Source organism: Mustela nivalis (genome assembly GCF_964662115.1).
Source record: "Mustela nivalis genome assembly, contig: HAP1_SCAFFOLD_118, whole genome shotgun sequence".
NCBI classification, from domain to species: Eukaryota; Metazoa; Chordata; class Mammalia; order Carnivora; family Mustelidae; genus Mustela; species Mustela nivalis.
In genome coordinates this window covers 724754-868932 of record NW_028136499.1, presented here as the reverse complement: position 1 = coordinate 868932, position 144179 = coordinate 724754, and positions in this window count along the sequence as shown.

The following is a 144179-nucleotide window of genomic DNA, read 5'->3' as shown; positions in this document are numbered from 1 at the left end:
CTTGCTGCCTTTGCTTGAGCTATCCGGCCTCTTTTTAGAGCTGGTATAGCTTTTCCTCTTGAAGTCAGTGACTGGGCTATGGACAAACTATTCTCCGTTTGCCTAAAGAGAATACCTCCATGCCTAGATTTTCCAGGGTGAATGACACTATGTCTTTAGGTGCTCCGCTTCTGTGGAAGGTGAAGGGAGTCCTCTGTGCCTCTGATTCTGGACCTCTGTCTCTGCTCCCAGATGAGGGTCATTTTTAGCCCGAGTTCTCCAATCTAGGATCAGCCCTCTTTTCTTTCTCTCACTCTTACTTCGCCTACAAGAGGCACCTCTTTCATTTCCTTGGAGATTCCCTAAGCTCATTATCATGTTCCATCATTCTGCCTTCTCTCTTAGAATTTGTGTCCTTATTTTCTAGGCTTGTTCTTCCCGTTCCCTAATTGGATCCACCACTTCTGCCATGTTCCCTGACATTGCATCCAGTCTCCTACCAATCTTCTTTTCAGGAGTTCTTTTGGTGCTTTTAACATTATCAGTTTTATCTCTGTGGTTCGAGACTCTCTGATATCTTCTATGTTTTCTGATGTACAGTGAGTCTCCAGGCTGCTGCTTTCAACCCCGCATTGGGCGTGTTCTATGTAGAGGTTTCCTTCTGATTGGCTAGCCGTAATCATTCCTTCTTCCTTTACCTGGGCATCAATTGATTCTTCCTTCTTTGCATTGGATCTAGGTCTCTGTCACCTCTCTGTATTCGTTAAACTCATTCTGTTTTCTAACCTGAGGGTAATTTCTTTAAAAGAAGAGATCCGGGAGTGACCCAGGGCTGGCCCTTAATGTTTGTTGAGTGCATGGGTGCGTGTGTGTGTGTGTGTATGTGGCATGCATGCCATCTGCTGTTTGTGTTGTGGCTGACCCTGTCCTTGAGGCCAGTCATTTGCCGTGCTTCTAACTTTCCTGCCGTTTGGTGTTTTTGGGGTCCGGGCAGAATATGCTGAGGTTTACCATGGTGGGCTCTGCTGTGCCTGTGTAAGGAGAAAATCCACCAACTCAGCAGAATGCAGGCCTGCAGAATGCTGTGTTCAGAAGAGAACATGTGGTCAAAGCTTTCTTCTCGTCCCCTATGGGAGAATCTGTTCTCCTTGGACTAAGCATCTTGGTCTGAGGAAGGCAGTCCTCCGTGTGTTCACGGTTTGGATTTCGTGTTGGCTGGCTAGGCAGCCTATGTCCTCACCTACCTTTCTTGGCCAGTAGGTCTGTCTTGATACTGCTGTAGTGAGAGCCCAAAATTTATTATGTCCACATTGAGACATCTCCATTAACACTGATGCACTCCATTCACGGATGCACTCCCACGACTCACCATCTTCCCACTGCGTCTCTTGGTATTGTTTCTGATCATTGTCTCCAGGCTGTATGCTCGTGGTTGCTTGTTGGTGTCCTATGGAGGAATAAGATGTTGTTCTTTCAGGTCGATGTCTGCCAAGACTGCTGATATGAAAATTTCAGCGCTCAACACTTGTGTTGTCAAGTACACGTGCCCTTCAGACCCTCTGTATGTCACAGTCAACGGCACTGGGAAACAAGTTCCTTGTGGGTTCCCGGTGTGCTCTCCTGTGCCTTGGTCCTCTGCATGGGCTCCGGCCCTCTGATCCACATACTAACCAAATCTCCCCTGAGTCATGTCTCAGACCATCTCCCATCATCTCTGCAACTTCTGTTCTCTTTTGCTGTGGAGTTTACCTTGTAGGCTTCAAGTCAATTTCCACCCCACTGCAGTTGTTGTGGTCATCTTCCTGTTGCCTTCATGGCTGAAGACAAGCATGAGGTTATTAGACACTACTAACTTCTCACTGTCCTTTATATCACCGCATTTCATACTGAGACATAAGGAAGAAGAAATTCTTCCACTTGTCTCTTATGGCAGTCTTGCAGAGAGCATGGGGCTTTGTCACATCTATCATTCTCAGAAAGACAACAAAGAGACGATTTCACTCCCTCATGACAGTTCAAGAAACATACGAAAAAGCAAGGGTATTGGGACAAACAGTATGACTCTAATGAGGAATTCAAATGGTGGTGTTTGTTGGAAGGCCGTTTTGTGAGAACACGTGTTTCTTGAAGAGGACAAGAGATGAATCCCCTGCAGGAGATTTCCTGAAACTAATGGAATGTGAGTTTTCAAGGCATGTCAAATTGAATTGCTACCCATAAGAGACCGAATTCCATTCTCTCGTATTTTAATAATAAGTGTGATGTGAAAGACACACAGACCACACACACATTAACACATGCACATGCACACACACATGAACACACACAAAGATAAGACATGCAAAATGGGGAGGAAGCGAGGAATCGTACCAATGAAGCAACCCCAAGAAAATACCATATAGGTGAAAGGCAAATAGAATCCAAGTGTGAAGACAACCGAAATGAGAAAGTGAACTATTGCCTATCAATAATACATTAAGTACTCAGAACTAATGTCTCCCGTCAATACAAAGAGTTTGTAAGTGGTTGAAATTCCTAACCAAAAAAAAAAAAAATGTTATGAAATATCCATAAGAGAGCAACAAATATTAAACAAGCTCATCCTTCTGATGCCCATAGGAGATTTTCTACGACTATAAAGATACCCTTAGCTTGCAATGAAGAAATCAGAACAGAAGGTTATGCTCTTCCCAAGGAGAAGAGAGCCAAAGTGTTTGTGCCTAAGTCAGCGAGAGTGGTTTTATGCCTTCGAGAGACAAAAAATAAGTGGAAGGTGTTTTGTCTTGATGGATCAGCAAAACAACAGAAACCTGGAAGAATTGCCAACATATACACCACGAAAAAGGGTGTATCTAAACGTTGGAAGCCTATGAACACAGAGGAAGGGAGATGTCGACTTTTATCCAATACTGCTGTTAACTATGATTTCCACGATAAGCACAGGACAGATCATCTGGATGGGAAGGTGCTAAAAACGTCCACATGGGCTGTCGAGACCAATTGAACTTTGGAAATCCATGAGAAAGATTGGGTCTCTGAGGACAATAAGATATGTTCTTCCCAGCGGCAGACCCAACTTTGTCTATCGCAGGTCATGAGCACGAGTCCAAATCCAGTCGTAATTCATGGAAGAGAAGTCAAAACCTATCCTGTGCACTTATCATCACGAAGGTATGAAAACAGGAAGATATCATTTTCAAATTGGAAATACAACCAGACAGTAAAAGTTGGAAAACACAACACACTCAAGAACTAGCAATGAATGCAAGAAATAAAATCTTCAGGAAGGGCAGAAAGTGCCATGAACGAAGGGATTCTAAGAAACTTATAGGATGATGCCAAAACATTTTATGGGGAAACCATATAGGGTTAAATGCATGCATTTCCAAAATTTAAAACCACCGAAAAAGAAAGCTTCTTAAAACGATGACTGAAGGAACAAGATGAAGAAAAACCGAACTCCAAAGATAACAGAAAAATTGAAATAAGACATGTGATTATCAAAATTAAGGAACTACAAAAAAAAAACAATAGGAAAAAAATCAGTAGATCTCACAGTTCAGTTTTGACAACACGAACAAACCGCAAAAGCCATTACTTGGATAAAACAGGGAGACAAACACACAGCTGCAAGTATGAAACCTAATGACAACTCGGAGAAAGGAAAAACGAATAATCGAAGAGGCACATCCACACATTTATGCAGGCAAATCCAAGAACGGAGAGAAAAGAATAAATTCGAAGACACGTAGAATCTTCCAAGATTAGGTCAGGAAACCTACAAAATCTCAGCTCTCTAGTAGTGACGGAAGCATTTCAAGCAGTAATCCAACCCCTGCCAACACACAGAAGGCCAGGTCAAGTCATTTTCCTGGGCCACTCCTCTAGGTATTTAGTGAAGGCATTGTCATGTCCTCTCATCAAATCCAGAGATGGAAGAGGCGGGTAAACTCTAATTCACAAGGATAAAGACCCAATTCAAAGAAGGACATTTTAGGAAACCAATCCCATGTCATTTCAATAAGGAAAGATAATAAACAATATAATTCTTTCTTTTTCTCCCGGTGACTGCCTTTGGTTTTGAGAAGGCCACATTGTTTTCCTCTTAATTTATGTTGTTGTTGTTGCTGTTCTGTTGAGAAAGCCAGCCTATCATCCATCATCCGTTTTTGACAGCATATTCACGGATGCTTTAGTTGCATGTACGTCCAGTGCTCCTCCTAATATATGCCACAACTCCTGACCACCCATTAAGCAGTTCTCTTTTTGGTAGCCCTCAGCAGGATTCTCAGAGTTCTGAGTCACTCCTGGTGGGTCTCCTTCTCTGACTTCTTGCCCTTCAGTATTCCCTTCCTTTACTAAGGGCCAAGGTATTTCCTCCCGAGGCACATATTGTGGGAAGCCATATGATATTTCCCTTTGTCTGCTTGACTTTTCCATTTCCTATCAGCAGGGCATGGGACATTCATGTCATGGGAAGGTCCAGGGGTTCATTCACTTCGTCAGCAGAGGAATACTGTAGTGCCAAAATGGACCCAAACTTCCTGATCCACTAGTCCTTGCAAGGGCATTGCGGCTCACTCCAAAGGTCTGCTCGAATGGGCCTTGCAAGCCGTCGGTATAGGCCATCCCTTTCCTTCTGAGGAAAGAAACTTGGTCCACATGTCTATACCAGTTACCACAACAAGTACAGTTAACTAATAATGACAACGGGTTTGGTCCAGGATTCTTCATTGAGAGTTAGCTCTGATGCAATGTCACTCTCCCTGAATATTTTGCAAAGGTGTTTAATGGAAAGCCAGGAAGACAGAGGCCTAATCCCTTAGCCGCGTGTTTCAGAACACAAGGACACTAGGCCACAGACAGCACCATTTATCGATGCCCTCACCTTTTACCTCGGAAAGGTACTTTCCGTACATTAGTCATTACTGACCCATAGGCAAAAGACGCTGACAAAGTACGCTCTCACCCACAGGACGACAAACCCCACGAAGAGCTGCTCATACCTGCGAGGCCTCACCTATTCTTGTGATATCTGGAAATTGTAGTTGAAAAGGACACATTGTCGTCTCCGGGGATATGTTGGCCTAAAGGAAGGTATACTGAATGTTATTTTACTTCCTCTATGTCTCCAGAAAGGAGAAGTTGGACATTAACCCACAAGACATCCTGAGTTCTTGATCAGGTTCAGAGGGCTCTTGTTCTGTCCTTCCCGGGGCTTCGTACTTAAAGCCATAGGACACCAGGTCATGGGTGAGAGACAGCTGCTTCAGTGAAGCCAGCATCTGTGTTGTCACAAAGCTTTGAGGTCATAGCAACCCCTCCTCATCAACTCAGGCCTGATCACTGCACTTGACTGGAGTAGTTATGGGTGGGCCAAGAGGACCCCAAGCCATCCCAAACCGCTGGAGCCGCCTGGGTCTCTCACCAAGGCAGGTTGCGAAGCAAGTTGGTGTAACCTTCTCCATGGCCCAATTCGTAGTGTTTGGTCGTGACTGTCAGCACCGGCCCTCTGGACCTCGGAGAAAGGCAAGGATCCCTCATTCCATCTTAGCCACGACAGGCCAGGAAACTAACAGACCGCAAGCAAAGCTTCATGGGTGGAAATCCGAGACCTGCGCAAGGGTGAGGCTCTCCCACCAAATCACGGGGCATCTGAACAGGAAAGAGCCACCAAGGGAAGCTCAAAGTGAACCCTCGCAACCGTGCCAAAGACATGTCTGGGGTCCTCCACAGCGAGCACACGAGTACCACGAGCATCTCCAGAAACGGTGCCAACAAGGCCTGCCAATCTTCCTAAAAGACCATACATCCAAGGCAGACGCTACACCCTAGAACCCTAGGTCCAGGAAGGACTCATAGTCTTGGAGTCCACAGGAGCCAACAGAGAGCATGTTGGAAGAGACCAATAGCCTAAGTGAAGCCATTTGAAAGACTTCGGTGACCGTTTCAGGAAGACAACTTGTATGTCCAAAAGGACGCATTGAAGAGGATTCGAATGTGGAAGAACCTGGAGCACTCCCTCAGTGTGGAGCAGCTACCCTCTGTGGAACTGCATGGAGATGTGGCAGCACAAGCCTGCCTTCACCCTCTCATGACCATCCCCCAAATGGTTACATGCGATAAGCAAACAGTACCTCTTGAGGAAGATGGGCATGTTCCAATGGAGCCCCGAGAGGATGCACAATGTGTTAACAAGGGGTCAGTACAGCGCGACAGACAGCGGATGCTGCAGGTTGGTGAGGAGATCCAGGAAAGCAAAGAACAGGAGAATGAACAAGGGAGCTCCGAGCAAAGGTCGGGCATTTTAGGATGGTGGGAAGTTCTCTATACCTGGCTGTCCTCCATAGGAACTTAGGTCCAAATTCAATAAAACATCCTTTGGCCCCAGTCAATTATCATGCACTGGTTTTGTCTTTGTTATTTTGTCCAACGTGCGCATGCAAGTATTGGAGAGAGAGGCAGAGAGATCCCAATCAGGGGGTGGAGCTGGAGAGGGAGAATCTTACTTGCCCCTGAGCAGAGAACCTGAGAACAGAGTCAATACCAAGACCCTGAAACCATGAGTTGACCTGAGGGCCGCCTCTGAACTGATAGACACAACCCGGACCCAAACATTGACTTCTGAATACCTCCTGGTTCTAGACAGAACCGCTGCTCTGTCATGTTCAGAAATGCAGGGGATAAGGATTTTGGCTTGGGCTGGTGTTGCTTGAGCTATCCGGCCTCTTTTGAGAGCTGGTATAGCTTTTACTCTTGAAGTCACTGACTGGGCTATGGACAAAGTATTCTCCGATGCCTATTTGCCTAAATAAAATACCTCCATGCCTAGATTTTCCAGGGTGAATGACACTATGTCTTTAGGTGCTCCGCTTCTGTGGAAGGTGATGGGAGTCCTCTGTGCCTCTGATTCTGGAAGTCTGTCTCAGCTCCCAGGTGAGGGTCCTTTTCAGCCCCGAGTTCTCCAATCTAGAATCAGCCCTCTTTTCTTTCTCTCACTCTTACTTCGCCGACAAGAGGTACCTCTTTCATTAACTTGGAGATTCCCTAAGCTCATTATCACCTTCCATCATTCTGCCTTCTCTCTTAGAATTTGCGTCCTTATTTTCTAGGCTTGTTCTTCCCGGTTCCTAATTGGATCCACCACTTCTGCCATTTTCCCGGACTTTGCATCCAGTTTCCTACCAATCTTCCCCTCAGGAGTTTTTAGGTGCTTTTATCTTTATCAGTTTTATCTCTGTGTTTCGAGACTCTCTGATATCTTCTATGTTTTCTGATGTACAATGAGTATCCAGGCCGCTGCTGTCAAACCAGCATCGGGCGTGTTCTATGTGAGGTTTCACTCTGATTGCTTAGCCGTAATCATTCCTTCTTCCTTTACCTGGGCATCAATTGATTCTTCCATCTTTGCATTGGATCTAGGTCTCTGTAACCTCACTGTCTCCCATCAATACAAACAGTTTGTAAGAATGGTTGAAATTCCAAATCAAAAAAAAAAAAAAGTTAGAAAACATCCATAAGAAAACAACAAATATTAAACTAGCTCGTCCTTCTGTTGCCCATAGGAGATTTCCTTCGACTATAAAGATACTCATAGCTTGCAAGTGAAGAAATAGGGAAGACGTAGGTTATGCTATTCCCAAGGAGAAGAGAGCCAAAGTGTTTGTGCATAAGTCAGCGAGAGTCATTTTATGCCTTCGAGAGACAAAAGATTAGCGGAAGTTGTTTTGTCTTGATGGAGCATCAAAATAACAGAAACCTGGAAGAATTGCCAACATATACACCACGAACAAGGGTGTATCTAAACGTTGGAAGCCTATGAACAGACAGGAAGAGAGATGGTGACTTTAATCCAATACTGTTGGGAAATATGATATCCACGTTAAGTATAGGACGAAACATCTGGATGCGAAGGAGATAAGGAATAAAAGACGTCCACATGCGCTCTCAAGACAACCTTAACTTTGAGGATCAATGAGTAAGATTGCGTCTCTGAGGACAATAAGATATGTTCTTCCCACGATGGAAGAATCCAAATCCAGTGGTAATTCATGGAAGAGAAGTCAAAACCTATCCTGTGCACTTATGATCACGAAGGTATGAAAACAGGAAGATATCACTTTCAAATTGGAAAGGCACATATTGGGAAGCCATATGATATTTCCCTTTCTCTGCTTGCCTTTTCCATTTCCCATCAGCCAGGCATGAGGCCTTCATGTCATTGCAAGGTCCAGGGGTTCATTTACTTAGACGGTTGAGTTATACTGTGGTGCCGAAATGGACCCAAACTTCCTGATCCACTAGTTCTTGCAAGGGCATTGCGGCTCACTCCAAAGGTCTGCTCGAATGGGCCTTGCAAGCCGTCGGTATAGGCCGTCCCTTTCCTTCTGACTAAAGAGACTTGGTCAACATGTCTATACCCGTTACCACAAGAAGTACAGTTAACTAATGATGATGACAGGTGCGGTCCAGGCCTCTCCCTTAAGAGTTAGCTCTGATGCAGAATGTCACTCTCCTCGAAGACATTGCAAATGTGTTTCAGGGAAAGCCAGGTAGACAGAGGCCTAATCCCTTAGCTGTGTGTTTCAGACACTAGGCCACAGACAGCACCATATACCGATGCCCTCACCTTTCTCCTCGAAAAGGGACTTTCCGTCCCTTAGTCAACACTGACCCATAGGCAAAGACGCTGACAAAGAACGCTTTCGCCCACAGGATGACAAACCCCATGGTGAGCTGCTCATTCCCACGAGGCCTCACTGATTCTTGAGATCTCTAGAAATTGTAGTAGAAATAAGTGACCTTGCTGGTCCGGGATATGTTGGCCTAAAGGCAGGTATACTGAATGTCATTTTCTTTCTTCTTTGTGTCTAGAAAGGGGAAGTGGGACATACACCCACAAGAAAAGCTGAGTTCTTGACCAGGCTCAGAGGGCTCTTGTTCTGTCTTTCCCGGGGCTTCCTAACTAAAGCCATAGGACACTAATATCATCGTAAAGGGACAGCTGCATCAGTGAAGCCAGCATCTGTGATGTCACAAAGCTTTGAGGTCATAGCAACCACGACTCATCAACCCACGCCTGATCACTACACTTGGCTGGAGTAATCATGGGTAGGCCAAGAAGACCCCAAGCTGTCCCAAATCGCTGGAGCTCCCTGGGTCTCTCACCAAGACATTTTGCGAAGCGAGTCGGTGTCACCTTCTCCAAGGCCCAATTCGTAGTGTTTGGTCGTGACTGTCAGCACCAGCCCTCTGGAATTCGAAGAAAGGCACGAATCCCTCATTCCATCTTAGCCACGACAGGCCAAGGAACAATCAGTCCGAAAGCATAGGCTCAGGGGAGGAAATCTGAGCCCTGTGCAAGGGTGAGGCCCTCCCACCCAATCACGGAGCTCTGAAGAGAAAAACGGACACCCAAGGAAAGCTCAAAGTGAACCCCCACAACTGTGCCAAAGACATGTCTGGAGTCTTCCACAGCGAGGACAAAAGTACCTCAAGTGTCTCCAGAAATGGTACCAACAAGGACTCGCAATCTTCCAAAATGACCATGCATCCAAGGCAGACTCTACAACCTAGAACCTTAGGTCGAGGACGGACTCATGTTCTTGGAGTCCACAGGAGCCAACGGAGAGCATGTTGGAAGAGACCCATAGCCCAAGTGAAGCCATCTGAAAGACTTTCGTGCCCGTTTCAGGAAGACAACCTGTATGTCTAAAAGGACAATTGAAGAGGATTCGAATGTGAAGAACCTGGAGCACTCCCTCAGGGTGGGGCAGCTACCCTTTGTGGAACTGCATGGAGATGTGTCAGCACAAGCCTGCCTTCACCCTCTCATGACAATTCCCACATGGTTTTATGCGATAGGCAAACAGTGCCTCTGGCGGAAGATGGGCACGTTCCAATGGAGCCTCAGAGGATACAGTGTGTCAACAAGGGTTCAGTACAGCACGACAGCGGATGCTGCATGTTATTTAAGAAATCCAGGAACATAGAACAGGAGAATGAACAGGGGAGCTCCGAGCGAAGGTCGGGCATTTTAGGATGGTGGGAGGATCTCTGTACCTGGTTGCCCTCCATAGGAACCTAGGTCCAAATTCAATAAACCATCCTCTGGCCCCAGTCAATTATTGTGCACTGGTTTTGTCATTGTTATCTTGTCCAACGATGCGCATGAACGTATTGGACAGAGAGGCAGAGAGATCCCAATCAGGGGGTGGAGCTGGAGAAGGAGAATCTTACTTGCCCCTGATCAGAGAACCTACAGGAGTCAATGCCAAGACTCTGGAATCATCAACTCAACAGAACGCAGGGCTGCAGAATGCTGTGTTCAGAGAGAACATGTGGTCAATGCTTTCTTCTCGTCCCCTATGGGAGAGTCTTTTCTCCTAGACAAAGCATCTTGGACTGAGGAAAGCAGTCCTCCAAGTGTTCCACGGTTGGGATTTCGTGTTGGCAGGGTAGGCATCCAATGTCATCAACTACCTTTCTTGGCCAGCAGCTCTGTCTTGATGCTGCTAGTGCGAGAGCCCAAAATTTTTATGTCCCTATTGAGACATCTCCACAAACACTGCCTTTCACGGATGCACTCCCAGGACTCACCATCTTCCCACTGCGTCTCCTGATATTGTCTCTGATCATTGTCTCCAGGCTCCTGCACCTGCTTGCTTGTTGGTGTCCTATGAGGGAAAAGGACGGTGTTCTTTCGAGTCGATGTCTGCCAAGCCTGCTGAGCTGAAAACTCCAGCCCTCAAGACTTGTGTTGTCAGGAACTAGTGCCCTTCAGACCCTCTGCATGTCACAGCCAAGGGCACTGGGAGACAGGTTCCTTGTGGGTTCTCAATGTGCCCTGCTCTCCTGTGCCTTTACCCTCTGCATGGGCTCACGGCTCTCTGATCCACAAACCAACCAAATCACCCCTGAGCTTTGTCTCCTACCTTCTCCCATCATCTCTGCAACTTCTGTTCTCTTTCGCTGTGGAGTTTACCTTGTAGGCTTCAGGTAAAATTCGACCCCATTGCAGTTGTTGTGGTCATCTTCCTGTTGCCTTCATGGCTGAAGACAAGCACGAGGTTATTAGACCCTACTACCATCTTACTGTCCTCCATGTCACTGCAAATTCGTACTGAGACATAAGCAAGAATGAATTCTTCCACTTGTCTCATATGGCAGTGTTGCGGAGAGCATTGGGCTTCGTCACATCTATCATTCTCAGAAAGACAACAAAGAGACGATTTCACTCCCTCATGACAGTCAAGAAACATACGAAAAAGCAAGGGTATTGGGACAAACAGTACGACTCTAATGAGGAACTCAAATGGTGGTGTTTGTTTGAAGGCAGTTTTGTGAGAACACGTGTTTCTCGAAGAGGACAAGAGATGACATTCCTCACAGAAGATTTTCCTGAAACTGATGGAAAGTGAGTTTTCAAGGTATGTCAATTTTAATTGCTACCCATAAGAGACTGAATTCCTATCCTTCGAAATTTAATCATAAGTGTTATGTGAAAAACACACAGACCACACACACATTAACACATTCACATGCACACAAACATGAATACACAGAAGGATAAGACATGCCATAGATGGGGAGGAAGAGAGGAATCGTACCAATGAAGCAACCCCAAGAAAATACAATTAAGGGGAAAGGCAAATAGAATCCAATGATAAGCCAACCGAAATGAGAAAGTGAACTATTACCTATCAATAATTCCTAAAGTCTCCCTTCAATACAACAGATTGTAGCAGTGTTTGAAATACCAAAAAAAAAAAAAAAAAAAAAAAAGAAAATGGTAGAAAAGATCCATAAGAAAACAACAAATATTAAAGAAGCTCGACCTTCTGTTGCCCATAGGAGATTTCCTTCGACTAAAAAGATATGCAAAGCTTTCAGGAAAAGAAATTGGGAAGACCCAGGACATGGTCTTGCCAAGGAGAACATGGCCAAAGTGTTTGTGCCTAAATCAGCGAGAATGATTTTATGCTTTCGAGAGACAAAAGATTAGCGGAAGGTGTTTTGTCTTGATGGAGCATCAAAACAACAAAACCAGGAAGAATTGCCAACATATACACCAAGAACATGGTGTATCTAAACGTTGGTAGCCTATGAACACACAAGTAAGGAGATGGCGAATTTTATCCAATACTGTTGTCAACTATGATATCCACGTTAAGCATAGGACAGATCATCTGAATGGGAAGGAGCCTAGGAAGAAAAGACGTCCGTCTTGAGACCACTGGAACTTTGCGGATCCATGAGTAAGATTGCATCTCTGAGGAAAATAAGATATGTTCTTCCCAGCGGCAGACCTATCTTTGTCTATCGCAGGTCATGAGCTCGAGTCCAAATCCAGTCGTAATTCATGGAAGAGAAATCAAAACCTATCCTGGGCACTTATGATCATGATGGTATGAAAACGGGAAGATATCACTTTCAAATTGGAAATATAGCCATACCCTAAACGTTGGAAAACAACACACTCATGAACTAGCAATGAATGCAAGAAAGAAAATCGAAAGGAAAAGCAGAAAGAGCCTGCACAAAGGAATGTCAATAAACTTAGAGGATGATGCCAAAACATTTTATGGGGAAACCATATAGGGTTAAATGCGTGCATTTTCAAAATTTAAAAACACCAATAAAGAAAGCCACCTAACTGGACATTTGAAGCAACCGAATGAAGAAAAACCGAACACCACAGTTAACAGAAAAATAGAAATCATACATGTGATTATCAAAATAAGGAAATACAAACAAACCAATAGGAAAAAAATCAGGAGATCTCACACTTTAGTATTGAAAACACGAAAAAACCGCAGAAGACATTACTGTAAAAAAACAGGGAGAGAAGCACACAACTGACAGTATGAAACCACATGACAACTGGTAGCAAGGAAAAAAGAATAACCTAAGAGGCACATCCAGACATTTATGCTAGCAAATCCAAGAACTGAGAGAAAAGGATAAATTCCCAGACACATAGAAACTCCCACGATTAGGTCAGGAAACCTACAAAATCTCAGCTCTCTAGTATTAACTGAAGCGTTTGAAGCAGTAATCCAACACCTGCCAACACACAGAAGGCCAGGTCCAAGGCATTCTCCTGGGCCACTCTTCTAGGTATTTAGCAAAGGCATTGTCATGTCCTCTCAAGGATTCCAGAGATGGAAGAGGCGGGTAGACTCTAATTCACAAGGATAAAAACCCAATTCAGAGAAGGACATTTTAGGAAACCAATGCCATGTCATTTCAATAAGGAAAGATAATTAAAAATATCATTCTTTCCTTTTCTCCCATTGAATACCTTGGGTTTTGAGAGGGCCAGATTATTTTCCTCTGAATTTATGTTGTTGTTGTTGCTGTTCTGTTGAGAATGCCTGCCTATCATCCATCATCCGTTTTTGACAGAGTATTCATGGATGCTTTAGTTGCATGTACGTCCTAGTGCTCCCCCTAATATATGCCACAACTCCTGTACATCATTAGGCAGTTCTCCTTTCTGTAACCCTCAGCTTGGTTCTCAAATTCCTGAGTCACTCCTGGTGGGTCTCCATTGCTGACTTCTTTCCCTTCTGTTTTCCCTTCCTTTACTAAGGGCCAAGGTATTCCTCCAGAGGCAAATATTGTGGGAAGCCATATGATATTTCCCTTTGTCTGCTTGCCTTTTCCATTTCCCATCAGCGAGGCATGGGACATTCATGTCAAGGCATGTTCCAGGGGTTCATTCACTTCGACTGCTTAGGAATACTGTGGTGCCGAAATGGACCCAACTTTCCTGATCCACTAGACCTTGCCAGGGTATGCGGCTCACTCCAAAGGTCTGCTCGAATGGGCCTTGCAAGTCGTCGGTATAGGCCGTCCCATTTTTTTTGACTAAAGAGACTTGGTCAACATGTCTATACCCGTTACCACCACAAGTACAGTTAAATAATGATGACAACGGGTGTGGTCCAGACCTCTTCCTTAAGTGTTAGCTCTGATGCAGAATATCACACTCCTCGAGACTTTGCAAAGGTTTTTAAGTGAAAGCCAGGTAGACAGAGGCCTAATCTCTTAGCCGCGTGTTTCAGAATACTAGGAGACGAGGCCACAGACGGCATCATATATCGATGCCCTCATTTTTTTCCTCGAAAAGGGACTTTCCGTCCCTTAGTCATCACCTAACAAAGGAAAAAGACGCTGAGAAAGGACGCTATCACCCACTGGATGACAAAACCCACAGAGAGCTGCTCATACCCGCGAGGCCTCACTGTTTCTTTAGATCTCTAGAAATTGTACTGGAAATAGAACACCTTGCCGTCTCCGGGAATATGTTGGCCTAAAGGAAGGTATACTGAATGTCATTTTCTTTCCTCTTTCTCTCTAGAAAGGGGAAGTGGGACATAACCCCTTAGGACAACCTGATTTCTTGATCAGGTTCAGAGGGCTTTTGTTCTGACTTTCTTGGAGCTTCCTACCTAAAGCCATAAGACACCAAGGTCATGGGAGAGGGACAGCTGCTTCAGTGAAGCCAGCATCTTTGATGTCACAAAGCTTTGAGGTCATAGCAACCACTCCTCATCAACCCATGCCTAATCACTACACTGGCTGGAGTAATCATGGGTGTTACAAGAAAACCCCAAGCCGTCCCAAACTTCGGGAGCTGCCTGGGTATCTCACCAGGCATTTTGAGAACCGAGTCGGTGTCACCTTCTCAATGGCCCAATTCGTAGTTTCGGTCGTGAATGTCAGCACCAGGCCTATGGACTCCGGAGAAAGGCAAGCATCCCTCATTCCATCTTAGCCACGACAGGCCAAGAAACAATCAGACCGGAAGCACAGCCACAAGGGAGGAAATCCTAGCCATGCGCAAGAATGAGGCCCTCCCACCCAATCTCGGAGCTCCTGAACAGGAAAAGGGACTCAAAAGGAAAACTCAAAGTGAAGCCCTGCAACCGTGCCAAAGACATGTCTGGAGTCTTCCACAGCGAGGACACGAGTACCTCGAGCGTCTCCAGAAACGAGGCCAACAAGGCCTCCCAATCTTCAAAATGACCATGCATCCAAGGCAGACTCTTAGGTCCAGGATGGACTCATGTACTGGGAGTCCACAGGAGCCAACGGAGAGTATGTTGGAATGCACCCATAGCCCAAGTGAAGCCATGTGTACCTCTTTTGTGCCCATTTCTGGAAGACAACTCGTATGTCTATAGGACAATTGAAGAGGATTCAAATGTGGGAGAACCTGGATCAGTCCCTCAGGGTGGAGCAGCTACCCTCTGTGGAACTGCATGGAGATGTGGCAGCACAAGCCTATCTTCACCCTCTCATGACCATCCTCCAAATGGTTTCATGCGATAAGCAAACAGTGCCTCTTGTGTAAGATAGGCATGTTCCAATGGAGCCCCTAGAGGATGCACAATGTGTCAACAAGGGTTCAGTACAGCACGACAGACAGTGGATGCTGCAGGTTGGTGAGGAGATCCAGGAAGACAAAGAACAAGAGAATGAACGAGGGAGCTCCGAGCGAAGGTCGGGCATTTTAGGAGGTGGGATGTTCTCTGTACCTGGCTGCCCTCAATAGGAACTTTGGTCCAAATTCAATAAAATATCTTCAGGCCCAGTCAATTATTGTGCACTGCTTTCGTCTTTGGTATCTTGTCCAACGATGCACAGGCACATTGGACAGAGAGGCGGAAAGATCCCAATCAGGGGGTGGGGCTAGAGAGGGAGATGCTTACTTGCCCCTGAGCAGTGAACCTGAGACAAGAGTCAATGCCAAGACCCTGGAATCATCATCTCAACAGAATGCAGGCCTGCAGAATGCTGTGTTCAGAAAGAACATGTGGTCAATGCTTTCTTCTCGTCCCCTGTGGGAGAGTCTGTACTCCTTGGACTAAGCATCTTGGACTGAGGAATGCAGTCCTCCAAGTCTTCCACGGTTGGGATTTCGTGTTACAGGGTAGGAAGACAATGTCCTCACCTACCTGTCTTGGCCAGTAGCTCTGTCTTGTTGGTGCTGGTGCAAGAGCACAAAATTTATGATGTCCACATGAGACACCTCCAGGAACATTGCCTTTCACGGATGCACTTCCAGGACTAACCATCTTCCCACTGCATATCCTGGTATTGTCTCTGATCATTGCCTCCAGGCTGTCTGAACCTGGTTTCTGGTTGGTGTACTATGCAGGAAAAAGACGTGTTCTTTAGATTTGATGTCTGCCAAGCCTGCTAATCTGAAAACTCCAGCACTCAAGACTTGTGTCTTCAAGAACTTGTACCCTTCAGTCCCTCTAAGTTTCATAGGCAATGGCACTGGGAAACATGTTCCTTGTGGGTTCACAGTGTGCCCTGCCTCCTGTGCCTTTGTCCTTTGTATGGCCTCACGGCCCTCTAATCCACGAAACAACCAAATATCCCTTGAGCCAATGTCTCCAACCTTCTTCCATCATCTCTGCGACTTCCTTTCTCTTTCACTGTGGAGTTTACCTTGTAGGCTTCAGGTCAATTTCCACCCCATTGCAGTTGTTGTGGTCGTCTTCCTGTTGCCTTCATGGCTGAACAAGCATGAAGTTATTAGACACTACTACCATCACACTTTCATCCATGTCACCGAAAATTCGTACTGAGACAAGAGCAAGAATGAATTCTTCCACTTGTCTCATATGGCAGTGTTGCGGAGAGCATTGGGCTTCATCACATCTATCATTCTCAGAAAGACAACAAAGAGACGATTTCACTCCCTCATGACAGTCAAGAAACATATGAAGAAGCAAGGGTATTGGGACAAACAGTACGACTCTTATGCAGAACTAAAATGGTGGTGTTTGTTTGAAGGCAGTTTGTGAGAACACGTGTTTCTCGAAGAGGACAAGAGATGACATTCCTTGCAGGAGATTTTCCTGAAACTGATGGAATGTGAGTTTTCAAGGCATGTCAAATTGAATTGCTACCCATAAGAGACCAAATTCCTATCACTCGCATTTTAATAATAAGTGTGATGTGAAACACAGACAGACCACACACACATTAACACATGCATATGCACACACACGAACACACAAAAGGATAAGACATGCAAAAGGTGGGTAGGAAGGGAGGAATCGTACTAATGAAGCAAATCCAAAGAAAATACCATACAGGGGAAAGGCAAATAGAATCCAAGTGAGAAGCCAACCGAAATGAGAAAGTGAGGTACTACCTATCAATAATTCATTCAGTTTTCAGGACTAAAGTCTTCTGTCAATACAAACACTTTGTAAGAGTGGTTGAAATTCAAAAACAAACCAAAAAAGCTAGAAAAGATCCAAAGAAAAAAACAAATATTAAACAAGCTCGACCTTCTGTTGACCATAGGAGATTTCCTTCGACTATAAAGATACTCATAGCTTTCAAGTGAAGAAATTGGGAAGACGTATGTTATGCTCTTGCCAAGGAGAAGAGAGCCAAAGTGTTTGTGCCTAAGTAGACGAGAGTGATTTTATGCCTTTGAGAGACAAAAGATTAGCGGAAGTAGTTTTGTCTTGATGGAGCATCAAAACAACAGAAACCTAGAAGAATTGCCAACATATACACCAGGAACAAGGGTGTATCTAAACGTTGGAAGCCTATGAACGGAGAATAAGGGAGATGGCGACTTTAATCCAATACTGTTGGGAACTATGATATCCGCGTGAAGCACAGGAAAGATCCTCCGAATAGCAAGGTGCTAAGGAATAACAGACGTCCACATGAGCTCTCGAGACCACCTGAACTTTGGGCATCCATGAGTAAGATTGCGTCTCTGAGGACAATAAGATATGTTCTTCCCAGCGGCAGACATAACTTTGTCTATCGCAGGTCATGGGCTCGAGTCCAAATCCATTCGTAATTCATGGAAGAGAAGTCAAAACCTATCCTGTGCACTTATGATCACGAAGGTATGAAAACAGGAAGATATCACTTTCAAATTGGAAATAAAGCCAGACACTAAAAGTTGGAAAACACAACAAACTCACGAACTAGCAATGAATGCACGAAAGGTAATCGAAAGGAAAAGCAGAAAGAGCCATGAACAAAGGAATGTCAAGAAACTTAAGGGATGATGCCAAAACATTTTATGGGGAAACCATATAGGGTTAAATGCATGCATTTCCAAAATTTAAAAACACCGAGAAAGAAACCCACCTAACTGGACAACCAAAGGAACAAGATGAAGAAAATCGAACTCCAAAGTTAACAGAAAAATTCAAATCATACATGTGATTATCAAAATTAAGGAAATACAAACAAACCAATAGGAAATAAATCATGAAATCTCACACTTCAGCTTTGAAAACATGAAAAAACCGCAGAAGACATTACTGGGATAAAACAGGGAGACAAGCAGACAGCTGCAAGTATGAAACCACATGACAACTGGTAGCAAGGAAAAAAGAATAACCTAAGAGGCACATCCACACATTTATGCTAGCAATCCCAGAACTGAGAGAAAAGAATAAATTCCCAGAAACATAGAAACTCCCAAGATTATGTCAGGAAACCTACAAATACTCAGCTCTCTAGTATTGACTGAAGCGTTTGAAGCAGTAATCCAACACCTGCAAACACACACAGAAGGACAGGTCCAAGTCATTTTCCTGGGCCACTCTTCTAGGTATTTAGTGAAGGCATTGTCATTTCCTCTCATAGATTCCAGAGATGGAAAAGGCACGTAGACTCTAAATCACAAGGATAAGGACCCAATTCAGATAAGGACATTTTAGTAAAGCAATCCCATGTCAATTCAATAAGGAAAGATAATAAAAAATATAATTCCTTCCTTTTCTCTCTGTGACTTACTTTGGTTTTGAGAGGGCCAGAATGTTTTCCTCTGAATTTTTGTTGTTGTTGCTGTTCTGTTGAGAAAGCCTGCCTATCATCCATCATCTATTTCTGACAGAGTATTCATGGATGCTAGTTACATATATGTCCTAGTTTTCCTCCTAATATATCCCACAACTCCTGAACACCCCTTAAGCAGTTCTCTTTTCTGTAACCCACAACTTGGTTCTCAGGGTCCTGAGTCACTCCTGGCAGGTCTCCTTCTCTGAATTCTTGCCCGTCAGTTTTCCCTTCCTTTACTAAAGGCCAAGGTATTCCTCCCGAGGCACATATTGTGGGAAGCCATATTATATTTCCCTTTCTCTGCTTGCCTTTTCCATTTCCCATCAGCCAGGCATGGGACATTCATGTCAACGCAAGGTCGAGGGGTTCATTTACTTCGACGGCTGAGGAATACTGTGGTACCGAAATGGACTCAAACTTCCTGATCCACTATCCTTGCAAGGGCATTGTGGCTCACTCCAAAGGTCTGCTCGAATGGGCCTTGCAAGCCATCGGTATAGGCCATCCCTTTCTTTCTGACTAAAGAGACTTGGTCAACATGTCTATACGCGTTACAACAACAAGTACAGTTAACTAATGATGACAATGGGTGCGGTCCAGGCCTCTTCCTTAAATGTTAGCTCTGATCAGAATGTCACCTTCCTCGCAGACTCTGCAAAGCGCTTTAAGCGAAAGCCAGGTAGACAGAGGTCTAATCCCTTAGCCGCGTGTTTCAGAGCACTAGGAGACGAGGCCACAGACGGCACCATATATCTATGCCCTCACCTTTTCCCTCGAAAAGGGACTTTCCTTCCCTTAGTCATCACTGACCCATAGGCAAAAGACGCTGTAAAAGGATGCTCTCACCCACAGGATGACAAACCCCACGGAGAGCTGCTCATACCCGTGAGTCCTCACCATTTCTTGAGATCTCTAGAAATTGTAGTGGAACTAGGACAGTTTAATGTCTCTGTGGAAATGGTGGCCTAAGTGAAGGTATACAGAATGTCATTTTCTTTCCTCTTTGTCTCTAAAGGGGAAGTGGGACATTATCCCACAAGACAACCTGAGTTCTTGTTCAGGCTCAGAAAGCTGTTGTTCTGTCCTTCCCGGGGCTTCCTACCTAAAGCCATAGGACACCAAGTTCATGGGAGAGGGACAGTTGCTTCAGTGAATCCAGCATCTGTGATGTTACAAAGCTTTGAGGTCGTAGCAACCACTCCTCATCAACCCTTGCCTGTTCAGTACACTTGTCTATAGTAGACATGGGTGGGCAAGAGGAACAGAAGCCGTCCCAAACCACTGCAGCTGCCTGGGTCTCTCATCAAGGCAGTTGGCGAAGCGAGTTGGTGTCACCTTCTCCATGGCCCATTTCTTTGAGTTTGCTCGTGATTGTCAGCACCAGCCCTCTGGACTCCGGAGAAAGGCAAGCATCCCTCAATCCATCAGGGCCACTCAACGAAAGCTCAAAGTGAACCCCCACAACCATGCCAAAGACATGTCTGGAGTCTTCCACAGTGAGGAATGAGACCTCGAGCGTCTCCAGATACAGTGCCAACAAGGCGTCCAATCTTCCAAAATGACCATGCATCCAAGGCAGACTCTACACCCTAGAACCTTAGGTCCAGGATTGACTCATGTACTTGGAGTCCACAGGAGACAATGGAGAGCATGTTGGAAGAGACCCGTAGCCCAAGTGAAGCCATCTGAAAGACTTCCGTGCCCGTTACAGGAGGACAAAATGTATGTAGAAAAGGACGCATTGAAGAGGATTCGAATGTGGATGAACCTTGAGCACTCCCTCAGGGTGGAGAAGCTACCCTCTGTGGTACTGCATGGAGATGTGGCAGCACAAGCCTGCCTTCACCCTCTCATAACCATCCCCCAAATGGTTTCATGCGATAAGCACACAGTACCTCTTGCGGAAGATGGGCATGTTCCTTGGAGCCCCGATAGGATGCATAATGTGTCAACAAGGGGTTAGTACAGCATGACAGACAGCGGATGCTGCGAGTTGGTGAGGAGATCCAGGAAGACAAAGAACAGGAGTATGAACAAGGGAGCTCTGAGCGAAGGTCGGGCATTTTAGGATGGTGGGAGGTTCTCTGTACCTGGCTGCCCTCCATAGGAACCTAGGTCCAAATTCAATAAAACATCCTCATGACCCAGTCAATTATTGTTCACTGGTTTTGTCTTTGTTATCCTGTACAACTATGCGCATGCTCGTATTGGACAGAGAGGCAGAGAGATCCCTATCAGGGGGTGGAACTGGAGAGGGAGAAGCTTACTTGCTCCTGAGCAGAGAACCTGAGACCAGATTCAATACCAAGACCCTGGAATCATGAGTTGATCTGAAGTCCGCCTCTGGTCTGATGGACACAACCCGGGACTCAACCATTGACGTCTGAGTACCTCCTGGTTCTAGAAAAAAGAGCTGCTCTGTCATTGTTCAAAAATGCAGGGGATAAGGATTTTGGCTTGGGCTGGGTTGCTTGAGCTATCCTGGCTTGCTTCGAGAGCTGGTATAGCTTTTCCTCTTGAAGTCAGTGACTGGGCTATGGACAAACTATTCACACATGACTATTGCCAAAAGATTTTCCTCCATGCCTAGATTTTCCAGGGGGAATGACACTATGTCTTTTTGTGCTCTGTTGCTGTGAAAGGAGATGAGAGTCCTCTGTACCTCTGATTCTGGACCTCTGTTTCTGCTCCCAGATGAGGGTCATGTTCAGACCTCTTTCTTTTTCTCACTTTTACTTCTCCTACAAGAGCACCTCTTTCAATTCCTTGAGATGATGATTCCCTAAGCTCAGTATCATGTTCCATCATTCTGCCTTTTCTCTTAGAATTTGCTTCCTTACTTTCTAGGCTTATTCTTCCCAGTCACTATTTGGATCTTCCAATTATGCCATGTTCCCGGACTTTGCATCCAGCCTCCGACCAATCTTCTCTTCAGGAGATCTTTATGTTCTTTTATCTTTATCAGTTTTATCTCTGTGGTTCGAGACTCTCTGATATCTTCTATGTTTTCGGATGGACAGAGAGTATTCAGGCCGCTGCTTTCAATACACCACCGGGCGTGTTCTATGTAGAGGTTTCACTCTGATTGCCTAGCCGTGATCATTTCTTGTTCTTTTTTTCTTGGCATCAATTGATTCTTCCATCTTTGGTTTGGATCTAGGTCTCTATCTCCGATCTGTATTCGAAAAACACATTCTGTTTTCTAAACTGAGGATAATTTCTTTAGGAAGAAGAGATCCTGGAGTGACCACGGACTAGACTTTAAGGTTTGTCGAGTGTGTGCGTTGTGTGTATGTGCGTTTGTGTGTTTGTGTGTGCATGTGTGTGGCATGCATGCCATCCACTGTGTTTGTGGCTGACTCTGTCCTTGAGGCCAGTCATCTGTAGTGTCTCTGCTGGCCTGCCATTTGATGTGTTTGGTGTCCAGGCTGAATATGCTGTGGTTTACCTTGGTGGGCTCTGGGTGTGCTTGTGAAAGGAGACATTCCACCAACTCAGCTGAATGCAGGCCTGCAGAATGCTGTGTTCAGAAGAGAGCACGTGGTCAGGCTTTCTTCTTGTCCCCTATGGGAGAATCTGTTCTCCTTGGACTAAGCAACTTGGAATGAGGAAGGCAGTCCTCCAAGTGATCCACGGATTGGATTTCGTGTTGGCAAGCTAGGCAGCAAATGTCCTCACCATCCTGCTAGGCCAGTAGCTTGGTCTTGATTTTGCTGGTGCGATAGCCCAAAATTTATTATGTCTCCATTGAGACATCACCACGAACACTGCATTTCATGGATGCACTGACAGGACCCACCATCTTCACACTGCATCTCCTGGTATTGTCTCTGATCATGGTCTCCAGGCTGTCTGCACCTGGATGCTTGTTGGTGTCCTATGCAGGAAAAAGATGGTGTTCTTCCGAGTTGATATCTGCCAAGCCTGTCGATCTGAAAACTCCCACCGTCAAGCCTTGTGTTGTCCAGAACTCGTACCCTTCAGACCATGTGCACTTCATAGCCAATGGCACTAGGAAACAGGTTCCTCCTGGGTTCCCAGTATGCCCTGCTTTCCTGTGCCTTTGTCCTCTGCATGGGATCACTGCCCTCTGCTTCACAAACCACCCAAATCTGCCATGAGCAATGTCTCCCACCTTCTCTCATAGACTCTGTGACTACCTTTCTCTTTCTCTGTGTACTTTACTTTGTAGGCTTCAGGTCAATTTCCACTCCATTGCAGTTGTTGTGGTCATCTTTCTGTTGCCTTCATGGTTGAAGACAAGCTCGAGGTTATTAGACACTACTACCATCTCACTGTCCTTCAAGTTACCGCAAATTCGTACTGACACATAAGCAAGAATGAATTCCCCCACTTCCCTCATGTGGCAGTGTTGTGGAGAGCATTTGGCTTCCTCACATCTATCATTCTCATAAAGACAACAGACCATTTCACTCCCTCGTGACAGTCACGAAATATATGAAAAAGCAAGGGGTATAGGGACAAATAATAAGATTCTAATGAGTTACCCAAAATGTGGTGTTTATTTGAAGGCAGTTTTGTGAGAATACGTGTTTATTGGAGAGGACAAAAGATGATATTCTTTGCAGGGTTTGTTCCTGAAACAGATGGAATGTGAGTTTTCAGGGCATGTCATATTGAATTGTTATCCATAAGAGACCGTATTCCTATCTTGAAATTTAATAGTAGTGTATGTGAAACACACACAGACCACACACACATTAACACATGAACATGCACACACACACACGAACACACACATACAGATAAGATACGCAAAAGATGGGGAGGAAGTGAGATCGCACTAATGAAGTAACCACAAAGAAAATACCATAAAGGAGAAAGGCAAAGAGAATCCTAGTCAGAAGCCAATCGAAATGACAAAGTGAACTACTTACCTATCAAAAATTCATTCAGCATTCAGGATTAAAGTCTCCCAACAATACAAACAGTTTGTAGAAGTGGTTGAAATTACAAAAAAAAAAAAAAAAGACAGAAAAGATCCATAAGAAAACTACAAATATTAAACAACTCGTCCTCTGTTGCCCATAGGAGATATCCTTTGGCTATAAAGATACACATAGCCTGAAAGTGAAGAAATTAGGAAGACGTAGGTTATGCTATTGCCAAGGAGAAGAGAGCCAAAATGATTGTGCCTAAGGCAGCTAGAGGTATTTTATACGTTCGAGAGACAAAAGATTAGCAGAAGGTGTTCTGTCTTGATGGAGCATCCAAACATCAGAAACCTGGAAAAATTGCCAACATATACACCACGAACATGGGTGTATTTAACGTTGGAAGCCTATGAACAGACAGGAAGAGAGATGCGGTCTTTAATCCAATATTGTTCGTGACTATGATATGCACGTTAAGCACAGGACAGATCATCTGGATGGAAAGGTGGTAAGGAATAACAGACGTCCCATTGGGCTCTCTAGAATACCTGAACTTTGGGGATCCATGAGTAAGATTGCGTCTCAGAGAACAATAAGATATGTTCTTTCCAGGGGCAGACCTAACTTTGTCTATCCCAGGTCATGAGCTCAAGTCCAAATCCAGTCATAATTCAGGGAAGAGAAGTAAAAAGCTATCCTGTGCACTTATGATCACGAAGGTATGAAAACAGAAAGATATCACTTTCAAATTGGAAATACAGCCAGATACTAAAAGTTGGAATACACAACACACTCACGAACGAGCAATGAATGCAAGAAAGTAAATCCAAAGGAAAAGCAGATAGAGCCATGAAATGGAACGTCAAGAAACTCATGGGATGATGCCAAAACATTTTATGGGGAAACCATATAGGGTTAAATGCGTGCATTTCCAAAACTTAAATACACCGGAAAAAAAAAAAAAAAAAAAAGCAACCTAACTGGATGCCTGAAGGAACAACAAGAAGAACCGAATTTCAGAGTTAAGAGAAAAAATGAAATCATACATATGATTATTGAATTAAAGAAAACACAAGCCAACTAATAGGGAAAAAAAATCAGTAGATCTCACACTTCAGTTTTGAAAACATGAACAAACCGCAGAAGACATTACTGGGATAAAACAGGGAGACAAGCACACAGCTGAAAGTATGAAACCACATGACAACTGGTAGAAAAAAAAAAGAATAACCAAAGAGGCACATCCACACATTTATGCTAACAAATCCAAGAACAGAGAGAAAAGGTTAAGTTCCCAGACACATAGAAACTCCCAAGATTAGGTAAGGAAACCTACAAAATCTCAGCTCTCTAGTATTGACTGAAGCATTTGAAGCAGTAATCCAACATCTGCCAACACACAGAAGGCCAGGTTCAAGTCATTTTCCTGGGCCACTCTTCTAGGTATATAGTGAAGGCATTGTCCTGTCTTCTCATCGATTCCAGAGATGGAAGAGGCTGGTAGACTCCAATTTACAAGGATAAAGACCCAATTCAGTTAAGGACATTTTAAGAAAACAAATCCTATGCCATTTCAATAAGGAAAGATAAATAAAAAATAATTCTTTCCTTTTCTCCTTGTGCCTTCTTTTGGTTTTGAAAGGGCCAGATTATTTTCCTCTGAATTGTTGTTTTGTTGTTGCTATTCTGTAGAGAAATCCTGCCTATCATCCATCATCCATTTTTGACAGAGTATTCACGGATACTTTAGTTGCATTACGAACTAGTGCTCCTCCTAATTTATGCCACAACTCCTGAACACCATTTAGCAGTTCCCTCATTCCCTGCATGCGTCCCTTTTCTGTAACCCTCAGCTTGGTTCTCATGGTCCTGAGTCACTATGGGTAGGTCTCCTTTTCTGACATCTTCCTCTTCAGTTTTCCTTTCCTTTACTAAGGGCAAAGGTATTCCTCTGGAGGCATATATTGTGGGAAGCTATATGATATTTCCCTTTGTCTGCTTGCCTTTTAGATTTCACATCAGCGAAGCATAGGACATTCATGTCAAGGCAAGGTCCAGGGGATCATTTTCGTCCACGGCTGAGTAATACTGTGCTGCCAAAATAGGCCAAACCTTCCTTATCCACTAGTCCTGCAGGAGCATTGCGTCTCAATCCAAAGGTCTGCTCGAGTGGCCTTTGCAAGCCATCAATATAGGCCATCCCTTTCCTTCTGACTAAAGAGACTTGTTAAACATATCTATACCCGTTACCACAACAAGTACAGTTAACTAATGATAACCATGGGTGCGGTCCAGGCCTCTTCCTTAGAGATAGCTCTAATGCAGATTGTCACTCACATCAAAGGCTTTGCAAAGGGGTTTAAGGGAAAGCCAGGTAGACAGGCCCTAATCCCTTAGCTGCATGCTTCAGAATACTAGAAGATGAGGCCAAAGACAGCACCATGTATCGATGCCCTCACCTTTTTCTTTGAAAAGGGGATTCTGTCCCTTAGTCATCACTGACCCATAGGCAAAAGACGCTGAAAAAGGTCGCTCTCCCCACAGGATGACAAACCCCATGAAGAGCTGTTGATATCCATGAGGCCTCACTGTGTCTTGATCCCTAGAAACTGTAGTGTAAATAGGACACCTTGCCATCTCTGGGGAAATGTTGGCTTAAGGAAGCTATACTGAACGTCATATCCTTTCCTCTTTGTCTAGAAAGTGGAAGATGGACATTAACACACAAGACAACCTGGGTTCTTGCTCAAGCTCAGAGGGCTCTTGTTCTGTCCTTCCCGGGGCTTCCTAAAGCCATAGGACACCAAGGTCATGGGAGAGGGACAGCTGCTTCAGTGAAGCAAGCATCTGTGATGTCACAAAGCTTTGATGTCATTTCAGCCACTCCTCTTTAACCCACACTGCATCACAACCCTTGACTAGAGTAGTCTTGGGTGGGCCAAGAGGACCCCAAGCCGTCCCAAACCGCTGGAGCCGCCTGGGTCTCTCACCCAGGTAGTTTACGAAGTGAGTCGGTTTCACTTTCTCCATGGACGAATTCACAGTGTTTGGTCGTGACTCTCAGCACCAGCCCTCTGGACTCTGGAGAAAGGCAAGAATCCCTCATTCCATCTTAACCAGGATAGGCCAAGAATCAATCAGACTGTAAGCAAAGACTCAGTGTAGGAAATCCTGGCCTTTGTAAAGGTAGGCCCTTCCACCGAATCATGGAGCTTCTGAACAGGAAGAGGGCCACCCAAGGAAAGCTCAAAGTGAACTCCCGCAACCTTCTCAGAGACATGTCTGGAATTCAACAGGGAGTCCTCGATTACCTCGAGCGTCTCCAGAAACGGTGCTAACAGACCTCCCAAACTTCCAAAATGACCATGCATCCAAGGCAGACTCTACACCCTAAGATCCAGAATGGACTCATGTATGTGGAGTCCACAGGAGCAAAAGGAGAACATGTTGGAAGAGATCCATATCCCAAATGAAGCCATCTGAAAGACATCCATACCCGTTTCAGGAAGACAACTTATATGACCAAAAGGACTCATTGAAGAGGATTTGAATGTGGAAGAACCTTGAGCACTCCCTCAGGGTGGAGCAGCTACCCTCTGTGGAACTGCATGGAGATGTGGCAGCACAAGCCTGCCTTCACCATCTCATGACCATCCCCCAAATGGTTTCATGATATAAGCAAACAGTGCCTCTTGCAGAAGATGGGCATGTTGTAATATAGCCAGGAGAGGATGTACAATGTGTCAACAAGGGGTCAGTACAGCGCAACAGACAGCGGATGCTGCAGGTTGGTGAGGAGATTCAGGAAGACAAAGAACAGGAGATTGAACATGGGAGCTCTGAGAGAAGGTCGACCATTTTAGGATGGTGGGAGGTTCTCGGTACCTGGCTACCCTCCATAGGAACCATAGGTCCAAATTCAATTAAACATCCTCTGGCCCCAGTCAATTATTGTGCCTGGTTTTGTTTTTGTTTTCTTATCAATATATGCACATGCACGTATTGGACAGAGAGGCAGGGAGATCACAGTGAGGGGGTGGAGCTGGAGAGGGAGAAGCTTACTTGCCCCTGAGCAGAGAACCTAAGAACAGAGTCAATGCCAAGACCCTGGAATCATGAGTTGATCTGAAGGCCGCCTCTGAACTGATGTATACAACCCGGGACCCAACCATTGACTTCCGAATACCTCCTGTTTCTAGACAAGAACCGCTGCTCTGTCATTGTTCATAAGTACAGGGGATAAGGTTTTGTCTTGGGCTGGTGTTGCTTGAGCTATCCGGCTTGCTTTGAGAGCTGGTATAGCTTTTCCTCTTGAAGTCAAGACTGGGCTATGGACAAACTATTCTCCAATGCCTATTTGCCTAAAGAGAATTCCTCCATGCCTACATTTTCCAGGGGGAATTACACAATGTCTTTTGGCACTCTGCTTCTGTATAAGTTGATGAGAATCACCTGTGCCTCTGATTCTGGACTTCTGTTCCTGCTCCCAGATGATTGTCATTTTCAGCCCCGATTTCTCAAATCCATGTTCAGCCCTCTTTTCTTTCTCTCACTCTTACTTCTCCTCCAAGAGGCACCTCTTTCAATTCCTTAGAGTTGATGATTACCTAAACTCATTCTCATGTTCCATCATTTTGCCTACTCTCAAGAATTTGCTTCCTTATTTTCTAGGCTTGTTCTTCCATGTCACTAATTGGATCCTCTACCTCGGCCATGTTCCCGGGCATTGCATCCAGTCTCCTACCGATCTTCTCTTTAGTAGCTCTTTATGTTCTTTTATATTTTTAGTTTTATCTCTGTGGTTCGAGACTCTCTGATATCTTCTATGTTTTCTGATGTACAGGGAGTATCCAGGCCTCTGCTTTCAATCCCCTTAGGCTTTTTATATGTAGAGATTTCACCCCGATTGCCTAGCCTGGATAATTTCTTGTTCTTTTACCTTGGCATCAATTGATTCTTCCATCTTTGCCTTGGAACTAGGTCTCTGTATACTTCTCCGTATTTGAATATCTCATTCTGTCTTCTATCCTGAGGTTAATTTCTTTATAAAGATGAGATCCCGGAGTGACCAAGGGCTGACCCTTAAGGGATTTTGGTGTGTGTGTGTGTGTTTGTGTATGTGTATGGCATGCATGCCATCTGTTGTGTACGTCTGACCCTTCCTTGAGATCAGTCAACTGCTAGGGCCCTCCTTTCCTGACGTTTGATGTGTTTTTGGTCTGGGCTGAATATGCTGAGGTTTACCTAGGTGGGCTCTGGTGTGCCTGTGAAAGGAGACATTCCACCAACTCTAAAGAATGCAGGCCTGCACAATGCTGTGTTCAGAAGAGAGCATGTGGTCAAGGCTTTCTTCTCGTGCCCAATGGGAGAGTCTGTTCTCTGTGGGCTAAGCATCTTGGACTGAGGAAGGCAGTCCTCCAAGTGTTCCATGGTTGGGATTTCGTGTTGGCAGGCTTGGCAGCAAATGTCCTCACTGTCTTTCTTGGCCAATAGCTCTGTCTTGATGCTGCTGGTGAGAGAGCCCTAAATTTCTTATGCCCCCATTGAGTCATTTCCACGAACACTGCCTCTCATGGATGCACTGCCAAGTACCACCATCTTCCCACTGCTTCTCCTGGTATTGTCTCTGATCATTGTCTCCAGGCTGTCTGCACCTGGTTGCTTGTTGGTGTCCTATGCAGGAAAAACGTGGTGTTCTTTCGAGCCAATGTCTGCCAAGTCTGCTGATTTGAAAAATCTAGCCCTCACGACTTGTGTTTCAAGAACTTGTGCCCTTCAGATCCTATGCTCATAACAGCCAATGGCACTGGGATACAGGTTCCTTGTGGGTTTCCAGTGAGCCCTGCTTTCTTGTGCCTTTGTCCTTTGAATGGTATCTCTGCCCTCTGATGCATAAACCACACAAATCTCCACTGAGCCATGTCTCCAAACTTCTCCCTTAGTCTCTGCGACTTCCATTCTCTTTGCTGTGGAGATTACTTTGTAGGCTTCAGGTCAATATCCACCCTGTTGCAGTTTATGTTGTCTTCTTTCTGTTGCTTTCATGGCTGAAGACAAACACGAGGTTATTAGACACTACTACCATCTCACTGTCCTCCATGTCACCACAAATTCTAACTAAGACATAAGCCAGAATGAATTCTTCCACATGTCTCATGTGGCAGGGTTGCGGAGACCATTGGGCTTCAACACATCTATCATTCTCAAAAAGAAAACAAACAGACTGTTTGTCTCAGAAGGACAAAAACCAGAAGATTTCACTGCCTCAAGACAGTCAAGAAATATATGAAAAAGCAAGGGATATAGGGACAAAAAATCTATTCTTATGAGGCACAAAAATTTGGTGTTTGTTTGAAGGCAGTTTTGTGAGAATACGTGTTTTTCAAAGAGGAAAATAGATCACGCCCCTTGCAGAAGATGTTCCGAAATGAATGGAATGTGATTTTTCAAGGCATCTCAAATTCAGTTGCTATCCTTAAGAGACCGAATTCTTATCACTTGAAATTTAATTATAAGTGTTATGTGAAACACACACAGACCACACACACATTAACACTGGCACATGCACACACACCTGAACACACTCACAGATAAGACACGTAAAAGAGGGAGAAGAAGTCAGAATCACACTAAGGAAGCAACCCCAAAGAAAATACCATAAAGGGGAAATGCAAAGAGAATCCAAGTCAGAAGCCAACTGAAATGAGAATGTGAACTACTTACCTATCAATAATTCATTCAGTATTCAGGATTAAAGTCTCCCGACAATACAAGCACTTCATAAGTGTGCTTGAAATCACCAAAAAAAAAAAAAAGGCAAAAAAGATCCATAAGAAAACAAAAATATTAAAAAGCTCGACCTTCTGTTGACAATAGGAAATTTCCTACCTATATAAACATACATATGGCTTGAAAGCGAAGATATTGGGAAAACGTAGGTTACACTATTGCCAAGGGGAAGAGAGCCAAAGTGATTGTGCCTACGTCAAATGGAGCGATTTTATGCCTCCGAGTGACAAAAGATTAGCAGAAGGTGTTTTGTCTTGATGGAGCATCCAAACACCAGAAACCTGGAAGAATTGCCAACATATACACCAAAAACATTGGTTTATCTAAACGTTGGAAGCATATGAACAGAGAGGAAGGGAGATGGGGACTTTAATCCAATATTGTTGGGGACTATGATATCCACGTTAAGCACAGCACAGATCATCGGGATGGAAAGGTGTTAAGGAATAACGGACGTCCACATTGGCTCTCTAGACCTCCTGAGCTTTGGGGATCCATGAGTAAGATTGCGTATCTGAGGAGCATAAGATATGTTCTTCTCAAAGGCAGACCAAACTTTGTATATCACAGGTCATGATCTGGAGTCCAAATCCAGTGGTAATTAATGGAAGAGAAGTCAAAACCTATCCGGTGCACTTATGATCATGAAGGTATGAAAACGGGAAGATATCACTTTCAAATTGGAAATACAGCCAGACACTAAAAGTTGGAAAACACAACACGTCACGAAATAGCAATGAATGTAAGAAAGAAAATCCAAAGGAAAAACAGAAAGAGCTATGAACAAAGGAATGTCAAGAAACTTATGAACAAAGGAATGTCAAGAAACTTATGGGGTGATGCCAAAACATTTCATGGGGAAACCATATAGGGATAATGCATGCATTTCCAAAATTTAAAACACCAAAAAAAAAAAAGTAAAGCAACCTACCTCGATGCTGAAGGAACAAGAAGAAGAAGAACCAAATTCCAAAGTTAACAGAAAAAATGAAATAATGCATATAGTTATCAAAATAAAGAAAATACAAACAAACCAATAGGAAAAAAAATCAGGAGATCTCACAATTCAGTGTCTTAATCATGAAGAAACTGCAGAAGCCATTACTGGGATAAAAAGGGAGACAAGAACACAGCTGAAAGTATAAAACAAATTGAGAACTGGTAGAAAGGAAAAAAGAATATCCTAAGAGACACATCCACACATTTATGCTAGCAAATCCAAGACCGGAGAGAAGAGGATAAATTATCAGACACATAGCAACTCCCAAGATTAGGTCAGGAAACCTACAAAATCTCAGCTCTCTAGTAGTGACTGAAGCGTTTGAATCAGTAATCCAACACCTGCCAACACACAGAAGGCCAGGTCCAAGTCATTTTCCTGGGCCACTCTTCTAGGTATTGAGCGAAGGCATTGCCATGTTCTCTCATCGATTCCAGAGATGGAAGAGGCGGGTAGACTATAAGTCACAAGGATAAAGACACAATTCAGAGAAGGACATTTTGGTAAAGCAATCCCATGTCATTTCAATAAGGAAAGATAATAAACAATATAATGCTTTCCTTTTCTCCCTGTGACTTCCTTTGGTTTTGAAAGGGCCAGATTATTTTCCTCTGAATTTTTGTTGTTGTTGTTGTTGCTGTTTTGTTGAGAAAGCCTGCCTATCATCCATCATCCGTTTTTGACAGAGTATTCACGGATGCTTTAGTTGCATGTACGTCCCAGTGCTCCTCCTAATATATGCCACAACTCCTGAACACCCCTTTAACAGTTCTCTTTTCTGTAACACTCAGCTTGGTTCTCAGAGTCCTGAGTCACTCCTGGTGGTTCTCATTCTCTGACTTCTTGCCCTTGAGTTTTCCCTTCCTTTACTAAGGGCCAAGGTATTCCTCCCGAAGCACATATTTTGGGAAGCCATATGACATTTCCCTTTGTCTGCTTGCCTTTTCCATTTCCCATCAGCAGGGTATGGGACATTCATGTCAAGGCAAGGTCCAGGGGTTCATTTTCTTCAACGGCTGAGAAATACTGTGTTGCCAAAATGGACTGAACCTTCCTTATCCACTAGTCCTTGTAAGGGCATTGTGGCTCATTCCAAAGGTCTGCTCGAATGTGCCTTGCAAGTCGTCAGTATAGGCCGTCCCTTTCATTCTGACTAAAGAGACTTGGTCTGCGTGTCTATACCCGGTACCACAACAAGTATAGTTAATTAATGATGACAACGGGTGCAGTCCAGGCCTCTCCCTTAAGAGTTAGCTGTGATGCCGAAGGTCAGTCTCCTCGAAGACTTTGCAAAGGTAATTAAGGGAAAACCAGGGAGACAGAGTCCTAATCCCTGGCCATGCATTTCAGAACACTAGGAGATGAGGCCACACACAGCACCGGATATCGAAGCGCTCACCTTTTTCCTCGAAAAGGGACCTTCCAACCTTACTCATCACTGACCCATAGGCAAAAGACGCTGACAAAGGACGCTCTCACCCACAGGATGACAAAACCCACGGAGAGCTGTTGATACACACGAGGTCTCCTGTGTCTTGAGCTCTCTAGAGATTTTAGTGGAAATAGGACACCTTTCCGTATCTGGGGAAATGTTGGCTTAAAGAAAGGTATACTGAACGTCATTTTCTTTCTTCTTAGTCTAGAAAGGGGAAGTGGGACATTAACCCCCAAGACAACCTGAGTATTTCATCAGACTCAGAGGGCTCTTGTTCTGTCCTTCCCGGGGCTTCCTACCTAAAGCCATAGGACGCCAAGGTCATTGGAGAGGGACAGCTGCTACAGTGAAGCCAGCATCTGTGATGTCACAAAGCTTTGAGGTCATAGCAACCACTCCTCATCAACCCACGCCTGATCACTACACTTGGCTGGAGTAGTCATGGGTGGGACAAGAGGACACCAAGCCGTCCTAAACTGCTGGAGCTGCTTGGGTCTCAAATCAAGGCAGTTTGCAATGCGAGTTGGTGTCACCTTCTCCATGGCCAAGTTCGTAGTGTTTGGTCATGACTGTCAGCTCCAGTCCTCTGGACTCCAGAGAAAGGCAATCATCCACCATTCCATCTTAACCACGACAGGCCTAGAAACAATGTGGCCTCAAGCAAAGACTCAGGGGAGGAAATCTGAGCCCGGCAAAATGGTCAGGCCCTCCCACCCTATCACGGTGCTTCTGAACAGGAAAATGGCCACCCAAGGAGAGCTCCAAATGAACCCCCGCAACCATGCCAAAGCATGTCTGGAGTCTTCCACAGCGAGGACATGAGTACCTTGAGCGTCTCCACAAACGGTGCCAACAAGGCCTCCCAATCTTCAAAAATGACCATGCATCAAGGCAGACCCTTATGCTTAGGTCCAGGATGCACTCATGTACTTGGAGTCCACAGGAGCAAACGGAGAGCATGTTTGAAGAGACCTAAAACCCAAGTGAAGCCATCTGAAAGACTTCCTAACCGTTTCAGGAAGACAACTTTTATGTTCAAAAGGACACATTGAAGAGGATTCTAATGTGGAAGAACCTTGAGCACTCCCTCAGGTTGGAGCAGCTACCCTCTGAGGAACTGCATGGAACTGTGGCAGCACAAGCCTGCATTCACCCTCTCATGATCATTCCCAAATTGTTTCATGAGATAAGCAAACAGTGCCTCTTGCAGAAGATGAGCATGTTCTAATGGAGCCCAGAGAAGATGCACAATTGTTATCAAGGGGTCAGTACAGGACGACAGACAGCAGATGCTTCAGGTTGGTGAGGAGATCCAGGGAGACAAAGAGCAGTAGAATAAATGAGGGAGCTCGAAGCGAAGGTCGGGCATTTTAAGATGGTGAGAGGTTCTCTGTACCTGGCTACCCTCCACAGGAACGTAGGCCCAAATTCAAGAAAACATCCTCTGGCACCAATCAATTAATGTACCCTGGTTTTGTTTTTGTTATCTTGTCAAATTATACACATGCACGTATTGGACAGATAGACAGAGAGATCGCAATCAGGGGTTGGAGCCGGAGAGGGAGAAGCTTACTTGCCCCTGAGCAGAGAATCTGAGACCACACTCATTGCCAAGACGCTGGAATCATGAGTTGATCTGAAGGCCGCATCTGAACTGATGGACACAACAAGGGACCCAACCTTTGACTTCTGAATACCTCCTGGTTCTAGACAAGAACCGCTGCTCTGTCATTGTTCAGAAATGCAGGGGATAAGGATTTTGGCTTGGCCGGGTGTTGCTTGAGCTATCCGGCCTGCTTCGAGAGCTGGTATAGCTTTTCCTCTTGAAGTCAGTGACTGGGCTATGGACAAACTATTCTCCGATGCCTATTTTCCTAAAGAGAATTCCTACATGCCTAGATTTTCCAGGGGGAAGGACATTATGTCTTTTGGTGCTCTGCTTCTTTGGAAGGTGATGGTAGTATCTCCTTGCCTCTGATTGTGGACCTCTGTTTGTGCTACCAGATGAGGGTCATTTTCAGCCCTCATGTTCAGCCCTCTTTCTTTCACTCACTCTTACTTCTCCTACAAGAGGCACCTCTTTCAATTCCTGGAAATGTTGATTCCCTAAGCTCATTGTCATGTCCCGTCATTCTTCCTTCTCTTTTAGAATTTGCTTCCTTTTTTCTAGACTAGTTCTTCCAGGTCACTCATTGGATCCTCTACCTCTGCCATGTTCCCACACTGCATCCAGTCTCCTACCAATCTTCTCTTCAGGAGCTATTTATGTTCGTTTATCTTTATCAGTTTATCTCTGTGGTTCGAGACTCTCTGATATCTTCTATGTTTTCTGATGTACAGGAAGTATCCAGGCCGCTCGTTTCTATACCCCATCGGGCATGTTCTATGTAGAAGTTTCTCTCTAATTGCCTAGCCATGTTCATTTCTTGTTCTTTTACCTTAGCATCAGTTGATTCTTCCATCTTTGCCTTGGATATAAGTCTCTGTCTCCCTCTCCGTATTCTGAAAGCTCATTCTTTTTCCATACTGAGGTTAATGTCTTTAAGAAGAGGAAATCCGGGAGTGACCAAGTGCTGGCCCTTAAAGGATGATGGGTGTGTGTGTGTGTGTGTGTGTGTGTGTGATGCATGCCATCTGTTGTTGTGTTGTTGCTGTCCCTGTCCTTGAGACCATTCAACTGCAAGGGCCCTCCTTGTCTGGCGTTTAGTGTGTTTGGGGCCCGGGCTGAATATGCTGAGGTTTTGCTTAGTAGGATCTGGTGTGTGTGTGAAAGGAGACATTCCACAACCCAATAGAATGCAGGCCTGCAGAATGCTGTGTTCAGAAGAGAGCATGTGGTCAAGGCATTCTTCTTGTCCCCTATGGGAGAATGTGTTCTTTTTGGACTAAGCATCTTGGACTGAGGAAGGCAGTCCTCCAAGTGTTCCACGGTTGGGTTTTCGTGTTGGCAGGGTAGGCAGCAAATGTCTCACCATCCTGTCTTGGCCAGTAGCTCGGTCCTGTTGCTACTGGTTTGAGAGCCAAACATTTCTTATGCACCCACTGAATCATTTCCACAAACACTGCCTCTCACGGATGCACTGCCAGGTCCCACTCTCCTCCAACTTCATCTCCTGGTATTGTTTCTGATCATGGTCTCCAGGCTGTCTGCTGGTGTCCCCTCCAAGAAAAACACGGTGTTCTTTCGAGTCAATTTCTGCCAAGCCTGCTGATCTGAAAACTCCAGCCCTCAACAATTTTGTTGTCAAGAACTCAGACCCTCCGTTCGTCACAGCCAATTGCACTGGGAAACAGGTTCCTTGTGGGTTCCTTGTGGGTTCCTTTGTCCTTTGCATGGGTCACTGCCCTCTGATGCACGAACCACCCAAATCTCCCATGAGCCATGTCTTCAAACTTCTCCCATAGTTTCTGCGACCTCTGATCTCTTACTCTGTGGAGTTTACTGTGTAGGGTTCAGGTCAATTTCCACCCTGCTTCCGTTATTGTTGTCATCTTCCTTTTGCCTTCATGGCTGAAGACAAGCATGAGGTTATTAGACACTACTACCATCTCACTGTCCTCCATGTCACCGCAAATTCTTACTGAGACATAAGCAAGAATGAATTCTTCCACATGTTTCATGTGACAGGCTTGCAGAGAGCTTTGGGCTCTTTCATATCTATCATTCTCAGAAAGAAAACAAACAGACGATTTCACTCCCTCAAGACAGTCAAGAAACATATGAAAAATAAGGGGTATAGGGACAAACAATACGATTCTAATGAGGCACACAAAATGTGGTGTTTGTTTGAAGGCAGTTTTGTGAGAATACGTGTTTATGGAAGAGTACAAATGATGACATTTCTTGCAGAAGATGTTCTTGAAACGGATGGAATGTATTTTCAAGGCATGTCAAATTGAATTGCTAACCTTAAGAGACCCAATTCCTACCTCTTGAAATTTAATTATAACTTTTTTGTGAAAAACACACAGACCACGCACACATTAAGACATGCACATGCACACACACCCGAACACACACACAGAGAAGACACGCGAAAGAGGGGGAGGAAGTGAGAGATCGCACTAATGAAGCATCCCCAAAGAAAATACCATAAAAGGGAAAGGCACAGAGAATTCAAGACAGAAGTCAACCGAAATGAGAAAATGAACTTCTTACCTAACAATAATTCATTCAGCATTCAGGACGAAAGTCTCCCGTCAATTCTAACATTTTGTAGGTGTGGTTTTACCTCTTTGTTTAGGTTTATTCCCAGGTATCTTAAGCTTCTTGGTGCTATAGTAAATGGAATTGATTCTCCTAATTCCCTTTCGGTATTTTCATTGTTAGTGTAAAAGAAAGCCTCTGTTTCTATACATTGACTTTGTATCCTGACACATTACTGAATTGCTATATGAGTTCTATTAGTTTGCGGGGTGGAGTCTTTTGGATTTCCCATATAAAGAATCATGTCCTGTGCAAAGAGAGGAGCTTAATTTCTTCATTGCCAATTTGGATACCTTTTATTTCTCTCTGTTGTCTGATTGCTATTGCTAGGACTTCTAATATTTTGTGGAACTAGATTGGTGAGAGTGGGTTTACTTAAGTTTCTGATCTCAACAGGAAGGCTGCAAGCTTTTTACCATTGACAATGATATTTGCTGTGAGTCTTTCATAGATTTGATGAAGTTCATGAATGGTCCTTCTATCCTTATACTTTGAAGAGTTTTGATCAGGAACGGATGCTAGATTTTGTCCAATGCTTTTTCTGCATCAATTGAGAGGACCATGTGGTTCTTCTCTCTTCTCATATTGATTTGTTCTATCACATTGATTGATTTGCAAATGTTGAATCATCCTTGTAGCCCACGGATGAATCCCACCTGGTAATGGTGGATTTTTTTTTTTAAATTTGCTGTTGGATCCTGTTCTAGGATCTTGCTGAGAATCTTAGCATCCATATTCATCAGTGATATTGGTCTAAAATTCTCTTTTCTGATAGGGTCCTTGCCTGGTTAAAGGATCAGAGTAATGCTGGATTCATAGAAAGAGTCTGGAAGTTTTTCTTCTGGTTCAATTTTTGAAACAGCTTCAGGAGAATAGGTGTTATTTCTTCTTTGAAAGTTTGGTAGAATTCCCCAGGGAATCCCTCAGGTACTAGGCTCTTGTTTTTTGGGAGGTTTTTGATCACTGCTTAAATCTAGTTAATAGATATCATTCTGTTCAGGTTGTTAATTTCTTCCTGGTTCAATTTTGGGCATTTAAAATTTTCCAGGAATGCATCTATTTCATCTAGATTGCTTAGCTTATTGGCATATAACTATTGATAATAACTTCTGATAATTGTTTCCTTGGTGTTAGTTGCTATCTCTCCCTTTTTATTCATAATTTTATTAATTTTGGCTTTATTTCTTTCCTTAAGATTAGTGTGGCCAATTGTTTGTCGATCTTATTGATTCTTTCAAAAAACCAACTTTAGTTTCATCGATACGTTCTACTGTATCTCTGGTTTCTACCTCATTGATCTCAGCTCTAATCTCGATTATTTTCCTTCTTATGTATGGAGTTGGTTTGATTTGTTGTTGGTTCTCCAGTTCATTAAGGTGTAGAGACAGCTGGTGTATTCTGGATTTTTACATATTTTTTGAGGGAAGCTTGGATGGATATGTATTTCTCCATTACAACCATCTTTGCTGTATCCCATAGGTTTTGGACCAAAATGTCTTCATTCTCATTGTTTTCCCTGAATTGTTTGAGTTCTTCTTTGATCTCCTGGTTGATTCAAGATTTCGTCTTTTTAAAAATTTTTAAAGTAATTAATTCATTATTTTTATCAATATATAACTTATTTTTATCCCCAGTGTGAATCCCCAAGTTTACACAATTCACAGGACTAATCATAGCATATACCCTCTCCGAAGTCCATATCCTCACCACCCTCTCCTGTCCCCCTTCACCCCAGCAACCCTCAGTCTAGTTTTTGAGATTGAGTCCTTTATTGTTTGTCTCCCTCCCAATCCCATGTTCTTTCATTTGTTCTTTTCGTACTCCCCAAACTCCCCACATTGCATCTCCAATTCCTCATATCAAGGAGATCATATGATAGTTATCTTTTTCCGATTGGCTTATTTTGTTAAGCATAATACCCTCTAGTTCCATTCACGTCATTGCAAATGGCAAGATTTCTTTTCTTTTGATGGTTGCAGAGTATTACATTGTTCTTTGTGTGTTGAGTTTTCCAAGCTCTTTATACATATTGGATACTAGCCCTTTATTGGATATGTCATTTGCAATATCTTCTCCCAGTTTGTCAGTTGTCTTTTGGTCTTGCTCACTGTTTCCTTTTGATCTTGATGAAATCACAATAGTTCATTTGTTTCCTTGCTTCTGTTGACTTTGGTGATATTCTTAGAAAGATGTTGCTGCGGTTGAGGTCAAAGAGGATGCTGCCTCTGTTCTCCTCAAGGATTTTGATGAAATCCTTTCTCACATTGAGGTCCTTCATCCATTGGGAGTCTATTTTTGTGTGTGGTGATCCAAGCATTCTTAACCAAGGAGCTCTTTAGCTTCCAGGTGTTTGAGTTCCTTAGAAACGTTTTCATGTGATTGATCTCCAGTTTCTAAGCATTGTGATCTGAGAATATGCAGGGAATATTCTCATTCTTTTGGTATAGGTTGAGTCCTGAATTGTGAGCCAGTATGTGGTCTATTCTTGTTAATGTTCTATGTGCACTTGAGAAAATGAGTATTCTGTGGTTTTAGGGTGGAATATTCTGTATATATCTATGAGGTCCATGTGATCCAATGTGTCATTTAATGCTTTCTTTATGGATTTTCTGCTTGGATGATGTTAGGCAGGTTACGATCTCCTACTATAATGTATTCATGTCAATATGACTCTTTATCTTGACTAACAGTTTCTTATGTAATTGGCTGCTCCTATATAGGGGGCATAGATATTTACAATTGTTAAATCGTCTTGTTGGATAGTGAGTGAGATCCATGTGCACTTGAGAGAATGAGTGTTCTGTTGTTTTAGGGAGGAATGTTCTGTATATATTTATGAGGTCCATCTGGTCCAATGTGTCAGTAAATGCTATTGTTTCTTTATGGATTTTCTTCTTGGATGATCTGTCTATTTATAAAAGAGGTGTGTAAAGATCTCCTACTATTAATGCTTTCATATTAATATGACATTTTATCTTGATTAACAGTTTTCTTATGTAATTGGCTGCACGCATATTGGGGGCAGAGCTATTTACAGTTGTTAGATCATCTTGGTTGATAGTCCCTTTAAGAATTATGTAATGTCCTTCTGTATCTCTGACTATAGTCGTTAGTTTAAAATCTAATTTCTCGGATATGAGAATTGCTACGCCAGCGTTCTATTGAGTACATTGGCATGAAAGATGTTTCTCCGTCTTTTCACTTTCAGTCTGGGTGTATCTTTAGGTTCAAAAGTGTCTCGTAGACAACGTATGGACGGATCCTGTCCTTTTATCCAACCTGCAACCCTGTGCCATTTTTGGGGTGCACATTTAGGCCTTTCACATTGAGAGTGATTATTGATAGATATGTTTTTATTGACATTGTGTGACCTTTGAAGTCTATCTTTCTGTAAATTGTCTCTATATTTCTGTTCAATGTTATTCTTGGGATTTTTTCCTCTTTTATAGAACCCCCATTAATATTCATTCAGTGTCGGCTTGGTAGTTGCATTGTCTTTTAAGCCTTGCCGGTCTTGGTAACTCTTTATCTCTCCATCCATTTTGAAACTCAGTCTTGCTGGATAAAGTATTCCTGGCTGCATGTTCTTCTCATTTAGTGCCCTGAATATATCTTTCCAGGCCTTTCTTGCTTGAGACGTCTCTGTGGAGAGGTCTGACGTGATTCTGATGGGCTTTCCTCTGTAAGTAAGGAACCTCTATGTACTAGTGGCTTTCAAAAGATTATACCTTCAATTATGATTCCTCAATTTGACTATCAGTTTTCTTGATGGTTTGTTTTTGTTATCTATAATCTTGGTAGGAGACCGTTAGGCGTCTAGTACATGATTGCTGGTTCAATATGTGAGATTGGGAAATTTTTCATGAAGAACTTGTTTCACTAGATCTTTGAGACTTCTTTCTTTATCCTTCCCTTCAGGTATTTCGATAATTCTGACGTTGGAACGTTTCATGGCATCATTTATTTCCCTCATTCTTTTTCATGGTTTCTAAGCTGTTTGTTCACCATAGTATTAAAAGTCCTAGCAACAGCAGTCAGACTACAAAGAGAAATAAAAGGTATCCAAATTGGAAATGAGGAATTCACTCTTTCTCTTTGCAGATAACATGATTCTTTATATGGAAAACCCAAGAGACTCCACCCCCAAACCACTAGAACTCATACAGCAATTCATCAACTTGGCAGGATACAAAGTCAATGTGAATAAATCAGTGGTTTTCTTGTACACTAACAATGAAAATACAGAAAAATAAATTAGAGTATCAATTGAATTTAGTATCGCACTAAGAACCATAAGGTACCTGGGAATAAACCTAACCAAAGAGGTAAAGGAATTGTACTCGAGGAACTACAGAACTCTCATAAAAATAATTGAAGAAGACACAAAAATATGGAAGACTATTCCATGCTCTTGCATCAAAAGAATAAACAGTGTGAAATTGTCTATACTGCCTAGAGCAATGTATTCTTTTAATGCCATTCCAATCAAAATTCCTCTGGTATTCTTCAAAGAGATGCAACAAATAATCCTAAATTTTGAATGGAATCAGAAGAGACCCTGAATCGCTAAGGAAATGTTGAAAAACAAAAATTAAACTGGGGGCATCACATTACTTGATTTCAAGCTTTACTACAAAGCTGTGATCACCAAGACAGAATGGTCCTGACATAAAAAATAGACACATAGACCAGTGGAATAGAATAGATAGCCCAAATATGGACCCTCAACTCTATGGGCAAATAATCTTCGACAAAACAGGAAAAAATATACAGTGGTAAAAATACAGTCTCTTCAATAAATGGTGATGGAACACTGGAAAGCTATATGTAGGAGAATGAAACTCCACCATTCTCTTACACCATACACAAAGATAAACTCAAAATGGATAAAAGTCCTCAACGTGAGACAGGAATCCATCAGCATCCTAGAGGAGAATATAGGCAGTAATCTCTCTATATGAACCACAGCAACTTCTTTCAAGATATACATTGAGATATCAACTTACACCAGTTAGAATGGCCAAAATTAGCAAGACAGGAAACAACATGTGTTGGAGGGTATTTGGAGAAAGGGGAACCCTCTTCCACTGTTGGTGGGAATGCAAGTTGGTGCAGCCTCTTTGGAGAACAGTGTGGAGTTTCCTCAAGAAATTAAAAATGGAACTTCCCTATGACTCTGCCATTGCACTCCTGGGTATTTACCCCAAAGATACAGATGTAGTGAAAAGAAGGGCCATCTGTACCCCAATGTTTATAGCAGCAATAGCGGGTCGCCAAACTGTGGAAAGAACCAAGATGGCCTTCAACAGACAAATGGATAAGGAAGATGTGGTCCATATACACTATGGAGTATTAGGACTCCATCAGAGGGACGAATACCCAACTTTTGTATCAACATGGATTTGACTGGAAGAGATTATGCTGAGTGAAATAAGTCAAGCAGAGAGAGTCAATTATCATATGGTTTCACTTATTTGTGGAGCATAACTAAAGCATGGAGGACATGGGTAGTTAGAGGGAAAGGGGTCAAAATCAAAAGCTTCTGCACAGACAAGAAAACAAAGAGGCAACCCACGGAGTGGGAGAAGATATTTGGAATTGACAGTACAGACAAAAGTTTGATATCCACGATCTATGAAGAACTCCTCAACCTCAACTCGCACAAAACAGACAATCATATCAAAAAATGGGCAAATGATATGAACAGACATTTCTCCAATGGAGACATACAGAGAGCTGTCAGACACATGAAAAAATGTTCATCATCACCAGTCATCAGGGAGATTCAAATGAAAAGCACATTGAGATATCACCTCACACCAGTTGAATGACCAAAATTAGCAAGATAGGAAACGTGTGTTGGAGGGGATGTGGAGAAATGGGAACCCTCTTACACTGTTGATGGGAATGCAAATTGGTACAGCCTCTTTGGAGAACGGTATTGAGATTTCTCAAGAAATAAAAAATGGAGCTTCTCTATGACTCTGCAGTGAAAAGAAGGGTCATCTGTAACCCAAAGTTTATAGCAGCAATTCCCAAGGTCGCCAAACTGTGGAAAGAACCAAGATACCTTCAAGGGATGAATAGATAAGGAAGATATGGTTCATATACAGTATGGAGTATTATGCCTCCATCAGAAAGGATTAATACCCAACTTTTATAGCAACATGGATGGGGCTGGAAGAGATTATTCTAGTGAAGTAACTCAAGCAGAGAGAGTCAAGTATCATATGGTTTCACTTACTTCTGGAGCATAACAAATAACATGGAGGACTTGAGGAGTTAGAGAGTAGAAGGGAGAGACTATGGACTCTGAGAAACAATCTTTGGGGTTTGAAGTGGCAGGGGGTGTGAGGTTGGGGGAACCAGGTGGTGGATATTATAGAGGCCATGTATTACATGTAGCACTGGGTGTGGTGCAAAAATAATGAATACTGTTATGCTGAAAATTTAAAAAAAATAGAAAAAAGAATGGGCTTTTTGAATACAGAGAAGAAGAGAGATATCTAGATCCAATGCAAAATGGAAGAATCAACTGATGCTGAAGGCAAAGAAGAAATGATCATGACCAGGCAATCGAAGTGGAACCTGTACATGTAACACGACCGCAAAAAGATGGAAAGCAGCAGCCAGGATACTCACTGTACATCAGAAAAACACAGAAGGCATTAGGGAGTCTTGAACCACAGAGAAAAAAGTGATAAAAATAAAATAATATAAATTAATAAAATAAAATAAAGAGTCTCTGATGAAAGAATTGGTAACAGACTGCAGGCAAATCTCAAGAACCTGGAAGAAGCAGAGGATCAAATTAGTGTCCTGGATGACAAACACTGGAAAAAAAGGAAGCAAAGCCAATGAAAAAGTGAAGAATGATGGGACATGACAATGAGATTAGGGAAATCATCAGCTCCAAGGAATGGAAAAAGGTGTTTATTGTAGGAGACCTAGGAGCGAGAGAAGAAAGAGGGCCAAATATTTCTTTGAGAAATCAGAACTGAAATTGTCCCTCATCTGGGAGCAGAAACCGAGATCCATATTAAGAGTCAGAGAGGTGTCCCATAACCATCAACAGAATTAGAGCAACCGAAGACATAGTGTCATTCCCCCTGCCAAGCTAGCAATGGTGGGATACTCTTTACCCAACTATGCATGGGGAAGTAGTGTGTACATAGCCAAGTCACTTACTTCAAAACAAGTTATAGCAGGTCTAGAAGCAGGTCATATAGAGCAAGCAACACCTGACCAAGCATTTTCTGAACAATACAGAGAAGTGGTTCTTGTCTAGAACTGTGAGGTATTAAAAAGACAAAAGTTTGGGCCACTGTGTGTCCATCCGTTCAGTGGCCAGCTTTACTCATCTCATGATCCAAGGGTCTGGTCTCAGAGTATGCTAAGAGGCAAGTCTGATCCCCCCCTCTCCAGTGCCACTACCTGACGGTAATCTCTCTGTTTCTCTGTCAAATACGTGCATGTGCATCATTTGATAAAAAAACAAATACAAAAACAAAAACATTTTACAAGGATTGACTGAGGCCAGAGGATGGTTTATTTAATTTAGAACTAGGTCCCCATGGAATGCAGCCAGGTATAGAGTACTTCCCACCATGCTAAAATGCTAGACCTTAGGTCTGAGCTCCCTTGTTCATTCTTCTATTATTTGTCTTCCTGGATCTCCCCTCCAACCTGTAGCATACAGTGGGACTGTAGCATACAGTGGGACTGTCTGTCCCAATGTAATGGCCTTTTGTTGTCACATTGTTCATCCTCTCGGGGCTCCATGAGAACATGCCCATCTTCCTTAAGAGGCACTGTTTGCTTATCATCTGAAGCCATTTGGAGATAGTAATGAGAGGTTTAATGCAGTATTCTGCTGCCATTTCTCCATTCAGTTTCCCAGAGGTAGCTGCAAAACCTGGTGGGAATGCTCAAGATTCTTCAACATTTGAATCCTCTTCAATACGTCCTTTTGGAGATACACGTTTTCATCTTGAAATGGGAAATATTGTCTTTCTTTTGGCTTCACTTGTGCTATAGGTCTCTTCCATGCTATGTGTATCTTTAGTGGAAAAAAATCTCCTATGGGCAACAGAAGGACAAGCCTGTTTAGTTTTTGCTGTTTTCTTGTGGACCTTTTTTGCCTTTTTTTTAACTTTTAAATATTCATCTTTCCAAAAATCTGTTTATAGGGAAATGAGAATTTAGTCCTGAATACTTTAACTAATTATTGATAGGTAAGTAGTTAATGTTCTCATTTTCGTTTTTGTCCAACTTGGATTCACTGTCCTTTTCCCCTTTATGGTATTTTCTTTGGAGTTTGATTCCTTTAGAGCAATTCCTCACTTCCACCCCATATTTTGTGTGTCTTATTGGTGTGTGTTTGTGTGTGTGTGTGTGTGTGTGTGGGTGGGTGGGTGTTGTCTGTTTGTGTTTCACATAACACTGAAAACAAAATTTCAGGAGATAGGAAGTCGGTCTTTTAAGGATAGCAATTCAATTTGATATGCCTTGAAAGCTCACATTCGATCACTACCAGCCACAGTTCCTGCAAAGAATTTCCCAGGTAGTCTTCTTCTATAAACACATATTCTCACTAATCTGCCTTCAAACAAACACCAAATTGTGGGTGCCTGGTTAGAGTCATGTTTTTTGTCCCCTTTTCACTTGATTTTTACCATGTTCCTTGACTACCATTAGAGAATAAAATTGTATATTATTTGTCTTTCTGAGACTGATAGATGTGATGTAGTCCAATGCTCTCCACAACACTGCCACATGGGCAAGTGGCAAGAATTCATTCTTGCTTATGGTTGGGTAAGAGTCTGAAGTGCTTTTGGAGGACAGTGAGATGGTAATAGTATCTGAGAACTCCAGGCTTGTCTTCATCCAGGAACACAACTGGAGTATTACCACATTAAGTGCAATATGGCAGAAATTAACCTGAAGCGTACAAAGCAAACTCCACAGCAAAAGAGAAAAGAATTCAAAGAAACTTTGGCAGAAGCCTGGAAACATGGTTTTGGGAGACATGGGGAGTGCTTCAGAGGGCAGTGAGACAATGCAAAGGGCAAAGGCACAGGAGCGAGGAACACACTGGGAACTCACATAACCATGTTTCCCAATGCCAGTGGCTGCGACCAGCAGAGGGTCTGAATGTCACGAGTTCTTGCCAACAAAGTGTCTTGAGTCCAGAGTTTTCAGATCAGCACTCTTGGAAGACATCGACTCGAGAGAACACTGTGTTTCTCCTGGAGATGACACCAACAAGCAAACAGATTCAGACAGCATGGAAACCATAATCAGAGACAATACCAGGAGACACAGTAAGATGTTGGGTACTGGCAATGCATCCGTGAGAGCCAGTGTTCGTGGAGATGACTCGATGGGGACAGAAGAAATTTTGGGCTCTTGCCCTAGTAACATAAAGACTGAGCTACTGGCCAAAGACAGGTCAGTGAGGTCATTAGCGGCCTAATCTGCAAACACAAAATCCCAACCATGGAACACTTAGGGAACTCCCTTCTTCAGTCCCAGTTGCTTAGACCCAGAAGAACAGAATCTACCGTGGGGGACTAGGAAAAAGTGCTACCTATATGCTCTCCCCTGACCACAGCATTCAACAGGCGTTTATTCCATTGAGTTGGCTGAACATCTCCATTCACAAGCACACCAGAGCACACTAAGCTAAGCCTCATCATATTCAGCCCAGACCCCAAACACTCCAAATGGCCGGCAAGGAGAGCCTCTGCAGATGACTGGCTCCAAGGACCAGGGACAGACACAACACACAGCATGGGGCATGCATGCCACACATATGGGAGACTCCCTCAAGGGGCAGCCCCTGGGTATGCCATGATCTCATTATCCTAAAAAAATTACACCCAGGATAGAAAACAAAATAGGCTTTTCAACTAATGAAAAGAAGACAGAGACCTAGATCCAATGCAAAGATAGAAGAATCATTTGATGTCGAGGAAAAAGAACAAGAAATGATCATGTGCAGGCAATTGAAGTTAAACTTTGACATGTAACACGCCCACTGGAAGATTGAAATCAGCAGCCAGGAGACTCATTGTACATCAGAAAAACACAGAAGACAACAAGGAGTCTCGAACCTCAGAGCTAAACGTGATTAAAAAAAATTAAAGAGTCACTGGTGCAATGATTTGTAGCAGACTGGGTGCAAAGTCCAGGAAGCTGGCAGAAGCAGAGCATCCAAATAGTGACCTGGAAGAAAAAACTGGAAAATATGGAAGCAAATCTGAAGAGACAAGAAAGGATGGTGGAACATGACAATGAGCTTAAGGAGGTCATCTTACTCCAAGAAAGAGGTGCCTATTGAAGGAGAATAGGAGTGAGAGATAAAAAGAGGGCTCAACTTGTCTTTGGGAAATCTGTGCTGAAAATGTCCCTCATGTGGTAGCAGAAACAGAGATCCAAATTCAGATGCACAGAGGATTCCCATCACCCTCCACAGAAGAAGAGCACCACAAGACATAGTGTCATTCCCCCTGCAAAAGATAGCAATGGAGGAATTCTCTTTACCCAAATATGCGTGGGAGAATAGTTTGTCCATAGCCAAGGCACTGACCTCAAGAGGACAAGCTAGATCATCTCTTGAAGCAGGTCAGATAGCTCAAGCAACACCTGGCCAAGCCAAAATCCGAATCGCCTCAATTTCTGAACAATGACAAAGCAGCGGTACTTGTCTAGAACTAGGAGGTATAAAGAAGCAAAGATTGGGTGCTGGGGTGTTTCCATCAGTTCAGAGGCAGGCTTAAGCTCAAGTCATGATCAAGGGCCATGGCATCGACTCTGGTCTCAGGTTCCCATATCAGGGGCAAGTCAGCTTCTCCCTCTCCAGTTCCACCCCCTCATTGTGATCTCTCTGTCTCTCTGTCAAATACGTGCATGTGCATCATTTGACAAAAAAACGAAAACAAAAACAAAACAAAATCCAGTGTTCAAGGATTGATTTGGGCCAGAGGACGTTTTATTTAATTTGGACCCAGTTCCTACGGAATGCAGCCAGGTACAGAGCAACTCCTCCCATTCTAAAATGCCAGACCTTTGCTAGGAGCTCCCTTGTTCATTCTCCTGCTCTTTGTCTTCCTGGATCTCCTCACCAACCTGTAGAATCCGTTGTCTGTCCCCCGGTAGTTGCCTCTTGTTGACACATTATTCATCCTCTCCTGGCTCCATGAGAACATGCCCATTATAGGCAAGAAGCACTATTTGCTTATCGCATGAAACCACTTGGGGGATGGTCATGAGAGTTTTAGGGCAGGCTTGTGCTGCCACATCTCCATTCAGTTCCCCAGAGGGTAGCTGCACCAGCCTGTGGGAATGCTCAAGGTTCTTCAACATTCAAATCCTCTCAAATGCGGCCTTTTGGATATAAAAGTAGTCATAATGATATGGGCATGAATGTCTTTCAGATAGCATCACTTGGGCTATGGGTCTCTCCCAACATGCCCCGTGCTTGCTCCTGTGGACATAAAGTACATGAGTCCTTCCTGGACCTAAGGGTCTAGGGTATAGAGTATGCCTTTGGTGCTTGGTCAGTTTTGAAGATTGGGAGGCTGTTTTGGCACAATTTCCATAGAAACTGGAAGTACTCGTGTCCTCGCTGTTGAAGACTCCAGACATGTCTTTGGCATGGTTGTTGGTGTTCCCTTTAAGCTTTCCATGGGTGGCCCTTTTCCTGGTCAGAAGCGCCCTGATTGGGTGGAATTACTTCACTAAGGCTTTGTTTGAGACCTGATTGCTTCTTGACCTTTGGTGGCTAAGATAGAATGGTGGATTATTGTCTTTATCCGGTGTCCATAGGGCTGGTGCTGATAGTCACCCCCCAAAGACTACCAATTCGGACATGGAGAAGGTGACACCAACTCGCTTCACAAACAGCCTTGGTGAGAGACTCAGGTGCCTTCAGCGGTTTGGGAGGCTTGGGATCCTCTTGGCCCTCCCATGACTAATCCAGCCAAGTATACTGCTCAGACGTGGATTGATGATAAGTGCTTGCTATGACCTTTGTGACATCACAGAAAGTGGCTTCACTGGAGCGCAGTCCCTCTCTGATGACCTTTGAGTCCTATGGCTTTAGGTAGGAAGTCCTGGGAAAGAGAAAGAGAGCCCTCTGAGCCTGATCAAGAACTCAGGTAGTCTTGGGTCTTAATGTCCCACTTCCCCTTTCTAGACAAAGAGAAAAGAAAATAACATTCAATATACTATTCTTTAGGGCCAGAATTTCTCAAGAGATGGTTAGATTTAATTATTTCCACTGCAATTTCTTGAGATATCAATAAACAGTGAGGCATTTTGTGTATCAACAGCTCTCCGTGGGTTTTGTCATCCTGTGGGTGAGAGTCCTTTCTCAGCATCTTTTCCCTATGGGTCCGTGATAACTAAGGGATGGAAAGTACATTTCCAAGGAAAAGTGTTAGGGCATAGATGTATTTTGCTTTCTGTTTCCTCGTCTCCTAGTGTTCTCAAACACTAGTCATAAGGGATTAGGGCTATATCTACATGTCTTTACCTTAAACACATTTGCAAAGGCTTCAAGAAGAGTGATATTCTGCATCAGAGCTAACTCTTATTTTAGAGCCTTGGAGAGCACTTTTTGTCATCGTTAGTTAGCTCTACTTGCTGTGGTAAAGGGAATAGCCATGTTGACAAAGTCCCTTTAATCATCGGAAAAGGAACGGCCCGTATTGATGGCCTGCAATTCCCACTCCAGCAGAGCTGTGGATTTAACCACAATGTACTTGCAAAGATTCTTGGATAAAGAAAGTGTGATCCATATTGTCAACAGATTATTTTTCAGCCATCAGGGAGGATGAAAACCTGGTACTTGCCTTTACATGAATGACACAGAACTGGGTCATGTGAAATGAACAAGGGAAGCAAAAAAAAAAAAAAAAAGGAAAATATCATATCATATGGCTTCCCTCGTATGTCCCCAGGAGGAATACCATGGCCCTAGGTAAAGAAAGGAAAACTGATGGGGAAGAAGTCAGAGAAGTAGACAAACCAGGGGTGACCCAGGTTCTGAGAACCAAGCTATGGGTTACAGAAAAGATAGTCATTTAGGGAATGAGGGAACTGGTTAATGGTTGTTCAGGAGTATGGCATATATTAGAAGGAGCACTAGGTCATATATGGAACTGAAACATCCGTTAATACTCAGTCAAAAACGAATGACAGTAGATAGGCTGGTTTCAACAGAACAAAAAATATTAAAAGAAAAACAATCTGGCCTTTGCAAAACCAGATGAGGAGAGTCGGAGAAAAGGAAAGAATTATAATTTTATTATCTTTACTTATTGAAATGGCATATAATTTATTTCCTATAGTGTCTTTAACTGAATTGGGTCTTTATACTTGTAAACTAGAGTCTCCCTGCCTCCATTTCTGGAATCAATAGAAGAAACAACCTTCCCTTCATTAAATGTCTAGAAGAGTTGCTCAGGAAAATGATTTGGACCTGGCCTTCTGTGTGTGGCAGAGGTTTGATTACTGCTTCAAATGCTTTAGTTACTAGTAGAGAGCTCAGATTTTGTAGATTTACTGACCTAAACTTTGGAGTTGATATGTGTCTTGGAATAAATTCTTTTCTCTCAGTCTTGGATTTGCTGGCATAATTGTGTAGAGGGGTATTTCAGGTTTTTTTTTTTTTTCTATCAGCTGTTATGTGGATTTATACTTTCAGCTGTGTGCTTATCTCCCTGTTTTATTCAGGTAATGGCTTCCCTAGTTTATTAAAGTTTTCAAAAGTGACGTTTGAGTTCTTTTGATTTTTTCCTTTTGGTTTGTTTGTGTTTCCTTTATTTCTATAGTCAAAAGTAGTATTTCATTTTTTCTGTTAACTTTGGAGTTTGGTTCTTCTACTTCTTATTATTCCTTATGGCATCCAGTTAGGTCGCTATTTTTCTGTGTTTTTAATTTTTGGAAATACACGCATTTAACCTATATTGTTTCCCCATAAAATGTTTTCACATCATCCCAAAAACATTTTATGGGGAAACAATATAGGTTAAGTTTCTTGGCTTTCCTTATTTCATGGCACTGTCTGATCTTCCTTTGGATGTTCTTTCTTTGATTCATTGCTAGTTTAGTAGTGTGTTGTGTTTTCCACCTACTCGTGTCTGGGTTTGTTTCACATTCATAAGTGATTTCTTTCCATTTTCATACCTTCATAGTCATAAGTATACAAGATACTTATTCTTCCATTCTTTCACTTAATATACTTCCATTAATTATGACTTGATTTGGACTCCAGCACACTATCTGTGATACACAAAGTTAGATCTGCCCTTTGGAAGAACTTCTCTTATGGTCCTTAGAGACAAAATTTTATGCATGTGGTCAGGTGGTCTATAGACTCCATGATGATGTCTGTTACTCCCTACCACCTTTGCATCTGGATGATCTGTAGTGTGTTGAAAGAGGATATCGTAGTTCCCAACAATATTGGATTGAGGACCCCGTCTCCCTTCCTTTCTGTTAATATGGTTCCAACATTTAGATACATCCATATTGGTGGTGTATATATTGGCAATTCTTTCAAGTTTCTGATGTCTTGATGCTCCATCAAGACAAAACACCTTCCGGTAATCTTTTGTCTCTCAATGTCATAAAATCTCTCTATCTGCCATAGGCACAAGCTCTTTGGCTTCCTTCTCTTTGTCATTTGCATAACCTATATCTTCCCGATTCCTTCACTTTCAAGATATCTGTATCTTCATATTCTTTGGAAATATCCTATGGGTAACAGAAGGTCGAGCTCGTTTACTTTTTGTTGTTTTCTTGTGGACAGTTTGGCCTTTCTTTTTTCTTTTTTTCTTTTTTTAAAATTTTCATCCAGTTTAACAATCTGTTTGTAGTGATGGGAGAATTTAGTCCTGAATAGTTGAACTAATTATTGATAGGTAGGGAGTAAACATTCTCATTTTGGTTGATTTCTGACTTGGATTCTCTGTGCCTTTCCCCTGTATATCATTTTATTTGGTGTTTGCTTCCTTTATTGGGATTCCTCTCTTTGTCCCCATCATTTGTGTATCTTATCTGTGTGTGAGTGTGTGTGTGTATTTCTCTGTGTGTGTTTCACATAACATTTATAATTAAATTTCAAGAGGTAGTAAGTTGGTCTTCTTTGGATAACAATCCAATTTGACATGCCTTGAAAATTCAGAATCCATCACTTTCAGCCACATTTCCTACAAAGTATGTCCTAGGTAGTCCTCTTTTATAAACACATATTCTAAGAAACCTACCTTCAAACAAACACCATATTTTGTGTGCCTGTTTAGAGTTGTCTTGTTAGTACATTTTTCCTATGCTTTTCCACATATTTCTTGACTAATATGAGAGAGTAAAATCGTATGTTATTTGTCATTCTGAGACTGATAGGTGTGACATAGCCCAATGCTCTCCATAACACTGCCACATGGGGCAAGTGGCAAGAATTCATTCTTTCTAATGCCTCAGTAAGAATCCGAGGTACCTTTGGAGGACAGTGAGATGGTAGCAGTGTCTGAGAACTCCACGCTTTCTTCAGTCATGAACACAACTGGAGGATTACCACATCAACTACAACTTGGTGGAAACTGAACTGAAGCCTACAAACTAAACTCCATGGCAAAAGAGAAAATAAGTTGCAGAAACTAGGGGAGACGATTGGAGACATGGCTTAAGAAGACATGGGCAGTTGGTGCTTCAGAGGGCAGTGAGCCAATGCAAAGGACAAAGGTACAGGAGAGTGGAGCATACTGGGAACTCACAAGGAGCATATTTCTGAATGTCATTGGTTGTGACCAGCAGAGGGTCTTCACTGCATGCATCTTGCCAACAAAGGGTCTTGAATCCTGGAGATTTCATATCAGCAGACTTGGCAGCTATCGACTCAAGAGAACACTGGTTTTCTCCTGGAGAGGACACCAACAAGGAACCATATGGAGACAGACTTGAAACCATAATCAGAGACAATACCAGGAGAAATAGTGGGAAAATGGACGGTGTAAACACGAAATCCCAAGCACCGGAACTCTTTGGGATGCTTTCCTCAGTCCAAGTTGCTTAGTCCCAGGAAAGCAGACTTTCCTGTAGTGGACTGGAAGAAAGCCCTGCCCTCATGCTCTCTTTTGGCCATTACACTCTGCAAGCCTTCATTCTGTTGAGTTGGTTGAATGTCTCCTTTCACGGGCACACCAGAGCCCAGCAAGCTAAACCTCAGCATATTCAGCCCAGACCCCAAACACATCAAATGGCAGGAAACTAGAGCCCCTGCAGATAACTGGCCTCTAATACAGGGGGAAAGCAACAACACAACATCAAAGGGCATGCGTGCCACACACACACACACACACCTTAGACTCTCTCAATGGCCAGCCCTTGGGCACTCCACCACCTCTTCTTCCTAAATAAATTACTCTCAGGCTAGAAAACATAATTGGATTTTGAGTACAGAGAAGAAGACAGAGATTTAGATTCTATTCAAAGATGGAAGTATCAATTGATGCCAAGGAAAAGGAACAAAAAAAATGATCATGGCCATGCAATACGAGTGAAACCTCTACAAGTGTCACGCCCAATGGAGAATCGAACTCTATAGCCAGGATACTCCCTGTACATAAAAAAAAAAAAAAGACAGAAGACATCAGGAAGTCTTTAACCACAGAGATAAAACTGATTAAAAAAAGATAAAATAAAGAGTTCATGATGAAAAGATGGGTAGCGGATTGGATGTAAAGTCAAAAAAGCTGACAGAATGTGAGGATAAAATTATTGACTTGAAAGAATAAGACTGGAAAATAAGAAAGCAAATCCAAAGAGAGAAGGAAGAATGATTGAACATGACAATGAGCTTAGGGAAATCATCGATTCCAAGGAATGGAAAGATGTGCCTATTTTATGAGAACTAGGAGCAAGAGAAAAGAAGACGGCTGAACATTTTTTTTTTTTGATAAATCACTCAGAAAATGTCCCTCTTCTGGGAGCAGAAGCAGTGATCCAGATTCAGGGGCAAAGAAGACTCCCAACCACTGAAGCAGAGCAACACGAGACATAGTATCATTCCCCAAGCAAAATCTACAATGGAGGAATTTTATGTACCCAAATATGCGTGGGAGAGTAGTTTGTCCATAGTCAATCACTGACTTCAAGGGAACAAGCTACATCAGCTTCAAAGCAGGTCAGAAAACTCAAGCAACACCAGCCCAAGCCAAAATATGTATCCCCTGAATTGCTGAAAAAGACAGAGCAGTGGTTCTTGCCTAGAACTAGGAGGTATTCAGAAGAGAAAGACTGGGTCCAGAGTGTGTCCATCAGTTCTGAGATGGCCTTCTCTCATCTCATGATCCCGGGGCCATGGCATCGACTCTGGTCTCAGGTTCCCTTCTCAGGGGCAAGTCAGGTTCTCTCTCTCAAGCTCCACCACCTCATTGTGATCTCTCTGTTTCTCTGTCAAATACGTGCATGTGCATCATTTGAAAAAAAAACAAAAACAAAACCAGGGTACAAGGATTCAAAACAGTCCTCTGAGCCTAATCAAAAACTCAGGTTGTCTTTGTGTTAATGTCCCACTTTCCCTTTCTAGAGAAAGAGTAAAGATAATGAACTTCGGTATACCATCCTTAAGGCCAATATTTCTCCAGGAACAGCCAGGTGTTACAATTTCCACTTCAATTTCTAGAGATCTCAAGAAACAGTGAGGCATCTTGGCTATCAATAGCCTTCCGTGGGGTTTGTGATCCTGTGAGTGAGAGGGTCCTTTGTCAGTGTCTTTCCCCTATGAGTCAGTGAAGACTAAGAGACAGAAAGTCTGTTTTCAAGAAAATATGTTAGGGCATGGATGTATTGTGATGCCTGTCCTAGTGTTCTGAAACACTAGTCATAACGGATTAGGGTTCTGTCTACTCGGCTTTAATTTAAACACTTTTACAAAGGCTTCAAGTAGAGTGACATTCTGCATGAGAGCTAACTCTTAAGGAAGAGCCTTGGACAGCACACCTTGTCATCATTAATTAACTCTATCTGCTGTGGCATTGGGTATACACATGTTGACCAAATATCTTAATCTGAGAAAGTGGAATGGTCTATATCAATGGCATGCAATGCCCACTCGAGCAGAACTGTGGAATGAGCCACAATGCTCTTGCAATGACTAGTAGATAAAGAAGGTGTGGACCATGTTGACAACACAGTATTCTTTTGCCCTCAGGGACGATGAAACCCTGGTACTTGCATTGACATGAATGCCACATGACTGGGTGATGCAAAATGAAAAAAGCAAGCAGACAAATGGAAATATCATATGACTTCTCTTGCATGTGCCCTAGGAGGAATGCCATGGCCCTTAGAAAGGAAGGGAAACCAGAAGGGGAATAAGTCAGGGAAGGAGACAAACCAGCAGTGACTCAGGACTCTGAGAACCAAGCTGAGGGTTGCAGAAAAGAATGACATGCAAGGAATGAGGGAACTGGTGTTGAGGAGTTGTGGCATATATTAGCATGATCACTAGGTTATATATGGAATGAAAGCATTCATGAATATTCTGTCAAAAACGGATGATGGATGATAGGCTTGCTTCCTCAAATAACAAATAAATTAAAAGAAAAACAATCTGTACCTTTCAAAACCAGATGAAGACAGACAGAGAAAAGGAAAGTAGTGTATTTTAATTATCTTTACATATCTATACATATTTGCATTCAATTCAATCTGCTATCAATCTTTTCATCCAGGACTCTTTTTTATTTTTTTTTATTTTATTTATATTATTTTTATCACTTTATATTTGTGTGGTTCAAGACTCCCTGATGACTTCTGCTTTTTCTGATGTACAGTGAGTATTCTGGCTGCTGCTATCAATCCTCCATCAGGCACGTTACATGCAAAGGTTTCCCTTGACTGCCTGGACATGGTCATTTCTTGTTCTTTTACCTCGTCATCAATTGATTTTTCCATCTTTGCATTAGATACAGGTCTCTGTCTTCTTCTCAGTATTTGAAAAGCCCATTCTCTTTTTTAGCCTGAGCGTAATATCTTTAAAAGAAGAGATCATGGAGTGCCCAAGGGCTGGCCCTTTTGGGAGTCTCAGGTGGGTGTTTCATGCATACCATCTGCTGTTGTGTTGTTGCTGTCCCCTGTCTTTGAAGCCAGTCATATGCAGAGGCTCTCCTGCCTGATGTTCAGAGTGTTTGGAGTCTAGGCTGAATAGGGTGAGGATTAGCTTGGTGGGCTCTGGTGTGCCTGTGAAAAGAAAAATTCAACCAACACAACAGAATGAAGCCTGCAGAATGTTGTGGTCATGAGAGAGCATGTGGGCAGGGCTTTTCTAGTCTTCTATGGGAGAGTCTGTTCCCCTGGGACTAAGCAACTTGGACTGAGGAAGGCTGTCCCCCCAGTGTTCCACAGTTGGAACTTCTTGCTTGCAGGTTAGGCAGGAAATGTCCTCACTGTCCTGTCTTTGACCAGTAACTCAGTCTTTATGCTCCTGGTGCGAGAACCCAAAATTTATTATGCCCCCATCGAGTCATCTCCACGAACCCTACCTCTCATGGATGCACTATCAGAACCCACCATTTTCCCACTATGTTTTCTGGCATTGTCTCTGATCATGGTTTCCTGGCTGTCTGCACCTGGTAGTTTGGTGGTGTCCTGTCCAATAGAAACACAATGTGCTATTGAGTCGATGTCTGCCAAGCCGGCTGATCTGAAATCTCTGGGTAATAAGATTCTTTGTTGGCAAGAATTGTGCCATTCAGACCCTCGGCTGGTCAACGGCAATGGCTTTGGGATATATGCATCATGTGGGTTCCCAATGTGTACTCCTCTCTCCTGTGGCTTTACCTTTTCCATTGGCTCACTGCACTCTGAAGTACCAACGACAACATATCCCCTAAGCCATGTCTCAAATCTTCTCACATATTCTCTGGGATTACTTTTTTCTTTTACTGTGGAGTTTGGTATGCTTTTTCAGGACATTTTCCACCATATTTCATTATATGTGGTAATCTTCAGTTTGTGTTCATGGCTGAAGACAAGCCTGGAGTTCTCAGAAAATACTACCAAATCTGTCCTCCATAGGAACCACAGATTCTTACAGTTATAATCAAGAACGAATTCTTGCCACTAGCTTCATGTGGTAGAGTTTTGTTGAGCATTGGGCTATATCACATCTCTCAGTCTCAGAAATACAAATAACAATTTTACTCTCTCATCATAGTCAAGGAACATTTAAAAAAGCAGGGGAAAAAATTACTAACAATATGACTCTAACCAGGCACACAAAATTGTGCGTTTGCTTGAAGGCCGGTTAGTGAGAATATGTGTTTATAAAAGAGGCCTAAATGGAACATAACTTGTACGAAATTTGGCTGAAAGTGATGGAATGTGAGTTTTCAGGGCATATCAAATTGAATTGTTATGCATTAAAGATCGAGTTATTATCTCTTGAAATTTAATTTTAAGTGTTATATGAAACAAACACAGACAAAACACCCCCCCCCACAGATAAGACACACAAAAGATGGGGAGCAAGTGAGGAATCACAATAAAGGAAGCAAATCCCAAAGAAAATACCATAAAGGTGAAAGGCACAGAGAATACAAGTCAGAAATGGACCAAAATTAGAAAGTTAACTCCTTACCTATCAATAATTAGATCAAGTATTCAGGACTAAATTTTCCTATCCCTATAATAAAAATTGTTGGAAGGATGAAAATTTTTAAAATATGCAAACAAAGGTCCACATGAAAACAACATAAATCAAACTTGACCTTATGTTGGCCATAGGAGATTTCCTTTGGCTATAAAGATGCAAATAGCTTGAAAGGGAAGAACTGGGGGAGACATAGGATATGCAATTCTCAAGGAGAAGAGAGCCAAAGTGAATGTGCCTATGGCAGATAAAGAGATTTTATGCCTTCCAGAGACAAAAATTATCAGAAGCTGTTTAGTCTTGACGGAGCATCCAAACATAAGACACTTGGAAGAATTTCCATCATATATACCACCAACGTGGTTGTATCTAGATGTTGGAGGCATATTAACAGAAAGGAAGGGAGATGGGGACCAAAATCCAATATTCTTGGGGACTACGATATTCACTTTAAGCACAGGACAGATAATAGGGACTGAAAGGTGGGAAGGAATAACTGACATCATCACGGGATCTCTAGACCACCTGAGCTTTGGGGAAACATGCATAAGATGTATCTCTGAGGACCATAGGAGAAGTTGTTCCATAGGGCAGACCTAGCATTGTCTATTACATATTGTGTGCTGTATTCCAAATCCAGTTGCAATTAATAGAAGAGAATTCAAACCCTATCTTGCTCCATGCAATCCGTGCCCTCTCTAATGCCCACAACCTGGTTCCCTCATCCTCCCAACCCACAACCCTTCAGAACCCTCAGATTGTTTTACAGAGTGTATAGTTTCTCATTGTTCACCTCCCCTTCCAATTTCCTTCAAATCCCTTCTCCTCTCCATCTCCCCTTGTCCTCCATGTTATTCGTGATGCTCCACAAATAAGTGAAACCATAGGATAATTGACTCTCTCTGCTTGACTTGTTTCATTCAGCATAATCTCTTCCAGTCCCGTCCATGTTACTACAAAACTTGGGTATTTATCCTTTCTGAGGAAAGCATAATACTCCTTAGTGTAAATGGACCACATCTTTCTTATCCATTCTTCCATTGAAGGGCATTTTGGGTCTCTCTACAGTTTGGCGACCATGGTCATTGCTGCTATAAACATTGGGGTACAAATGGCCCTTCTTTTCACTACATCTGTATCTTTGGTAAATACCAAAGATACAATGGCAGAGTCATAGGGAATTTCTATTTTCTACTTCTTGAGGAATCTCTACACCATTCTCCAAAGTAGCTGCAATAATGTGTATTCCCACCAACAGTGTGAGAGGGCTCCCCATTCTCCCCATCCTCTCCAACACATGCTGTTCCCGTCTTGCTTTTTGGCCATTCTAACTGGTGTAAGGTGATATCTCAATTGGTTTTCATTTGAATCTCCCTGATGGCTAGTGATGATGAACATTTTTTCATGTGTCTGATAGCCATTTTTACATCTTCATTGGAAAAATGTCTGTCCATATCTTCTGCCTATTTGTTTTATATGATTGTCTGTTCTTTGTGTGTTGAGTTTGAGGAGTTCATTATAGATCCTGGATATCAACCATTTTTCTGTACTGTCATTTGGAAATATTCTCTCCCATTCCACGTTTTGCCTCAATTTTTTTTGTTATTGTTGACTGTTTCCTTTGCTGTGTATAAGCTTTTGATCTTGATGAAGTTCCAAAAGTTCATTTTCACTTTGTTGCCTTTGCCTTTGCAGCCATATATAGAATGAAGTTGCTGTGGCTGATATCGAAGAGATTACTGCCTATGTTCTCCTCTAGGAATCTGATGGATTCCTGTCTCACATTTCAGTCTTTTATCTATTTTGAGTTACCTTTGTATAGGGTGTAAGAGAATGATTGAATTTTATTTTTCTATATATAGCTGTCCAGTTTTCCCAACACCATTTATTGAAGAGAATGTATTTTTTCCACTATACAGTGGAAGATTATTTGCCCATAGATTTAAAGGTCCATATCTGGGTTCTCTACTCTGTTCTAATGGTCAATGTGTCCGTTTTTAAGCCAGTATCAATGTGTCTTGGTGATCACAGCTTTGTAGTAAAACCGGGAATCAGTTAACGTGAGGGCCCAAGGTTTATTTTTGTTTTTCAACATTTCCTCAGCAATTTGGGGTCTCTTCTGATTCCATACAAATTTTAGGATTATTTGCTCCAACTCTTTAAAAACTACCGGTGGAATTTTGATCAGAATGGCATTAAAAGAATAGATTGCTCTAGACAGTATAGACATTTTCACTATGTTTATTCTTCCGATCCAAGAGTATGAAATCGTCTTCCTCTTTTTGTGTCTTCTTCAATTTTTTCATGAGTGTTATGCAATTCCTTGAGTACAGATCCTTTACTTTTTTGGTTAGGTTTATTCCCACTTATCTTATGGTTCTTGGTGCTATAGTAAATGGAATACATTGTTTAAATTCCCTTTATGTATTTTCATTGTTAGTGTATAAGAAAGCCACTGATTTATGTACATTGACTTTGTATCCTGCCAGTTTGCTGAATTGCTGTATGAGTTCTAGTAGTTTGGCGGTGGGGTATTTTGGTTTTCCATATAAAGTATCATCTCATCTGTGAAGGAAAAGAGTTTAAATTCTTTATTGCCAATTTGGATACTTTTTATTTCTCTTTGTTGTTGGACTGCTGTTGCTAGAACCCTTTATACTATGTTTAACAAGCGTGGTGAGAGTGGGCATCCATCTGTTCCTGAACTCAATGGGAAATATACAAGCTTTTACCAATTGAGGATGATATTTGCTGTGGGTCTTTCATAGATAGATTTGATGAAGTTCAGGTATGTTCCCTCTATCCATATACTTTGAAGAATTTTAATCAGGAACAGATGCTGGATTTGTCAAATGCTTTTTCTGCATCAATTGAGAGGACCATGGGATTCTTCTCTCTTTTCTTATTGATTTGTTCTATGACATTGATTGATTTGTGAATGCTGACCAATCCTTGTAGCCCAGAGATGAATCCCACCTGCTCAGGGTAGGTAATCTTCTTAATGTGTTGTTGAATCCTGTTTGCTAATATCTTGTTGAGAATCATAGCATCCATTTTCATCAGTGATATTGGTCTAAAATTCTCCTTTTAGGTAGGATCTTTGGCCTGGTTGGGGATCAGGGTAATGCTGGATTCATAGAATGGGTTGGGAAGTTTTCCTTCTGCTTCAATTTTTTGAAACAGCTTCAGGAGAATAGGTGTTACTTCTTTCTGAAAGTTTGGTAGAATTCCCAAGTGAATCCGTCAGGTCCTGGGCTCTTGTTTTTTTGGGAGATATTTGATTACTGCTTCAATATTATTACACGATATTGGTCTATTCAGGTTGTCAATTTCTTCCTGGTTCAATTTTGGGACTTTATAGTTTCCACGGAAAGCATCCTTCCATATAGCTGTTCATAATAACTTCTAATGATTGTTTCTACTTCCCTGGTGTTAGTTGTGATCTCTCACTTTTCATTCATGATTTTATTAATTTGGGCTTTCTCTCTTTTCTTTTGTTTAGTGTTGCCAATGGTTTATCGATCTTATTGCTTCTTTCAAATAAAACAGCTTTTGTTTCATTGATACATTCTACCGTATCTCTGGTTTCTACCTCATTGATCTCTGCTCTAATCTTGATTATTTCTCTTCTTATGTGTGGAGATGGTTTTATTTGTTGTTGATTCTCCAGTTCTTTAACGTGTAGAGACAGCTGATGAATTGTGGATTTTTCCTTTTTTTTTTTTTTTTTTGAGGAAATCTTGGATGGCTATGCATTTCCCCCTTCAGTCTGCCTTTGTTGTATCCCATAGGTTTTGAACTGAAGTGTCTACATTCTCATCAGTTTCCATGAATTGTTTCAGTTCTTCTTTGATCCCCTGGTTGATCCAAGCATTCTTTTAAAAAATAATAATAAATTAATTTGTTTAATTAAACATATAACATATTTTTAGCCCCAGGGTTAAGGTCTGTGAATCACCAGGTTTATACATTTCATAGCACTCATCCTAGCATATACCCTCCCCAATATCCATTTTCCCACCACCCTCTCCAGTCCCCACACCCCAGCAATCCTCAGTCAGTTTTTTGAGATTGAGTCTTTTATTGTTTGTCTCCCTCTCAATCCCATGTACTTTCATTTATTCTTTTCCTACCCCCCATCACCCCACATTCCATCTCCACTTCTCATATCAGGGAGATCATATGATAGTTGACTTTCTCCGATAGTTTTTTTTTTTTTTTTTTTTTTTTTTTTTTTTTTTTTTTTGCTAAGCATAATACCCTCTAGATAAATTCACGTGGTCAAAAATGGCAAGATGTCATTTCTTTTGCTGGCTGCATAGTATTCTATTGTGTATATATACCACATCTTCTTTATCCATTCATCTTTTGATGGGCATCTAGGTTCTTTGCATTGGTTGGTTATTGTGGACATTGCTGCTATAAACATTCGAGTGCACTTGCCTCTTTGGAGTACCACATTATTGTCTTTAGGATATATACCCAATAGTGCAATTGCTGTGCCATAGGTTAGCTCTATTTTCAGTTTTCTGAGGTACCTCCACACTGTTTTCCAGAGTGGCTGCACAAGCTTGAATTCCCACAAAGACTGCAGGAGAGTTCCCTTATCTCTGCATCCTCGCCACCATCTGTCATTTCTTGACTTGTTAATTTTAGCCATTCTGACTGGTGTGAGGTGGTATCTCGTTGTGGTTTTGATTAGTATCAGTGGGGTCCTGATTTGTGACCCAGTATATGGTCTACTTTTGAGAAGGTTCCATGTGCACTTGAGAAGAACGAGTGTTCTGCTCTTTTAGGGAGGAGTGTTCTGTATATGTCTATGAGGTCCATCTGGTCCAATGTGTCATTCAATGATTTTGTTTCTTTATGAATTTTCTGCATGGATGCTCTGTCAATTTCTGAGAGAAACATGTAAAGATCTCCTACTATTAATCTATTCATATCAATATGACTCTTTATCTTGACTAACCTTTTTTCTCATGTAATTGGTTGCTCCCATATCGGGTACACAGATATTTACAATTGTTAGATCATCTTGGTGGATAGTCTCCTTAAGAATGATGTAGTGTCTTTCTGTATCTCTGACTACTGCCTTTAGTTTAAAATCTAAATTATCTGATATGAGAATCGCTACCCCGGACATCTTTTGAGGCCACTTTCAGTCTGGGTTTATCTTTAGGTTCATAATGGGTCTCTAGTAGACACCATATGGATAGGTCCTGTCGTTTAATCCAATCTGCAACCCTGTGTCATTTTATGGGCGCATGTATGCCCTTCACATTGAGAGTGTTTATTGATAGATATGTTTTTTATTGACATCACGTTTCTTTGAAACCTTTTATTCTGTAGATTTTTTCTATATTTCTGTTCAATGCTATTCTTAGGATTTTTCCACTTTTATAGAACTCCCCTTAATATTTCCTGCAGTGTCGGTTTGGTGGTTGCATAGTCCCTTAAGCCTTGCCGTTCTTGAAAACTATTTCTCCATCGATTTTGAATGTCAGTCTTGCTGGATAAAGTATTCTTGGTTGCATATTCTTCTCATTTAGTACCCTGAAAATATCTTGCCTGCCCTTTCTGGCTTGCCAGGTCTCTCTGGACAGGTCTGACATGATTCTGATCGGCTTTCTTCTGTATATAAGAATCCTCTTTGTCATAGCAGCTTTAAAGTGATTGTATCTATACTTATGATTTCTCAATTTTACTATCAGTGCCCTTTCATTTTTTTTTTTTTGGAATCTATAATTTTAGGGGGAGACTGTTCTGCCTCTAGAACATGAACACTGGTTCCATTCATGAGATTAGGAAAATTTTTATAAAGATGTTGTTCCACTATATCTTCTAGACTTCTTTCACTACATCTTCCTCCTCCACTATATCTTCCTCCCCTTCAGGAATTCCAATAATTCTGACATTGGTACATTTGATGGCATCATTTATTTCCAAGATTCTGTTTTTGTAGCTTCTAAATTTGTGCCAGACTTCCTCCTGATACTTTCTCTGTCTTTTTTTCCTGCAGATCATTAATTCTATCTTATTTTGTGGTTACCCTAGCTTTTAGAGAATTTAGATTAGATTGGAACTGATTGAGAGCATTGTGAACATCATCCCTAGTGGTTTTAGTTCTTCCCTTACATTGTGAATGTCATCCCTGGTGGCTTTCAGTTCTGCTCTAATCAATTTTGTTTGATCATGCATGGCTTTCTGCAACCTAGCTATTGTGAGCCTGAATACTCTTTCCGACATACTGAATATGTTGATAGCCATTAGGTCAGTTGCAGAAGGCCCATCCATTTTTCTTCTGTTGTGCATTCCTCCTCCAAGTCATTTTTGTGAGAGATGACTGAACGGATGCAGGTGGATGTATCGACCATGTTGTAGTGAAAGTACACCCTGGGATGCTTTTGAGCAATAGGATTCCCGACCCAAACAAGAGAAAAAAGAAAAGAGAAAGAATAGAGAGAGATAGAAAGATAAAAGAGAAAGCTCAGCCCAAATGGGCCTCAAGGAAAATTTGTGAAGTATACAAACAGAAACAGACAAACAAAAAACTGATAAAATTATAGGCAAATAAAAAAAGAAACTCGGCAAAAAGAACCCCAAATATAAGATTTATATATTGTTAGGACAAACAAGAAAACATGGAAACTTTGGCAAAGAAAAATGATGTGAGTGTGGTTATCAATTCTCAGTGTGGGCGAGGAAGATTGTGTTGATTCTTCCTGGATGTATCTTGATGTCTTTGTTAAAACAAACTCAACTTATCTAAGATATAGTGGGATTAAAAATTGGTTTACCTATAGGGGTAGCATTGATTGGAGAAAGGGGATTGCCATAATGTTAAATTCTATATGAATATCAGAAAATAAAAATTATAAAGAAACAAACGGGTCTAAACTAAACTCAAATTTAAAAAAAAATGAAAAAGAAAAAATGCAAAAGAGAACACAGGTGTATATACCAAAAGTTCAGATTAGAAGGTTATTATATAATTAGATTTTCTGGACACCTCACTGTGATGATAAATATGTTAATACAGCAAAGACGATTCTAAGGTGGAAATACATAACCATCCAAGCATCCCTCAAAAAAAATTGAAAAATCTAGAACACACCAACTGTCTGTACACCTTAAAGAACTGGAGAATCAATAACAAATAAAACCAACTCCACACATAAGAAGGGAAATAATCAAGATTAGAGCTGAGATCAATGAGTTAGAAACCAGAGATACAGTAGAATGTTTCAATGAAACTAGAAGCTGGTTTTTTGAAAGAATCAATAAGATCGATAAATCATTGGTGACACTAATCCAAATGAAAATAGAGAAAGCTCAAATTCATAAAATTATGAATAAAAAGGGAGAGATCACAACGAACACCAAGGAAGTAGAAACAATCGTCATAAATCATTATCAACAGTTAAATGAATATAAGCTAAGCAACCAAATGAAATGGATGCATTCCTGGAAAACGATAAACTCTGAAATTGCACCAGGAAGAAATTGACAACCTGTATAAACCAATATCTAGTAACGAGATTGAAGTGGTGATCAAAAACCTCCCAAAAAACAAGAGCCAAGGACTTGATGGATTCCCTGGGGAATTCTACCAAATTTTCAAAGAAGAAATAACACATATTCTCCTGAAGCTGTTTAAAAAAAAAGAAAAAACTGAATCAGAAAGAAAACTTCCACTCTTTTTGAAGCCAGCATTACCCAGATCCCCAAACCAGGCAAAGACCCTACCAGAAAGAATTTCAGACCAATATCACTGATAAATATTGATGCTAAGATTCTCAACAAGATCCTAGCAAACAGGATCCAACAGGACATTAAAAAGATTATCCACCATGACCAGTTTAGATTCATCCCTGGGCTACAAGGATGGTTCAACATTCGCTAATCAATCAATGTCATAGAAAAAATTAATATGAGAAGAGACAAGAACCACATGGTCCTCTCAACTGATGCAGAAAAAGCATTGAACAAAATCCAGCACCCATTCCAAATTAAAATGCTTCAAAATATAGGAATAGAGGGAACATTCCTGATCTTCATAAAATATATCTATGAAAGACCCACAGTGAATATCATCCTCAATGGGAAAAAAGCTTGCAGCCTTCCCATTCAGAAAAAGAACATGACAAGGATGCCCACTCTCACCACTCTTGTTCAACACAGTATTAAAAGTCCTAGCAATATCAATCAGAAAATAAAGAAAAATAAAAGGTATCCAAATTGGTATGAAGAAGTCAAACCTTCTCTCTTTGCAAATGACATTATTCTTTATATGGAAAACCCAAAACACTCCACCCCCAAACTACTAGAACTCATACAATTCAGCAAAGTGGCAGGATACAAAGTCGCTCTACAGAAATCAGTGGCTTTCTTATACACTAGTAATGAAAATAAAGAAAGGGAAATTAGAGAATCGATTCTATTTACTATAGCACAAAGAACCATAAGATACCTGGGGATAAAACTAACGAAAGAGGTAAAGTATCTGTACTCGAGGAACTACAGAACACTCATGAAAGCATTTGAAGAAGACACAAAAAGATGGAAGAGCATTCCATGTTCTTGGATCAGAAGAATAAACATTGCTAAAATGTTTATACTGCCTACAGCAATCTATACTTTTAATGCTATTCTGATAAAAATTCCACCGATACTCTTCAAAGAGCTGGAGCAAATAATGCTAAAATTTGTATGGACTCAGAAGAGACCCAGAATCGCTAAGGAAATGTTGAAAAACAAAAATAAAATGGGGGGCATTACGTTACCTGATTTCAAACTTTACTACAAAGCTGTGATCACCAAGACAGCATGGTACTGGCATAAAAACAGACACATAGACAAGTGGAAGAGAGTAGAGGGCCCAGATATGGACCCTCAACTCTATGGTCAATTAATCTTTGACAAGGCAGAAAAAAATATACAATAGAAAAAGACTATCTCTTCAATAAATGGTGCTGGGACAACTGGGCAGCTATATAGGAGAATCAAACGGGACCATTATCTTACACCGTACACAAAGATAAACTCAAAATGGATTAAAGACCTCAATGTGAGACAGGAATCCATCAAAATATTACAGGAGAACATAAGCAGTAATCTCTTCGATATCAGCCACAGCAACTTCTTTCAAGATATATCTCCAAAGGCAAAGGAAACAAAAGCAAACATGAACTTTTTCAACTTCATCAAAATCAAAAGAAACAGTCAAGAAAACAAAGAGGCAACCCACGGAATGGGAGAAGGTATTTGCAAATGACAGTACAGACAAAAGTTTGATATCCAGGATCTATAATGAACTCTTAAAACTCAACAGACACAAAACAGACAATCATATCAAAAAATGGGCAGAAGATATGAACAGACACTTCTCCAATGAAGACATACAATTGGTTATCAGACACATGAAAAAATGTTCATCATCACTAGCCATCAGGGAGATTCAAATGAAAACCACATTGAGATATCACCTTACACCAGTTAGAATGGCAAAAATTAGCAAGACAGGAAACAACATGTGTTGGAAAGGATGTGGAGAAAGGGGAACCCTCTTTCACTGTTGGTGGGAATGCAAGTTGATGCAGCCTCTTTGGAGAACAGTATGGAGATTCCTCACGAAATTAAAAATAGAGCTTCCCTATTACCCTGCAATTGCGATACTGGGTATTTACCCCAAAGATACAGATGTAGTGAAAATAAGGGCCATTTCTACCCCAATGTTTATAGCAGCATTGGCCACGGTCGCCCAACTGTGGAAAGAACCAAGATGCCCTTCCATGGACGAATGGATAAGGAAGATGTGGTCCATATACACTATGGACTATTATGCCTCCATCAGAAAGTACGAATACTCAACTTTTGTAGCAATATAGATGGGACTGGAAGAGATTATGCTGAATGAATCAAGTGAAGCAGAGAGAGTCAATCATCCTATGGTTTGACTTCTTTGTGGAGCATCACATATATCATGGAGGACATGGGGAGATGGAGAGGAGAAGGGAGATGGAGGATATTGGAAGGGGAGGTGAACCATGAGAGACTATGGACTCTGAAAATCAATCTGAGGATTTTGCAGGGGCGGGGGTGTGGGCAGTCTGGCTACCAAGTGGTGGCTATTATAGAGGGAATGGATTGCATGGGGCACTGGGTGTTGTGTAAAAATAATGAATACTGTTAAGCTGAAAATAAAAAAATTACTTTAAAAAATCTATATAAAAAACCAGAATATTGGGAATGAATTAAAATTAAAGTTGTATCTATGAAATAGTGGTGGTTGTTCTCTTGTAGTCTTTTAATTTTTTACTTTGCTGGTTTTATTTCTGAGGGAGGGGCCTGCCACGTGGGTTTTCAGTCAATGATGTTACCTGATTTAAGTCCTCCCTCCCCGCTCATGGGGGTGGGCTCTGAGGAAACCGGTTTTTTCAGGCTTTTGTTTTTGTTTTTGTATTTGTTCACTTTTTCTCTCTCGCCTTGACTGCTTTTGATGGTTCTTGGAGTTTTAGAGGAAAGTAAACTGCAGCCTGACCTCCCTGACAGAGAGAAACCTCTATCTGCTCCTCTGTAGGTTCTGCAGGGCACATATAAATTCCCTTTTGGCCAATGGCAAAGCTTATATTGAGATACGGTCCCAGGGGATGCAGGATCTTTTGCTTGTACTGAAAACCACAGCAGCAGTGTGGGCAGCTCCAGACCACCAGAGTGGTTCCAAGAAGTGATTGCACACTGAGATTTTCCCACTGGCCTGGGCTTGGAGCACCTGGTCTTTCCGGGTCTAAGAGCGCCGGGCATGTGACACCTTTCATAGGGTAGGGTGTGGGTCACAGGCGCCTCTCAGGCTCTGATAGTATGTCAAGGGTTTAAGAGCACCAAGCTGGGCCTTCAGGCAGGGGAAGGTGAGGGGTGCACGTGTCTCAGGCAAGGCTCGGCAATTTGCTGTATGGTGTGGCTCCCACCCCTTAAAGAAACTGGACACAACACACCTCAGGTGCACTGGTGGCTCAGGAACAAGGAGCTGGTTAATCTGCCACACTCTCTCTAGCTCAGCACCAGAAAATTCTAAACTTGTTCCGGGACATAAGCCCCTGTCCTTAGCCGCCTCAATTGTCAGTGATCCTTTAACACCGTGATCCTTTGCTGTTTTTGAGTGCTTTCAACATGAGTCCAAGTTAATGGTGGTCCCAAGACAGAGGGCACTCTTGTATTGGGGCATTACGTTCCAATCGGTCGACTCTGGTGGCTCTTTCCCCCTTTATATCTTCCGATATCAGACAAAGAGAAATAAAAGGTATTTAAATTGGCAATGAAGAAGTCAAACTTTCTCGCTTCGCAGATGACATGATTCTTTATATGGAAAACCCCAAAGACTCTATCCCCAAATGTCTAGAACTCATACATCAATTTAGCTACATGGCAGGATACAAAGTCATATATGGAAATCAGTGGCTTTCTATACACTAACAATGAAAATGCATAAAGGAAAATTAGAGAATCGATTCCATTTACTATAGCACCAAGAACTATAAGATATCTGGGGATAAACCTAACTGAAAAGGTAAAGGAGCTGTACTTGAGGAACTACAGAACACCCATTAAAGAAATTGAAGAAGACACACACAAAAGGAACTACAGAACACCCATTAAAGAAATTGAAGAAGACACACACAAAAAAGGAAGATCATTCCATGATCTCGCATTGGAAGAAAAAACATTGTCAAAATGTCTATACTGCCTAGAGCAATCTATCGTTTTAATGCCATTCCTATCAAAATTCCACCGGTATTTTTCAAGGAGCTGGAGCAAATAATCCTAAAATTTTGTATAGAATCAGAAGAGACCCAGAATTTCTAAAGAAATGCTGAAAAACAAACATAAAACTGGGGCATTGCGTACCTTATCTCAAGATTTACTACAAAGTTGTGATCACCAAAACAGCATTGTCCTGGCATAAAAACGGACACATAGACGAGTGGAATAAAGAGGATAGCCCATATATAGACCCTCAACTCTATGGGCAAATAATCTTCGTCAAAACAGGAAAAAATATACAGTGGAAAAAGACAGTCTCTTCAATAATTAAATGGTGATGGGAAAACTGGACATCCATTTGTAGAAGAATGAAACTCTTACACAGAGGTAAGCTCAAAATGGATAAATGACCTCAAGGTGAGACAGGAATCCATCAGATCCTAGAGGAAAACATAGGCAGTAATCTCTTCGATATCAGCCACAGCAACTTCTTTCAAGATATGTCTCCAAAGGCAAAGGAAACAAAAGTAAACATGAACTTTTGGGACTTCATCAAAATCAAAAGCTTCTGCACAGCAAAAGAAGCAGTCAACAAACAAAGAGGCAACCCACGGAATGGGAGAAGCTATTTGCAAATGAGAATACAGATAAAAGGTTGATATCCAGGATCTATAAAGAACTCCTCAAACTCAACATATACAAAGCAGACAATCATATAAAAAATGGGCAGAATATACGAACAGACACTTCTCCAAAGAAGACCTACAAATGACTATCGGACACATGAAAAAATGTTCATCATCACTAGCCCTCAGGGGGATTCAAAGGAAAACCACATTGAGATACCACCTTACACCAATTATAATGGCCCAAATTAGCAACACAGGATCAACATGTGTTGGAGAGAATGTGGAGAAAGGGGAACCCTCTTACACTGTTGGTGGGAATACAAGTTGGTGCAGCCAGTTTGGAAAACAGTGTGGAGATTCCTCAAGAAATTAAAAATGAGCATCCCTATTACCCTGCCATTACACTATTTGGTATTTACCCCAATGGCACAGATGTAGTGAAAAGAAGGCCCGTTTGTACCACAATGTTTATAGCAGCAATGGCCACGGTTGTCAAACTGTAGAAAGAAACCAGATGGACAAATGGATAAGGAAGATGTGGTCCATATAGACTGTGGAGTATTATGCCTCCATCAGAAAGGATGAATACACAACTATTGAAATACCATGGACAGGACAGGAAGAGATTATGCTGGAGACAATCAAGCAGAGAGAGTCAATTATATATGGATTCACTTATTTGTGGAGCATCACAAATAACATGGAGAACAAGGGGAGATGTAGGAGAGAAGGGAATTGAGGTAAATTGGAAGGGAAGGTGAACCATGAGAGACTATGTACTCTGAAAACCAAGCTGAGGGTTTTGAATGGGTGTGGGATGGGTAATTGGGAATACTAGCTGGTGGGTATGAGAGAGGGCATGGATTGCATCGAGCACTTGGTGTAGTGCAAAAACAATAAGTACCGCCAGACTGAAAAGAAATTTTAAAAAAATAGAAAGTAAACAATAAACTGGTAACTTAAATTAAAAAAAAAATTACTGTGTACCAAAAATTCTTGTATATCTTCCCATTTTATTTTTGTTGTTTTTATTTAAATATAATTGATGTACAGTGTTATATTAGTTTTGGATGTACAATAAAATAAATCAACAATTCTAAAAAACAAACAAACAAATAAACAACAACAACAACAAAACTGGCCCTTTCAAAAGCAGTTGAAGACCTACAGTGAAAAGGAAATAATTATATTTTATTATCTATACTTATTAAAATGACATGAAATTAGAGTCTAACTGAGTCCTCCATTTCTGGAATCAATGAGAAGACACGACATTGTCTTCCTTAAATGTCTAGAAATGTTGACCAGTAAAATGATAGAGAAGGGACTTTCTGTATGGGTCAGTCTTTTCTGACCCTTAAGGAAAAGACGCTGGGAAAGGACTATCACCCACATGATGACATACCTCTGAGAGCTGATAATACCCAAGATGCCTCACTGTTTCTTGAGATCTCTAGAAATTGCATTGGAAATAGCAAAACTTTGCCATCTCTGGAGAAATGTTAGTCTAAATGAAGCTACACCTAACATCATTTCTCATTTCTTTGTATACAAAGGGGACGTGGGAAATTAACACACAAGACAACCTAAGTTCTTGACTAATCTAAGAGGGCTCTTTTTCTGTCCTTCTCGGGTCTTAGTACCTAAAGCCATAGGACTCAAATGTCATGAGAGAGGGACTGCTGTTTCAGTGAATCCAACTTCTGTGATGTCACCAAGGTTTGAACTCAAAGCAACCACTCCTTTTCAACCCACGCCTGATCACTACTCTAGGATGGAGTGGTCATGGGTGGGCTTAGAGAATCCCAAGCCCTCCCAAACCACAGGAGCTGCCTGGATCTCTCACGAAGGCAGTTGTGAAGTGAATCAGTGTCATGTTTTCCATGGTCAAATTCGTAGTCTTTGGTCATGACTATCACCACCAGCCTCTGGACACCGGAGAAAGGCAAGAATCCACCATTCCATCTTACCCATGATAGGACAAGAAAGATTCAGGCATCAAACAATGACTCAGGGGTGGAACTCCATGCCCCGCACATGTCTATGGTCCTCCCACTCAATCAGGGAGCTTCTGACCAGGAAAAGTGCCATCAAGTAAAATTCCCAGGGAACACCCAAAACCATGCCAAAGACATGTCTGGAGTCTTCAACAGTGAGGAAACGAGTAAACCTAGTGTCTCCAGACACCGTGCCAAAACGGTCTCCCAATCTTCAAAAGTGACCAAGCACAAGGGCAGACCCTACACCCGAGAACCTGAGGCCTAGTTCGGACTCATGTACTTGGAGTCCACAGGAGCAAGCGCAGAGCTTGTTGGAAGAGAACCAAAACCCAAGTAAAATCATTTGAAAGACTTTCGTGCACGTTTCAGGATGACAACATGTATCTCCAAAAGGAAGCAAGGATGAGAATTTGAATGTTGCAGAACCTTGAGCATTCCCACAGGTTGGTGCAGCTGCCCTCTGGGGAATTGAATGGAGATGTGGCAGCACAAGCCTGCCTTAACCCTCTCATGACCATCCCCCAAATTGTTCATGTGATAAACAAAAAGTGCCTCTTTCGGAAAATGGGCATGTTCTAATGGAACCAGGAGAGGATGAACAATGTGAAAACAAAGGGACACTAGAGCGGGACAGACAGCAAATGCTACAGGTTGGTGAGGAGATACAGGAGGACAAAGAATAACAGAATGAACAGGGGAGCTCAGAGTGACGGTCTGGCATTTCAGGATGGTGGGAGTTGCTCTGTACCTGGCTTCATTCTATAGGGACCTAAATCCAAATTAAATAAACCATCCTCTGGCACCAGTCAATACTTGTACACTGTTTTTTGTTTGTTTATTTGTTTTTGTTTTTTTGCCAAAATATCGGCATGCATGTATACGACTGACAGACAGGGAGATCACAATAGGGGATGGAGCTGGAGAGGGTGAAGCTGACTTGCCCCAGAGCAGGGAACCTGAGACCAGAGTCGATTCCATGACCCTGGGCTCATAAGTTGAGCTGAAGGCGGCCTCTGTACTGATGTACACACCACAGGACCCAATCTTTGTCTTCTTAATACATCCTATTTCTAGACAAGAACCAGTGTTCTGTCATTGTACAGAATGCAGGGGATACAGATTTTCCCTTGGGCTGGTGTTGCATGCTCTATGCAACCTCATTCAAGAATGGGTATATCTTGTCTTCTTGAAGACCGTGACTTGGCTATGGACAAACTATTCTCCCGAGCATATTTTGGTTAAGAGAACTCCTCCTTGCTATATTTTGCAGGGGGAATGACACTATGTCTTGTGATGCACTGCTTCTGTTGACGTAGATGGGACACTTCTGTGTCTCTGAATCTGGATCTCTGTTTCTGCTCCCAGATGAGGGACATTTTCAGCTCTGATTTCTCAAAGACATGTTCAGCACTCTTTTTTCTCTCTCACTCCTAGTTCTTCTAAATTAGGCACCTCTTTCCTTTCCGAAGAGTTGATGACTTCCCTAAGCTCATAGTCGAGTTCCACCATTCCTTTTTCTCTCTCTGGATTTGCTTCTGTATTTTCCAGTATTTGTCTTCTAGATTACCAATTTGATCCTCTGCTTCTGCCACCTTCCTGACCTTTGCATCCCGTTTGTATCCAAACTTTTCATCAGGGACTCCTCATTTTATTATTTAAATCACTTTTATCTCTGTGGTTCGAGACTCCCTGATGTCTTCTGTATTTTTCTGATGTACAGTGAGTATGCTGGCTGCATATCCGGGTGTGTTCCATGTAGACGTTTCACTTTGATTGCCTAGACAGGATCATTTCTTGTTCTTTTTCCTTGTTGTCAAATGATTCTTCCATCTTTGCATTCGATCTAGGTCTCTGTCTTCTTCTCTTTTATTCAAGAAGTCCTCTCTGTTTTCTACCCTGAGAGTAAATTCTTTAAGATGACGAGATCATGGAGTGCCCAAGGTCTGGCCTTTGTGGGAGTCTCAGATTTGTGTAGCATGCATGCCCTCTGCTGTTGTTTTGTGGCTGTCCCCAATCCTTGAAACCAGTTATCTGAAGAGGCTCTACTTGCCTGTCATTTGGAGTGTTTGGTGTATGGATGAATATGGTGAGGTTTAGCATCGTGGGCTCTGGTGTGCCAGTGAAATGAGACTTTCAACCCAAACAATAGAATGAAGACCTATAGAATGCTGTGGTCAGGAGAAATCACGTGGGCAGGGCTTTCTTCTATCCCCCTATGGGAGATTCTATTCTGGGAAAAAACTACTTGGTCTGAGGATGGCAGTACCCCCTGTTTTTCATGGTCAGGACTTCATGTTTGCAGTTTCGGCAGCTAATGTCATCACCATCCTGTCTTTGGCCAGTACCTCCATTTCATGCTGCTGCTACGAGAGCCCAAAATTTCGTGTACTCCCATCAAGTCATCTCCATAAACACTGTTTCTCACGGATACCCTGCCAGAACCCACCCTCTTCCCACTGTGTCTCCTCTGATTGTTTCTGATCATGGTTTCCGGGCTGTCTGCACATGGTTGCTTGTTGAGGTAATCTCCATGATAAACACAGTGTTCTCTAGAGTCGATGTCTGCCAATTCTAATGATCTAAATACTCCGGACTCGAGACCATTTGTTAGCAAAAACTCGTGCCATTCAGACTTTCTGCAGGTCGAAACCACTGGCATAAGGATGCATGCTCCTTTGGGGTTCCCAGTGTGCACTCTCCTGTGCCTTCTTTCTTTGGATTATCTCACTGCCCTCTGAAGCACCAATCCCCTATCTCCCCTAATCACGTCTCTAGTCTTCTCCCAAAGTCTCTGCGACTTCTTTTATCTTTTGCTGTGGCATTTACTTTGTAGGCTTCAGGTCCATTTCCTCCATGTTGCACTTGATATAGTAATCTTTTAGTTGTGTTGCTGGCTAAAGACAAGCCTGGAGTTCCCAGACACTACTAACATCTCACTGTCCTCCAAAAGCACCACGGACTCTTGCCCAGCCATAAGCAAGAATGAATTCTTTACACTTGCCTCATGGAGCATAATTGTGGAAAGCATAGGGCTATGTCACATCTATCAGTCTCAGAAAGACAAATAACATACGATTTTGCTCTCTCATGCTAGTCAAGGAGCATGTGAATATGCAAGGGAAAAGGGGACAAACAATACTACTCTAACCAGGCTCTTAAAATTTGGTGTTTTTTGAAGGCAAGTTAGTGAGAATATGTGTTTATAAAAGAGGACTTAATGGGACATTCCTTGCAGGAAATTTGGCTGAAAGTGATGGAATGTGGGTTTTCAAGGCATATCAAATTGAATTGCTATCCATAAAGGAAAGAAATCTAACTACTGATATTTCATTATAATTGTTATGTGAAACACACAGACAACATACACACGCACACATACACACACAAATAAGACACACAAAAGATGGGGAAGATGGGAGGAATCGCACTGAAGGAAGCAAACCCAAAGGAAAATACCATAAATGGGAAAGGCACTGAGAATCCAAGTCCAAAAAACAACGAAAATGAGAAAGTTAACTCTGTACACATCAATAATTAGTTGAAGTATTCAGGACTAAATACTCCTATTCCTATAAACACGTTGTTGGAAGGATGAAAATTGAAAAAAAAAGGCAAAAAAGACCAACAAGAAAACAAACAAACAGACAAACAAACAAAACAAAACCAGCTCGACCTTCTTTAGCCATAGGAGATCCTTCGACTATAAAGATACAATAGCTTGGAAGTTATGGATTTGGGAAAACATAGGTAGTGCAATTGGCAAAGATAAGAGAACCAATCCATTGGTGCCTATGGCAGATAGAGAAATTTTATGCCTTCAAGAGACAAAATATTACCAGAAGGTGTTTTGTCTTGATTGAGCATCAAAACTTCAGAAACTTGGAAGAATTGCCAACAGATACACCACCAACTTGGTTGTATCTAAATGTTGGAAGCATATTACCAGAACAGAAGGGAGTTGGGGACCACAATCCAATATTTTGAGGACGATGATATCCACTTTTAGCACAGGACAAATCATGCAGAGGGATAGGTGGGAAGGAATAACAGACGTCATCATGGGCTCTCTAGACCACCTGAGCATAGGAGAAACATGCATAAGATTGTGTCTCAGAGAACCATAAGAGAAGTTCTTCCCAAGGGCAGACCTAACATTGTCTATCAGATCCTGTGCTGAAGTAAAAACCCACTAATAATTAATAGAAGAGAATTCATATCCTTTCTTGTATACATATGACCACAAAGATATGAAAAAGGAAAGAAATCACTTATGAATGGGAAACACAGCCACACACTAATAGGTGGAAAACACAAACACTCCCAAACTATCAATGCCTTAAAGAAGGACAATCAAAAGGAAAGTCATAAAGTACTTTCAACAAAGGAAAGTAAAGAAACTTATGAGATGATGCCAAAACATTCTTTGGGGAAAGAATATAGGGCTAAATGCGTTTATTTCAAAAAATTCAAAGCACCAAATAAAAGCAACCTAACCGATGGCATAAGGAACTAGAAAAAGATGAAATGGAATCCAAAGTGAACAGAAAAAGAGAGATAATATATATGATCATTGGAATAAAAGAAATACAAACAAAACAATAGAAAAAAATCTGGAGAACTCAATTGTCAGTTTTGAAAACTTTAACAAACGGGAATAGCCATTACCTGGATTAAACAGGGAGACTAGCATACAGATGAAATTATGAGATCATATGACAACTGAGAGAAAGGAAAAAAAAAATAACCAAAATGACACATCTATACAATTATTCCAGCAAATCCAACACTGAGAAAAAGGATAAAATTCCAACACTGAGAAAAAGGCTAAATTCCAAGACACATATCAAATTAGGAACACATATTAAGTCAGGAACCCTACAAAACCTTAGCTCTCTAGTAGTGACTAAAGCGTTTGAAGCAGTAATCCAACACCTCCCAACACACAGAAGGTCAGATCCAAATCATTTTTCTGGTCAACATTTCTAGACATTTGATGAAGTCAATGTCGTTTCTTCTAATCAAATCCACAAATGGAGGAGGCAGGTAGACTGTAATTTACAAGTATGAAGACCCAATTCAGATAAGGACATTATAGGAAACAAATTCCATGCCATTTTCATAAGTAAAGATAATATAAATATAATGTTTCGTTTTCTCTGTCTATCTTTACCTGCTTTTGAAAGGGCCAGTTTGTTTTTATTTTAATTTTTTGTTCTGTTGAGGAAATAGGCCTATCATCCATCATTCGATTTTGACAAGTATACACGATGCTTTAGTTCCATATATGACCTAGAGTTCATCCTAAAACTCTAAGATGTTCCACAACTTCTCAACACCCATTAGCCAGTTCCCTCATTTCCTGCATGTCTTTCTTTTCTGTAACCTCAGAGTACTGAGTCACTTCTGGTTTGTCTCCTTCTGTGACTTCTTCCCCTTCCATTTCCCCTTCTTTCTACTAAGGCCCATGGTATTCATCCTGGGGCACATATGAGAGAAGCCATATTATATTTCCCTTTGTCTGCTTGCCTTTTTCATTTGGCATTCTGTGACATTCATGTCAATGCAAGTACCAGGGGTTCATCCTCTCTGATGGCTGAGGAATACTCTGTTGCCAATGTGGACTGCACCTTCTTTATCCAATAGTCCTTGTGAGGGCAATGCAACTCAATCCACAGTTCTGATCTATTGGGCCTTGCAGGCCATCCATATAAGCCATTCATTTTCCTCTGATTAATGAGAAGTAGTCAACATGGCTATACCCATTACCACAGCAGGTAGAGTTAACTAAGATGACAAGGAGTGCTCTCATGGGTTCTTCCTTAAGGGTTAATTATCATGCAGAATATCAATCTTCTTGAAGCATTTGAAAAGCTGTCCAAGGTAAAGCCAGGTAGACAGAGCCCTAATCCCTTATGAATAGTGTTTCTTAACACGAGGAGATGAGGACACAGACAGCATAATACATACATATTCTAACATTTATCCTTGAAAAAGGACTTCCCGTCCCTTAGTCATTACTGACCCATAGGTAAAAGATGCTGAGCAAGGACTCTGTTACCCACAGGATGACAAACATCACAGAGAGCTGATGATATCCAGGGCCCCACTGTTTATTGAGATCTCTAGAAATTGCAGTGGAAATAGGAAAACCTTGCCATCTCTGGAGAAATGTTGGCCTTAAAAAAAAAAAAAAGGTATGCTGTACATCATTTTCTTTTCTATTTTTCTAGAAAGGGGAAGTGGAAATTAACACATAGACAACCTGAGTTCTTGATCAGGCTCAGGGCTCTTTTTAGCCCTTCCCTGGCTTCCTACCTAAAGCCATAGGAATCAAAGGTTATGAGAGAGGGACTGCTGCTTCAGTTAAGACAGCTTCTCTAATGTCACAAAGCTTTGAGGTCAAAGCAACCCCTCCTCCCCAAACCACGCCTGATCTACACTTGGATGTTGTAGTCATGAGTGGTCCAAGAGGATCCACAGCTCCCCCAAATACTGTAGCCGCCTGGGTCTCTCACCAAGTCAGTTTGAGAAGCGAGTCAGTGTAGCATTCTCCATGGCCGATTTTGTAGTCTATTGTCGTGACAGTTACAAAAGCCATCTGGACTCTGGAGAAAGACAAGTATCCCCCAATCCATCTTACCCATGAAAGGCCAAGAAAGAATCAGGTCTCAAAAAAGAGACAGGGGATGAACTCCATGTTCTGCATATGTTATGGTCCTCCCTCCCAATCAGGGCGCTTCTGACCAGGAAAAGTGCCACCCAAGGAAATCTCATAGGGAACACCAGCAACCCTGCCAAAGTTATGTCTGGAGTCTACAACAGCAAGGATATGAGTTTCTCTAGCATCTCAAGAAATCATGACATAGGGCCTCCCAATCTTCAAAACTGACCAAGCACCAAAGTCAGACTCTACACCCTAGAACCTGAGTCCCAGGATGGACTCATTTACTTGGAGTCCACAGGAGCAAGCATGAAACATGTTGGAGGAGACCTATAGCACAAGGGAAGCCATCTGAATGGCACTCTTGCTCGTTTCAAGATAAAAACGTGTATCTACAAAAGACAAATGGAAGAGGACTCGAATGATGCAGAACCTTGAGCATGCCCACAGGGTGGTGTAGCTACCCTCTGCAGAACTGAATTGAGATATGGCAGCACAAGCCTTCTCATTACCATCCCCCAAATGGTTTCAGGTAATAACCAAATGGTGCTTCTTGCAGAAGATGGGCATGTTCTAATGGAACCAGGAAAGGATGAACAATGTGACAACAAAGGGCCACTATACTGGGACAGACAGTGGGTGATACAGGTTGGTGAGGAGGTACAGGAAGACAAAGAACAGGAGAATGGACAAGGGAGCACAGAGTGAAGGCCTGGCACTTTAAGACGGTGGGAGGTGCTCTGTACCTGCGTGCATTCCATAGGGACATAGGTCCAAATTAAATAAACAATACTCTGGCCCTAGTAAATCATTGTAAACTTTTTAAAATTTATTTATGTCCAACAATATACATGAACGTACTTGAGAGAGAAACAGAAAGATCACACTCACGGGATGGAGATGTGGTGGGGAATCAGAGTTGCCCTTGAACAGGGATCTTGAGACCAGAGACAAGGCCATGACCCTGGTATCATGAGCTGAGCTGAAGGCCGTTTCTGAACTGATGGACACACCCCAGGACCCAATCTTTGTCTTCTTAATACCTCAGAGTTCTAGACAGAATCACTGCTCTGTCATTGTTCAGAAATGCAGGGGATACGCATTTTGGCTTGGGCTGGTGTTGATTGTTCTATCCGACCTGCTTTGAGAGCTGGTATAACTGGTCGCCTTGAAGTCAGTGACTTGGCTATGGACAAACTACTCTCGCACACATTTTTGCATTACGAGAATAACTCCCTTGCTATCTTTTGCAGGGGGGGTGACACTGTATTGTATTGCTCTGAATCTGTTGATGGTGATGGGAGTACTCTGTGCCTCTTAATATGGAGCTCTGTTTCTACTCCAAGATCAGGGACATTTTCAGCTCTGATTTCTCAAAGAAATATTTGGCCTTCTTTATTCTTTCACTCCTAGGTGTGCAAGAATAGGCACCTCTTTTTTTTAAAAAGATTTTATTTATTTATTTGACAGAGATCACAAGTAGGCAGAGAGGCAGGCAGAGAGAGAGAGGAGGAAGCAGGCTCCCTGCTGAGCAGAGAGCCCGATGCGGGGCTCGATCCCAGGACCCTGGGATCATGACCTGAGTGAAAGGCAGAGGCTTTAACCCACTGAGCCACCCAGGTGCCCCTAGGCACCTCTTTTTTTTTTTTCTTGGAGTTGATGTTTTCCATAAGCTTATTGTCATGTTCCATCATTCTTCCTTCTCTCTTTCACTTACCTTCCATTATTTTCCAGTATTTTTCTACCACGTCACTAATTGTATCCTCTGATTCTGCCAGCTTCTTGGCCTTGCAACCAGTCTACTACCAATCTTATTATCAGAGACCCTAGATTTTATTTTTTTATCACTTTTATGTCTGTGGTAGGAGACTCCCTGATGTCTTCTGTCTTTTTCTATGTACAGTGAGTATTCTGGATATTGCTTTCAATCCTTCATCGGGCTTGTTACATTTAAAGGTTTAACTTTGATTGCCTGGCTATGATCATTTCTAATTCTTTTCCTCAGCATCAATTGAGTCTTCCATCTTTGCATTGGATCCAGGTCTCTGTCTTCTTCTCTCTATTCACAAAGCCCATTCTTTTTTCTACCCTTAGGGTAATGTCTTTAGTAAGAAGAGATCATGGGGTGGCCAAGGTCTGGCCATTGAGGAAGTCTCGGGAGTTTGTGGAGTGCATGCCCTCTGTTGTTGTGTTGGGGCTGTCCCCTGACATTAAGACAGTCATCTGCAGGGTCTCTCCTTGCATGCCATTTTAGTGTTTCTGTGCTGAATATGGTGTGGTTTAGTTTGGTGTGCACTGGTTTGCCTAAGAAAGGAGACGTTCAACCAACTCAACAGACAAACGCCTGCAGAATGCTGTGTTTTAAAGAGAGCATGGTAGAAGGGCTTTCTTCTAGTCCCTTACTGGGGAGTCTGTTCTCCTTTGGCTAAGCAACTTGGATGGAGGAAGACAGTCTCCACAGTGTTCCATGGTTTGGACTTCGCTTTTGTACGTGAGGCAGCTAATGTCCTCACCGTCCTGTCTTTGCCAGTAGTTCGGTCTTTATGCTGTTTGTGCTAGAGCCCCAAATTACTTTTGCCCCCATCAAATCATCTCCACGAGCCGTGCCTCTCACAGATACACTGCCAGAAACCACCATCTTCCTTCTGTGTCTGCTGGTACTGTCTCTGATCATGATTTCCAGGCTGTTTACACCTGGTTGTTTGTTGGTGTCCTCTCCAGGAGAAACACAGTGTTCTCTCAACTCGATATCTGCCAAGACTGATGATCTGAAAACTCCAGACTCAACACCATTTGTTGGCAAGGACTTGTGCCATTCAGATAAGCTGCTGGTTAGAGCAAGTGGCATTGGGAAACATGCTACCTGTGGGTTCCCAGTGTTCTCGTCTCTCCTGTGCCTTTGTCTTTTGCATTGGCTTACTGCCGTCTGAAGCACCACCGCCTACTTCTCCCTAAGCCATGTCTCCAATTTTCTCCCATAGTCTCTTTGACTTCTTTTCTCTTTTACTGTAGAGTTTGGTCTGTAGGCTTCAGGTCAATTTCCACCAAGTCACAGTTGATGTAGTCATCTTCCAGTTGTGTTCGTGGCTGATGACAGGCCTGGAGTTCCCAGATACTACTAACATCTCACTATCTTCCAAAGGCATCACAGACTCTTACCCAGCCATAAGGAAGAATGAATTCTTGCCACTTGCCTCATGTGGCAATGATGTGGAGAGCATTGGGCTATGTCACATCTCTGAGTCTCAGAAAGACAAATAACGTATGATTTCACCCCGTCATGGTAGTAAAGAAACATGTGAAAAAGCAGGGGAAAATGGACAAGCAATACTACTCTAACCAGACACTTAAACTTTTGTCTTTCTTTGTAGGCATGTTAGTGGGAATACGTGTTTATAAAACAGGACAAAATGGGACATTCTTTGCAGGAATTGTGGCTGAAAGTGATGGAATGTGAGTTCTCAATGCACATGAAATTGATTTGCTATCAAGAAAATGCCAAATTCCTATCTCTTGAAATTTTCTTATAAGTGTCATGTGAGAGGAAACAAGATGATGGGCAAGTAAGAGGAGGTGCCATTTCAACCTGTACTCCAAATTGAAGTTATTTCCTACCAAAGAATTCTGATTACCCATGAAAACAGCCTGAGATCAGAATTATATATGTCTGGATCTCTGCCAGCGCAGAAGTCATCAGTGGGCAGGAAAAGTGGAGTGAGAACGTTGGACTGTTACTGAAATAAACAAAAGTTCAAGGGACCCACCCAAGGCCACCAATTGGAAAGTAATACCCCAATACAAGTGTGTTCTGAGTCTGGGGACCAGCACTAACTTGGACTCTCATTGAAAGCATTCAAAAAGTACAAAGGATATTGAAAGTAAATTGTGTGAATCATGGCAGCTAAGGACCCGGGCTTAATCCCCACACCCAGTACAGATTCCCTGGTGCTGAGCCAAAGAGAGTGTGTTGGAAAAACGATGTTTTGGTCCCTGAGCCAACAGCACACCCATGATCATGTGGGGTTCAGCTCCTGTTAGGGGCTTAGAGCCTCACCAAGCAGCAGAGCAATGAGACTTGCTAACAGAGCCTGAGACACCTGCACCCCTTACCATCCCCGGAGAAAGGTGTGCAAAGGCCCAGTCCATTGCTTAGGCCCGTGCCATACTATCAGAGCATGAGACACGCGTGCACCCCACACACTCTCCTGAGAGAGGTGCGTGAAACCCAGGCTCATGCTCTCGGACACGCACCCTTCTATCAGAGCCTGAGACACGTGTGACCCACACCCTCCCCTGAGAGAGTGCTTGCAAGCCCAGAACTCTTAGACAGAGAAAGACCAGGCACTCCCAGCCAGGGCCAGCATGAAAATCACAGTGTGGGATGGCAATTGGAAACTCTCTGATGGTCAGGAGCTGCCTAGACAGACACTGCTGCAATGGTTTGGGTACAAGCAGAAGATTCTGTGCTCCCTGGGACTACGACTCAAAATTTGCTCTGGCAGGAGGGAAGGGAGAATTTATATGGGCTCTGCAGCACCCACAGGTGAGAAGACTGAGGATTATCTCTGAGAGAGAGAACAGGGTGCAGTTTGCTTTCATCTCCAAAAGCCATCAAAAGAGGTCAAGGCAAGAGAAAAAAAAATTAACAAACATAAAAACCTCCAAAGAATAAAGACCTGAAAAAACAGGATTCCTCAGAGCCCATCCCCTTGAGAGGGGTGGGAGAATTTAAATCAGGGAACATCATTGACTGAAACCCACGTGACAGGCCTCTGCCTCAGAAAACCAACCAGGAAAGAAAAAAAGACTACACAACAACAACCACTGCTACTTCATAGATACAACTTTTATTTTTAACTCATTCCCACTATTCTGGTTTATTTGTAATATATAGATAACTTTTTAACCTATTTACCTTCAAACTGAGATATCCAGTATATCAAATTCCATATTAACCTTCTAACCTGAACTTTTTGATACATACACATTTTTTTTTTCATTTGCATTCTAATTTTTTAAAAAATTTAGTTTAGTTTAGTCTAGTTTATTCCTTTTTCATTTCTATTTTCTGATGTTCATATAGAGTTAAACTTCAAGGTAATCTTCTTTTCCCAAACAATGCTATACCTATAGATAAAGAAATTATCTTTTTATTTTTTTAATTCATTTTTTATTTATCTTATAGTTATATAAAATTCATATTAAAGTCACATAAATGTCGTATTCAGAGTCATAGCCAAGACCCTGGAATCATGAGTTGATCTGAAGGCTGCCTCTGAAATGATGGACACAACAAGGGACCCAACCTTTGACTTCTGAATACCTCCTGGTTTTAGACAAGAACCGCTGCTCTTTCATTGTTCAGAAATGCAGGGGATAAGGATTTTGGCTTGGTCAGGTGTTGCTTGAGCTATCCGACCTGCTTCGAGAACTGGTATAGCTTTTCCTTTTGAAGTCAGTGACTGGGCTATGGACAAAGTATTCTCCGATGCCTATTTGCGTAAAGAAAATTCCTCCATGCCTAGATTTTCCAGGGGGAAGGACACTATGTCTTTTGGTGCTCTGCTTCTGTGGAAGGTGATGGGAGTCCTCTGTGCCTCTGATTCTGGACCTCTGTTTCAGCTCCCAGATGAGGGTCATTGACAGCCTGATTCTCAAATCCATGTTCAGCCCTTTTTTTTTTTTCTCTCACTATTACTTATCCTACAATAGGCACCTATTACCTTCTTTTTGGATGATGATTCCCTAAGCTCATTGTCATGTTCCATCATTCTTCCTTCTCTCTTAGAATTTGCTTCCTTATTTTCTAGGCTTGTTCTTCCAGGTCACTAATTGGATCCTCTACTTCTGCCACGTTCCCAGACTTTGCATCCAGTCTCCTACCAATCTTTTCTTCAGGAGCTCTTTAGGTTCTTTTATCTTTATCAGTTTTATCTCTGTGGTTCGAGACTCTCTGATATCTTCTATGTTTTCTGATATATAGGGAGGATCCATGCCACTGCTATCAAACCCACATCGGGCGTGTTATATGTAGAAGCTTCACTCTGATTTCCCAGCCGTGATCCTTTCTTGTTCATTTTCCTTGGCATCTATTGATCCTTCCATCTATATTAGATCTAGATCTCTGTATCCTCTCTGTATTCGAAATACTTATTCTGTTTTCTATCCTGTGGGTAATTTACTTAGGTAGAAGAGACCATTAAGTGTCCAAGGGAGGGCCCTTAAGGTTTGTCTAGTGTGTGTGTGTGTGTGTGTGTGTGTGTGTGTGTGTGTGTGTGTGTGATGCATGTTATATGATGTTTGTGTTGTGGCTGATGCTGTCCTTGAGACCAGCCATCTGCAGTGGATCTCCTTGCCTGCCGTTTGGTGTGTTTGGGGCCTGGCCTGAATATGCTGAGGTTTACCTTGGTGGGCTCTGGTGTGCCTGTGAAAGGAGACATTCCACAAAATCATCAGAACGCAGGCCTACAGAATGCTGTGTTCAGAAGAGATCATGTGTTCAAGGCATTCTTCTCATCCCATTTGGGATAGTCTGATCTCCTTGGAGTAAACAACTTGGAGTGAGGAAGGCTGTCCCTCAAGTGTTCCATGGTTGGGATTTCGTGTGGGCAGAGTAGGCAGCTAATGTACTCACCATCCTGTATTGGCCAGTAGCTCAGTCTTGATTCTCCTCATGTGGGAGCCCAATATTTCTTATGCCCCCATTGATACAACTCCACGAAACCTGCCTCTCATGGAGGCACTGCCAGGACCCACCATCTTCCCACTGCGTGTCCTGGTATTGTCGCTGATCATGGTCTCCAGGTTGTCTGCACATGGTTGCTTGTTGGTGACCTATGCAGGAAAAACACGGAGTTCTTTCGACGTTATATCTGCCAAGCCTGCTGATCTGAAAACTCCAGAACTCAAGACTTGTGTTGTCAAGAACTCATGCCCTTCAGACCCTCTTCTCGTCACAGCCAATGGCACTGGGAAACAGGTGCCTTGTGGTTTTCCAGCATTCCGTGCTCTCCTGGGCATTTGTCCTTTGCAAGGGATCACTGCCATCTGATGCATGAACCAACGAAATCTCCTATAAGCCATGTCTCCAACCTCTCCCTTAGTCTCTGCGACTACCTTTCTTCTTGTCGTGTTTCCCTTGTAGGCTTCTGGTCAATGTCCACTCCGTTGCAGTTGTTCTGGTCATCTTCCTGTTGCCTTCTTGGCTGAATACAAGCACGACGTTATTAGACACTACTACCATCTCACTGTCCTCCATGTCACCACAAATTCTTACTGAGACATAAGAAAGAATGAATTCTTCCACTTGCCTTATGTGGCAGTGTTGCGGAGAGCATTGGGCTTCGTCACATCTATCATTCTCAGAAAGACAACAAACAGATGATTTCACTCCGTCATGACAGTCAAGAAACATATGAAAAAGCAAGGGGTATAAGGACAAACAATATGACACTAATGAGGCACCCAATCGTGGTGATTGTGTGAAGGAAGTTTTATGAGAATACGTGTTTATTGAAGAGGACAAAGCGCCAAGGTATTCCTTAGGAGGTACATATTGTGGGAAACCATATGATATTTCCCTTTTTCTGCTTGCCTTTTCATTTCACATCAGCCAGGCATGGGACATTCATGTCAAGCCAAGGTCCAGGGCGTTCATTCTCTTCGACGGACGAAGAATACTGCTTGTCAAAATGGACAAAGCCTTCCTTATCCACTAGTCCTTGCAAGGGCATTGTGGCTCACTGCAAAGGTCCTCTCGAATTGGCGTTGCAAGCCATGGATATTATCCATACCTATCCTTCTGACTGAAGAGACATGGTCAACATGATTATACCCGTTACCGCAACAAGGACAACTAATGATAACAACGGGTGCTGTCCGGGCCTCTTCCTTAGGTTTAGCCCTGATGCAGAATGACACTCTCCTCTAAGACTTTGCAAAGGTGTGTAAGGGAAAGCCAGGTAGACAGAGCCTTAAACCATTAGCCGTGTGTTTCAGAAAACTAAGAGATGAGACCACAGACAGCACCATATATCTATGCCCTCACCTTTTTCCTCGAAAGGGGACTTTCTGTCCCTTAGTCATCACTGAGCCATAGGCAAAAGACGCTGAGAAAGGATGCTCTCAAACACAGGATTTCCAAACCCATGGAGAGTTGTTGATACCCATGAGGCCTCACCGTTTCTTGAGATCTCTAGAAATTGTAGTGGAATTAGGACACCTTGCCTTCTCTGGGAAAATGTTGGCCTACAGGAAGGTATACTGAACATAATTTTCTTTCCGCTTTTTCCAGAATGGGAAAGTGGGACACTAACACACAAGACAATCTGAGTTCTTGATCAGAATCAGAGGGCTCTTGTTCTGTCCTTCGGTGGCTTCCTACCTAAAGCCTTAGGACACCAAGGCCATGGGAGAAGGACAGCTGCTTCAGTGAAGCCAGCAATTGTGATGTCACAATGCTTTGAGTTCATAGCAAACACTCCTCATTACATCACGCCTGATCACTACAATTGGCTAGAGTAGTCGTGGGTGGGCCAAGAGCACCCCAGGCCGTCCCGAACCGCCGGAGCTCTCTGGGTCTCTCACCAAGGCAGTTTGCGAAGCGAGTCGGTGTCAGCTTCCACATGGCACAATTCATAGTGTTTGGTCGTGATTATCAGCACCAGCCCTCTGGATTCCAGAGAAAGACAAGCATCCACCATTCCATCTTAACCACGACATGCCAAGAAACAATCAGGCCTCAAGCAAAGCCTCAGGGGAGGAAATCTGAGCCCTGCACAAAGATAAGGCCCTCCCACACAATCAAGGAGCTTCTGAACAGGAAAAGGCCCACCCAAGCAAAGAAAACTGAACACCCGCAACCGTGCAAAAGACATGTCTGGAGTCTTCAAAGGGACAACACAAGTACATCGAGCCTCTCCAGGAATGCTGCCAACAAGGCCTCCCCATCTTCAAAAATTACCATGCATCAAAGGCAGTCTCTACAACTTAGGTGTAGAACCTTAGGTCCAGGATGGACTCATGTACTTGGAGTACACAGGAACAAAGGGAAAGCATTTTGGAAGAGACCCATAGCCCAAGTGAAGCCATCTGAAAGACTTCTGTGCCTGATTCAGGTAGACAACTTATATGTACAAAAGGACGCATTGAAGAGGATTCGAATGTGGAAGAACCTTGAGAACACCCTCAGGGTGGAGCAGCTACCCCTGTGGAAATGCATGGAGATGTGGCAGCACAAGCCTGCCTTCTACCTCTCAAGACCCTCAGCCAAATGATGTCATGTGAGAAGCAAAGAGTGCCTGTAGTAGAAGATGAGCATGCTGTAATGGAGCCAGAAGAGAATGAACATGTGTCAACAAGGGGTCAGTACAGCGTGACACACAGCGGATGCTTCAGGTTGGTGAGGAGATCCAGGAAGAGAAAGAACAGGAGAATGAACATTGGAGCTCCGAGCAAAGGTATGGTATTTTAGGATGGTGGGAGGTTCTCTTTACCTAGCTGCTCTCCATAGGAACCTTGGTCCAAATTCAATAAATTATCCTCTGCCCCCAGTCAATTATTGTGTCTGGTTTTGTTTTTGTTATCTTGTCAAACGATGCGCTTGCACTTATTAGACAGAGAGACCGAGAGTTCACAATCAAGGAATAGAGCTGGCGAGGGAGAAGCTTACTTTCCCCTGAGCAGAGAACCTGAGACCACAGTCATTGCCAAGACCCTGGAATCATGAGTTGATCTGAAGGGTGCCTCTGAACTGATTGACACATCCTGGGGCCCAACCGTTGACTTCTGAGAACCTCGTAGTTCTAGACAAGAACCGCTGCTCAGTCATTGTTCAGAAGTGCAGGGGATAAGGGTTTTGGCCTGGGCTGGTGTTGCTTGAGCTATCTGGCTTTCTTCGAGAGCTGGTATAGCATTTCCTCTTGAAGTCAGTGACTGGGCTATGGACAAACTATTCTCCCATACCTATTTGCTAAAGTGAATTCCTCCATGCCTAGATTTTCCAGGGGTAAATGGCACTATGTCTTTTGGTGCTCTGCTTCTGTGGAAGGTGATGGGAGTCCTCTGTGCCTCTGATTCTGGACCTCTGTTTCAGCTCCCAGATGAGGGTCATTGACAGCCCTGATTCTCAAATCCATGTTCAGACCTCTTTTCTTTCTCTCACTCTTACTTATCCTACAATAGGCACCTATTACCTTTCTTTTTGGATGGTGATTCCCTAAGCTCATTGTCATGTTCCATCATTCTTCCTTCTCCTTTAGAATTTGCTTCCTTATTTTCTAGGCTTGTTCTTCAGGGTCACTAATTGGATCCTCTACTTCTGCCATGTTATCAGTCTTTGCATCCAGTCTCCTACCAATCTTTTCTTCAGGAGCTCTTTAGGTTCTTTTATCTTTATCAGATTTATCTCTGTAGTTTGAGACTCTCTGATATTTTCTATGTTTTCTGATGTATAGGGAGGATCCATGCTGCTGCTATCAAACCCACATTGGGCGTGTTTTATGTAGAAGCTTCACTCTGATTTCCTAGCCGTGATCCTTTCTTGTTCTTTTTCCTTGGCATCTATTGATTCTTCCATCTTGTATTAGATCTAGATCTCTGTCTTCTCTCTGTATTCGAAATACTTATTCTGTTTTCTATCCTGTGGGTAATTTATTTAGGTAGAAGAGATTATTGCGTGACCAAGGGCGGGCCCTTAAGGTTTGTCTACTGTGTGTGTGCTTGTGTGTGTGTGTGTGTGTGTGTGTGTGTGTGTGTGTGTGTGTGTGTGGCATACATGCCATCTGATGTTTGTTTTGTGGCTGACGCTATCCTTGAGACCAGCCATCTGCAGTGGATCTCCTTGCCTGCCGTTTGGTGTGTTTGGGGCCTGGGCTGAATATGCTGAGTTTTACCTTGGTGGGCTCTGGTGTGCCTGTGAAAGGAGACATTCCACAAAATCATCAGAATGCAGACCTACAGAATGCTGTGTTCAGAAGAGATCATGTGTTCAAGGCATTCTTCTCATCCCCTTTGGGATATTCTGATCTCCTTGGAGTAAACAACTTGGATTGAGGAAGGCTGTCCCTCAAGTGTTCCACGGTTGGGATTTCGTGTGGGCAGAGTAGGCAGTCTTTTGGTTCTCTGAATGAGGTGAGGATGCTCCTCACCATCCTGTATTGTCCAGTAGCTCAGTCTTGATGCTCCTCGCGTGGGAGCCCAATATTCCTTATGCCCCCATTGAGACAACTCCACGAAAACTGCCTCTCATGGATGCACTGCCAGGACCCGCCATCATCCCACTGTGTGTCCTGGTATTGTCGCTGATCATGGTCTCCATGTTGTCTGCACATGGTTGCTTGTTGGTGACCTATGCAGGAAAAACACGGAGTTCTTTCGACGTTATATCTGCCAAGCCTGCTGATCTGAAAACTCCAGCACTCAACACTTGTGTTGTCAAGAACTCGTGCCCTTCAGACCCTCTTCTCGTCACAGCCAATGGCACTGGGAAACAGGTGCCTTGTGGTTTTCCATCGTGCCCTGCTATCCTGTGCCTTTGTCCTTTGCAAGGGATCACTGCCATCTGATGCATGAACCAACGAAATCTCCTATAAGCCATGTCTCCAACCTTCTCCCTTAGTCTCTGCGACTACCTTTCTTCTTGTTGAGTTTCCCTTGTAGGCTTCCAGTCAATGTCCACTCCGTTGCAGTTGTTCTGGTCATCTTCCTGTTGCCTTCTTGGCTGAATACAAGCACGAGGTTATTAGATACTACTACCATCTCACTGTCCTCCATGTCACTGATGAGGGAGCAGGAGGCTGGCTGAGGACAAAGCAAAAGCTGGCGCCTTGCACCCCCTCTTCACCCACTCCCCTCCATATGTGTAGAATTCCTCAGGCACCCATGACTGCCATAAAACGATAAATTGTTAACTTGCAGGGATCACAATCCTGCAGAACAGGAATCTCCCTTGCTCTACAAGATGTCCTAGAGACCTAAACAGGGAGGTTACCTTATCAATAGCACAAATTTCCAGAGGCAAATAACTCTTGGTTCCTGAAGCCCTAATGTCCCCCTCCCACCATAAACTGGAGGAGACTGGGGTAGAAAGGAATGTAAATGATAGCCAGATCATAATGCCCCACCAAGAATCCCCCATTATCTTGATGTTAGTGCTTGACCTAGGGACGACATTAATCAAGCCATAATGTCAAAGACTCCACCCCCCCCCCGGCACCTTGTAGGCCCTCCCTAGCATGTGAGAACTCTGTCGAAATCCCCCATTCCTTCACCACCTCCCCCCCAACCGTGGGGTATATAACATGCCCACCTTCACAACCCGGGGCAGTAGCAGCTCTTCCTGCCCACGGGTCCTGTCCCCGTGCTTTAATAAACCACCATTTTGCACCAATGACGTCTTAAGAATTCTTTCTTTAGTCGTCGGCTCCGAACCTCCTCACCCCACCGAACCTGACTTAGGTTCTGGGACTTCATCATCACCACAAATTCTTACTGAGACATAAGAAAGAATGAATTCTTCCACTTGCCTCATGTGGCAGTGTTGCGGAGAGCATTGGGCTTCGTCACATCTATCATTCTCAGAAAAACAACAAACAGATGATTTCACTCCGTCATGACAGTCAAGAAACATATGAAAAAGGAAGGGGTATAGGGACAAACAATACGACACTAATAAGGCACCCAATCGTGGTGATTGTGTGAAGGCAGTTTTATGAGAATACGTGTTTATTGAAGAGGACAAAGCGCCAAGGTATTACTAATGAGGCACATATTGTGGGAAGCCATATGATATTTCCCTTTTTCTGCTTGCCTTTTCATTTCACATCAGCCAGGCATGGGACATTCATGTCAAGGCAAGGTCCAGGGCGTTCATTCTCTTCGACGGCCGAGGAATACTGTCTTGCCAAAATGGACAAGGCCTTCCTTATCCACTAGTCCTTACAAGGGCATTGCAGCTCATTGCAAAGGTCTGCTCGAATGGGCCTTGCAAGCCTTCGATATTAGCCGTACCTATCCTTCTGACTAAAGAGACATGGTCAACATGATTATACCCGTTACCGCAATAAGGACAACTAATGATGACAACGGGTGCTATCCGGGCCTCTTCCTTAGGTTTAGCCCTGATGCAGAATGACACTCTCCTCTAAGACTTTGCAAAGGTGTGTAAGGGAAAGCCAGGTAGACAGAGCCTTAAACCATTAGCCCTGTTTTCAGAAAACTAAGAGATGAGACCACAGACAGCACCATATATCTATGCCCTCACCTTTTTCCTCGAAAGGGGACTTTCTGTCCCTTAGTCATCACTGAGCCATAGGCAAAAGACGCTGAGAAAGGATGCTCTCAAACACAGGATTTCCAAACCCATGGAGAGTTGTTGATACCCATGAGGCCTCACCGTTTCTTGAGATCTCTAGAAATTGTAGTGGAATTAGGACACCTTGCCATCTCTGGGAAAATGTTGGCCTACAGGAAGGTATACTGAACATAATTTTCTTTCCGCTTTTTCCAGAATGGGAAAGTGGGACACTAACACACAAGACAACCTGAGTTCTTGATCAGAATCAGAGGGCTCTTGTTCTGTCCTTCGGTGGCTTCCTACCTAAAGCCTTAGGACACCAAGGCCATGGGAGAAGGACAGCTGCTTCAGTGAAGCCAGCAATTGTGATGTCACAATGCTTTGAGTTCATAGCAAACACTCCTCATTACATCACGCCTGATCACTACAATTGGCTAGAGTAGTCGTGGGTGGGCCAAGAGCACCCCAGGCCGTCCCGAACCGCCGGAGTTCTCTGGGTCTCTCACCAAGGCAGTTTGCAAAGCGAGTCGGTGTCAGCTTCCACATGGCACAATTCATAGTGTTTGGTCGTGATTATCAGCACCAGCCCTCTGGATTCCAGAGAAAGACAAGCATCCACCATTCCATCTTAACCACGACATGCCAAGAAACAATCAGGCCTCAAGCAAAGCCTCAGGGGAGGAAATCTGAGCGCTGCACAAAGATAAGGCCCTCCCACACAATCAAGGAGCTTCTGAACAGGAAAAGGCCCACCCAAGCAAAGAAAACTGAACACCCGCAACCGTGCAAAAGACATGTCTGGAGTCTTCAAAGGGACAACACAAGTACCTCGAGCCTCTCCAGGAATGCTGCCAACAAGGCCTCCCCATCTTCAAAAATGACCATGCATCAAAGGCAGTCTCTACAACTTAGGTGTAGAACCTTAGGTGCAGGATGGACTCATGTACTTGGAGTCCACAGGAGCAAATGGAAAGAATTTTGGAAGAGACCCATAGCCCAAGTGAAGCCATCTGAAAGACTTCTGTGCCTGATTCAGGTAGACAACTTATATGTACAAAAGGACGCATTGAAGAGGATTCGAATGTGGAAGAACCTTGAGAACACCCTCAGGGTGGAACAGCTACCCATGTGGAAATGCATGGTGATGTGGCAGCACAAGCCTGCCTTCTACCTCTCAAGACCCTCAGCCAAATGATGTCATGTGAGAAGCAAAGAGTGCCTGTAGTAGAAGATGAGCATGCTATAATGGAGCCAGAAGAGAATGAACATGTGTCAACAAGGGGTCAGTACAGCGTGACACACAGCGGATGCTTCAGGTTGGTGAGGAGATCCAGGAAGAGAAAGAACAGGAGAATGAACATTGGAGCTCCGAGCAAAGGTATGGTATTTTAGGATGGTGGGAGGTTCTCTTTACCTAGCTGCTCTCCATAGGAACATTGGTCCAAATTCAATAAATCATCCTCTGCCCCCAGTCAATTATTGTGTCTGGTTTTGTTTTTGTTATCTTGTCAAACGATGCACTTGCACTTATTAGACAGAGAGACCGAGAGTTCACAATCAAGGAATAGAGCTGGCGAGGGAGAAGCTTACTTTCCCCTGAGCAGAGAACCTGAGACCACAGTCATTGCCAAGACCCTGGAATCATGAGTTGATCTGAAGGGTGCCTCTGAACTGATTGACACATCCTGGGGCCCAACCGTTGACTTCTGAGAACCTCGTAGTTCTAGACAAGAACCGCTGCTCAGTCATTGTTCAGAAGTGCAGGGGATAAGGGTTTTGGCCTGGGCTGGTGTTGCTTGAGCTATCTGGCTTTCTTCGAGAGCTGGTATAGCATTTCCTCTTGAAGTCAGTGACTGGGCTATGGACAAACTATTCTCCCATACCTATTTGCTAAAGTGAATTCCTCCATGCCTAGATTTTCCAGGGGTAAATGGCACTATGTCTTTTGGTGCTCTGCTTCTGTGGAAGGTGATGGGAGTCCTCTGTGCCTCTGATTCTGGACCTCTGTTTCAGCTCCCAGATGAGGGTCATTGACAGCCCTGATTCTCAAATCCATGTTCAGACCTCTTTTCTTTCTCTCACTCTTACTTATCCTACAATAGGCACCTATTACCTTTCTTTTTGGATGGTGATTCCCTAAGCTCATTGTCATGTTCCATCATTCTTCCTTCTCCTTTAGAATTTGCTTCCTTATTTTCTAGGCTTGTTCTTCAGGGTCACTAATTGGATCCACTACTTCTGCCATGTTACCAGTCTTTGCATCCAGTCTCCTACCAATCTTTTCTTCAGGAGCTCTTTAGGTTCTTTTATCTTTATCAGATTTATCTCTGTGGTTTGAGACTCTCTGATATTTTCTATGTTTTCTGATGTATAGGGAGGATCCATGCTGCTGCTATCAAACCCACATTGGGCGTGTTTTATGTAGAAGCTTCACTCTGATTTCCTAGCCGTGATCCTTTCTTGTTCTTTTTCCTTGGCATCTATTGATTCTTCCATCTTGTATTAGATCTAGATCTCTGTCTTCTCTCTGTATTCGAAATACTTATTCTGTTTTCTATCCTGTGGGTAATTTATTTAGGTAGAAGAGATTATTGCGTGACCAAGGGCGGGCACTTAAGGTTTGTCTACTGTGTGTGTGCTTGTGTGTGCGTGTGTGTGTGTGTGTGTGTGTGTGTGTGTGTGTGTGTGGCATACATGCCATCTGATGTTTGTTTTGTGGCTGACGCTATCCTTGAGACCAGCCATCTGCAGTGGATCTCCTTGCCTGCCGTTTGGTGTGTTTGGGGCCTGGGCTGAATATGCTGAGGTTTACCTTGGTGGGCTCTGGTGTGCCTGTGAAAGGAGACATTCCACAAAATCATCAGAACGCAGACCTACAGAATGCTGTGTTCAGAAGAGATCATGTGTTCAAGGCATTCTTCTCATCCCCTTTGGGATATTCTGATCTCCTTGGAGTAAACAACTTGGATTGAGGAAGGCTGTCCCTCAAGTGTTCCATGGTTGGGATTTCGTGTGGGCAGAGTAGGCAGTCTTTTGGTTCTCTGAATGAGGTGAGGATGCTCCTCACCATCCTGTATTGTCCAGTAGCTCAGTCTTGATGCTCCTCGCGTGGGAGCCCAATATTCCTTATGCCCCCATTGAGACAACTCCACGAAAACTGCCTCTCATGGATGCACTGCCAGGACCCGCCATCATCCCACTGTGTGTCCTGGTATTGTCGCTGATCATGGTCTCCATGTTGTCTGCACATGGTTGCTTGTTGGTGACCTATGCAGGAAAAACACGGAGTTCTTTCGACGTTATATCTGCCAAGCATGCTGATCTGAAAACTCCAGCACTCAACACTTGTGTTGTCAAGAACTCGTGCCCTTCAGACCCTCTTCTCGTCACAGCCAATGGCACTGGGAAACAGGTGCCTTGTGGTTTTCCATCGTGCCCTGCTATCCTGTGCCTTTGTCCTTTGCAAGGGATCACTGCCATCTGATGCATGAACCAACGAAATCTCCTATAAGCCATGTCTCCAACCTTCTCCCTTAGTCACTGCGACTACCTTTCTTCTTGTTGAGTTTCCCTTGTAGGCTTCCGGTCAATGTCCACTCCGTTGCAGTTGTTCTGGTCATCTTCCTGTTGCTTTCTTGGCTGAATACAAGCACGAGGTTATTAGATACTACTACCATCTCACTGTCCTCCATGTCACCACAAATTCTTACTGAGACATAAGAAAGAATGAATTCTTCCACTTGCCTCATGTGGCAGTGTTGCGGAGAGCATTGGGCTTCGTCACATCTATCATTCTCAGAAAAACAACAAACAGATGATTTCACTCCGTCATGACAGTCAAGAAACATATGAAAAAGGAAGGGGTATAGGGACAAACAATACGACACTAATGAGGCACCCAATCGTGGTGATTGTGTGAAGGCAGTTTTATGAGAATACGTGTTTATTGAAGAGGACAAAGCGCCAAGGTATTACTAATGAGGCACATATTGTGGGAAGCCATATGATATTTCCCTTTTTCTGCTTGCCTTTTCATTTCACATCAGCCAGGCATGGGACATTCATGTCAAGGCAAGGTCCAGGGCGTTCATTCTCTTCGACCGCCGAGGAATACTGTCTTGCCAAAATGGACAAGGCCTTCCTTATCCACTAGTCCTTGCAAGGGCATTGCAGCTCACTGCAAAGGTCTGCTCGAATGGGCCTTGCAAGCCTTCGATATTAGCCGTACCTATCCTTCTGACTAAAGAGACATGGTCAACATGATTATACCCGTTACCGCAATAAGGACAACTAATGATGACAACGGGTGCTGTCCGGGCCTCTTCCTTAGGTTTAGCCCTGATGCAGAATGACACTCTCCTCTAAGACTTTGCAAAGGTGTGTAAGGGAAAGCCAGGTAGACAGAGCCTTAAACCATTAGCCCTGTTTTCAGAAAACTAAGAGATGAGACAACAGATAGCACCATATATCTTTTTCCTCGAAAGGGGACTTCTGTCCCTTAGTCATCACTGAGCCATAGGCAAAAGAAGCTGAGAAAGGATGCTCTCACACACAGGATTTCCAAACCCATGGAGAGTTGTTGATACCCATGAGGCCTCACCGTTTCTTGAGATCTCTAGAAATTATAGTGGAAATAGGACACCTTGCCGTCTCTGGGAAATTGTTGGCCTACAGGAAGGTATACTAAACATCATTTTCTTTCCCCTTTTTCCAGAAAGCGGAAGTGGGACACTAACCCACAAGACAACCTGAGTTCTTGATCAGAATCAGAGGTCTCTTGTTCTGTCCTTTGGTGGCTTCCTACCTAAAGCCTTAGGACACCAAGGTCATGGGAGAAGGACAGCTGCTTCAGTCAAGCCAGCAATTGTGATATCACAATGCTTTGAGTTCATAGCAAACACTCCTCATTACATCACGCCTGATCACTACAATTGGCTAGAGTAGTCGTGGGTGGGCCAAGAGCACCCCAGGCCGTCCCGAACCGCCGGAGTTCTCTGGGTCTCTCACCAAGGCAGTTTGCGAAGCGAGTCGGTGTCAGCTTCCACATGGCACAATTCATAGTGTTTGGTCGTGATTATCAGCACCAGCCCTCTGGATTCCAGAGAAAGACAAGCATCCACCATTCCATCTTAACCACGACATGCCAAGAAACAATCAGGCCTCAAGCAAAGCCTCAGGGGAGGAAATCTGAGCCCGGCACCAGAGTCAGGCCCTCCCACCCTATCACAGTGCTTCTGAAAAGAAAAATGGCCACTCATGGAGAGCTCAAAATGAACCCCCGCAACCGTGCCAAAGACATGTCTGGAGTCTTCCACAGCGAGGACACGAATACCTCGAGCATCTCCAGAAACAGTGCCAACAATGCCTCCCAATCTTCAAAAATGACCATGCATCAAGGCAGACTCTACACCCTTAACCTTAGGTCCAGGTTGGACTCATGTACTTGGAGTCCATAGGAGCAAACGGAGAGCATGTTGGAAGAGACCCATAGCCCAAGTGAAGCCATCTGAAAGTCTTCCCTGCCCGTTTCAGGAAGACAACTTTTATGTCCAAAAGGACGCATTGAAGAGGATTCGAATGTGGAAGAATCTTGAGTACTCCCTCAGGGTGGAGCAGCTACCCCTGTGAAACTGCATGGAGATGTGGCAGCACAAGCCTGCCTTCTAACTCTCATGACCCACAGCCAAATGATGTCATGTGATAAGCAAACAGTGCCTGTAGTAGAAGACGGGCATGTTATAATGGAGCCAGAAGAGAATGAACATGTGTCAACAAGGGGTCAGTACAGCGTGACACACAGCGGATGCTTCAGGTTGGTGAGGAGATCCAGGAAGAGAATGAACATTGGAGCTCTGAGCAAAGGTATGGTATTTTAGGATGGTGGGAGGTTCTCTGTACCTAGCTGCCCTCCATAGGAACCTTGGTCCAAATTCAATAAATCATCCTCTGCCCCCAGTCAATTATTGTGCCTGGTTTTGTTTTTGTTTTCTTGTCAAACGATGCACTTGCACTTATTAGACAGAGAGACCGAGAGTTCACAATCAAGGGATAGAGCTGGCGAGGGAGAAGCTTACTTTCCCCTGAGCAGAGAATCTGAGACCACAGTCATTGCCAAGACCCTGGAATCATGAGTTGATCTGAAGGGTGCCTCTGAACTGATTGACACATCCTGGGGCCCAACCGTTGACTTCTGAGAACCTCGTAGTTCTAGACAAGAACCGCTGCTCAGTCATTGTTCAGAAATGCAGGGGATAAGGGTTTTGGCCTGGGCTGGTGTTGCTTGAGCTATCTGGCTTTCTTCGAGAGCTGGTATAGCATTTCCTCTTGAAGTCAGTGACTGGGCTATGGACAAACTATTCTCCCATACATATTTGCTAAAGTGAATTCCTCCATGCCTAGATTTTCCAGGGGTAAATGGCACTATGTCTTTTGGTGCTCTGCTTCTGTGGAAGGTGATGGGAGTCCTCTGTGCCTCTGTTTGTGGACCTCTGTTTGTGCTACCAGATGAGGGTCATTTTCAGCCCCGATATCTCAAATCCATGTTCAGCCCTCTTTTTTTCACTCACTCTTACTTCTCCTACAAGAGGTACCTCTTTCAATTCCTGGAGATGATGATTCCCTAAGCTCATTGTCATGTCCCGTCATTCTTCCTTCTCTTTTAGAATTTGCTTTCTTATTGTCTAGACTTGTTCTTCAGGGTCACTCATTGGATCCTCTACTTCTGCCATGTTCCCAGACTTTGCATCCAGTCTCCTACCAATCTTCTATTCAGGAGCTATTTATGTTCATTTATCTTTATCAGTTTATCTCTGGGGTTCAGACTCTCTGATATCTTCTATGTTTTCTGATGTACAGGGAGTATCCAGGCCGCTGCTTTCTATACCCCATCGGGCATGTTCTATGTAGAAGGTTCTCTCTGATTGCCTAGCCGTGATCATTTCTTGTTCTTTTACCTTGGCGTCAGTGGATTCTTCCAACTTTGCCTTGGATATAAGTCTCTCTCTACCTCTCCATATTCTGAATGCTCATTCTTTTTCCATCCTGAGGTTAATGTCTTTAAGAAGAGGAAATCAGGAGTGACCAAATGCTGGCATTTAAGGAATGATGGGTCTGTGTGTGAGTGTGTGTGTGTGTGTGTGATGCATGCCATCGGCTGTTGTGTTATGGCTAACCCTGTCCTTGAGACCAGTCAACTGTAAAGGCCCTCCTTGCCGGGCATTTGGTGTGTTAGGGCCCGGGCTAAATATGCTGAGGTTTCACTTAGTAGGGTCTAGTGTGAGTGTGAAAGGAGACCTTCCACAACCGAATAGAATGCAGGCCTGCAGAATGCTGTGTTCAAAAGAGAGCATGTGGTCAAGGCATTCTTCTTGTCCCCTATGGGAGAATGTGTTCTCCTTGGACTAAGCATCTTGGACTGAGGAAGGCAGTCCTCCAAGTGTTCCACGGTTGGGTTTGTGTCGGCAGGGTAGGCAGCAAATGTCTCACCATCCTGTCTTGGCCAGTGCTCAGTCCTGTTGCTACTGGTTTGAGAGCCGATCATTTCTTATGCACCCATTGAATCATTTCCACAAACACTGCCTCTCACGGATGCACTGCCAGGACCCACTCTCCTCCAACTACATCTCCTGGTATTATTTCTGATCATGGTCTCTAGGCTGTCTGCACCTGGTTGCTTGTTTGTGTCCCCTACAAGAAAACACGGTGTTCTTTTGAGTCAATATCTGCCAAGCCCGCTGATCTAAAAACTCCACCCCTCAAGAATTGTGTTGTCAAGAACTCAGACCCTCTGTTCATCACAGCCAATTGCACTGGGAAACAGGTTCCTTGTGGGTTCCCAGTGGGCCCTGTTCTCCTGTGCCTTTGTCCTTTGCATGATATCACTGCCCTCTGATGCACGAACCACCCAAATCTCCCATGAGCCATGTCTCCAAACTTCTCCCATAGTTTCTGCGACCTCCGATCTCTTACTCTGTGGAGTTTACTGTGTAGGCTTCAGGTCAATTTCCACCCCGCCTCCATTATTGTTGTCATCTTCCTTTTGCTTTCATGGCTGAAGACAAGCATGAGGTTATTAGACACTACTACCATCTCACTGTCCTCCATGTCACCGCAAATTCTTACTGAGACTTAAGCAAGAATGAATTATTCCATATGTCTCATGTGACAGGCTTGCAGAGAGCTTTGGGCTCTGTCATATCTATCATTCTCAGAAAGAAAACAAACAGACGATTTCACTCCCTCAAGACAGTCAAGAAACATATGAAAAATCAAGGGGTATAGGGACAAACAATACGATTCCAATGAGCCACACAAAATGTGGTGTTTGTTTGAAGGCAGTTTTGTGAGAATACGTGTTTATGGAAGAGTACAAATGATGACATTGCTTGCAGAAGATGTTCTTGAAACGGATGGAATGTGAGTTTCTAAGGCATGTCACATTGAATTGCTAACCTTAAGAGACCCAATTCCTACCTCTGCAATTTAATTATAAGTTTTTTGTAAAACACACACAGACCACGCACACATTAAGACATGCACATGCACACACAGACGAACACACACACAGAGAAGACACGAGAAAGAGGGGGAGGAAGTGAGAAATCGCACTAATGAAGCATCCCCAAAGAAAATACCATAAAAGGGAAAGGCACAGAGAATTCAAGTCAGAATTCAACCGAAATGAGAAAGTGAACTTCTTACCTAACAATAATTCATTCAGCATTCAGGACGAAAGTCTCCCGTCAATACAAACATTTTGTGGGTGTGGTTGAAATTAGAAAAAATAAAATAAAATAAAATAAAATAAAATAAAATAAAACAAACAAACAAACAAACAAACAAAAAAAACAGAAAGGATCCATCAAAAAACAACAAATATTAAACAAGCTCGACCCCTGTTGCCCATAGGAGATTTCCTTTGACTATAAAATACACATAGCTTGAAAGTGAAGAAATTTGGAAACGTACATTATGCTCTTGCCAAGGAGAAGAGAGCCAAAGTGATTGTGCCTAAGTCATCTAGAGTGATTTTATGCCTTCCAGAGACAAAAGAGAGCGGAAGGTGTTTTGTCATAATGAAGCATCAAAACATCAGAAACCTGGAAGAACTGCCAACATATATACCAGAACATGGCTGTATCTAAACGTTGGAAGCATATGATCAGAGAGGAAGGGAGATGGGGACTTTAATCCAATATTGTTGGGGACTATGATATCCACGTTAAGCACAGCACAGATCATTTGGTGGAATGGTGGTAAGGAATAACAGATGTCCACATGGGCTCTGGAGACCACCTGAACTTTGGGGATCCATGAGTAAGATTGCGTCTCTGAGGACAATAAGATATGTTCTTCCCAGCGGCAGACCTAACTTAGTCTATCGCAGGTCATGAGCTCGAGTCCAAATCCAGTCGTAATTCATGGAAGAGAAGTCAAAACCTATCCTGGGCTCTTATGATCATGAAGGTATGAAAACGGGAAGATATCACTTTCAAATTGGAAATACAGCCATACCCTAAAGGTTGGAAAACACAACACACTCACGACCTAGCAATGAATCAACAAAGAAAATCCAAAGGAAATGCAGAAATAGCCATGAACAAAGGAATGTCAAGAAACTTATGGGGTGATGCAAAAACATTTTATTGGGAAACCATAAAGGGTTAAACACATGCATTTCCAAAATTTAAAAAAAACTAAAAAAAAAAAAAAAAAGGAACCTAACTGGACGCCTGAAGGAGCAAGTAGAAGAAGAGCCTAACTCCAAAGTTAACAGAAAAAATGAAATCATATATATGATTATCAAAATAAAGGAAATACAAAGAAACCAATAGAAAAAAAAATCCGGAGATCTCACACTTCAGTTCTGAAAACATGAACAAACTGCAGAAGCCATTACTGGGATACAGCAGGGAGACAAGCTCACAGCTGAAAGTATGAAACCACATGACAACTGGTAGAAAGGAAAAAAGAATAACCTAAGAGGCACATACACACATTTATGCTAGCAAATCCAAGACCGGAGAGAAAAGGTTTAATTCCCAGACACATAGAAACTCCCACGATTAGGTCAGGAAACCTACAAAATCTCAGCTCTCTAGTAGTGACTGAAGCGTTTGAAGCAGTAATCAAACACCTGCCAGCACACAGAAGGCCAGGTCCAAGTCATTTTCCCGGGCCACTCTTCTAGGTATTTAGAGAAGGCAATGTCATGTCTTCTCATCAATTTCAGAAATGGAAGAGGTGGGTAGACTCTAATTTACAAGGATAAAGACCCAATTCAGATAAGGACATTTTAGGAAACAAATCCCATAACATTTCAATAAGGAAAGATAATAAAAATTATAATTCTTTCCTTTTCTCCCTGTGCCTTCTTTAGGTTTTGAAAGGGTCACATTGTTTTTCTCTGAATTTTTTTGTTGAAAATCTTAGAATTCTTCTTGGAATTTTTTTGTCATTTTTTTTTGACACAGTATTCACGGATCTTTTAGTTTCATATGCGACCTAGTGCTTTTCCTAATATATGCCACAGCTCCTGAACACCCATTAAGCATTTCACTTATTCCCTGCATGTGTCTCTTCTCTGTAACACTCAGCTTGGTTCTCAGAGTCCTGAGTCACTCTTGGTGGGTCTCCTTCTCTGCATTCTTCCCATTCAATTTTCCTTTCCTTTACTAAGAGCTAAGGTATTCCTCCTGAGGAACATATTGTGGAAAGCTATATGATATTTCCATTGTTCTGCCTGTCTTTTCCATTTCCCATCACCCAGACATGGGAAGTTCATGTCAATGTAAGGTCCAGAGGTTTATCCTCCCCAATGGCTGAGGAATACTCTGTTACCAAGATGGACCACACCTTCTTCATCACTAGTCTGCAAGGACCTTGAGGCTCAGTCCACAGTTCTGCTCAAGTGGGCTTTTCAAGCCGTCAATATAGGCCATCCCTTTCCTTTTGACTAAAGAGACTTGGTCAACATGTCTATACCCGTTCCATTACAAGTACAGTTATCTAATGATGACAACAGGTGCGGTCCAGGCCTGAAGAGTTAGCTCTGATCAGAACGTCACTTTCCTCGAAGACTTTGCAAAGTTATGGGAAAACCAGGTAGACAGAGCCCTAATGCCTTAACCTTGTGTTTCAGAACTCTAGGAGATGAGGACAAAGGCAGTAGCATATATCCATGCCCTCACCTTTTTTTTCCTCAAAAAGGGACTTTCTGTCCATTAGTCATCACTGACCCGTTGGGAAAAGACACTGACAATGGACTTGCTCACCCACAGGATGACAAACCCCATGGAAAGCTGTTGGTACCCAAGATGCCTTACTGTTTCTTGAGATCTAGAAATTGTAGTGGAAATAGGACACCTTGCTGTCTCTGGAGAATTGTTGGCCTAAAGGAAGGTATAATGAACATCATTTTTTTTCTATTTATCTAGAAAGAGGAAATGGGACATTAACCCACAAGACAACCTGAGTTCCTGATCAGGCTCAGAGGGCTCTTGTTCTATCCTTCCCGGGGCTTCCTACCTAAAGCCATAGGATACCAAGGTCATGGGAGAGGGACAGCTGCTTCAGTGAAGCCAGCATCTATGATGTCACAACGCTTTGAGGTCATAGCAACCAATCCTCATAAACCCATGCCTGATCACTACACTTGGTTGGAGTATTCATGGGTGTGCCAATAGGACCCCTAGCCATCCCAAACCGCTGGAGCCGCCTGGGTCTCTCACCAAGGCAATTTGTGAAGCGAGTCGGTATCACCATCTCCATGGCCCGATTCGTAGTGTTTGGTCCTGACTGTCAGCAGCAGCCCTCTGGATTTCAGAGAAAGGCAAGAATCCACCATTCCATCTTAGCCAGGAAAGGTCAAGTAACAATCAGGCCTCAAGCAAACCTCAGGGGAGGGAATCTGAGCCCTGCACAAGGGTTAGGCCCTCCCACCCATTCACCAATCTTCTGAACAGGAGAAGGGCCACCCAAGGAAAGCTCAAAGGGAACACCCCCAATCATGACATCGACATGTCTGGAGTCTTCCACAGTGCAGACACAAGTGTTAGGGTTTTTAATCAAAGGAGCAAGACTGATACAAAGCGAAGGTCAAGCAAAGCTTAATTTCATTCCAAACATCGAGAATCATACTGACTGGTCAGGGCCTTCTCTTCCAAATTCGACCCCCTCCAGCATCACAGACTAACATGTATAGATGTAGTTTAGCTGGGCTATACACAGGTGGCCTTGAGATTACAATACACAGAGAAAACTGCACAGTGGTGCTAGGTCTGCCAGACATAGAAAAAAACTGCTAGTAACACACGGATGGACAATTGAATCTCAATTTACCTAGTAGATATAAGCTCCCCACTGACTGGAATCTTCATCTGCCCTGACCTGCCCTTATATCTAGGCTTTGAGAGTAAATACCTTTGGAAGGGGCAGTATCAATCTAAATTTACTGCATGAGGTCAATCTATGTATACTGCATAAACACAAAATGATTCCCTCTGGCCACCCAGGCTCTTACATTCCTCCCTATTCTTTGGAGATTAGTCCAATCCTTGACTTTTCATCCAGTTCTACATTCTCTGGTTATAAAGGGTTTCTTGAGCATGTAATTCTAACATTTTTATCGCTCTCATTTTCTTTTGTACATGCCACTATTGCACAGTCGGCTGATGACTTACCCATTTACCGCTTCATAGAACCCTTTCCATTTTTTTTTCTAATTTCCTTTATCTAATTAACTACCTATACTTTACATAAACAGGTAAAAATAGGAGCAACAACAAACTCATAGTCTTTTCAGTCTTAGATTTAGTCCACAGTGAACGGGATCTTTGGCTGTGGCTTCCACCTTTTGGGGTCATCTTCATCCTTGGCTCGTTTGATGTGACATGCGTGAATCCAGGCCCTGATGCGTTCTACTTTTACTGCTGTGGTGTGGTCAGGGTAACAGTAAAAGGTCCCATCCAGCGAGGCTCCAAGCTCCCCACTTGATAATGTCATATCCAAACCAAGTGATTGGGTTGGAAAGGAAGTGGTTCCACCTCCGTCTCCATACCAGTGTGGGCAGTCTGGATCCCTGCATTTTTTTTTTTTAATGCAGACTGTAATGCCTGCAGTGACTGGAGTACAGACTGATCAGTCATTTCTGCTAGGGCAACCTTTTGTAGCCGAAAACAGAGCGGGAGCAGGGGTTCTCCCAAACATTTCAAATGGGGTCACCCTGTTTAAATAGTGTGTACATCTTGCCCTGAGTAGGGTGAAAGAAAGCAGATCCACCCATCCACTGCCCGTCTCCAGGGTTAGTTTTGTCAAGGTCTCTTTAAGAGTCCGGTTCATTCTCTCTACATGCCCAGAACTCTAGGTCTGATAGGCACAATGTAGTTTCCAATTTGTGCCCAGGGCCTTGGCCAATTCCTGTGAGACTGAACTCAAAATGCAAGGCCATTGTCTGACTCAACCGTGAGAGGCAGCCCAGACCTAGGAATTATTTTTCTTGTAGCTTTCTGGCTATCACTCCTGCCGTCTCATGTTTCTCAGAAAAAGCCTCAACCTGGCCTGAAATGGTATCTACAAAAACTAACATATACTTGTCCCCATATTTTCCGGGTTTTATTTCTGTAATATCCTATTTTCCAATAAATTCCTGGTACCCTACCTCTTTCTCTTTTCCCTCTTCCAATTCTAGTTCCTCCCACATTAACTGCCTGGCACTGAGCACATCTATCAACTATATCCTGAACCATACACCGTAATTTAGAAGCCTGGAAGTTCCTTGAGTTTGAGTGACCCCAGGTGAGTACCCTGATGTATCTGGTCTACTAATTTCTTACCTAGTCTTCGAAGAAGAATTAAATTTCCTCTTTTAGTCTTAGCCCAGTCTCCTTTATAATATAATTTAGCCATTTTTGTAAATACTTTAAATCTTCCTCTGAATACTCCAGTTTATCTGGTAGGGATAGATCCAGGTGTGTAACCAGCTCTTGCATTGTTTCTCAGGCTGCTTGCTCTAAATCTCGATCTGATAATTGGTTTCCTTTTGAAATCAGATCAGTCCCCTTTTGGTGTCGCAAGACATGGATAACAGCCACCTCTTTTGGGTCCCAATATTTCTCTTCTGTTTTAATTCCTTTTCCTTCTGCTGTTAATAGGCTCCTTACTTTGTAATTAGCTCCATGTATATGGAGAGTAGCAAAGACATACCTGTGGTCCGTATTGATGTTGGTGGTTTTACCTTTAGCCATCTGCAGTGCCTTAGTGATTTCAATCAGTTCTGCTTGTTGTGCCGAAGTTCCATGTGGCAGGGTGCTGCCCAGAATTCCTGCTCAGGATAAACTACCACAGCCCTCACATACCTCACATACCTCTTTCCATGAACAGAGTCATGTCTGCATCTGGGAAGGGCATGTCTCTGAGATCCAGTCTTATTCCTGTGACTTGGTTTAGGACCTCCGCACAGTTGTGTGGATGTTCAGCCAGCTCCTCTGGGAGCAGTGTGGCTGGATTTAGCACCACTTGTGGCTGTGAGATCACTCTTGGTTTGTTGAGGAGGAGGGCCTGATACCCTGTCACTCGGGTGTTCACCATCCATCAGTCAGTTGGAGTCTACGAAGGTCCGCGATAGCGTGTGTGGTGGTCAAGATGAGATTTTGACCTAATGGTCTAGCATTATATCTCATTTGGTTAAGACCTACATGTCCAACAAATTTAATTCCATTTGTCATTCAAGTAACCCTTCACAGTTTCAGGTTACCAAAGACTTTGGAAGCCACTTTAACAATTACCCATTAAAACCTTGAGACAGACAAATAACTATCTCCACTTCAGATGCCATGCTCTCCGGCCAACAAGGGGGAGGGGCTAGGCAGTCCACATTAGGCCAGAGAAGGCAAGGAATTCCCCAAAACAAAGGGGGTTTCGGCAGCTGCTGGGAAATATTTTTTAAAGTCTTTGGCTCAAGGTCGGTTCATCCCACAGTGCCAGTTCTGCTTACCAAAAGTGGTCCATTAGGCACTCATATTCCATGCTCAGCTCCAATGAGCATCAGCATGGGCACCTTAACTCACTCTTAGACTAACCCCAGTTGGCTACAGTCATAGCCCTTAACACACGAAATGAGTGAGTGAGAAGCCTCACATCTATTATGAAGAACAGAGAGATGAAAGTCAGAGTCCCTTTACTCTCTGCTTGCCCCATTCCTTCAATCATAACAAACAATACAACAGACAACAAAAGGACCAGGCAAAGACAACCGTAGGCCCAACGATTCTTACCCATAACCTGCCACTGGTGGGGGCTTTCTTTATCCCCTGATCGCCTAGGAGGACTCGAACCCCCAAACCGCCCAGGGGGACTTGAACCCCCTGAATGTCTAGGGGTACTCGAACCCCCCTGACTATCCAGGGGGACTCGAACCCCCTGGAGTTCACCTAGGGGTATTTTAACCCCCTCTAACCGCAAAGGGGAACTCGAGCCCCCTGACCATCTAGGGGGACTCGAACCCTCTGACTACCCAGGGGGACTTGAACCCCCATACGATCTACCAGCAGAGGATGGGGCATCTCCGCATCCACACCAGCTCTGGGGAGCATGGCTGCTGCCAACTTCTACCAGTGGGCCATACCCTGCAGCTCCATGCAGGATCCCATGATCTTACCTCCAGAGGCTTTACCAAAAATTCCAATGCTGTTTCAGTTCTCATCATTTGAATTCGGGTGGCCCTCCAAAGATAGGGTCCTTATTCAAAAGAGCGAGACTGATACAAAGTGAAGTTCAAGCAAATGTTAATTTTGCACAAAGCATCGAGAATCTTATTGACCGGTCAGGGCCTTCTCTTGCAAAGAGGCGACCACTCCCAGTCTCACAGACTAACATTTATAGCGGTAGTTTAGCCAGGCTATACAGAGTTGGCCAATGAGATAACAATACAGAAAAAAACTGCACAGTCGTGCTAAGTCTGCTACACCACAAAAACAAAAATGCTAGGTAACACATGGGTGGACAATTGGATCTCAATTTACCCTAGTAGATATATGCATGCCCCTCTAATGGGATGTCTTCTCCTGGCCTGATTCACCCTTGTATCTAGGCTTTGAGAGAAAGCTCCTCTGGGAGGAGTAGGGTCAATTTAGTTTACTGCATGGGTTCAATATAAGTTTACTGCTGAAACACAAAATGACTCCCTCTGGCCTAGCAGCCCTTATAACGAGTACTTGTAGCGTCTCTAGAAATCGAGCCAAAATGTCTTCCAAATCTTCAAAACTGACGATGTACCAAAGGCAGATTCTACATCCTAGAACCTTAGGTCCAGAATGGACTCATGTACTTGGAGTCCACAGAAGCAAGCATGGAGCATGTTGGAAAAGACCCATAGCCCAAGTGAAGCCATCTGAAAGACTTCCATGCCCGTTTCAGGAAGACAACTTGTATCTTCAAAAGGACGCATTGAAGAGGATTCAAATGTAAAAGAACCTGGAGCATTCCCACAGGGTCCTGCAGATACCCTCTGGAGGAGTACATGTACATGTGACAGCACAAGCCTGCCTTCACCCTCTCATGAACATCCCCCAAATGGTTTCATGGGATAAGCAAACAGTGCCTCTTGTGGAAGATGGGCGTGTTCTAATGGAGGCAGCAGAAGATGAACAGTGGGACAACAAAGGGCCATTAGAGAGCCACAGACAGCGTATGCTACAGGTTGGTGAGGATATTCAGGAACACAAGGAACTGGAGAATGAACTTTGGAGCTCTGAGCGAAGGTCTGGCATTTGAGGATGGTGGGAGGTTCTCTGAACCTGGCTGCCTTCCATAGAGATCTAGGTCCAAATTAAAGAAAACATCCTCTGGCCACAGTCAATCCTTGTACCCCGGTTATGTTTTTGTCTTTTTGTCAAACAATGCACATGCACATATTTGACAGAGAGACAGAGAGATCACAATCAGGGTGTAGAGCTGGAGAGGGAAAAGCTGACTTACCCCTGAGCAGGGAACCTGAGACCAGAGTCGATGCCAAGACCCTGGGATCATGAGTTGAGCTGAAGGCCGCCTCTGAACTGATAGGCACAATCCATGACACAATCTTTGACTTCTGAATACGTCCTAGTTCTAGACGTGAACCACTGCTCTGTCATTGTTCACAAATGCAGGGGAAATGGATTTTGGCTTGGGCTGGTGTTGCTTGAGCTATCTGGCCTGCTTCGAGAGCTGGTATAGTTTGTCCTCTTGAGGTAAGTGACTTGGCTATGTACAAACTACACTCCCACGCATATTTAGGTAAAGAGAATTCCTCCATTGATAGCTTTTGCAGAGGGAATGAAACTATGTCTTGTTGTTCTATGCTTCTGTGGATGGTGATGTAAGTCCTCCTTGCCTCTGAATCTGGATCTCTGTTTCTGCTCCCAGATGAGGAACAGTTTTAGCTCTGAATTCTCAAATCCATGTTCAGCCCTCTTTTTTTTTTCTCTCACTCCTACTTCTCCTACAATAAGCACCTCTTTCTATTCCTTGGAGTCAATGACTTTCCTAAGCTCATTGTCATGTTTCATCGTTCTTCCTTCTTTCTTTGGATTTGTTTCCTTATTTACCAATCCTTTTCTGCCAGGTCAAAAATTTGGTCCTTTGCTTCTGCCAGCTTCTTGGACTTTTCCTTCAGTCTTCTACCAATCTTTTAATGATGATTCTAAATGTTATTTAGAGAGACATTCTGTTCTTAATATATTTCAAATATTCTACACAAGGCAAAGTGGATCCAAGTAATCTGTAGGCAAAATAAGATTTTAGAGAAGTATATATTTCCAACAGTATTTATAAAATATTACCTTTATGTAAGGCATCATCCTGGACATTGTGGAAAACACACAAAGGAGTAAGAAGTGGCCCTTCAAGAAACATATACAATATCAAGGTTTAACATGAAGCAGCATGTCTTCTCTAAGTAAAAAAACATTGTACCAACTCACTTTACTGAAACTTTATATTTATTGCTCTCATTTTAGGTCATAGTGTCCTTCTGCATGCAGGCTGCTATAACGGACATGATATAGACTGAATAGCTTATAAAGAACAGGAATTTATTTCTCACAGTTCTAGAACTGAGAAGTTCAAGATTAAGGAATGGGCAGATCCAGGGAGAGCCCACTTCCTCATAGATGGCTATCTTCTCACTGTAAACGTACATGATGAATGAATCAAGAGAACTCTCTGGGGTCTCCTTTAAAAGGACTGTAATCCCACTTATAACCTAATCACCTCCCAAAGGCCCCTATGTTTTAATACTATCACTTCCACAGTTAGATTTTGTAATATGATTTTGGGAGACATAAACATCCACACCATAGTATATATAAACAAAAGAGACACAAAAACAACAAACAACAAAAATTATTTTAACTACCTATTATTTTCAACTACATAAAATTTTAATTTGTTTCTATATAACATTAAATAACTCATTTGAGTGATTCACTTATATCCAATGCATCTGAGTGCAATTAAATTTGCTTACCCAACATATCCAGCAGCATATTTCTTCAGACTATCCCATTCCCCACCTTACAGGATTTACCACAATTAGAAGACAGGGGATAGAGGATAGATAGATAGATGTATACATAAACACACTTGTACATACACATATGCATATTTTTTCCTGTTAATGATACTCATGCAAAGAAAATTTAAGCTCAAGGAAACCTGTCTTGTGTGTTACTTAATATCCAGTTTTTAGTCAACATCCAAAAACAAATAATCCAATAAAAACATGGATAGAAGACATGAACAAGTGTTTCCCCAAAGAACACATTCAAATGTTCAGTAGATACATGAAAAGATGTCCATCATCATGTATCATCAGGAAATTGCAAAGCAAAACTAGAAAGAGATACCACCTCACACCTGTCAGAATGGCTAACATCAACACTACAAGAAACAAAAGGGGTTGGAGAGGATGTGAAAAAGTAACACTTGTGGGGGCTGCCTGGGTGGCTCAGTGGGTTAAGCCTCTGCCTTCAGCTCAGGTCATGATCTCAGGGTCCTGGGATCAAGTCCCACATTGGGCTCTCTGCCAGGCATGGAGCCTGCTCCCTCCTCTCTCTCTCTACTTGTGATCTCTCTCTGTCAAATAAATAAAATCTTAAAAAAAAGAAAAAGTAACAATTGTGAACTGTTGGTGGTGATGCAAACTGATACAGCCATATTTGAAAACAGTATGGAATTTCCATAAAATTTAAAAATAGAAGTCCTTTGTGATCCAACAATCCTGTTGGTGTGTATTTACCCAATGAATTTAAGAAAACTTATTCAAAGGGATGCTAGCACCCCTATGTTTATAGCAGCATTATTTGTAAAGCTAAGATATGGAAAGAGCGAAGTATCCATCAATTGATGAATAAATAAAGAATAAGTGGTATGTATATACAATGGAATATTATTCTGCCATAAAAAAGACTGAAATCTTGCCATTTGCAATAACATGGCTGGAACTAGACAGTATAATGCTAAAAGTGAAATAAGTCAGTCAGAGAAAGACAAATACCTTTACTCATATATGGAATAAAAGTAACAAAACAAACAAGCAAAGGGGAAAATAATAACACATAGAAAGAGAAACAAAGCTAGAAACAGACATTTCATAACAGAGAACAAACTGATGGTTACTTGAGGGGATCTGAAAGGAGTGATGGATTAAATAAGTGATGGGGGTTAATTAGAGCACTTGTCATGATGATCACTGAGTGCTATATGTTATATTGTACACATGAAACTAATACAACCATATATGTTAACTAACTGGATTTCAAATGAAAATTTTTTAAAATCCCAGTTTTTAGCTCACATTCTGGCTTACAAAAGGGATTTAGTCAGGAATTTGGAGATTAGTTAATGAACAAATAAGGGGTGAACAGGCAGTTGTTAGATAAAATTACTATCCTTTCTGGCATGACTTATACCTTTTATCTAGAATTAATTTTAGCACTTTAGACTCTTCCTATTTTATTTTGAGTCATTAAACAAAAATTTCCTCAAAGGACCTTAGACTCCATCCAATTTGAGCAACAGTGTGAGAGAGGAAATGGTGTCCAGGAGGAAAAAAAAAAAAGATAAAACTACTTTTGTTTACTAGTGAATGCATAGTTCTTCCACAGAAGAAGCTCTAAATGGTCATGGCTCCAGCTTTATATGTGTTCAGTCATATGTTCAGAAGTAGGTAACACTATCAAAAAATATAAAGCATCTGAGATTATTTTCCCTTATTTGAAAGCTTGTGTATGAGTCTGCTGTGGTTTCTTGGGTGTTGATAGAAGACGCAGACTCAGGGTTCAGAAATAATATAGTTTATTATTCACAGCATTAGAGGTAGCCAGAATATTAACAGTATTTGTGTGTGTGTGTGTGTTTCTGTGTTTGTGTATGTGTGTGTGTGTGTGTGTGTGTGTGTGTGAGTTATATATCAGTTCTGAGCCTCAGTTCCCACAAGAAGAATCAAAACAGAGGCAGATAATATTTGCAAACACAACAGGTTAAGTTAAAAAAAAAGATACTATTTCTGTCCTCCAAGTCTATTCAATACAACCATCTTCAAAGGATGGTCTAGAACAAATAATAAATGCAGAAATGTAAGCAACCAATTGAAAAGTGTCTCCCAAGAAACACACTTTGAGAGTCTTCCTTTGACAAAAATACTATAGGATATTACATGAATCAGGTGCATTGAATACTGGAAGGTTAAAATTACAAGGGACCAAATATTTTTAAGCAGTCTGGCATCCAGTAGAGTTCAAATAGGTTTTATAAGATTGAGGAAAGAAGCCATCAAAACCTGGGCCCAGGGGCGCCTGGGTAGCTCAGTGGGTTAAGCCTCTGCCTTTGGCTCAGGCCATGATCTCAGGGTCCTGGGATCGAGCTCTGCATCAGGCTCTCTGTTCAGCAGGGAGCCTGCTTCCCCCACCCTCTCTGCCTCTCTGCCTACTTGTGGTCTCTGTCTGTCAAATAAATAAATAAAATCTTAAAACAAAACAAAACAAAACAAAAACCTGGGCCCAATTTTCCCAAAAGCATGATTCTGATTCTAGTCTCTATGATGTTATCCCTTGAAGACAATGTCTCTAATTGAGTTGAATTAGTTTACTAAAGAGCATACCCCCATTTGTTGTAGGAGATGAACAATATGCAAGAGGCAAAATGCCACATGGAAGCCACCTGGTCTTCAGTGGAATATAGAATCAGTTCCTTTGGGATGAATTTGTTCCACATTTGACTTCCCACTTAAGGGAAAATAAGAGTGCCTTCCAATAGATTTTAAATAGGAAATGACAACGGAAGCTTATACAAGATTATAAAATGGGAAATTTCATTTAGATAAGCAATAATTTCAAAGTCATCTTCTTAATATTACAGACTCTTCACATAATCATAATTTTATTTTGGTATTATATGGTAATTTCAAATATAGTAAATATAAAGAATTTACCTCTGTAATTATAGCGATTCTGGTCGTAGTTTAATGGCAACAAAACTTCAAGTTAGAAGTATGGTCTACCAATTATGAATACATTTGGAAATGGTGTGTCATCTTCACTCCACTTGTCTCACTAAAACAGTGAGCCAAAAAAAGTAGGTCCAAGCTGTTTACTATGGTCAAAATGAGTTGCTTTTGCACTTGGTAAAGAAGCAGTCATATTTTGGAAGAAGAAACTGAGGCTATTAATATTTTCAACTTATTTTCAGAAAAGGAAAGAAAGGATAATCTAAGCTAAAGCCAAAATCTTACACAAGGTGGCAGGAGAATGATCTTTTCCCAGATAAAGGGTTTTTCAACTTAGCCATGTTAGGAGGAAGAAGAGATGAGACATTGTGGACTTGACTAACGTTTGTACACTGTTCAAAAAGTTTTCAAAATAATGTGTATTATTTTTCTTCTTTTAGTTGAGACAAAAACAAACAAACAAACAAAAAACCACTAATGAGCTTACTCTTAAAAGGAGGTAAACAAGAAACTAGCAAAGATTGAGTGTTAGGTATTGTCCCCCTCTCCTTTTTTTTTAAATTATGTTATGTTAGTTACCATACAATACATCATTAGTTTTTGAAGTAGTGTTCCATGATTCATTGTTTGTGTAAAACACCCAGTGCCCCATGCAATATGTGCCCTCCTTAATACCCATCACCAGGCTCACCCATCCCCACATCCTTCTCATCTTTAAAACCCTCAGTTTGTTTCTTGGAGTCCATAGTTTTTCATGTTTCATTTCCCCCTCCAATGCCCCCACTTCATTTTTCCTTTCCTTCTCCTAATGTCCTCCATGCTATTCCTTAGGTTCCACAAATAAGTGAAACCATATGATGATTGACTTTCTCTGCTTGACTTATTTCACTTAACATAATCTCCTCCAGTCCCATCCATGTTGATGCAAAAGTTGGGTATTCATCCTTTCTGATGGCTGAGTGATATTCCATTGTATCCATAGATCACATCTTCTTTATCCGTTTGTCTGTTGAAGGGGATCTTGGCTCTTTCAACAGAATGGCTATTGTGGACATTGCTGCTATGAACACTGGGGTGCATATGGCCCTTCTTTCCAGTAAAATAGAGCTAGCCTATGACCCAGCGATTGCACTACTGAGTATTGACCTCAAAGATACAGATGTAGTGAAAAGAATTAGGTATTGTTAAAGCACAAATGCAGGGGATAGAAGTTATGGTACAGAAGAGGGAAGGGCAACCATATGGCAGAGTAGAATAAAGTAGCTCAGGAAGAAATTAGTCATATCCAGATATTGTAAGGCATGTGGGGTTGGCAGGGAGAGCATGAGAAATCATGAGAGAAGAGAGAGAAAATGGACCAGGCAGGAGGGTTTATAACATTTTAACATCTAAGGTAAGCATATGCAAAGCAGAATAGGGAAAGAAATAAAAGTTTTTATAAGACTCAATACGTAAGGAATAATGTGGAGGACACTGGGAGATGGAGAGTAGTGTGCTGGGTGAAATCGGAGGAAGAGACAAACCATGAGAGACTGTGGACTCTGAGAAACAAACTGAGGGTTTGGAAGAGGACGTTGGCAGGTGGTTGGGTGAGCCCAGTGGTGGGTATTAAGGAGGGAATTTATTACATGAAGCACTGGGTGTGGTGCATAAACAATGAATTTTGGATCACTGAAAATAAATTAAAAGAAAAAAAAAAGACTGACTACAGACATGGACCTCAGTGTAACACAGATATGGAACTCACTGGAATACCAGCCACTTCCCACCGACACACACAGACTATGATAATAATAAATAATAATGCAATTAAGAAAATTGCCTGCCAAATAATTTTTCCTCTTTTTTATTTTTATGATTATTATTTTTATTTTATTTTTAAAGTTTTTATTTAAATTCCAGTTAGTTAAAATAAGGTTAATATTAGTTTCAGGTGTACAATATAGTGATCAACACTGCCATACAACGGCTTAAATAAAAAAATGAAAAAAAAAATTTTTTTTAAGATTTTATTTTTAAAAACCTCTACACCCAAGGTGGATTTCAAACGTACAACCCCAAGATCAAGAGTTACATATTTTACTGACTGATCCAGCCAGGCACCCCAACAAATAAAAATTTTATAAAATTGTTGAGTTTGTGGGAGTCTCATTTGCTCAGTCAGTTAAGTGTCTGCCTTTGGCTCAGATCATAATCTCAAGAGTCGTGGGATCGAGCCCCATATTGCTCATGCGCTCTCTCTCTCTCTCTCTCTCTCTCTCTGGCTTTTGCTCTTAAATAAATAAATAAAATATTTTTTTTAAAAAAATTGTTGAGTATGTTTAACTAGTTTTAAACTAGTAGACAGAGATGAAGATAAAGTATGATGTCATGGTAGGGAAAAATACAACTTACACGTTTTAAAAATAAAATGTGCAATGCAAGTTACATCACTTCTTTTATCACCACACAGGGACTTTCCCTACTGAGTTGTTGTAATGTAAGGACCTATTTTATATTTTTATATTTTAGCAAGAGGCTTCCATTGAGGTTAAACCTGAAACTGTCCTTGCTCCCCTTCCCCCAGGGGATTCACTTAAAAACAAGACCTGGAAATCAGCTCCAGGTAACAAAGCCCATATACAAGGGTGGGTCAGGCCAGGTGGAGACATCAATCAGGGGAGGGGGGGCGGTGTTTGCATATTGTCTCCCTAGATACTAAGGAGTATGCCCCACTCCTCTGCCCTTTGGGAACCGTTTTGGCACCAATCCTAATCAAGGTGTAATAGGCTGGGTCAAATGTCTATACTAGGGTAAATTGAACCTCAATTGGTCACCTAGCCTCACTGTGGAGTTTCCTGTGTGTGTTAAAATCTCATTGGTCACCTGTGCGTGGCCAGGCCTGACTTCATGGCCTTTGCCCTTAAAAGCTAGACTGTGAAACAGTGAAGGGTTGCCTTCTCTCATAAGAGGTGTGGCTCTGAACGTTTGGTTAGATTCTTGATGCTTGGCATGAAATAAGGCTTTGCTTGACCTTCGCTTTACATCAGTCTCGCTCCTTTAATCATAGACCCATTATTGGGGCATAACAGTATTAATCTTATAGTTATAAGTCCACAATGCATCCATCATCCATTCTACCCCGTAACATTCCCCTTTGGACAGACCCATGATCTAGAACAAGCCTTATTTTATAGTGCCTTGTAGGAGATTTTTGCTGCTGCCTAAATTGCCTACTTTCCTCTCACCATTACCACAGAAATTGGGTCCACTGAAACAAAGGGGTAGTGTAAGAAATTAACAACTTCCATAAATCTCTTTAAATCATAAAGTATAAGATAGTGATACCTTTTTTTCTGCCACATAACCAATTCTTGCAAGAATAAGGTCATATAAGAGAATTTACAACACATGCTAGCATTATCCTACTGGACCCAGACCATTTGTATGTTTCTCTGTCTCTGAGAAATGTAGTTATTTACATGACTGAAACCTACAAATTGTTTGATATGACTACTAATATCACCTACATTATTTTAAAGCCTGTTTAAGGCTTCTGAAATACATAGGTTTTGTAAACACTTATTAAGCATCTTGTATATATCAAACACTTTAAAAATCTCTGCTTTAAAAACAGAACAAAAAAACTCTACCTCAATGGAACTTTTAGTCTTAAAAAGATACAGGCAATATACAAGGCAACAGATAGAATAATTACATATTTGATTATATACTCCGAGGATGTCACATTAAATTGATATGAAAATGATGAGAAGGATCTGGATTTCTTGTCAAAATTTTTTGCCTTAAAAAGAAATTGATATTTAGGGAAAGTTGTTACTGAAAGAGGTCCTGTGTCAACCAAAAATGTTAAACCATGATCTGAATAAATTTTCCTGTTGTGATCATTGCTTTGCTTAGCTGTCTTATATTAAGACTGAATTTAGTAATTCAGTCTCAGATTTCAGTAAGTCTTTTTTTTAATGATTTTATTTATTTATTAGAGAGAGAGGGGGAGGGGCAGAGGGAGAGGAAGAACCAGACTCCTTGCTGAGCAGGCAGCTGATGCAGGACTGGATCCTAGTACCCTGGCATCATGGCCTAAGCTGAAGGAAGACACTTAACCAACTGAGCCACCCAGGCACTCTAGACTGTAAACTTCTTAAAGGTAAAAAAGTTTATTCTTCTAGAAGTTCCACAGACATTTCTAACATCCATAAGAAAGCATGTACTGATGTAAAATGCCAGCAAATCAAATTATTTAGAAAAGAAAGAAAGAAAGAAAAGATATATCTGGAAAAGAGAAAAACAGAAAATCTAATAATACATTGAATTATTAGAGCAAAGAGTGGAGGAAGAGAAAATAAATATGAAATAGAGATTTCCACTAAAAGAAAAAAATTGAATAAGGCAGGAGATTTAGAAAATTATTATGACAGACTTGAGAAAAAATAAAATAGGAGTTTTTAGAAAATAGCAATGAATGAAAAGGTAAATTGTTCCTACCTCTATAATATTAGCTGTTTGTTGTTGTTGTTGTTGCTAATTTACCTATTTAAGCTAATAAACAAAGAAAGGTTTCATTTAGGGATAAGGTTTCTATATATATATTTTTTCCAATATATATATACATAAATTTTCATTGTTAGAAAATGTGTCACAGAAAGTGTTTAAACTTTAAGATACAGATGCAACATGTAAAAAACTACATTGTTTGAACGTCTACTTTGTAAATGCTGTTAGAGGAAACTTGGTGGAAATGTCCTTATGTGGTTGTGTTTCTGGAACTAAGTATATTTATTAATAAGGAATAGTTTAAAATTATGAAATGACCCAGAGTGGACAATTTTCCTAATCCTATCAGCTCTTTGCAGCTCTTTTATTAGCCCCCTTCAAAAATACCAGCTTTATTTATCTAATTAAATTTTATATTAATATGCTTTTGACTTTTGGCCTTTCTCTTCATTCTGTTCTTTTTTTTTTCCCGTAAATTACATGTTTCTGCTTAACAGCTACTATCAATTCTTTGATATGAATTTTCAGCATCAATTTACTAACTCCAGAGATGAAGCAGCATCAATATTTAGAAGCGAAGAATACAAAGCCTTGGGCATCTGGATGGCTCAGTCAGTTAAGCATCTGCCTTTGACTCAGGTGGTGATCCCAGGGTCGTAGGATGGAACCCCAGTTTGAACTTTCTGCTCAGCTGGGAGCCTACTTCTCCCTCTCCCTCTGCCTGCAGCTCCCTTTGCTTGCATTCTCCCTCTCTTTGTCAACTAAATAAAATAAAGTAAAATAAAATAATGTAAATAATACATTTATTTATTTATTAAAATGCAATTATTACACAATACATAATGTATTGCATAATTATAATAATGATTAAATGACTTATTAAATATTTATATTAAATATATCGATTTAATTAAATAACTATTTTTTAGAATTTAAAATATTTCAAATTTAGATTGTTAAATATTAAATCATTAATTTAATAAATAAATATCTAAACATAATTAAATAAAATAATTTATTTATTAAAATGAATAAAATAATGTTGTCATTATCTGAGCATGTATTTTTAATAGTCTAAAAACAACCATCTAATAAAGTCTAAATACATTGAGATCAGATATTTATACAAGTTCACCCAGACACTCAACCCACAGACAGTTTCAAAACATTTGTTTTTTTTAAAGATTTTATTTTTTTTATTTGACAGAGAGAGATCACAAGTAGGCAGAGAGGCAGGCAGAGAGAGAGAGGAGGAAGCAGGCTCCCTGTGGAACAGAGAGCCTGATGCGGGACTCGATCCCAGGACCCTGAGATCATGACCTGAGCCGAAGGCAGTGGCTTAACCCACTGAGCCACCCAGGCGCCCCTCAAAACATTTGTTTTTATCTACTACTCAAAATACGATTGTAATGTATTTATTTATAACTTTGACGTAGCAAGGAAACTTGGAGGAAAAGGAGACATTAGCTTTTAATATTTGAAAATTATTTTGTTGATTTAAAAAAAATAAAAACTTTAACACATGAGCTTTTCTTCTTAAATAACACTGTGAAGATTCTGAGTCGCATTCTATTAAAATGCTGATAAAATGGCCTCAGTTACTCATTTAAATTATCAGCAGAATGGGTAACAAATGAAGTAGAGAGCTTTTTAATTATTTATGAATGTATTGCTTGTGGATGGAGTGCCACATAGAGTCACCTCTCTTTTTGGCTTTGTTTTGTGAGCAGCAGTGGAATCTATGAATGAGATTAAACATAAGGACATTCACAGAAATTCTTAATGAACTTCTGGGGAAGGGCAATAAGTGCAAGGAAAAACTGCAGCAAGACTAATTACAAATTTCAAGTGGTCATTGCTTAATTATAGAAGCTTTTAAGTTCAAGTAATATATCTTTTTTATGAGCCTATCATATTGTATTAATTACCACAAACTGCACTCTTGAACACTTATCTTTTCACATATTTCTTATTCTTAGTACTTAAAATTACCCTTATGATTGATAAGTAAATGGATTTTACTGACAATGCATTTATTTACATAAATAAATAATGCTGTTTATATATATAAAAACAATTGAATATGTGTATGTGTTCAATGAAATTTTTTTTTCAAATTAACATCTTAATTCTACCACATTGGTTACAAATAGATATAGACTTTATAGATTCATCAAATATTTTATTCTCAAATTTATATCTCCTTTGTGAAGTAAATGAAACTGTATATATTAAATATAATCCTATCACATGTAACAGTTACTAGTGCATCCCAGGACATACATAGGTCAGGTCCTACTCAAGGCATCACGGATAACTGGATTTAACTTTCTATCCTGGGAGTCTTCTGTATATTTCTGTGGCTTTTATACTACAATCAGGAGGAAGAATTCTTTTGCTAAAAGCTTCCAAATCACTATGTGAGTAGATTATTTGTAGACTAGTGATATAATATTATAGTTTAATATGTAAAGCATGATAAAATAAAATGCTATTGCCATATTTAATTTATTCAGAAAAGCATTCATTTAGTTATCAAGCATTCATTTGCTTTTTTTAAAGATTTTATTTATTTATTTATTTGACAGACAGCACAAGTAGACAGAGAGGCAGGCAGAGAGAAAGGAAGGGAAGCAGGGTCCCTGCTGAGCAGAGAGCCTGATGTGGGGCTCTATCCCAGGACTCTGGGATCATGACCTGAGCTGAAGGCAGAGGCTTTAACGCACTGATCCACCCAAGAGCCCAAGCATTCATTTTCTTTATACAGAAGAGATAGAACAATATTATATAGTAGAAAATACAGTAAATAATCTAGAAACCTTGATCATTGTGTTTTGGCAATTTTAGAACATAAAATTAGCTAAAGCTCAAGTGCAAGTTATATTTGTATCCTAGGAGGAAAAGTTAATTAAAAGTTTGTTTATTACCATAGTTTAACACTTCAACAAAATGATAATGAGTCAAAACTTAATGAATATATGAAGTATAAAATAAAAACAATAATCTTGAGTGTATGTGACTCACTGTAGGTATTGATAGGCTAGAAATCAAAGGGAAAGTATCTATAGGGTTTGTTCAGTTCCATGCTCATCAGATTAATAGGCTTTCTCATATTGCTTCCTTCAACACATTAATTTGTCTAATGAAGTTTTCAAGAGTTAAAGACAGTGATAGGTTCATGGCTGGAGAGAAGGTACAGAATCTAAGATAGTTCAGCAGTGCTTATTATTTAAGAGAAAGACAGCATGGGAGGTGAGGGGTGGAAGGAAAGGGATAAGAAGAGAGAATCTTAAGCAACCTCCTTGCCCAGCACAGAGCCTAAAGGGGCTTCATATCATCGCCCTGAGATAACAACCTGAGCTGAAATCAAGAGTCAGATGCTTATCTAATTGAGTCACCCAAGTGCACCATTTTTTCCCCTGTATCTTTATTTTCATCTCTTTCTGTAACTGAGTTTCCCTTTAAAATCAGGACTTGCATACACAACTTAAATAATTATTTTGGGATTTGATCACGTGGAAGAGGAGAGAACGAGAAGAGCTAAGTGGTCCAGGAGAAACATATATGAGTTCAGACTGAGTGGATTATGATTGTGGACAACTGAGCATCAATCCTAATGCACAGAATACATCTCAGAATTATTTTCCTGAAACAAGAAAGAATCTGTTTAACCCACTGGCTTCTGCATCCTATCCACAGTGGTTAAAATTCATCCCAGAAGTAATTAATGTCCCTGACTTTTCTATTACTGGACATGAGAGAGGAGCTGAGTGGGCTTGGTCAGTGTCCCACCTAATGAAAGGCAGAGCAGATTCAGGCAAAATATATATATATATATATATTAGTTCTTTCCAAATTAGATTTAATGGGATTCTGTTTTTCATTCATGGATTCATTTTACATTTTATATTTTATCGATTTTTCTAAGCTTTGGCCAATATTCACTGCATTTTTGAATAGCTTTTATCTATTATTGTAAATTATTTTTCTGCTACATTTGTTTAGTCATGGTTATCCATTTCTTCTTCCAAGTTTTTCAGATATGTGACATCAATTTCCAAATAAATTATTTAAAATGATTATTTTTTATACTAAACTTCTATGAAAAACATTGATATATGTATTATGGCATATTGTTCCCCTTTCAACTTATTTTTTAAAATGTGAATGTGCCTTGGCAAATATATATTGTTTCATTTTATGTTTATGTAGATTCTTCATAATTTTCCCAAGTTCATTGGCTTATGGTTTATATTTTTTAAATAATTTTCCTACTGCCAATTAATAGATTTTTTTCCATTACCTTGTCTAAGTTGCTATTGCCATTATAAGTAAAAAGCATCTGGAAATTTATATCCCTGTCCAGTTTCCTCAAATCACTCATTATTTTCAGGATCTAGTTGGATTTTCTTACAGGTTCCAGGTGGACAAGCTTTTGAACTGGTGCTAATTATTATTTGTTTGTTTCTGGCTTCCTGCATTTACCAGCTTAGGGATCATTTTTAACAATTATGATGAAATGAGGCATCATATTCTTATTCTCAACTTCATTAATAATGATATTAGTGTAACATGTCCTACAAGATAATAATAGATACATGTAAAATAATTTCATTGACCAAAAAAGTGGTGGAAAATGTAAATAAGACACAGTGGCAGCCAACTAGTCATTTCAAGTTGAGCTATTTTTTCCCCCTTTATCTCCCTGTCTCTTTAGTTTCCTGTAGCACATTCCTACAAAGTATTTTAAGGTGTTTTATATGCACATACATAGAGATCATCATGGAGTCTAAATCTAATAATTCCTTGTCAGTTTTAAATATTTTAAGTATTGTTCATTCCTATGTCAGTTGTCTAGTAACTTTTTCTCCACACTGCACGTAATTGCAAGGAAATATTTAATTTTAATATAAATTAATTAATCACTTTAATAAATATTTTTACCTTATGGATTAATCTTTGATGCTTATTTCTTAATTTTTTTTAACTTTTAAAATTTTATTTATTGAGAGAGAGAGTGAGAGAGAGAGAGAACAAGCACAAGCAGGGGAAGCTGCAGAGGGAGAGGGAAAAGAAGAAGCAGGTTCCCCACCAAGCAGGGAGTCAAGCTCAGTCTCAGGGCCTTGGGATTATGATCTGAGGTGAAGGCAGAGGCTTAGCTGACTGAGCCACTGAGTCTAATTGTTATCTTTGATATTTAAGGAAATACTTTATAATCTCTAATTGATCCCCTATGTCACAAATACAGTTTTCTCTATGGTGCTATTAATTTTATTGTCTTCAAATGAGATTCTTTTTCTAGAAGCATTTTTAATCAGTCTCTTAGGTCTATAATTTAGTTTTTATACATTTCATTTAGTATTTTATTTTATCTTCATCATCTCTGAGTATTCCTGACCAGTACTCATTGGTCAAATCTTTCTTATTAATCTATTCCAAAAATTTGCTTTTTCTATAATATTTTGTTATGACTGCTGTCGTTCTTAGGTTTTGCCTTTATATTCTTTTTGTTTTGTTTTGTTGTTTTATGCTTTGGTGTTTTTGTTGTATTGTTTTGTTTTTCTTTTGAATTAATACAATTAAACCTTTAGATTTCTTTCATACATTTAATTATTGTCACTTATTTTCACAAATGATATTACCGTAGTACAGTAATTCTAAATATTTCTGAATTAGCTGTATTATTTCTTTTTAGGTATAAAGTTAACTTCCAGTTACATGGACTTAATATTTTGGTCATTCTATTCTAGTTTTATTGCCTTATCATTGGAAAATATAGCCTGATACTTAACTCTAGGGAATGATGTGGGAGAGCTAGGTTCTTGTCTCTTGGATTCAAAGAAGGAATCTCGTGGGCAATGGAGAGTGAGGAAGTGACAGAAGTTTATCAAGTGAATATATAGAAAAAGCTCTCACAACTAAGAGGGGTCCCCACACAGTTAACAATGAGTGCCTTCAGGGTTTATTTTTATAAAAAGGTAACCAGGCAACTTTAATCCTTTTAACATCTCTATCAATAACTCCTGCAATGGCTTACCTCCTTTTGAGGGTCTGATTATTCTTTTTTGGTTACAGGTGTTTATCATAGAGACACCCACCCCACATGACCCACTCCATACACCTAGGGCAGGGTGGTCCTCCATCCCACATGCCTAGATCAGGGTGCTCTTCCCGGGGTAGGGTGGTCCAATTTTTCTCTTTACCACATCACATTTTGGGGATTTCTGTGAGCCTGTTCACAAAGTTCCCTATGGATCTCTTCCTCCCTAGCCCCACCTGTCTGTTACTCATTTTGAGAGTTGATATTACCAAAGTACTGTAATTCTAAAAATTTCTGAATTAGCTGTATTATTTCTTTTTAGGTATGAAGTTAACTTCCAATTATATGAATTTAATATTTTGGTTATTGTTTTCTAATTTTATTGCCTTATTCTTGGAAAATATAGCCTGATATTTAACTCTAGGAATTTATTGGCATATACTTCTGGCCTAAATAATGGCCTGTTTGTGTAAATGTTCAACTTATGCTTATATACTTACTGAAGACTATTGTTTTGGGGTCAGGATGGCTACATTTATTAATAGATCAGGACTATTAGATTCTCTAAATTTTGATGTCTCTTAATTTAATCTAATTAAATTATCAGTTAATGAAAGAAGTTAAATTTTTTATGTACTACTGCATCTAAACTTATCAAAGTCTTTTGCTATCATTAGACAAGTATGTCATCCTGTTTTTATACCAAGTCTTACATTAAAAAAAATCATACTATATGAAATATTACTTATTATTATTATTATTATTTTTAAAGATTGTATTGATTGGGGTACCTGAGTGGTTCAGTCAGTTAAGTGTCTACCTATAGCTCAGGTCATAATACCCGGGTCCTGGGATAGAGCCCCGCAGGGGGTTCCCTGCTCAGTGGGGTGCTTCTCCCTCTCCCTCTGTTATTCCCCCTCCTGTGTGCATGTTTTTCTTTTCTCACTCTCTCTCAAATAAATAAGTAAAATTTAAAGATTATCTCTCTCAAATAAATAAGTCAAATTATTTTTCTCAATGGGAGGGAGAAGCAGACTCTCCACTGAGCAGGGAGCCTGATGCAGGGCTCAATACCAGGACCCTGGGATCATCACCTGAGCTGAAGGCAGACAACTTGAACTGACTAAGTCACCCAGGCACTCCAGTTGTTTATTTATTTATTTATTTTTATTATGCATATGTTTTATCTCTCTTTTCTTCAAGTCTTTTTTTCGATCTTTTTACTTTTTTACTTTTTTCATAAAACTGAATTATTTCAAGATGACTTGGTCATCCTCTTTTACCCCACCCCATAGGTCATAGAGTACATTTTAACTGTTAAAATATTAGTATTTAAGTGCTGCCTACACAAATTAAGGCAAATTATCTGTGGTCTGTATTCCTGAAAATATTTTTTTTTATTATGCCTTCCTATTCCAATGACATTTTATAAGGATCTAAATGTTTACATTTGTGATTATTTTTTTTCAAAATAATAAAGCTATTACTTCATTCTTTTTTATATCTGATGTTATTTAAAAAATTTCTGTCAGTCGGATTCTTGTTTCTTTATTAATGAATTATTTTTTTTCTCTCTAACACTTATGATTTTTTTTTGTCTTTGGTATGTATGCCCTAGTTTGGAATTCATAGAGTCAACTATAGTTATGAATATTTTCTTTCTTTTTTTGTATGTAAGTTTTAATCCAGTGTCTTGACTATTTTATGCTTGAGAAATAGATGTACATTAATATTCAAATATTTCTTTCCTTTTACTTCTTTCATTTTAAAAAAAGTCATTTATTTTATTTTATTTAAAAAAATATGTATTCATTTATTTGGAGTAGAGAGAGAGGGTCATGAAGAGTGGCTGATTATGTACTTTCAATTTGGGAGGAGGTTAGGGATAGCACAAGCCTCCAAGGTATTTTATAAACAAGGTTTCCAGGACCTTGAGGGGGCTAGCTATTGTTAGGGAAAGGTCATTTATTACTATTTAGTAAAAACTCAGGGAAGAGACTCTTCTGATGTGTATCAGTGGGTATATGCTTGGGAGATGATTGCCAATGTATATCTTCAGGGCAGGGGTGGGGAATAGAGATAAAGAAGTTTCCAAAGTAATTTTTACATGTGAAAGTAGATTTTCAGTATCCTGGGGGGGTGGACTAAGAATGCTTTTTGCCCTGAGTAGATGTGTCCACATGGAAGCAGCTGAGTCCCCAGAGGAACTTCAAGGACTTGTCAACAGGCTATGAGTAGTAAGGAAATCTAATTTTTTCTCTAGCTTTTGTTCCACACGTATCACCTACATCTTACACCTCTTTTATATTGATAATTTTAATGCTTTGCTGGTATCCAGATGACTATATCCTTAAGTGACTTCTTATCTCTATTGAATCCATTACGTATTCTATCCATTGTATTCTTAATTCAACTAGATTACATATATTTAATCTATTAGTACCACTAGGTTCTTATTCTTGTTATTATTTCAAAATCTTTCCTTAATTCCTTACATTATTTATTGGGTATATTTTAAATCCCTGATATACTCACTTATTATATATAAGCTGTCAACCTTATTCTTATTTTGAGGTAGCTATATCTTTTTGGGTTTTAGGATGAAAGAACCGCAGATCCCCTTACCCAAGAATCCAACACTGCCACTGGATGCAAACAGCAAGAGGTTTATTGTCACGCAGGTACCGGCGGGTGGTCGGCAGCTCCAGCTAACCGAGCACACTGACCGGAGTGAAGCGGGGTCTTTTATAGGAAGGTACAAACAAGTTTTGGGTGGGGCGCAACTGATTGGTGGACAGTTTGAACTTTTGAAAAAGGCATACTTGGTGTTAGTGGATTGGCCCTGGAAGACCCCCCTCGCGGGAAGAGAAAAGCGGGAAGGGGAAACAAAGAGGGGAAGTTTGACCTTATTACTGGGCAGAAAGGCATCCTGTCTACGTGACCTATGTGACCATGCAGCCCCCTTGCCTACGTGATCTAGGAGACCATGCAGCCCCCTTGCCTACGTGACCTACGGGACCATGCCCCGGCTATTAGGAGAGGGTATCTTGTTCAAACAGGAGTCAAGTGTCATGCCCTAAAAGCCAAGCGGTTACAGAAAGGCAAAAGAGCAGTTACATTGAATTCAACGCTGGGGGAAGGGTCTTTTCATTGCAAGGGGAGGAGGGGTACTTTTACACAACAAAAGAGCAGTTGATTACTTAACGACGGGGGGGGGGGGTCTTTCAAGGACATCATACCAACAATGCCAAATAATTTTCAGACAACAGCAGGATATCCAAGAATTCAACTAAATTCTGACACTATCTACCTGAACATAGCGTAAGATTTCATCAGTTAAGGGATCAGTCCTCCAAGACTATCTCCAACCCCATCTCAGATGCCAGTCTCACTGTAGGCCCCAGGTTATTACCTGTGCTTGTGACTGAGCAACTACAGGTTGGAGGTCCCAATGGCCTACTTCTTACATTCTTTTAATTTGATACAGGGACTCACAAAACTCAGAAAATTACTTACTTTATGTTTGCCAGCTTATTAAGATATAATAGAAGATTTAAATCAATAGATAGATAAAGAAGTGCACAGGACAAGGTATGGAGAATGGGCACAGAGCTTCTATTACCTTCTATAAGACTGCCACTCTTCCTGCCTTTTTATACATTTAACAAACTAAAAGCTTTCTGAACCCAGTCCTTTCAGGTTTTCTGTGGAGGCTTCATGACATAGTCATGACTGACTAAATCATTGTCATTTGCTGATCTAATCTCCAGCTCCTATTCCCTCCCCAAATAATCCTGAATTGGGAAGAAGGGGAGGCATGTTGGGCAAAAAGTTATGAAGGCTTTCACCAAGTGGTTGGTCCTTCAGGCAAACAGCCCTTGCCTTGAGTGAGGTCTGAAGGTCACTTCATTAACATAACAAAACACACCTCTCTCACCCTTCTCACAGGAAATTCCAAGAGTTTTAGGAGCTGTGAGTCAGTAGCCATGGTTGAAAACCAAATATTCAGATGACCAAAATATATTTCTTGTAAACCCCTATATTACCCTACATGCTTAAGTATTTAATTATGTGATCTTTTAAACTAATATTTTTCTAAGAGTCTAAACTGTTCTGTCAGTAATCTGGATTGGGGAGTGATGTATTGCCAAATTTCTGTCGTTTCAGTCCAGGAACTCAAAGAGAAACAACAGGAGAGCCCCTTAGGGCAGGAAGTTCAAAGTAACAATGTTGACTACTACTCCCTTTTCTTGATTTTTTTTTTTAAACAAGCAAAGCATCTCTTCAGAGTTGCAGTTTAAAGCCAAGAACATGCGGAATTGGGAGAAAAAAATCGTTAAATTTGGAGACTTGCAGAGGTAGAATCAGAGTAGTGAAAGCCATTACAGTAACGGAACTAACTGAGGTCAGTCTTTGGTGAATCACAGAAACAGGTGGAGTTGTCAAACAAAGGAATCTTTGTTTACAACATACAAGGAGATCACAGGGAATAAGTTCCAAAGCCTTGACTGTTTGAACAGGAGAGAGATTTTTATTTAGTATTTAAGATGAATACTCAGAAGGGAGAGTTTTATTATCCCGTGTATGGTTGGTCATAAGGTTGTGGATGCATGCACATCCACATATGTATTTGTGCAATATGTATTGCATGTTCACCTGAATGAAGCTTGTATTCCACCGAGGGCAGAAACTTCAACATTAGAATAAAGCAGAGGTAACTGTTGGACAAGGGAAAGGGACTCTGTAGGCTTCAAGAGCAGATATAAACTAGATGGGGTCTTGGGCTCATTTTCTGGGACAAGGAATGCAAGGCCTTGATTACTTTTGAAATAGCACTAGGAGTTTTACCACTGATTTATTGTCTCAATAGCTTAGGCTATTTCCTGGTCTGGTGGTGACTGTTTTTCCATTGCCTTGTTCTCTCAAAATCCTTAACTAGTGAGGTTTTTGCATTTCTTTGTAAGAGCCTCCCAGGAAATTTTGGAAGAAGTGTGCTTGGGCAAGTACACAGGTGGGGTATAGATCATTGAAAATAGCTGGGGACAAAAAATGACTTTTCTTATGTCAGGAAAACTATATCTCATCTTTAATTTTCTGGGAACCTCTAACTCTTTCCGCTGATGTTACCAGCAGGCATCTGAGATATTACTGATTGTTCTCTTGAACCTAAGGAAAAGGAAATGTAGAAAGCAAAAGACAAAACTTTAAAATCTATCCTGCAACTCATAATTCACTGTAGCCACCTCTCTGTCTTTCCCTTTCTCTTTTTCTCTCTTTCTATTTCTCTCTCACTTTCTCTCTCACATACGCACAACACATGCAAATCAACTTAAAACAATTTTTAATTTTCCCTATTCCATTTTAATATACTTGAGGCATGATCATTTTCTTAGTAAATACAAGAAAAAAAATCTAGGATTCCATCATTCTGTGTGATTAAAGTATTGAGGAATTTACTTTCAATAGCACTTATAAAAACATATATTTTTTTAAAGATTTTATTTATTTATTTGACAGAGAGAGATCACAAGTAGGCAGAGAGGCAGGCAGAGAGAGAGAGGAGGAAGCAGGCTCCCCGCTGAGCAGAGAGCCCGATGCGGGCCTCTATCCCAGGACCCTGAGATCATGACCTGAGCCGAAGGCAGCAGCTTAACCCACTGAGCCACCCAGGCGCCCATAAAAACATATTTTATTTAAGTAATATTATATAATCAGGTGCCTGCATTTTTCTTATTCTCCAACTAGTGTTATTTGGCAATTAATATTTTGTCAATCAATATTCCCCTATATCTGAATGTGTGGGCAGTGAGAGATGAGTTAGAGGCAAGGATGGTGAACACTCCCAACAACTGCAGACTACATATATCTTAAGCCATGATTTTCTTTGCAAAGGTCAACATTGATAATGTTCTAGTCATACCTCCGTGTACCAGGAAAGAAGTAGCATATTTCTTGAAAGACACAGCTATCAAAGCTCCATTGAGAAACTGTAAAGATGGAGAAGGGATTTGCAAATTATATATCTGATAATGGACATCTACTCTGATTATTAAAAGATGAATAAAAATAAAAAACCTTACTAATAACCAAACAGAGTATCCAATTTTACATGTGAAGGAAATAATGGAAGAGACATGTCACCAAAAGGATATGGATGGCTTATAAGCACATGACAAATTTCTCAACATTTAGACATTAAAGAAATACAAATTAAAATCATAATGAGACATGCTTACATATCTATTAGAATGGCTAAAATTATAAAGGCTAATTGTACTTCGTCTGAGCTAGATTGAGAAGCAACAAAAAATCTAAACTGTTGTTGGCATATATCATGATACAACCCCTTTGGAAAATAGTCTGAAAATTTTTTTAAATGCAAAATATGTTGCAGTTACACAAATAGCCATTTTACTTCTAGGCATTTAACCAAGAGAAACAAACCCTATGTTCATACAAGGACTTGTATATGAATTTCATAGCAGCTTTATTTTTAAGAATTGAAAACAATGGAAATGTTCATCAATGTCCATCAATAGAGCAAAGACAAATTATGATCTATTCATTAAAGAGATTACTATTCAACATCAAAATGAACTATTTACAGTTGGAGATTCTCAAAATAATGATGCTGAGAAAAGAAAAGCCAGGCAACGAATAATATATACTGTGTGATTCCATGACTATAAAAAATCTAGAAAATACAAATTTATATATAGTCACAGTCACCAAATATATTGGTGAGATTTTAGTGCCTTCTTCTGTGCTCCCATAGCTTCCTACACTTGGATCTCCGAGCATTTGTTACACCATGTGAAAATATGAACTCTTTTTCTTTATTCTGTCTTACTACAATAAGAATCCTTGAAATTTTATGGACATTTGAACTCTCAGTTATTAGCAGAAATTCTATCACACAGTAAGTTTCCAAATATAAAAGCCGGAGTTTTACAATGACTTCTAAGCTTTTACATGATCTAGCCACTCATTTAACCTCTGTGACCTCTTTCCCTGCTACTCTTCAGTCACTCACAGTGGCCTCCTTGCTATTCCTCAGATATGCCAGGCATGATCCAACCTTATGGCCTTCAAGATAGCCAATTCCTTTGTCTGGAGTGACCTTATTGCTGATAGTTCTGGGCAAATTCATCACCTTTCCATACCTTTGTTCAATTGTCAGCTTCATTGTAACTACCCTGATCTTCCTATTAAAAATTTTAACTCCCCATCCCCTGCCTAGCAACCTTGATTTTTCTCACCCTGATCGAATTTTTCTTTTTCCCCATTATACTCATCAATTTTGAATGCACTATGCAATTTTTATTAAGGTTTATAGCTTTTAATTGTCTCACCCATGAAAATAAAAGTTCTACAAAGCCAAGTATTTCATTTACCAGTGTAGTCTGAAGTAATATCTGCCATATAATAGGTTCAATAGACAATTGGTAAATTTCAGAATAAAATAATGTTGAGAGTATACTGAATTTCATAAGTCATTTCAATATTTTTTTTCCAAAAAATAAACTATGTAAAACATACCTTAAATTTACTTTCAAAATATTTTATAGCATATAATGGACAATATACATAAGCCTTAAAGAAACAATCATATAAATAACCATTTCATACCTACTTAAAAACTGCATAATACCACACTCCTAGATCCTCTCTGAACGTTCTAAATTAACCCTTCAAAGGAAATACATTTTTAAAAATAACAGATTTTTTGTAAAATAATTTAATAAAATAAAAGTTTCATTCATCTATGTAGATCATAATAAATGTTTTTAATAAGCATGAAATTATAACTCTGAAGTGTGCTAAAATGAAACCACCTGCGAAGGGTGAGAGAACAAAAATAAACATCATTTTTCAAAATAAGAGGAATTTATTACTTTTGAATCCAAGCATGTGGATTTGTTCAAACTGGCAATAAAGGAATATGGAAACACAAACCATAGAAAGTCATATTTTAGATTTCTAAAAGACTTCGAAGTGAAGAGTATACATTTTTTAAATGCTACATAATGCTACATAATGACAAGATGACAGGTTGTGACAAATAGCATTTTAAAAGCTCTAGTCATAATGGAACGGAAGGTGTCATTTCCCTATAATTTTATATATATCATTAATTTACTATATCTGGATACAACATATTACCAAACAGATGTTCATCAAAGACTAAATCATTTTTAATGGAACATAATAATTTGAACCTACATGTATTAATCATTTTTTTCGATCTAACATTTATAGTCTCGCTAAACATTTTATCAGTTGTCGACAAAATTCAAAAAAAATAGGATAAAAAGTCGTGTTTGGAAAAGTAGATTTTTTTTCAAATTTGCATTTAAATGAAAATATTTGATGATATTTTTAAAACTTTAAATGTAAATTTATATATATCTGACCTATCAGATGATATAAAATTTTTGGAGAAAATATGACATATTTTTTGATCTTGGTTGAAGGTATTAATAAAGAGCAACTGTTTGAATTATTTGTATTGTGATATCTTAGTTAATAAACATGAATAACTGGTATAAAATATGTTTTTTAAAAAATTTTATTTATTTACTTGACAGAGATCACAGGAAGGCAGAGAGGCAGCCAGAGAGAGAGGAATGGAAGCAGGCTCCCTGCTGAGAAGAGAGCCCACTGTTGGACTCAATCCCAGGAACCTGGAATCATGACCTGAGCCGAAGGCAGAGATTTTATCCCACTGAGCCACCCAGGCGCCCTAAAATATGTTTTATTTTTTTTATATATAGAATTATAGTTCTTGCCAAAGTATGGAACTAGCTGGAACTGAATGCCTCCTTCAAAGTCAGCTCTGGAGAAATTATGCAAGTGTAATATGGAACTATTTCAGATATTAACCAAAAACAAAGAAATGATGATAAATTCCTTAAAAGACTCAAAGTTGCTCTTGACTGGTATGTTTCAAGCTCTATTCCTGGTTTGAAGACAGGTTTTAACAGGCCTGTTACTGTAGAAATCAGCTGGATGTTTAGAGGCTATCAGAACTGTACAAAAACCTTGAAGGGGTAAAGACTTGAAAATTCTTTAGAGAGATTAGCTCCCTAAGGCATTATTCCTACACACATTTTCCTCCAATCAATTAAGACTGATGGATGAGGGGCACCTGAGTGGCTCTCTCATCACGTGGGTGGTGGGTTAAGCCTCTGCCTTCATCTCAAGTCATGGTCTCTGGGTCCTGGGATCCAGCCCCACATCGGGCTCTGCTCAAAAGGAAGCCTGCTTCCCTCCCTGCTTGCCTGCCTCTCTGCTTACTTGTGATCTCTCTCTCTCTCTCTCTCTCTTTATCTCTCTCTGTGTCGAATAAATAAATAAAATCTTTTAAAAAAAGGCTGATGGATGGTAAATTATGAAAACTGCTCCCTCCAAATGATGCTTCTTCATAAGGATTTAAGAATTTAAAATTGTAAGAATTTAAAATTGAAACTTGATCGTAGGATTTATCTTATAGAATAACATCAAGTGAAGGCAGTTATTATTAGTTTTGAAGTATTTGTGATTCTGAATTCTTGGCCTCATTAGTAAATTTATTTTTAAATTCTCCCATGGAGTGGTGATTGGCCTTCAGTCTTTCATTGATGTACATCATTGGGTCAAATGAGATGTGTGTGCCCAGAACTATATATAATCTTCTTTGTATTTCACTGGAGATGGCATTTCTGAGTTTTGTTCAATTGAATTTGGACAGATGTTTTAATAGTCACTTCTAGAGTTGGCCCTGGAGAATATCTTCCTTTTTTTCTCTTCCCGATTCCCTGAAAAACCCTGACTAATTCACATTATCACAGTGATATCACAATTCAAGTTTTTCCAAACACAATAGCTGCAAAATAGAAGGAAGCTACTCAGAATGTAATACTATTGTGAATGATTGAGAAAGAAAACATTATTATAATTAAGCTACCAGGTTTCAATGTATTTTATTGTTGCTTAGAAAATCCTAGCATACCCAGACTTTACAGAGATTTGATGATCCGAAGAAGAGCTGAACTCATGGACCAAAATAACTATGCATATAAAAAGTACAATTACTTACCTAAAAAAGATGATGTGGTTAACTTTATATGGCAATCCAAGTGTTATTGGAACAGGAATTAAAAAAATAGCTTAGGGGCGCCTAGGTGGCGCAGTGGATTAAGCCGCTGCCTTCTGTTCAGGTCATGATCTCAGGGTCCTGGAATCAAGCCCCACATCGGGCTTTCTGCTCAGCAGGTAGCCTGCTTCCCTTCCTCTCTCTCTGCTCGCCTCTCTGCCTACTTGTGATCTCTCACTGTCAAATAAATAAGTAAAATATTTTTAAAAATAGCTTAAAAGTATATGATAAAATAATGATATACATATACAAAGAAAAGATACTATACTGTGAATATAAATTAAGTGAAAATTGTTGAAATAAAGAACACAATAAATGGAGACTAAGATGAATATAGCTGTAAAATGAATAAATGAGTTGGGAAAAACAAACAAACAAACAAACAAATTAATGACTTCTGCCCAAATGCAGCAAAAAAGAAAAAAAAAATAAAGAAAATATTTAAATAAGTACTGAGATAAATTTTGGAGAATTAAAGAAAGATAAAAATTACCAGACTTAAAATGATGCCAAACATGAGAAATCAGAAACAAAACAAAACAAAATCCACACACACACAAAACCACTCATATACATTATGATGAGTTTTAAGAATATCAAAAACATAGAAGAGCATAAATGATGCCCAAGAGAAGAACAGATCACCTAAAATGTACAAGAATAAGACTGACAGCAGAATTCTCAATAGTAATAGCATATAAAGGAGACAGCTGGGGGTTTGTATAGATGGAAAAGATATTTGAAACTAGATATTATACATCAAGCCAAATTATTGATTAAATTTGAGAGTACAGTAAAAATACAATGAAGCATGTTAGGTCTTAGAACATTTATCACACAGAGACACACATTTTAGAAAACTTCCTAGGAGGACAGCTCAATTTAGATAGAGAAAACAGAATTATGTACTCAAAGGCACATTTTGAAGGAAGGATTGAATATAGTCTGCACTGCAAATATTCTTTAATCGTATGTTCTGAATTTCCTAAATTTAAGAAGTATTTGTTCAAATATTTATCTTTAAATAAACCCTAGGAGACTTTTTCTTGGATTCTGGAAAATCAGTCCATTTGGATACAAATCTTTTTGTCACTGATGGAAATTTTGATAGCCCTTAACAGTGGAATGCCTAATGTATCGTTACAGCAATTGTAATTTGCCAATACATGGGTGATGTGTGTGTGTTGTGTGTGTTTATTATTATTTTTGATGGTTTTACTCTTCTATGAGATTTTTAAGTAGACATAATTTTAATAAATTATGATTTGTTGAAATTTATCTGAGGTTATATATAATAAAATGAAATTTGTGTGAACTAAAGAAGTGCGTCTCCATTTTTTTGTTTTAAGAGTAGACTGGTCTTTAAAAATTGTCCAAAGAAGTACATTATATTAATTATTAAATTTGATAATATACAATAAAGTATTTATGGGCATATGGAACCATATCAAATTCTACTATTAATTCATATTAATAATTACCATAAGAGGAAAAAGGGATATTTTTCAAAATGAAAATTAGAGTATTTTTCAGAATATGATATAGTGTTATTCACTGAACAGAGGGAACAAATGTCAAAGTTTAACACAGTTTACAGAATGTTTTAACATAAATTGAAATTTAAATCTGACCCAATTTCACAGTTTTAAGTAAAATGGTAGCACTTATAGTTGGGGATGCCCAGCTTGCTCAGGGCGGAACACCGCCCCTTCACAGAAGCTGGGCAGCGGGGGATACCTTGCTTGCTCATGGCGGAATGCAGCCCCCTCACAGAAGCTTCGCTGGCTGGAAGCCCGGCCGGCCCAGGGCAGAATGCCGCCTGCTTCAGGAAAGCGGAGCACCCGGGAACGACAGGTTAGCTCAGGGTGGAATGAAAACCGCCTGCCTCCCTTATCTGCCATAGAGCCTTTCTCTTCCTGTTGTTAGTTAGAAGAGTTCTTTCAATGTGCTTGTTTAACTATAAACTTATTCTCCTTCTTGCTTGTCAGCAAGATGGGATTAACATTTGACCTTCCTCAATCCTTCTATTGGCTATTGTTTTCTATCCAATAAAAGTGAGACTGTCCAGTTGCTCTTGGCAGACGTCCTTTTTGACTGTTGTCCCCTGCTCCCAGTCTTTTCCAGCTGACTGGTTCGTGCCTAATTCTTCTCTTGTCGCCATCTGGAAGCGGCACCCAAGCTTTCTTGGGCTTCCTGTTTTTGGTGTTCTGTTCCACTCATCTCTGCCACCGCCCCCAGGTCCTCAAAATGGTTTTCTATGGTATCTTCCAGAAAACTTCTGATGTCCTCTTTAGTATGTAGGCTACATCAGTAGGGAATAGCGTTAAAACCTCTTCTGTTCCATGTGGATATTCACGTCGTTGAGCACCGCTTGGTCAAAGTCTGCCCTTTTCTGTTGGTCTGTTTTCTCTGGTCACTTCAGGAGTCCTTTTGTAAGAAATCCTATCCCATCAGATGCTCCTCTCACTCTCTTTCTCCCTTACTCTTGCTCTGGCTTCTTTCTTCAGATTTGCCGGGGAATGACAAGTCCTTTTCATTCCTATGAAGATAGAAGAATTGGCTAATCCACAGATACCATTTTTAGTGATATACAAGTGTATATATAATAACTAATATGGAGATGTACATGTGCACCTACATATATATTCTTTAATCTATAAAGTATGGAGGTTGGATTAAGTCTGAAGTCTCTCATACAGCTTGATAACCTGTGACTCTTTGATCAATAACTTCCATTTTCCCACAGGTCAGAGAAATGGGAAAAAATGCACATATGAACATATGTAGCACGTTAAAAAATGATCACAAATCCTATGACTCCCCATTCCCTTTGATTCACATGGGCTATGTGACTGTGTTAAACAGTGAAATAAAAGTGTCAGTTTCAGGCCCAACTCCAAAAGGAACCCCTCTCTTGGAACATTTGCTATTGGAGCTCTGAGTGGACAGGAAATAAGTCCAACGACCTTGTTACAAAGACTGCACGGAAGTGGAGGGCCATCTGAGCCTCATCTCCCAACTGTACCCATCAAAGTGACAGGCATGTGCATAAAGTCATCCTGAATCCTCTAGACCAAGCAGCCGCCTGCTGAAGGCCACCACCCACTGACCTCAGTTAATGCCGTATTAAGCATAAAAATTGCCCCATGAGATCCTGCCCTAATTTCTGACCCCCAAAACATATGTAATATGACAAAAGGGTTGTTTTAAGCCCCAAAATTTTGAAGTCATTACATAACTAATTGGGTAACATGGCAAATACGTATTCAAACTAATGTAAATCAAGGAATATGTTTAAAGGCACCAAGTTATCTTAAAAAGTTCTCTGAACACACAGAAAAACAGAAAGAGACCCATAACTACAGAGAACAAATTGATCGTTTCCAAAGAGGAGGCAGCGGGTGGACAGGCAAAATGCGTGAAATACAGTGGGAGATAACAGGCTTCCAGTTACAAAATTAATAAGTTGCAGGACGAAAGGCACAGCATAGGGAATATGGTTGGTGGTATAGTACGGCGAGCACAGCATAACATACAGACTTGTCAAATCTTGTTGTTTTATATCTGAAACGAATGCAACATTGTGGGTCAGCTATAATTCAATTAAAAAATCAAAGGAAGTTTAAAAAAATTAAAAGTGAGCTCTGTTATCCAAATAGGACATACGAGATGGATTTCCCATCATACCATAAATTGAAAACGACTTCTCTTGATAGAACAATGCTTTCCTTAGTCTTAGTCCCTACTCCCTCCACAAAAACAAAACAAAACAAAACAAAAAAACAACTACTTTTGAAAAACATCTTGGTATTTTGAAAATTATAACTGCAGTGAGTGATGAGAGTGAAAACAAACTGATAATCCACGTTTCCTCATTTCTTATCCCTTTTATGAAGATGAACAGTAAAATCATAATGTAAGAATTAACCAGAGAGAGGTCCATTTTCCACTCACTATAATCAAGCTGGAATTCTCAACTATTATTTAGTATTAGTTGATTCTGGTGGCAAATGCAAATATGGTTTCACTTCTTGGGCACATGAGGAAGATTTGGTTGGTGAAACAGACATACCAGGTTGGCCCAGGCCTGCACTGCCAGGGTTCAGAAAATTGCAAGATACAACCTGACACTTAAAACTTCCCATCAACAACTACCGCTGCCCCCCCCCCCCAAAATCTTGTTTCTTCCCACAGACAGCTCATACTGAGACCTGTCCACTGTCAGGGTCAAGCTAAAGGGGGATGCCCACAAACTAGGTGGGAAATGAGAGGATGCAACTGCAGCTCTCTGGGGATGCCTAAGGCCACTGAATGCCCCGTCATGATTCTCCAGCACAGATGGGGGCAGCCTGCACCACGTGGGTGGAGCTCGAGGACACAGAAAGTACTGGAGTGGCAGTCAACAAACAAATGTGTTTGTGTAATATATAAACCCCCATAGGGTTGTCAATTGGTGGGATTCACTTTTTCTAACTGTTCACCCCATGACATACAACTTCAGGAAACCCAGAGCCCATGGATTATTGTTGAAGGGCACATTCGGACTCAATCAAAGTGTAACTAAGTGTAATCATACAAATAAATACAAATATCATTAAAAAATCAATACCACCTCAAACTTTCTTTTTCATTCCCAAATGAGCTTTTATGGGTTTTAATATCAATTAATGTGCTTATAGAACTGGTAAAAAAAAACAGTCAATGATGAAATTTTAAAATTACCACTCTGCTTTCCCTAATTTCTGTTGATGTACTTTTATCTCACACAAAAATGAATTACTAAGGAATAAATCATACTTCACTGAACACGTTTCAGCTGAAATGATGCACCAAGATGTACAGCTTTGGTCAGGCTTATACTGTTGTTGTCAACATAGTATATGGGGTGTAAGAGCTACTGTCTTTTCCTTCTCCCATGAATATTAGTCCTAACAGATTCTTCACGTGGAAAGAAAACTTAGTCTAGAAGATACACTAATTCCTCTCCTCCCTGGTGAAAAATACTGTTAGAGGTATTAGTTTTAGATAGAGAAGCAAGTTCACTTTGGAAAAAAGCACACACACACACAAAACCCTCCAACATGACCTTTAATACAGTGATAAGGGTGAAAGTGTAAACTTCATTTGGAAACAGCACTCAAAATACTGTTTTGAAGGGCCTTTACAACAGCGGTATACTCTTTGAAAAGATTTTTCAGATCAACTGATTGAATCATATTTAATTTACCTAGGGACAATTAGATAAAATTTAAAATTCCAAACAAAAACTTTTAGGACCAAATAAAATTATATGTGCTTTTATTCCTGCAACTATCTCCAAAATCGAATATTCAATGGTTTAAATTGCTGCATTTCTCATTTGCAATGCAGATGAAGAGAGGAACACAGCAGACACATGTGAGATGAGGTGTGAGGCATAAAAGGGAGCACAGGAGGCAACTGACCAGCTGAATAGCGACTGCCCCAAAGATGACCATATCCTGAGCCCAAGAAGCTCTGAGTACTTTACCTTACCTGGCAAATGGGATTTAGCAAGCATGATTAAATTAAGGTGTGAGGGGGGAGAGATTATCCTGGATTACCTCTGTGGTCCCAATGTAATCATGAGGATCCATAAGGAGACAGGAGGATCAGAATCAGAAGGCAATGTGAAGTTGGAAACAGAGGGATAAAAGGTGGTGCAATGAAGGGCCACAAGTCAGGGAATGCAGGCAGCTTTAGAAGCAGGACAAGGCAAGAAAGTGGATTCTCCTCTAGAGCCTCCAGAAGGAACACAGGCTGCTAACACCCCGATTTTACCACACTGAGACTGATTTTTGAACTTCTGACCTCCAGAACTGCAAGATAATCAATTTGTGTTGTTTCAAGCCACTGAGAATTTGTCATTTGCTACAGTGGCACTAAAAACTACTAGAAGAACTCACTGAGACATATTGAGTCTGTACAATGGCAGGGACCATTTCTAGGTAGGACTATCTTCAGGGTGTGGTAGTACTGGATCTGGAGAGTTGACTGCCAGCATCCTTCCTCCCTCCCCCTCCCTGAACCCCAGTGCACTGTGTGCCTCCTCCACTGCAGCCCAGGTGACTCACAGGAAGCTGGCCCCATCCACACTACAGGGAAGGGGTCTGTCATGGAAGCCAGTCATGTTCCTCCTGGGCCATTCACACAGCCAGCTGCACGACAGTCAGTGCCTTGTTACTGTTCTATGAGAGACAGTAACCTAGGTTGTCCCACACACACAAACGGGAAGGGCTTTACAGAAATATCTGGGTTGTCTCTGAATGTGAACAAGAAAAGCAGTGCCCCCACTGCGGGCAGCCATCACACAGTCAGCAGGGGGTGGAAGACAAACTGGCCAGAGGGAAAGGGCACAGTAGGGAAAAATGGAGAAAATCATGGAGACAGTGTGAATAAAACACATTCTCTGCAAGCAATGCCATGAGCTGCTTCTTCATGAGATTGAAGGTTTTTTTTTTTTTTTATCTTTAAGATAGTTTGAGTTAGGATGAGACAACCATCCAAACTGATTCAGGAGGTCAGACATTACGGAAACTAAGAAATACAGATAATAAAAGTAGATGACTCACATGTGTGAAAAGTTTCCTTTCCCACTAAGGGCGGGGGGAAAACTAGAACCTTGAATTTGTGGCTATTCCATTATTCTTGCTATTTTTCATCACTCAAATGTATTTTTCAAGAATGAGGAAATTATTCTCAATAAATACAGTGATGGTTCCCTGAAAATTTGTAACCAAGTAGGGAACAGTCAGAGTCTCTAAACAGATTGTTTTGAATTGACTTAACAATCACACAAAATAGACTGTAAAATTTATCAAAGAGTGGGGCTGAGTTTCTTATATATGATTTCATGCAAATTTTTGTCTACCTGATGATTTTTAGTTTTTGTCTACAGGGTGAGTGAATAAAGGTGTCTCAACATGGTCCAGAACTAATGGTGTTCCCTGGATCACTATGAAATCAAGGGTCATTTCTGTTTCCTTTTCCATGAACTTCTCCTTCCTCTCATTTGGTCTGTTTTTCAATCGGACTGTTTGTCTTCTTCTCAATTTGTAGGCACGTCAGAGACATGAACTCCTTGAACAGCTGATGTTACAGATGCTTTTCACAGCCTGTTGCCCACATGCAGCTTTACTCTTTTTTGATATACAAATCTTTTTCAAATTTTTAAAATAAAGTGGCATGTCATTTCTTCTATGGCCTGTGGGTCTTATCTCTACCTAAGGTAGTCTACCACTTCCAAAATTTTTACATGCCCCTAGATTGTCTCCAAATTCTTTATCATTTTGTTTGTAGAGTTAGAACTTAAACCAATTTACAAGGTTAATCAATCTGACATCTGCTTACATATGTGATAGGAAGCAAGAGTTCTAAGAAAGAGAGTTCTTTCAGCTCTGAGGGATAGAGTTTAAAGTCAATATTCAATGATACTCTGTCTCATTTTCTAGAAGGAACTGGTGGTTTCTGTTTGGAACTCTGACAATTTTTTCTTAGTCCCTGAAAGTCAAATAGGTTTACGTCTGTTTTGGTTTGAGTCTGTTCAGCTAATTCTCCCTGGGACTTGAAGGCTTTATGAACTGAAGGCATGACTGTTTTTCAGCTCAAGTAAATGCTGTATTAGTTCAGTTATAACTTCTGTTATTTTCTCCTTTTGTCCTCAGGGTACTTGCAAGGTAGATTTGGACCTGACCTCAGATCTTACTTATTCGTTTCTCATTTCCATCTCTTTGAAATTTTCCTCAGTGTTCTTGGATATTCCTTTGGAAAATCAATTTTGTGGGGCACCTGGGTGACTCAGTGGGTTAAGCCACTGCCTTCAGCTCAGGTCATGATCTCAGGGTCCTGGGATCAAGTCCTGCATTGGGCTCACTGCTCGGTGGGGAGCCTGCTTCCTCCTCTCTCTCTGCTTGCCTTTCTGCCTACTTGGGATCTCTCTCTGCCAAATAAATAAAATCTTTAAAAAAATCAATTTTGTTCTCAGCTGTGATCATTACTGTTTACAGGGTTCCTATTACATGTTACAACTAGTGAATTTAAGTTTCAAATCTTTCTTGTATTTTTATGTTTTAAAAGATTTATAAAATTTATTTGACACAGACAGACAGAGAGTAAGTGAGCACAGACAGGGAGAGTGGCAGAGGGAAAGGGAGAGGGAGAAGCAGACTCCGCACTTAGCAGGGACTCCCCACACCCCACCACAGGGTTTGATCTCTGGCAGACATTTAACCAACTGAGCCATCCACGCACCCCAAAGCTCCCTTTCAAAATCTTCAGTAAGTATTTTGCTGCTCTTTACTGTAACTGTATCCCCCTCAGACTTCTTGACAATAAGTTTGTCTAGCTCTGTAGTCAGTTCTTAATCAATGAGGACACGTGCTCTGGACCTCAGTTTGGTGCTCCTCCACCAATATGCTACCTGCCACTCAGGTGTGTGAACTCTTGCAGCTCAGGCCTAGTCACACTTTTGGGAACTCTGGGGCATCAGCAAAGCTACTCTAAGGGGACCATGCTTTGTGCATAAAAGCAGGCCCCTGCCATGAAGCAGCCCCTCTCAAACCTCCCCAAGTTGTCCTTCCTTACACAGCACAAAGTCTCTAAGAAACTCAACCTGCTGGGAAAGCCCATTTCTCTATGACCAAGTACCACAAGAGAGGGAAGGTATACCATGGGCCCCACACAGAAAGAGGTCTTCACTGAAAGCCTTCGAAAGAGAGTCTGCCTTTTCTTCCAGGCATTCCATCATGGCACCTCAAAATCCTGAGATCTCTTCCACTGCTCCCTCTGAGATGCCAAGAGGCACTTGGCAGTCAAATAGGTCCTTCCCACAGCCCACCTACATGATTATTGAGAGCCTGCCTGGTGCTGGGGATGGGTGAAGGCAACACAGGCCCCTGGTCTTATGCTCTGATGTCACTGGCTCTTGAGCAAAGGAAGGAAAATGAGAGGGTCCAGGAGACTGCACACAACATCATGTTTTCAGAACATCTCCCTGGCCCCCAAAATCACCTTGTCATGGCAATGTCAGCAGGGCATGGCAAGTGCTATCTCAGAAGTCCCTCTGACACCTCAGCAACAGAGAGAGAGCCCACCCATAAACATAATCCCTAGAACCAGCATCCTTTAGGAACCAAAACCCCTATGAGTCAATTACTTTGGTATGTGTTAGTGTATTTTTACCTATGTAAAATATAAGAAAAAGAGGAATGACATACCTGTATGATTTGGGGCAGTACAGCAACTCTATTTTGAGTGTTTTGGATTATAGCTAGATACTTTTTTCCAAAAAGAAATTTATAATCCATTTAATAAAAACAATGTGAATTGCCATGTATGGAATTTTTATACTATAAATGTTTTCATTGTCTTGAGTTGTAGTAATGTACATACACTGGCGCTGGTCTCAAATGGGGTATGTCTGTAAAAAAACAGAATACATGATTAGGGGAGTGAGTGTAAGCCACCACCCTAAACAGTTCCATTTCTCACAAACATATACCTCAGCTATATATTTGATTGGATGAATATCAACTAAAACTTTAAAATTAAAGTGCCAGAAATTATTAGGGATGACATTTTTTGGTAGACTTGTTTCTGATTCTGCCTTGTGACCTGACAAAGGTGGGATGGTGACTCCTGTTACTGCTTGCTTATTATAGCTATGGCATACAGCGGTGGAAGTACTAAGTACTAAGCCACTAGAAAATTTGAGAAAGGATAAGCAATTCTAATAGTAAGGATATTTTCACATACATTATAACTAATTTAATATTTTAGGACTGAAACAAATCTAGAAGAATGTACAGACATTCTTCATCATTTCAGGTACATTAACATCCAATACTACCCTAATCAAA